This window comes from Cervus elaphus, chromosome 8 (genome assembly GCF_910594005.1).
Source record: "Cervus elaphus chromosome 8, mCerEla1.1, whole genome shotgun sequence".
NCBI classification, from domain to species: Eukaryota; Metazoa; Chordata; class Mammalia; order Artiodactyla; family Cervidae; genus Cervus; species Cervus elaphus.
Window position 1 is genome coordinate 7957101 of NC_057822.1, and position 141610 is coordinate 8098710.

At 54.4% G+C, this 141610-nt stretch overlaps 1 protein-coding gene across 1 annotated transcript; it reads right to left on the bottom strand.

The window, feature by feature from the left end:
- Positions 1–6766: 6766 nt before the first annotated feature.
- On the bottom strand, positions 6767–70667 carry RUNX3 (RUNX family transcription factor 3). Its single transcript, XM_043909273.1, has 6 exons — positions 70171–70667; positions 35571–35848; positions 33479–33635; positions 24295–24399; positions 12851–13009; positions 6767–7792 (listed from the first exon to the last, which is right to left on the bottom strand). Exons 1-6 carry the CDS (start codon positions 70226–70228, stop codon positions 7245–7247), a joined length of 1305 nt encoding a protein of 434 aa, XP_043765208.1. The 5' UTR covers positions 70229–70667; the 3' UTR covers positions 6767–7244.
- Between the last annotated feature and the right edge of the window lie 70943 nt (positions 70668–141610).

Below are 141610 nucleotides of genomic sequence, written 5' to 3' on the forward strand. Positions count from 1 at the left end.
CATCCTCTGTCGTCCGCTTCTCCTCCCACCTTCAATCTTTCCCAGCATCAGGGTCTTTTCAAATGAGTCAGTTCTTCGCATCAGGTGGCCAAAGTACTGGAATTTCAGCTTCAGCATCAGTCCTTCCATTACAGCTATTATCTTGTAATAACTTTTAATGAAGTGTCATCTGCAAAAATACTGAAAAATAGAGTATACCAAGCTGCATACCTGAAACAAATATAATATTCTAAATCAACTCTACTTCAATTTTAAAATTTTGATTTTAAAATTTAATACACAGAATCTGGGAACCTCAGACATTAGATCTTACAATCATTACATTTTAGGGGTGCCAGGACCAGATTTTGAGCACTGGACGCTTTAGTCTGAGAGGCTGTATGTGACCTCGGGGGTGGTGAGGGGTTGTCATGAGCCAGGATAAGGCTTCACTAAGACCTGTGCGGGGTAACGAGCCCGAGGATCACGGAGAGGGCAGGGTTGCTATTATTATGCACTTGGCAACAACAAAAACTATTATCAAAACTTTGTCCCCAGTGGCTCCATCAAATCCCATGAGCCCAGGAAACCAAGAGACACTTGAATCTGAGGTTTGGGGCACTGGATCCTTCCTGAATAAACCCTGAATATTCACTGGAAGGACTGATGCTGAAGCTGAAGCTCCAATACTTTGGCCACCTGATGGGAAAAGCCGACTCACTGGAAAAGATCGTGATGCTGGGAAAGACGGAAGGCAGGAGGAGAAGGGGATGACAGAGGATGAGATGGTCAAAGAGCATCACCGACTCAATGGATGTGAATCTGAGCAAGCTTTGAGACAGCGGAGGACAGAGGCCTGCATGCTGCAATCAGTGGGGTAGCAGAGAGTCAGTTGGACATGACTCAGCAACTGAACAACAGCAACAATCCTTCCTGTGACTTTTGTGCTGAAGATGCCTTAAGGAACTGAGGTCCTCCTCCAGCCATTTCGCACGGGCGTCACCCTTCTTTGCCTGGACTATTGCAGTAGCCTGTGAGCCGGCCTCTGCACCCTCCTGCAGTCCACAGTCCAGGCTGCCATGGTGATCCCCCCAACACACACCCATCTGAACACACCCCCACTCCCCAGTGCCTGCAGAACCAAAATCCAAGCCCCTCAGCTCGACCTGCAGCCCCTGTGACCTCCTGGGCTGCCCGCCTCCCATATGGTCCCCTCACCATTCCTCCATATGCCCCAGTGTCCACTCCAGCTTAGACGTACTTCTATCCTCCAGGCTCTGCATGTATGGTTCCTTCCACCTAGAGGCTCTCCTGCGGCTTAGAGAACTTCTGTTCATCTTTCCATCCTGTCTCAGCCGCACCCTGCATCCCCTGGCTTAGCCCTCCTGTCTTCCTGTCTGCCTGCCCCATGAACTCCCCGGGGGCACAACTATGTCTTATTGGCCTTTTTTGCTTGCCGGTTCAGCCCGTGGGAGTGGTGTGGGGCTTGGGTCTCTGGTGAATGAGTGAATGAACTCTGGCCAAGGCCTTGAAGACACCAGCCCAGAAGAGCAGAGTGGGGTGTGTGGCCCAAATGGGGGCCACCCATTAGGACATCCACGAGGCCCCCGCGGTTTCAGCAGCCGGCCTGGGCACCAGGGAGGGTGGTTCCAGAACGCGGGCTCTAGGGCTTGGCCCCCTCCCCTCTGCTCGCGGGCTGCCTCCGGGCCGGGCCCAGGGCCGGCTCCCTCTGCGGGTGAATATAAATATATAAAACAAACAGCAGGCCTCGAGCTGCAAAACTAAAAATAGGAAGCCTGGAATCCGGCTCCCCAGCTCCTCCAGCCGCTGGGCCACACAGGTGTGGATGCGGATGCTGGGGGACGTGGCCCCTCACCCCAGCTCCGCTGGCCCTCGTGGGGAGGAACGGGAGCACCCTGAGTTTCCGCAAGAACAGTTCATTCTTTCACTCTGGCGCCCCCCCACCTCCACCCCCACCCCCCAGTCTGTTTGACAGCTCATTTCATTTACGACCCCCAAATGAACCAGCCCACTGAGGTGCATTCCCGGCTCACGTGGCCAATCTGAGTGTCTGGGGCAGCTCAGCACTGCCCCCTGCGTCACGCTGGGGGCGGGGGTGGGGGGGGGGCGCCTGGCTGGCTGTGTTTATGGGGTGCAGTCTGGGGCAGCAGGGGAGAGAGGCAGGTCTGAGGCCCTTCCCCATAACACCAGGGGCTGGCCCCACACCAGGCAGCCCCTCACTGCCTCCTCTGACCCTCACAGTTCCTCCCCCCAACCCGGGCCTCAAGACCCCTGCCAAGGCGTCCATCTCTCACAATGAAAGTCCAAGTCTTCTCCAAGGCCAGAAGCCCAGAGGCTAGAAGTCGGTCTGGGGCCACGTCATCCCTCAGCAGGGGGTGCCAAGCACAGCCCAGTACCTAGCAGACCACCCCTGGGCGTCCCGAGGCCTGGACCACCTCTCTCAGCCTCTGGCCTGTGGGGCTGGGCAGGGGCCGGTGAGCCTGTAGGCGCTGTCCAAACTGGACCAAGTCCTTGAGCCTCAAAATGGAATTCTAGGGTTCAAGGGCTCACAGACTCTGGAACAGAAAGGTCTCACCCTGGACGGGAGGTGCGGGAGGTGGGGGGCCTGGGCCAGGGCTCCATTAGTAGGCTGCGGTTGCCAGACTAGGGATGTCAACCTTCCCGGCAAGCCAAGTAAACCTCTGTCCCAAAGCGGGGCCTCTAGGGACCACGGGACCTGGGTTCTGCTACATACCTGGCACATAGTAGGTGCCTGTGTAATGTCTGAATAAAAAGGGATGCTCAGAGAGGGACAGGGACCTCCCATGGCCACAGAGCTCAAGAAGGAAGGAAAATCTTTCTTCCATATCGAGACATTTCCCAGGCCCTTCTGGGATGACCCTCCTGAGGTTAGGAAGTTCTTCTTAATACCTAACCTGAATTCTGGCCGTAACTGAGGCCACGTCCCTTTTCCACCTTCTCTGAAGGGGAAGGGCCACGCTCCCTGTCTGCTGCCACCTGCAGGCTGATGTAGTCACTGCAGTGCTTGCCCCTTCAGCCCCAGAACTGTGTGACCTCAGGCAAGTCCTCGACTTCTCTGGACCTCCGTTTCCCTCTGGGAATCCGGGTGTGCCGTTTCTGTGCCTTCTGGGGTGAAGGTGCTGGAGCTCTGAGTCAGGGGCTGTGGAGGCCACACCTCCTTTTCTCTCAGCTGCGGCACCCAAGTGTGGTCGGCGGGGAGGAGCTTGAACTGGGGCTCACTTAGAACCTCCATTATCCCCTCCAAGCCTGCTAAGTCACTTCCGAGTCGCATCCAGCTCTTTGTGACCTTGTAGCCCGCCGGGCTCCTCTGTCCATGGACGATTCTCCAGGCAAGAGTACTGGAGTGGGTTGCCATTTCTTTCTCCAGGGCATCTTCCCAACCCAGGGATGGAACCCACGTCTCTTGCATCTCCTGCCCGGGCAGGCAGGGTGCTTTGCCACTAGCGCCACCTGGGAAGCCCTCCAAAGTGCCCCCACACAAACACATACATGGAAGCAGAGTGTTGGCTTATAGATGCTGCTTCAGGACCAGTCCTGCTCATCCAGGCAGAGGCCACTCAGAGCCAGCCTGCCGCTCTGGCTGGACTCCTGCTCAGAGAAGACTCTGCTGGCCCTGGGGCAGAAGGGGTGCTGCAGGGCAGAGGGGCAGGGATCAGGGTTTGGCTGGGGAAAGGGGAACTTCCTGCTGGGTGTTGGGTTTCGGGCAGACCAACCTAACTGAACAAGGCAAAGTCTTGGGATTAGCTTTTGAAGTCTTTTCACTCAAAAATAAGGTCTGTTTTATGAAATTTCCCCTCCTCAAATCCCAGCTGGACAGGCACGGCGCGCCAGGCCTCCTTGCTGGTGGGGTGGGGAGGGAGGCAGCCCAGCCAGGTCCCCACACCATCACACCCACGGGCCCCACCATCAGCCACAAACAACTCTGCGGAGAGGCGGAGCCAGATGACACCCCTCTTTGCACCTCGGTCCCCTCGTCCACACGCTGGGGGAGCTGCTGGCGCTGCCCGCCTTGCACCTCTGATGGCTGCCAGCTCGTCAAATGCTGCAGCAAACAGCTCCCAGTGCAGGGCTCTCGCCGAGGCCGCGCCACGGTCCACCCGCCTCGGCCCCTCCTGACTCAGGGCCTGGGGGACGAGCTGGAGGAGGGGCCCCGTTTGTCCTGTGGATTCACCTGTGAGGGGAGGAGGGATGGCGGCTCCTGCAGACGTCAGTTTCCCTGGTGTTCCAGCCACACCAGGAGGAGGCCTCGCCAGCTGCTCTAGCCCAGAGTGGTCTCTCTGGCCATTCCTGATGGAGCTGCATGCAGGGAGGCCAGGGCGCTGGGGGTGGGAGTGGGGGTCTCCAAATCAGCGAGGTCAGTCCTGGTCCTGCCCCCAGGCCCTGCCCTCTTCCTCCTTGGCCATGGTGGGAGGGCTCCATCCTCTCCCACCGCAACCCCCCCCCCCCACGCCCCACCCAATGCACACAGCCCTGGAGGTCTGGCACGAGGGTCCTCTGACACATCTCAGAGTCCTATTGTTGTAACAAATCAGTCAAAATCCCATGTTACAGTTAAATAGTATAGAAGATGGTTTACTGTACAAGCAAGTTGTGCATTAAAAACAAACACACCAAGCAAATTATAGTGCAAAGCAAGTTTCCATCCCTCCCCCACCCTCTTCTCAGCCCTGGGACGGTTTTACGGAAGGTATGCGTATAGCAGGTATGAACATATCAGCATGACAATATGTCACAACCAACCTGTACCCATCACCAACAGGCTTACAGTAAACGGTACCCATACCCCTTGATTCCTCTTGCTTTCCGAGCCAGTGTGTTTGCCTCGTATGACTTTAAAGCAGCCTTGTAAATAAGGACCCATTTTTACCAGCCCAAGCTGTCTGCACCCACCATGGGCATTAAAAAAACAAGACTCAGCATGGCTGCCATCACTTTTAGTCGGGGACTGGGCAGGGGGCGAGGGGGTCAATTTATTTTCCGGTCCCTGCCCCGACCAGGGCTTGGATATCAGGAAGCGGGTAGTCATCTGGGGGGGGGTGGGGAGGGCTACAAAGTGCTAGGCCCTGGGGACCCAAGGGTGCCTCCCGCTGGAGCCTGGGGCCCGTGTACAACCACAGGGAACAGGAGAGAAGACACCGGGGCAGTGAATCTGTAGCTGCTTCCTGAGGAGGAGTGGGGAGCCTGCCCCCTCAGAACCTGCACGCTGCCTGAGGGAGTCAGTGGAATCCCCCAGCAGCTGTTTTAAAGGGATGGAGACGTGCTTTTTTCCCAGAAGACAAACTGCAGCAAGAGGGGGGTTGAGTAAGACCACCAGAAGGACTTCCTAACCTGCCTGAGTGTGTACCCCGTGTGCTTCTCCGGCGGTGGCTGCAGGCTGGGGTGACGGGCTGGCCAAGTGCTGTTACAGAGACAGCCGCCAAGGGGCACTTTGTGAGGAGATTCCCACCTCCACAGAAGATGGGGCCGAAAACAGCGACTAAATCCACATGCTGCCCAATGCTTCTAAGAGTTTTCTTGTCCTGTTCCCCTTCTGCCTTTCTAGAATTAAAAAAAAAAAAACCCTTAGGCATGGGTTTCTTATGCCTTTCTAGAACCAGAACACTCGGACGTGCCTAAACCGGGGGGCGAGGACTGTTTTCCCATCTGCAAACTGTAGCACTTCCCGTGAACAGAGCCAGGGCTGAGGCTGCCAAGCTCTTAACAGCTCTTGTGATCTGCCCTCACTCAGCCACCACGCCCCAGCTCACACCCTCTCGAACAAGAACAAACGCCTGAAGAGTCACAGACATGAGATTCCAGCCTTTCACTGGCGCTTCCTTTGTTCCACAGCAGGGTTTCCCTATGGTGGCAGCTGGTAGGATGCTGCTGAAGGAATGTGACATCTTGAGGAGGTTTTTGGGGGTGTGGCTAACAATTCCACACCCTCAAGGGGGTGGGGGCGTACCATTCACTATCACGGGGCCTTTTCCTGTAAGGGACTGGGTGTCTGAAAATGTTTGAGAAACTTCTTTTTCTAAAACCAGCTTTGACAACTTGTTTTTCTTTTTTGTTGTTGTTGTTTAAGACTGCTCTGGGAGCAGGCTGGTTAAAGATGGAAGGTTGTATGTCAGAGGTTGGGAGGTTTGGCTGGGCCTTCTCAGGAGGCTGGGGGTCAGGGGTGTGTGCAGCTTGGCTGGACCTAGGTAGGACAGGGAGGCTGACATCTGACCCCATGACCCCTCACCCCAAGGCTTTCTGCTAGGACCTGTCCGGTCCTGGTGCTCTCTCCAAAAATGGCAACATGGGAGACCAGCCTAGGGGAAAGGGGACCCTTCCCAGGCCCCAGAGGGAGGAGAGGGCGAACGGCTCCGACTGGTAAAGTGCACGGAGGCCCCGTCTGCAGGTGCCTGCCCTGGTTTTAGGGACCTGCTGTCACAGGCCAGTCTGCTCTGGGGCCCTGGGACCAGGTTGGGGCCTCTTAGCTGCTATGATTTGTGGAGGAGCAGAGCTCAGGTAGGGGGGCGGGCCTGGGGTGTTCTCTTTCCATCTCTGCTAGCGATTCCCCGGGGCCTCTGGAGGGGTTGCTTCCTCATCCATACCATGAGGAAGACCCCCTTTCAGGGCTGGGGGAACCTTCCAGTTGTGACTCAACTAGTGTAAATGTGGAGGGAAGGGCTGGGCCCACGGGGTGAGGGGTCTCTGAGGAAGATGGCGCCGGGGGGGGGGGGGGGGGGGGGGGGGGGGGGGGGGGGGGGGAGGGTCGGGGTCTTTCTAGGGCTCTGTGGATAAGAGGGCAAACCATGTGGGCAAACACCACCTCTCTTTGGGAAAGAGATGGTCTCTGTCCAGGGGGCCTGGGCCCCTGACAGCAGTGGGCATAGCTGGGCACAGCCGGGTCACCCTGGGCAGGGGGCGGGGGTGGGCGGGTGGCAGGAGGGGACTTCTCCCACAGGGACGTGGGATGAGATGATCTGGGCTGGGGGCGGGGTCCTGGGAGAGGTCCCAACCCCTCTGTACAAAGACGTGGCTCTGGGATAAGACGCTCTTAGAGCCAACCACCAGCTCCGGGGCCACCCCCTGGGACGGTGGACCCGTCTGGGGCCCATGACTGCCCCGGAGCATTAAGTCCAGTTGGTGCCCTGAGCCTTGGAGCTGGGCCCGCCGCGCTTGTCTGGAAGGTTCTTGGGGGTCTCTCCCCTCCGCCGCGCGCTGCCGGTGAGAGCCGTCCACCCTGCCGCGGGCGGTCAGTAGGGCCGCCACACGGCCTCGTCCATGCGGCCGGGCGTGCTCAGCGCGGTGGGCGAGTTGCTATGGCTGCCGTCGGCCTCCACGCCGTCGCTCTGGCCGCCCAGGCTGGGGTTCATGAGGTTGCCGGTGGCGACCGAGGCGGCGCTGCTGGTGCAGGAGGCCAGCATGCGGGTCGGGGAGCGGTCGCCCCCGCTGCTGCCGCCTCCGCTGCCGGCCACCATGGAGAACTGGTAGGAGCCCGAGGACGCGCCGTAGTAGAGGTGGTAGGGGGACGGGTTGGCCTGGAAGGGCCCGCTCTGGTTCTGCGGGGCCCCCGGGTAGGGCGGCGGGAGGTAGGTGTGGTGGAAGCGGCCGGTGGCCGGCATGCTGGCCACGCTGAGGCCGCTGATGCTGGTGCCCGAGGGCGTGGCGCTGTACGGGAAGGCGGCCGACATGGCCCCTGGATAATGCATCCGGGGGTCGGGGAAGCGGCTCTCCGTGAGGGGCGGCAGGAAGGAGCGGTCGAACTGGCGGGGGTCGGAGAAGGGGTTCAGTTCCGAGGTGCCTGGTGGGAGGGGGTGGACAGCAAGGAGGGACCGGTCAGTCGCAGCCCGACGCCCCCCACCCTCCTCCCGGCCGGGGACCCTTCTTTAAGAATGACCTTGGGCGACGGCCCTGATTGGTCCAGGGGTTAAGAATCCACCTGCCACAGCAGGCGACGCGGGTTCGATCCCTGGTCCGGGAAGATCTCGCACGAGCAAGGCAACTGAGCCGTCGGGCCACGGCCACGGAGCCCGTGCTCTGCCAACAAGAGAAGCCACCGCCGTAAGAAGCCTGCGCCCCATAAGGAAGAGCAGCCCTCACTCGCCACAACTGGAGAAATCCCACGGGCAGCAACGAAGACCCAGTGCAGCCAAAAATTAAAAAATAGATTGATTTTTAAAGAAAGAGAAAAAACAAAAAGGACCTCAGGCTCTGGTTCATAGGCCCGTGTGGGGGACCCCCTGGTTCTAGGTCTGGCTCTGCTCTGACCCTTCTGGGCTGCTCCGGGGCTGGAGCCTGCGGACTCCGAATCTGGCCCCCACCTGGGGACAGGTGAGAGCAGGTGTCTGGGCTGTGGGTGGCTGGGGAGCGGGGGGCGCCCACCAGGGCAGGGAGCGGGGGGTGGGGGTGGTGCTTGTCTCTCTCCTCCCGGAGTCCTCGTCACAGCCTGGCCAAGCAGAGGCCCGTCGAGGGGGTGAAGCTGGGCCCCCAGCCGGGCTGTTGGTGTCGGGGACCCCGAGGATGGGGCCAGCACCGGCCACCCAGCAGCCTGGCCCAGCAGCTCCTGCCTCCCTCTCTCCCTCTGGGTTAAGTAAGAACTGGGAAGACCATGGGTGTGAAGAGGGTCTCTGGTGGTCCTGTGAGATAAGGAGTTAGTCCTGCTTTTTGCAGACAAAGGGAACAGGCAGAGAGAGAAAGATGGCTTCTCCTATGTTGCACAAAGGACTGGAACTCTGCACAAACGTCAGGGGCTCTCTGCTTTCTGCTCCCACTGGGATGTACCCGTGTGCGTGCACCCACCTCACCTCTCTGCCCAGTGGGGCTCAGCGAGGCTACGGGAGCTGTCTGGCCTGCATTTGAGGGGGCTGCGTCCACCGCGGCTCTGTGCCTGCCACCCGGCCTCACCCTGGGCCTGTCATCTCCAGGGCTGCCCGCAGCCTGGAGCTGCCTGGTGGCCAGACAAGGGTCAGATGCTGCCCTCACCTGCCTCCACAACAAAGTGAGATGGCAGATCGAGGGGGTCTGGTGGCCTGGGCTCTGCCCACATCGCAGAGAGACCCAGCGTACAGCCCGAGCCCTGCCCTGACTCCCCCAGGGGTTTGGCTCCAAGACGCAGGTATCCTAGCCTCTGCCTCGCCTTTTGTAATCACAGACTCCCAAACCCTCAACTTCCCAAGAGGCTTCAGGAATGAGTCCAAATCCCTTAGTAGGAAACCTGAGACTCAGAGAGGGTGAGGCACTCGCGGAAGGGTCACACAGCACTGGGGACCTGGCGCGGAATCCGGGGGTTCTTGGTCCTGAGCACTTACACGTGCCTGAGGGGTAGCTGTCCCATCTCTGAGGCAGCACATTGGAAGTTAACTATATCGTCTCCAAGCTTAGATACAGATCTTAGTTCTGACACTGACTAGCTGTGTGTCCCTGGGCAAGTCACTTAACCTCTCTGTGCATCGGGTTGTCCCACATGAAAAACGGAGACGATAACAGGCCCTAGGGATTTAATACATGCAAAGTGCTGACACTGGGCACAGCGCAGGGGCCTGAGGAGGGCTGGTGCTGCTGCTGTGGCTGTGACACCTCCCGCTCTTGGAACCCAGGAAAACCGGCCCATTTGGGGCCCAGCAAAGATGAGCCCCTGACCCCAGTCCTTCCTTGTACCGTGGCCACAGGGGTGACTCTGGGCAGCAGTGGGGTGGAGGGCAGGTGAGCTCCCAGCAGCAGTTCCACTGGGAAGTCAGTCTGTCCCCAAGCCCTCTGTCCACCAAAGACTAGGGGCCAGAGAGGACTCGGGAGGTGCCTAGCCCCTCCCCTGGCCAGCTCCAGGCGGGCACGGTCTGCAGGGCCTGAGGCGTGGCTGGGATAAGAGCTGCAGGTGCTCTAGGCTTTGCTTTCCCAGGTCTGCCTGAGGCGCTGTGTGGCCTCAGATAACACCTGCAACCTCTCTGGGCTTTGGGGTCTTTCCGGCTCAGCTGGAGGTTGCTTCCTCAGCAGCAGGCTCTGGTCCTGGACATGGACCAGAATGCAATGTTGAGCCCAGGCTCCAGGTTGGGGAGATGGGGGGCGAGGGTCCTGGAGACTGGGGTCTTCTGGCACACCTGGTACCCTCCCTAACAGATCTCTTGACTGGTCAGTGCTGCCCTGAAGCCTAGGGGGTCAGGGGAGCCTGGCTCCCATCCTCACCTCCCAACCCCGGGGAAGAAGCCTTGGGGGCATCGCCTGGCACCTCCCGGAAGAGCTGAGCATGAGACTAACACCTTGCTCTGAGCTCAGAAAAGTGAGTGCTGACCCTATGACAGGGAAGCCTTTTTTCAAAACAAAGGGGACCCAAACAGGGACCCCAGGATGCAATGACAGGACTGCAGTCTGCTAAACACAGGGGTTGTGCCGGGTGGGCCTGGGTGTGTGTGGCCCTCAGGGGGTCCCGTGGGCTGCGGGCAGTCTTGCCTGGATCTGCCACCATCCCCTCCCGTCTCCCTCCCAGGGCAGGGTGGCGGGGGGGAGCATCTGCCCTCAGCACCCCTTAGCTCCTGCCCCCCCCCCCGCCCACTCCCTCCAGCCCAGTAGCCCCAGGAAACCTGAGCTGGCCAGGCCGCTGTCGAGCGGCCAATCCCAACACTGGGAGGAAATGTTTATTTTCTTCTCCAAATTGCCCCAGCTGCTGCGTGGTGGCTGAATGAGGCCTTTGAGCTGTGAGAAGCCCCCATTGTGGGCGGCCGCAGCCAGGGGGCTGGGGGCTGGGGTATGGGAGGGTTGGGGCCTCAGCGCTGCTTGCCAGTGACCAAAGCTGGGGGGTCAAAGCTGTTAACAGGAACCAAGAGGAGTGGTGGGGGGTGCCCTGAAGAGGACCCCCAGGATGGAGTCTGAAGGCAGAGATCTGTCCCACCAGGAGGGGACGGTCAGAAAGAGGGACTCCCCAAGCCTGGCTCTACCAACATCCCCTCGGTGACAGATGCCTCCTTCTTCCCACTTTAGAGATGAGAAAACTGAGGCTCAGAGAGGGGAAGCGACTTGGGGAAGATCACACAGCCAGTGCCTGGCAGAGCCTACCTGACTGCAAAGGTCAGGCTCCTTCCCTGGTCTTGGATGTCAGAAGCCCTTCCTCTCACTCCAAAGGGGTGGGGTGGGGTCAGCCGGTGTCCCACACAGGCCCAACCTCCTCTCCTCCCAGGCCCTGGGGAGGCAGAGCCTCTGCCTGCTGCTGGGCCAGGCCTGGCCCTCTGGGGCCGGACAGGGGTGAGCAGGTCTGTCTCAGACTCCGTCAGGCGCTGATTCCCAAGCCATGTCCACACAGCTGGAAAGGGGAGGAAGGGCTCTCCTTCCATGGGAGCTGCTGGCCGGGACACCACTCTGTGCCCACCTGCTGGGGTCCGGGGGTCCCTGGCTGGGCCCCAGCCCCTCCCATGGCAGAAGACCTGGCATCTTAGACCACTTTACCTGCACAAAGGCTGGCTGGTGGGTGACGGAAACACGGACAGCTTCTGGATAGAGGTGGGCACGAGCCCAGAAGACCTCTCCCTGTCTCCTGAGCTCAGACCTCTCCACCCTGAGGTGCCCTGGGTTCAAGAGTTGCTGAATGTCTCAAAGTGGACAGCCCCTGGCCCAGAGCTGCAGGACAGGGGTGGGGGGCCTCTCCCCACCTTCGGGGCTCAGCAGCGCCAAGGCTCAGCTCCCCAGGCCAGAAGGGAGGAAATTTCTCTTCACGCCAGGGGGCTTCATCAGTATGCCATCGTGCCTGGCACACACGGAGAGACCAAGTACAGACCCCCTGGCCTGGGCCCTCAGAACTACAGGAGGCACCCAAGGGCAGGTGCTGTGGACGTTTTGAATCTGGCCAGTGATGGTCTGTGTGATCCAAGGGTGGCCCTTCACCTCTGAAGCCTCAGTTCACTCATCTGCCAAATGGGATCTAACCAGGGTCCGGGGGACTGAGAAAGGATGCACACCCGTGGTGCCTGATGGCAGCTGGCCCTCCCACCCCCGTCCAGCGCTGGGGATGAGCGCACTCCCTCCCTGCCTCGCTTGAGGGTCAGCTGTGCACTCAGCCCCCTGCACCCCACCCTACTGGCCAAGAGAACCTGGACAGCAGTATTCATCCTCCAACCATCCATGGAGCACCTGCTGCGCGCCAGGCCCCGTACACCTGGACGGTCCGCCTGAGACCGGGGCTCCCACGTTCCTGCTGTGTCCATCCGGCCACGGGGGAGAGACTCCATCCCGCGCCTCCGCCCAGAGGCCGCCCTCCTCCTCCTCCCTGTCTGGGAAGTCTCTGGGTCGGTGGGGACCTTTCTTAGATGAAAGTTCTGTGTCCCTCCAGGGCTACAACCTCACTTTACAAAGTCTGTCTGAGCGCAGTGAGATCATCTGAATGTCACCCCAGGCCTGGGCAGAGGCATCCAACCAACCACCTTGCTGAGATGAGAAAGGCGAGGTTTGGGGGCCCACCATGTCCTTGGGGAACAAGTGTCTGTCTCAGGCTCTTGGGGCAGGTCCTGTCCAACTCCAACGGGCATGCTGGGGGACCAACGGCTATTTCCCGCAGAGGACAAGGAGCTCCTGGGGCACAGGGGAGGGACTGTGTCTGTCCATTCACACTGGTCCTTGAGGCCGGGCACGGTGATGGCGCAGGGAGGGTGGCCGTATCTACTTGCTGAGTGAAGGAAGGAAGGGCTAAGCCCAGGACCCCGCAGAGCAGGCCCTCAGAGCGCGACGAGCGTCGGAGCAAGTGGGCAGCCGCGCTCCGACGTAAGACCAGGGCGGTGCAGTCAAGGACCTTCCAATGAGCTTCCGCTCCGCTCCGAAGTAGAGGGACCACGCCCAGGCCCCCGCCCACCCCCGCCGCCGTCCCCGCTGGGTGACCTACCTTGGATGGGGGTCTGGGCCTGGCTGCCGAAGTGGCTGGTGGTGCTGAGCGAGCTCCGGGGACTGGGCGTGCTGGGCGTCACCCGCATGCGCAGACGCTCCAGTTCCCCGAAGCGGTCGGGGAACGCCTTGGTCTGGTCCTCCAGCTTCTGCCGATGCCCTGCAGGGCATGGAACCCATAAGCAACTCATCCCTGAGAGTCTCGGGGTGGGGGGTGGGTGCGCAGAAACGCCTCGCTCCGTTGGGAAGTTCTCCCTGCGGTCTAACCTTAGGCCTCTGCAGGGAGAACCCACAGGCCGTTACCAACCTCTTTTCTGAACAGAGAACAGTCAGTATGGGCCACCCTGCTGCTGCCATGATCTTACCCTGACCTTCTGACACCACAGGTGAGACTCAGAGAACTTCCAGGCCACATAGCCAGTAGGTTCTGGAGTCAAGATCTTGGACCTGGGGTTCAAATCAAAGCCCATGACCTACACCTACCTCTACGTTACACTTTTTAAAAAATATTTACTTTTACTTATTTGTTTGGCTGTGTCGGGTCTTAGCTGGGGCATGTGGGACCTAGTTCCCTGACTAGGATAGAACTCTGGCCCTTGCATTGGAAGTGCAGAGTCAGCCACTGGACCACCAGGGAAGTCCCCATGTTATACTTTTTGGCAGAAGGGAAATCTGAGGCAACAGGCATGCGTAGGGGCTCAGGCAGGCTCCGTGGGAGGCAGGGAGAGAACCCAGGGATGGTACCATTCTCTGCCCCCAGCATTTCCATCTCCAAGAGGGATGAAAGAAGGCCCAGAATGGGAATGCCGGCTCCTCCAGTCCAGAGCTATCTGGGAACCCCCAGCACATGCCTTCTCCCCTCTGGGCCTCACACAGGAGGGGAAATTCACCAGGATGCCAGCAAGTGCTGCGGGCACTGTGTGAGAGGCCAGACTCCCGTCTTTGTCCAGAAGCTGGGGACAGGGGCATTGAGCTTGGAGAAAATACCAAAGGTTTCCAGGATCCTTCTGCCATTACCACACGAGAAGGGCCCCAGCCTCGTCTCCAAGAGCCTGGAGGAGCTAGCAGGGTCAAGATGGCCATGCCCTCCCTGCCTTTAAGCAGCCAGTCAAGGCCACCCTCAAGCCCTCTTGAATGACATCAGGCTCACAGGGACCACCCCTTCACACACACACTCACACACACACACAACTTTTTCAATTACTCATTTTACATTTCACAAGCAACACGTGAATATCTACGAAAAGAAAAGCATTACAGGTAAGGCTAACGGCTCCTCTGACCCACCCTAAATCCTGCCCAGAAATCCCCATGTGATCAATTTGGAGATCTTTCTTTCCAGGTCTTTTTTAGGGTTTCATGTGCATGGAAAACACATAGCAAGTTTGTCATGGAACTTTCTTGAATGGTCTCAGCCTGGTTGTATCATTCTGTAACTTGCTCTTCCATAGCCCACCTGGGTGGGGGCCCCTCAATTTCCTTATCTGATAAGTACAGAGAGTACCCCTGCCTCAGAGAAACCACAGAGTTTCCGCAAAACCTCGGGAGCCCACCCTGGGTCATGGTGAGGAGCCATGAGTGGGGGCAGATTGGCCTCGCTGAGCCCATGTGTGTCCCAAGTTCCTGCTGAGACAGGCAGGCTGGCCTGGTCCTCTTTCTGTGAGACAACAGGACTGCGGCTCAGAGAGGTAAAGAGGCTTGCCTGAGGTCACACAGCGAGGAAGTGGGGAGGATTTTCTAGACCTGGGATTCTTGGAAAAGCAGCATGGGGAATGCGCTGGGGGAGAGCAGAAGGCTCGCCTGAGTCCTGGGGTCTGCAGTGACATGAGGAATTTTCTAGCTTGACAGAGAAAGAGAAGACAGTCTCAGAATATGGCACTGGGCGCAGGGGGGGGGGGGGCTGGGAAAGTGTGATGGGACCCTTCACTGCTGTTGGGAACGAGGGGGGCAGAGCTGGAGGCTGCAGAATGGGCCTGATTCCCGATTTTCAAAGGAGGATGCAATGGATTCTGGTACCCACAGGCCCCTAGGCTGGCTCCACACCCCTGCCATCAGCTCACATAGGCATCTGAGAGCCCTGAGGAATGGAGCTGGCTGTCCTGGGGGCCACAGTGGGCTCAACAAGCCACCAAAAACCAGGGAACCCAATTTCTCCTCCAAGGAGGACCCAGGCCCGGGCCCATGGGACATGTGGCAGCCAAAATGAGCCCACTTGACACCAGCCAGCCCCTACTATTGCCTCCCAGGACCCCTGGAAACAGGGAAAACGTGGGCTGGAGTGAGTTTGGCTGGAGCTGAGGATGCAAACTCATGCCTAAGAGGACCAGGCAAGTCTCATAAATGAGGCAGATGGGATGGGTGGGGACTGGGCAGACTGGGGAGGGTGGGCTCGTAGAAGGGGCAGCTGCCATCCAGCCCAGCTGACCGGTGCCCCGTTGGGGGTGGGCCCAGTGCTGCCAGTTTCCAATTTACCAGAAGCCAAAAGCCTGCTTTCCTATGAAATCTCCCATATTATGTATGTCGGCGACTAACCTAAATACTGAAACGTGAAAGTCACTCCGTTATGTCCGACTCTTTGCGACCCCGTGGACTATATACAGTCCATGGAATTCTCCAGGCCAGAATACTGGAGTGAGTAGCTGTTCCCTTCTCTAGGAGATCTTACCACCCCAGGAATCAAACCGGAGTCTCCTGCATTGCAGGCAGATTCTTAACCAGCTGAACCACCAGGGAAGCCTGGTATGCTGAAAACAACAACAATAACAACAAAATAAGCCACTTGGCAGAATGTGTCTGCTTGGGGGTTGCCAGTTTGCAGCCTCCAAGTTTGAGGTTTCATTTGCTGGTTGGCTGTCTAAGGTGAGCCACCGAGGACTGACTAATGGATATCCTTGGGGACAGGGTCTCTAGGGGGGGCCACAGGGCTCAGCCTCGGTCCTGGCAGGCCAATGCTCTCGCCCTGGCTGCTGCGGCCACTGGAGACGGCAGGGTGACGTGGGTGAGCTGGATCATGAATGCATTCAGAACAATCTCAACAGGCAGGAAGCCGGCCGGATAGATGTGGAGACCGCAGACTGACCTGACAGCAGCTTCGGGTGCAAAGGATCCGGGTGTCTTAGCCAACCACAAGCTTGAAGTGAGCCAATGGGGCTACACAAAAGCTGCTGCAAAACCTCAGGCCCTGCTGTTATTGTTGCTGGCGGATAGAGTCCCCGTTTCTGAGTCACACTGAGTACAGAGTGTTTACAGAGATGCCCGCGGGCCGGCGGAAGGAGGGAGGGATTCACAGCCCGCCTGGGTTCAAGGACCGCCCGCAGCCTGGTGGCCGCGCTGGAGTCACACCCCTTTCCCCCACCCCAAGCCACAGTGGGAGGGCCACACGCTGCCCTTGCAGGTCGTGGTGCTGACCAAACAAGGTCTCTGGACGCTCTCCACCCTCCCCCGCCCCAGGTCACTGTCCTCTGTGTGGTCACTTCTACCCCAGCTCACGCCAAGGGAGGCAGGATTATCATCTCCACGTGGAGACCAGGACACTGAGGCCAGGGCGGGGAGTCCTGTCTGGGACACAAAGCCAGGCCAGCAGAGCCAGTGTCGGCACCCAGACCCCTGACCCCAAGTCCAGTGCTCCTTCTCTGGACACTTCCCTTTTGTCCCCATTATACAGATGGGGCCACTGAGGCTTCAAGATGAACCCTACACTAAGTGACTGGTCTGGGATATAAAGCAGGTAATATGGTCCCGGAGCACGCGCTCCAACCACGTGCTACCCTGCCTTCGCGAAGGGCAGACTTCCTGGAGAGGAGTTTTCATAGCATGTGGGGAACCGCTTCCGCATTGCTGTGGAGCCCCCGAGTCATGGCCGGGGAGGGGCGAAGGGGAGCCCAGGCGGCTCGATGGGGCCAGGGCGCCAGAGAGTCTCAGAGCCTCGGGGCCCCGGCCTTCACACTGGGAGCAGAACAGAACTCCCTGTGCCCGAGGAAAGAAGATGGGCCTTCAGAATAGACCTCTTTCATTCAGCAGCCCACAGTGAGGGCTGGGGGCGGGGAGCCCTGGCCCAGTTCACCGGGTCACCCGGGGCCCAGTCCTTTCACGCCAGGACTCAGTTTCCCCTCTGTACATACTGCTCCCCAAGGCCCCTCCAGCTTCGAAAATCCCTGACTTAAGACTCCAAGAACTAGCCACTGGCCAGGAAGCGGCCCCAGAAGGAAGGGAGGCAGGGATTGCTGGCTCAGGGCCCCTCCGTCTGCTCCTTCTGCTGCTGTCCGCGGGGTTTCTCTAGTATTCTCTGCCTCAAACACTTCAGGGCAGCAGCTCTGGTACAGCCCCTGTCAGGAGTCTTCCTGTCCTTTGGGGCTCAGCCCAAGACCCCCCCCCCCCACCTGCCCAGGAAGCCCCCTTCTCCTGGCACAGAGCCCCACAGCTCCTCTGCAAGGCTAAGAGCAGTAGCTAGCCTTAAACGGCGGCTGACGCTTCTGGAGTGCTTTCTCCACTGCAGGGTCTCAGCACTTGATGCCCTGCCTTGTCTCACCCGCGTCATCCCCATGGCAGGAAGGAGGGGTGGGGAACAGCGAGGAGGGGTGTCTACCATTGTCCCTAGTACACAGGTGAAGAAACTGAGGCTCGGGGAAGGCCAGTGACATGCTTGAGGTCACAGAGAAGCACTGGCCACCGTGCCTTCCTGCAGCACGCCCTGCATGAAGGAGCCTGGGTTGGCAAAGCTGGGGGGGATCCAAACGGTTGGCTGTCAGGGCCCAGCCTAGGCCCAGGGCCCAGGGCCGCTCTCTGCAGGTGCAGGAAGACAGGCCCTGGAAAAGGAAGATGAGAGGGTCTCAGTGGACCCCAGCAGAAGCCCCGCCCTGCTCTGAAGCCTGGTCCAACCTTCTAAACTCACACCCTGCTCTAACCCCCAAGTCCCTCTCCTCCCTCTGGGCCTCGGTTTCCACACCCATTGAGTGGTTATCATACTGTCTAAGCCCTGGGCTGAGGCTGAGCCAGAGGATGGGCCCCCAAATGTTTCAGAACAGAGGGAGGATGGGACACTGGGGGAGGGCGCCCCCCACCTTGCCGTCTGGACCTGGCGGCCCGACCCCCTGCAAGCAGCTGGGCTCAACTCACTGAGGGCCCCTCCGACGTCACCTCGATCAGGGCTCGTGGTGATCACGGATCATGGTGGTCGATCAGGATCGACCTCGTGTGTGAGCCTCCGGGGCCCAGCGACCCGGGGCCTGTCCCGGGCAGCTCTCACCCACTGGTGACTGGGGCAGGTCACTCTCTCTTCTGGGCCTCTGGTGTGTCATCTGTGAAATGGAGCTCACACTCTTAACTCCTGAGGGTGCAGACAGGCTGGGGAGAGTGAAACCCCGGCCTGGCCTTGGCCCTCGAGATTCACAGCTCCTCCTCAATGACCTAGTAGGTGACTGGCAGGGGGGGAGTGCTGGGGGGAGGTGTGTGCACCCAGCCTCACAGGTATGCGAGAAGGATCAGAGCTGGGGGACGAACACTGGATCCCAGCCGGACTGGTGATTCACCCGGGGTCACAGCAGCAGAAGCCTGAGGACCAAGGCTGGGTTCCAGTGGGGGCGGGGGGGGGGGTCCCTGCTCTCTACTCCCAGGGCACCGCTCATTCCTGGGCCAGCACTGGATCCTCCGGGACTGCCAGGGACCTGGTGCTTCCAGGGGGAAGCCTGGGGGCCATCAGGGCCATCCCCCTGCCTTCACCCTGGCCCAACACAAGGCCCCCAAGACGAGTATGGCAACCACGTGAGCAGACGTTTTCAATGGGCCATGCGCTGTGCTAGGCAGGCCTCGCGTATCATCTCCAAGGGCCGTGATGATCCTCTGGGAGGCTGCTACCATCACACCCATTTTCCACATGGGACAGTGGAGGCACGTGGCGAAGGGCAAACCCGGAAGGGTGAGCGCGGTGCGTGGAGCTCAGCTGCTAAGGTCTTGGCTTCCTCAGACCTCTGAGAGAGAGGACAGCTGGGCTCCTTGGCAGCAAGGCCGGGCTGGCAGCAGGCCAGCTCAGTGTCCTGCCGTGGAGGGGGCAAGGGGGGCAGCAGGCCAACCGGAGCCGGGAGCCAGAAGCAGCAGCGCTGGGTGGGGCCGCGGGAGAGGCGCGGTCTGCGGGCGACAACGTGGGCCCCAGCCGCGGGGCTCTTCTGCCATCTGAAGCCTGTCGGCCACCTCCTCGGCTGCCCGGCCCGGGCCTGGTGCAGCCACAGCTCAGACACAGCGGCCACTGTCTGCCCGGCCCCGCGGGTGGGGCACCCGGGCCCGAGGCCCGCTCTGTGGCCTGTCGGGAGATTTACACCCGGCTCTTAACAGCCGCGCGGCATCGCAGGCGGGTGCTGGGCCCGGGGTGGTCCGCTGTGAATCGGCCCCCTGTGAGCAGATGAAAGCCGGTCGGCGGCTGAGCAGAGAAGCGGGCGGGCGGGCGAGGGGCCAGCGGGTCCCTCCTGGGGCCACAAGTGGGGCTTCCAGCGGCCTGGGCCTGATTAGGGGGGAGCCCCGGAGGTCTGAGGTTAACCCCTTCCCGCCTGCTGGCTGCACTCCCTGGGAGTGGGTGGGGGGCGCGTCCTGGGAGCCAGGGGCTGGGAGCAGCTGCCTCTCCTTCAGCCGGGCACCCCTCCGGTGCCCACACCTGGAGCGGAGAACGGAACTGTGGCGACCTGATGTTGGCGGCCGGCTCAGGGTCACTCGGCCTGCCCACGCTGTCTCCAGCTCCCAGCCGCCCCCGTGGCTGTCTGCTCACCTCCTTCAGGCCTCTGCTCCAATGTCACCCCTTCAGGAGGTGACGTTTCCCTGTGGGTCCCGGCCCTGCTCGCTCCACCCCTCCCCCAGCTTCAGTTTTCTCCACCAGACTTCTCACTACCGGAAATCGGAACTAGCTGATCATTTGTTTTACCTCGTTCATTCATTCAACAAGTATCTACTGAACACCTACGACGTGCTCACGTCTGTGTTCCAGGGTATACACCAATGTCTGGCAAAGCAAAGGACCCCCCCACTGCCCGCCCAAGGTCGGGGGGGCGCACAGTCAGTTATCAGGGAAGATGAAAAATAGGTGAAATATATGAGTGAGCTGTATAGCATCTTAGAAGGTGACAAGTAAAACGAAGCCAGGGAGTTTAGGGGGACGGGGATGTCTGTGCGGCCAGGGGGTGTCGGGAGAGGCACGCCCAGGTAGAGGGAACAGCAGGGCAAAGGCCAAGAGGCCGAGCGTGAAGCTGCCTCCTTCAACGACGGGTCAGCAGGCCAGGCGGCCAGGGTGGGGTAAGCAAAGCGGAAAGTGGAGGAGAGGAGGGTGGAGGGGTCCCGGTCACACATCAGACTGGGACCTCATGGCCGTGGTGAGAGCAGCATGACTTACCATCTCTCCCCATCCCGAGTGTGTGAGACCCAGGAGGGCCAGAACCTGGTCTGTTGGGTTCAGTGCAGCCTCCTCAGTTTCTAGAACAATGCCTGATACATGGTTGGGACCCAGGAAAGTAGTATTTGTTGAAACCATCCCATGTATATTTTGGGGAAGAAAAGACACTGCCCCCTCAGGGCAAGATGGGCCCGTGCCCCCGTGAACCTGCGCTCCACCCTCCCAGGTATGTGTTAGTCGCTCAGTCGTGTCCACGCTTTGTGACCCCGTGGACTGTAGCCCGCCAGGCTCCTCTGTCCTTGGGATTTCCCAGGCAAGAATACTGGAGTGGGTAGCCGTTTCCTTCTCCTGGGGATCTTCCTGATCCAGGGATAAAACCCGGGTCTCCTGCATTGCAGGCAGATTCTTTACTACCTGAGCTACCAAGGAAGCCCTCCCAAGTACACCACCGCCGAGCCTGGGAGACGGGGTGAGCGGTTCCCAAACTGTGGTCCAGCCCAGGCCCGCTCGAGCACTAATCCGCCTGCCACCGTGCTTCTGGATCCTGTTCCACCTGCTTCTTAACCAGCCCCTGGTGACTCTGAGGGACACCAGCCCTGAGAACCTCAGAAACCAAGGCCACACAGGCAGGAAGCCACCAAGCCAGCCTTCAAACCCAGCTGGCCACCTGGCTGCAGACTGGGCACGCTCTGCAGGGCAGCAGAGGGGAACGACCCAGCCACAGAACCCACAGCCAGGCCTCGGGGCGCTGAAGGCGCCCGCTCCCTGGCTCCCGGGACCAGCCTTGACTCCCATTCCTCCCCACAGAAGGCTCAGCCCTCACATGGGGTTGCAGGGGTGGGGGACGGTCCCGAAGCAGGAGAAAAGCCCAGAAGGAAAACCTGGCGAACATCCACCAGGGGAGTCTTGAGGGCCAATCAGCGACAGTTTCATGGAACATCCACAGCTCCCCACAGCAGGAGCTAATGCCATCCCCGCCTTACAGATGAGCACCCTGAGTGTGGAAGGCCCTTCCACGTGGCTCTGGCTTCCCGGGGCCCCAGGCTGGAGCCCCAAGGGTGTACCGAAGCTCGCCCTGGGGCAAGTGGCTTTGTCTGCCAGCCTGTCTCCTCCTGGGGTTTTGAGGATCAATTAAGAGACTCTGGGGGCTTCTCTGGCAGTCCAGTGGTTAAGACACTTCCACTGCAGGGGGGCACAGGTTTGACCCCTAATCTGGGAACTTAGATCCTACGTGGCGCACAGTGCGGCTCCCCCACAAAGAGAGAGAGACTCTGCAAAGGGCCCGGCACCCCGGGAGTGCTCACTGACCAAACGCAGCTAGCTGAGCTGGCCTCTGACCGCTTACAGGTGGGGAAATGGAAGCCGAGAAAGGAGGCGGCGGCGTCCAAAGGCGGCAGAGTGCAGGCCAGGTTGGGGCTGGAACCAGGGGTGCTGGGGAGACCTGCTCCCAGGGCCAGGCGGAGGGGTGGAGCAAGCAGGTGCTCCGAAGGGAGACCAGGAGGGCCACCTCCCACATCCGCCCTTTTCTACAAACGAGCGTCTGCTAAGATCAGAGTGCGGCAGAGGATGAGACGGTTGGATGGCATCACCAACTCAATGGACATGAGTCTGTGCAAACTCCTGGAGACAGTGAAGGACAGGGAAGCCTGGCATGTGCTGCAGTCCATGGGGTTGCAAAGAGTCGGATATGACTTAGCGTCTGAACAACAACCAAGATTTTGTTTCAAGAAACTGCTTTAAAAGCACTGATCTGGCCCACACTGAGTTGCTTCTGACTCTAGGGTCTTTGAGAGCCCAGCTTCGTTCCCTTCCTCTTGCTGCCTCCAACTATGCCATCCCTGCCCTAACCAGCTCACCCCAGGAAGGGGCCGTCTCAGGTGTGGGAGACCTAGGGAGAGACAGGCAGACAAGGACTCGACTAGGGGCAGAGAGCTGAGCCTCCGTCCTCATCCAGTGGCCTCAGTCGGGGACGGTGGGCAGCTCTGGGCTGGGCAGGGCTGAACACAGAGGGTCCAGGCATTGGACCCTTCTGGAATCTGAGGGATCCAGGCATTGGCTGGGTCCTGGGAGCCTTCCCACCAAGCTCCAAGTCCCCTGCCTGCCTGCCTCTATGCACGGGAAGCTCGCCGCTTTGTGGAGTGGCTCCTCAGTGCTCAGCATCATGCTGAGCCCAACTGGGGCTCCCATTCATCCTGATTAGGCCCCTGGAGACTTACAGTAAAATAGCACCTCCTTCATCAGAGACTCAATGCCTCTACTACTATGACCTGGGTTTCTCAGCAGCCACCTTGCTGCTGACCAAGAAAGGTTCAACCATCGACCAGTGGGGGTGGTGGTGGGAGTATGGGGGAAGCCAGACAACAAGGATTAACAGAACACCAGGGATCCAGAGACTCACAAGGACCCTCCCTCTGCTACAGCCAGATACTATCCACATGCTATCATCCCACTTCCTGGAGGAGGCAGCTGAGGCACAGAGAAGTCAAGGACTGCCCCAAGGTCCCCCGGCCAGGCAAGCCGGGTCAGAATCTGCTCTCTGTACCATGCACCTGTGGCTTACAAGGGCTTCCCAGCCATCACCACCTTGAGACTCTTGAGGTCACTGACCTGGTTCACAGATGACAAAACCGAGACCAAAAAGGAGACAAGACTTCTCTCGAGTCACAAAGCCCAAGGTCACAGTCATGGGCCCGTCCCCATCTAATCCCTGCAGGAAGGAACCAGCAGGAAGGTTCCAGGGCAAGTGCCAGCTGGGAGGTGAATCACTTGGGCCTGATGATCGTGATCAGGAGCCTCGGGGGCCTTGGAGGAGGTGGCCTTGAGAAGCCTGCAGGGAAACACTTCCAGGGCTGCAAGACCCTGCTCTGAGCCCTTCCCCAGTGGCCAAGTGCTAGTGTGGGCTGGACAGATGGGGGGCCAGGCCTGATTCCCCAAAAGAGAGAGGGGCCCAGGGCCAGGCCTGGGTGGTCTTCACTGATGTTGCCCTTACACAGCCATAGCCCTTCCCAGCCTCCTTCCTCAGGCCCACTCAGCCCTGGAACTGGGACTGAAAGCTATTTCTGGGAAGACTGGGCACCTTCCTACACCTGAGAGTGTGAGGCCCTGGCCAGGTTCTCAACATCCCCAGGGCTGGATTCCTCCTCCTGGGATCCCAGTGACCCTCTGGTTCAGGATCCCATGAGACAAGAAATGAGAGAGGGTTTTCTAAACTGTAAAGGGCCATGGCGACAAAGACAAGGACATGGCAACTCTCAATACATCGATCATGCCACAGGGTTGGGGCCAGTCCACATAAGCACTCCGCTCTGAGTTCAGGAAGCAACCAGAGATGACCGGCTGCTTGTTTCATTCATTTATTCATTCCCTCATTCATTCAGGAAACACAGGTCTCCGGCCCGCAGTGGCAGCTGCCCCTCTGGTTTCCCTAATCTGAATCTGAAACTCTGCGTCATCCAGCAGGCAGAAGCAACGAAACCGAAACCCTCTCTGACGCTAAAATGCATGGATGACCTGCTCCCTGCACAGAATATGTGCTCAATAAACAGAATCAGATCTGCATTCCTGATCTCAAGAGGTGGGTCCTGGGGTCGGAGTATCTGGGCTCTGTGAGACTTGAGTCACACTGAGATTCAGAGGAAGGGTTTCCAGGAGGGGATGTGGCCTCGCACCCCGAGCAGCGCCTGCTTTGGGTGCTCCCTCCCTCCCACAACGGGCAGAGGAAGCTGGGGTGGAGTCAAGCCAACCTGCCCCATCTCTGCCCAAACACACACCGCCCTCTCTGCAGTCTTTCCATCCTTTCCTTTCCACATTCCCCCGTCGCCCCCTCAGTGGGCAGTCAACCCTCAGGGTGGCAGAGTGGAGGTCAAGCTGATCCGTCACCTCCCCTTTGCAGCCTGGCTCCCTCCAGCCCCAGGCTAAGCACAGGCACACAGCGCAGGGAGGCCGCGGCGCAGCGCTGCGCGCGAGGACTGCAGTCCCCACGGCTCCAGGGACCCAGTGCCCTCTGCCTGACCCTGCTGACCCCGCTGGGCCCCCCTCCCCCGCCCAGTCGGTCCGGTGGCTTTGGCACTTACGTCTGGGCTCCCGGGGTCCATCCACGGTCACCTTGATGGCGCGGTGGTAGGTGGCCACTTGCGTGGGGTTGGTGAACACGGTGATGGTCAGCGTGAAACTCTTACCTGGGGGGAAATAAAGGCAGGAGGTTGGCACCAGGAAGCTATTCACAACAGCCCAAAGCCCTCATCTTCCAGAAGGGCTGGGTCTCTCTCCTTTGACCCCGGGGCAGAAGAGAGGGCTCTGGGTGAAATTCAGGCTGCTGGGCTTGGCATTCAAGGTCCCCCAGAAGTCTGGTACCCATCTGATCACATTCCCCCGACCCTGTGTTCTGGCCACCCTGTTTTTCGGCCTTTGTGCTGTTCCTCAGGGACACTCAGGATTTTGGGGTGGGGGCTAGGATCGGTATATATTTTTTCCTGAAAATAATTTGTAACCTTTAGAGAAAATTTTGACAATACAGAAAATATAAAAAAAGAAGAAAAAATCACCCACAGTTCCACTAGCCAGAGAGAAACACTGTTATTAACATTTGGGGGTTCTCTCCCGCAACCCTTTTTGGGCGAGTGTATGTTTTTACACAGTTGTAAAAATGACAATGAAGTAAATATTTCCATACCCTCTTTTTTTTTTTTTTGTCCTGTTCACTTAACATCACATCATAAGCACTTATGTCATTAAAAACTCTTCATAAACTTCATTTTTAATGGCTGCAAAATATTTCCACTCATGGAAGCCTCATCTTTTATTTATCCATCTCCTTATCTTGGGTATTTATGCTGCTGCTCATTTCTTACTGGTGTGTGCAACCGGAGCTTGAAAAAGGACTGATTTGGGAGCTACAGACATTTCATTTGTAGACACAACTGTTATTTCCAGAACTCTGTTCTATTTTTAGATAAACATTTGGCCCCAAAGTCTCCATTCAAAATTCCTGAGGAGGGAAAAAAAAACTTCAAAAATCATCATTTTTGTGTTACCGTTTAAAATAAAAGGAAAATGACCTTCTGTTTATAAAAATCTTTGTCTACACCTCTGCTTATTTCCTTGGCCTAGGTTCCAGGCAGCGGTGAATCGTTTTATTGCATCAGAGGGCTGAGATGGATTCAGGGGCGCTGATCTCTCCAGTGAGATGACTCTCCAGAGAGAAGCATTGTGATCGGTGTGGGGCCGGGTCTATGATGTTGGTGGGTCTGTGATGTTGTCAGCATCTTCATGACCAAGCCTATCAAGGTGGAAGATCTCTGAAACGCTCTAAGCTTCGACACCTTTCTTCTATTATCAGTGAGAACTGAAACGTTTTATATGTTTATCATCTGTCCTCATCCAACACAAATGACCGCTTCCTGGTGTTCCAAAGTTTTAAGGTTTTAATGCCTTAAAAAAAACACACCACTCTCTAACAAGCCTGTTAACACTCTCCTTCTCCTGTTTGTGGCAATCGGCTTCCCACTTCACTGGCCCTTACATTTCGCTTTCTGACTCCGAGCTGATTTGCATTTTCAGTTCTGCCTCTTGATTTGTGACTGTTCCTGTCTTTTCATGTTTGGGGAGGTTTCCCCGTGGAACAAGCAGGTAAAGAGTGCCTTCGATCAATATCGTCCTCTCTACCTCCTACGTTGTTCTTTGATTCTTCTAGGGATTTACTGGTTGGCCTGGTAGAAGGTAAAGTTTTTCCTCAAAGGGCAACCCAATTTTCCTGAAGTCGGAGGCTCCTTTCCTGCCCTGCTCTCTACTGTCATCAAAGTCTCTACGATATATGAGGGTAGGGGGAGGGGGCGGCGAGTATCACTGATCCCCAAGTCAAACAGGCCTCCTTCTGCTCTGCCTCTGAGCACCCCACCTCTGGTCCCCAGTTACGGGCCTGGGGACTCCCCAAGGGCAGGGGCCGACGGCTCTGTGCACCCGTGTCCCCCAGGGCTGTCCTCGTACTCTCAACACCCATCCAGGACAGGCAGACCCAATTCCATATTCCCACCACACGGGTGGGAGACAAAAATTTGAGGGGTGTGTGTTGGGGGGAGGTACCAATAGCTAGCTTAGCACAGCTGGTACTTGATGATCTAGTGATGTGAGTGGAAATTCCAGCCCCAGAAACAGAGCAACCCAGAGCAAAAGAAAACAGCCATAAAAAGGAACAAAACTGTGCCGTTTGCAGAGACATGGATGGACCTAGAGACTGTCGCACAGACTGAAGTAAGTCAGAGAGAGAAAAACAAACAGCGTATATTAGCACATACATGTGAAATCTAGAAAAATGACACAGGTGAGCCTATTCGCAACGCAGACACAGAGACACAGACGTGGTGTATGGACACCACGGGGGAAGAGTGGGTGGGATGCACTGGGAGATTACGACTGGCATGTATACACTATATGTATAAAACAGAGGATAGAATAATGAGAACCTACTGTATAGACAGGGAACTCTACTCAATGCTCTGCAGTGACCTAAATGGAAAGGAAATCCAAAAAAAAAAAAAAAAAAGAGGGGATATCTGTACACAGAGCTGATTCACTTTGCTCTGCGGCAGAAACTAACGCAGCACCGTAAAGCAATTACATGTGTGTTAGTCGCTCAATCCTGTCTGACTCTTTGTGACGCCACGGACTATAGCCCACCAGGCTCCCCTCCATGGGATCTTTCAGGCAAGAATATTGGAGTGGGTGGCCATTCTCTTCTCCAGGGGATCTTCCCCACCCAGGGATCGAACCCAGGTCTCCTGCACTGCAGGCAGATTCTTTACTGTCTGAGTCACCAGTTCAGTTCAGTCGTTCAGTCGTGTCCGACTTTCTGCGACCCCACGAGTCGCAACCAGGGAAGCCCCTAAAACCAAAGATACTCGGAAAAAAATTAAGAAAAAAAAAGAAAATCAGCCAGGCTGCTTGGAGCCACACCAACGGGGGCTTCTGAGCCTGGGAGAGAGTGTGTGTGTGTGGGAGGGAGCAGGGGAAGGGTAGTGGTTTAAATTGAGGTGTGACTTGAACTGGGGCAGAGTGGGGCCTCGCTGGAGGAATTTTCCAGAGCTGGCAGCTGGAGGCAGGGATGGAAATGCACCTGCATCTGACCTGGCGTTCTGGGCCAGAGAAACCAGCCTGGCCCCTCACTCTCAGACCACAGGGGCACTTTCCATGGCTTTTGGAAACAGACTGTGCAGAAAGTCTCTTGGCCTCAGGCTCTCTGCCCACTCAGGGACCCTTCTACCCCACTACTGCTTCCTCTCATTCTGAGGTCCGTTCCCTGCTGGACCCTCTCCCCAACCAGTCGGGCACTCTCCAGAGGTCCCTGGGCTTCTGACCCCTCCATCACCTCCCTGGTACCACAGGGTGGTTTAGGTGGCCAGCCCAGAGCCGACGGGCCACGGGGTCCCTGCACTTGCCAGCTCACTGAAGCCCTCTGTTTTTAGCCTCACTTCCTTCGGGTCATCACTTTAAAGTCACCTTCCCAGGGAGGCCCTCCCAGGTCACTTTATCTAAAGGAGGCATTTTTATCTTGGCATGCCTCTGAGAATTGAGCGGGCTTGAGAATAGAACAAAAAAACAAGAAAAGGACAACAACTGTATCTTCCCTAGCCTCCACCTGAAATGTAGCACCTCTCTGAAGGATGAACGTATGCAACAAGTCACAGAGGCATGACAGCAGTCTCCGTGACCTTGTCGCCAACAGACGTCACAGATATTAACATATCACGTTACAGATCATGCAGATTTCTTTAAATATCTTTTGTGCTCGTCACAACTTCAAAGTCACAGTCATGATCAAACCATTGCTAGATCTTGCTATTTAACATGCTAACAAAGCAGCATATTTATCACATTTAAGAAAAATGTTTTGCTAACTATGTTTTAATATAATTGGCTTTTATTACCATCCTTTGCATTTTATTTCATTCCTATTTTTTTTTCACGGTGGTCCACTTTTTAAAAAACTTATTTTTAATTAGAGGATAATTGCTTTGCACTATTGTGTAAATGTCTGCCATACATCAACATGGATCAGCCGCAGGTATACATGTGTCCCCTCCCTCTTGAACTTCCCTCCCACCTCCTGCTCCATCCCACCCCTCTAGGTTGAAAAACACTATTCTGAGACTGTTAAAGGGGTTCCTGGAGCGAAGAAAGATTAAGAAGCTCACTCTGAAGCATCATAGACCTTCCCACTTCCACTTGCTAGGCTTGAATTTCCTCCTAAGACTTATTACTGCTAATAATCCATCTACTTATTTATTTTGTCTCCCTCTACTAGATGAGATGGTCGAAAGGCATCATCAACTCAATGGACAGGAGCATGAGCAAACTCTGGGAGATAGTGAAGGACAGGGAAGCCTGGCGTGCTGCAGTCCATGGGGTCACAAAGAGCCAGACACAACTGAGCGACTGAACAACTAGATGATATGCTCTGTGGGGGCCAGAATTTTTGTCTTCTTCATTGCTCTGTCCCCAGCCCCTAGGACAGCATCTGGCACATAGCACATGCTCAATAAATGCTTGTGGAATGAATTAAGGGCAAAAGTTACTGCTCCCATTTTACAGATGAGAAAACTGAGGCTCACAGCAGGGCAATGAGTTGGCTAGGTCCCACGATAACCACGTGGAACCCAGAAAAGTCAGCACTTACTGGAACCTGCCCCGCCACACCGACCCTAAGCATCTACTCCTTGGGTGTGAGAAACTCCACCCCACTAGGCAGCAAACCACAGGCCAGCACTGAGGTCACCAGCCCACCTCAACAGCTTCCTCCCAGTTTCCAGGCCTGACACCACCCCTCCCAGGTACCCACAGAGAGGAAGGAGGGAGGAGGGACGAAGGGAGGAGCTGGGACCTGGGAGCAGGGGTGGGAGGGAGGGGGCCAGGCATCAGGTGCCACAGGAGGCTGCCCCCCACCACCGCGAACCAGAGGTGGGGGAAGCCGTCTCCCAGAGCGCCCCTCGCTTCTCTCTGTGCCTGGCAGCAAACCCATCCAGCCATCTCTTAAGGGCAGGAAGCCGAGAGGACTTTGTGCAGGAATCCCAGGCTCACTTGCACATCAAGGTGCAATTCCTAGGAGTAGGCAAGCAGCCCTAGAAGGGGTGAGGAGTCCTAGTCTGGAAATTGCTGCTCCATGGGGCTGAGAATGGCCCCCAGACTTTGCCGGAGGACCCGGGTTTCGGTCGCTGGATGGAGCAGTGGTGGGGTCTGGCAGTGCGGTCCCGGGCAAGTCTCTGAACCTCTAGGCCTGGGTTCCTGTGGAACAAGTCCCTGCCCCTGGGGCTTCATGGACAGGGGGAGGACTCATCTCTGGGGGCCTCTGGATTTGTTCAGGGTCGACCAAGAAGCCATCTACTCCTCCCCCACCAGTGGTCCCCTTAAACCGGTGCCCACGATTGCATTCCTAATTTCTCTCCACACACTGAGGTTTCCTTTTAACCAATTCATAACGGTTCAGTTCTTTTCATCTTCACCTAGGCCAGTGGCCCCCTCCTCAATTCAGTTCAGTTCAGTCAGTCAGTCGTATCTGACTCTTTGTGACCCCAGGGAATGCAGCATGCCAGGCTTCCCTGTCCATCACCGACTCCCAGAGTGTACTCAAACTCATGCCCATTGAGTCAGTGATGCCATCCAACCATCTCATCCCCTGTCATCCCCTTTCTCCTCCTACCTTCAGTCTTTTCTAGCATCAGGGTCTATTCCAATGAGTCAGTTCTTCCCATCAGGGGGCCAAAGTACTGGAAGTTTCAGCTTCAGTATCAGTCCTTCCAACGAATACTCAGGACTGATCTCCTTTAGGATGGATTGGTTGGATCTCCTTGCAGTCCGGGGGACTCTCAAGAGCCTTCTCCAACACCACAGTTCAAAAGCATCAATTCTTCGGCTCTCAGCTTTCTTTATAGTCCAACCTTCACATTCATATATGACCACTGGAAAAACCACAGCTTTGACTAGTGGCCATTTTGGGAGTTTATGGTGCCATGGTCCTCAAGAGGTGGGATGTGGTGGGTAGGGGAGATACAACTGTCTAGCACTGCACAGGGCAATGGATTATTCACTCTTCCTGTGTGTGAAAACCTGCTTACAGAGAGTCTCTAAGCCATGAGCCTAACTCAGTTGTACACAAAATAGAAGTTTTTGCACTCTTTTAACATCTACTGAATTTTCCAGAAGGGAAGATAGTTCTTAATTGTTTCAAAAAACCTTTGCTCAGAGTTTTGCCAAAAATTTCTCACAGCTTCAGCAAATCGTGTCCCTGGCGACGGTGCCACTTTCAGACTTTGAGTCACGTACACCTGGCCTGTCGGCTTGGGGGTCACAGGGCTTCCGCTAGAGGTGCAAACATTGATCCACCCCACAGTGTCTGTCGGCTTGCCCCAGCATTTACATATTCAAATAGATACATTGTGATAAAGTTACTTTTCCTTTTTCTCTCCATTAGAGTTATGGAATTATATCGATTTTGAGAATGCATGTAGGTGGATAGATCATGACGATATCATGCACATTTCAACCGTAGGATGGTAGAGGGCATGTCGCAAAATCTTCTGTAAGAAGGGGTGCTGCGTCTGGCAGGGTGGGGACGTCAGCCCTAATCACTGCAGGAGAATGACTTGGTTTCCTTCCCTTTCTTCTCTTGGTTTACACTTTCGGGCTTATCATGAGAGCTTTGTGGTAGTTCTGTGTATACGTCTTGCACAGAAATCTCTTTCTTAGAATTAAGGCAGGATCAAGGGATAAAAAGCAAGGAGATGAACAGAAGTTTCCATCTGGCTTCTTAAGTTCTGGCAGAAGGCAGAGAGCCAGGGAAAGGCTTGGAGTCCCAAACCCCAGGCTGTCCTGACTCCTAAGGTGGCCCAAACTGTCTGTGTCAACCACTGATGTGTTCCTGGGAGGGAATTTCCCAATGGGCAGGCTGGGCGCAGCAGAGGCGCGGCTGCATGCCACAGGACCCCTGTGTCCTCCTTCCTCACTGCCAGCCGCCTCCACTTCTCCCACTCAACAATTCACACCTTCTGGGTTTCCCCCACCCCCGCCCAAACCACACCATAATCAGAGAATCAGTGACTGTCACCACTCAAAGGGACTTCAAAGGTCTCCTCCAGTCCCAGGCACTTGAAGTAACACAATCTCTAACCTGTATCCCATTCTCAGCAGGTGCCAACCGATACATTAGTACCAGTTTCCTCAATGCTCACAGAAATCCCACAAGGTAGGTTCGAGTATTGCCCCATCTTATAGATGAGGAAACAAGGGAGACACAGAGAGGTTAATAAGCCATTTGCCCAGTGTCATCCAGTGAGTCACCAGCAGAGCTGGTTGCAGAGCCCAGGCTGTCTGATGAGCCTCCAAGGTCTGAAAAGCTCATCAAGTTCCTTGGGCATCGGAACTCGCGCTCAGGCCTCTTCTGCCGCCTAGGACCACTGAGACTGGAGAGAGAATGGAGTCTGTAAACTCCGCCTCCTGCCCCTCCCAGAGCCAGGATCCCAGCCTCCCTCCGCAGTGCCTGCTCCAAGAGCCCTCGGCTGAACGATGCTTTGGAAACCCAGCTCCTTCTCTGTGGGCCTTGTGGGGTGGGTGCAGGTCTGTGGGTATAAATACTACCAAGAAATCATTTTCAGTGGCAGGACAGCCAGGTGAGGTCTCAGGAACACACAGAATAACCAACTCATCACTTTCCAGGAGAGGGAGTACGGGAACCCATTCCTGACGCGTTGCTGGGCTCCCAGCACAGAATGCCCCTTCTGCTGCGGCTCCAGGTGCCCTCCACTGCCACTGGTGGACCCGGCCACCGCCCAAGACCCAACCGCATCCGAGCAAGCCCCCTGCCAACCAGTGGTGAGCAGCTCTCCACTCGGGGCTGGGATTAAGTTGCAAAAGGCTTGAGAAATTGGGAATGACAAAGGGGGCTTGGAGACTAATTAGGAGCAGCAATGAAAGCTTAATTCATAAAAGCAAACATTTTCCATCCATCAACCTGCAACCAGTTAAGGGCAACGTTTGAAAGAAATCTGTGCGTGGGGAAGGGAGCCAACAGGAACAGGAAATGTTTGAAAGAATGTAAACTATTTCAGTTTCATAAAAAAGTAACAAGTAAACAGTTATTACATGCAAATAATGCCCTGGTTTTAATTAATGCTGAAAAGTCAAAATATGTTTGACATTTGTATGTATACATTGAATGGCTGGAGAGGAAAAAAATGGTGCCCAGATGCCCGTTTCCGAGCTGGGCTGGCGGCTCACAGGGAACTAAAACCTTAAGAAGGTCTTGTTTATTGGTGATGAAAAGTACAATTCTGCCTCAGCCTCTCTGGAGGACTGGAAGCAGAGGGAACCTAGCTAGCTTTCTGAACAAACTGGAGGGGTCGGCTGGTTGCCTGGGAAGGGCACTCCCCACTTTTCGCTTTTTTCGGCAGCCTGGTCTTAAAGGGCCAGCAAGCCCTCAAGTCTGCATTTCGCCCGGCCAGGGTTCTAGGATTTCTCAACTCAGAAGTGGTGATGGGGTTTCAGGTCCCAGCCGCCTCCCACTCAATAGCCCCTGGCGGCAGCCACAGCGGCGTCTGGTCCTGCCTTCCCTCATAATGCCCGAGGAAGATCAGATAGGCAGGCTGGCACACCAGCCTTGATTCTAGAGTGGGAGATGGCAGCCTTCAAGCTCTGCTTTCCAGCACCCAGCATCCTGCACTGAGTTCGGTTTTTTTCTTTTCTAAACCACCTTAAGGTTCAAAGGGGCTGGCGAAACTGTGGCTTCGGGAGACCACAGCTGGGGAGAGGCAGCCTCAAAGTGTGGGGGAGACTCCACCCCAGTGGAGAGAGTGGTTGGGGTGTTCGGGGCCCCAAAGACCAAGGATTTGTCAAAACCAGCTTCTAAGCAACGCGCCGCGCCGCGCCGCACCGTAAAGACCCATGAGGCCCCATTTTGAGCTTGTTGGTCCGCGATCCCCCAGCATCTCCTGTGAGGCTGAGGAGCTTATCGGAAAGAGGGGAGACGGGGAAGGCTTCACAAGTTAGTAAACCCCAGAAACGGAAAGAAAATTGTGTCTTTTCTGGCCAAAGACCCTAACTTTCTCCACCTTCTCAAAAGGGTCTGAAACACCTTAAGGGGTTCCAAACTGCTATTTTGGACAGAGGTGGGCCTGGAGACCTGTTTCCAGGGCTTCCGCAAGGACCCCAAAGCCTCGTTCTCAGCTCACTTCCCTGCGCCTCTGCCATCGCCAAAGTCGCCCTTCCGCTCACCTCGCCCACTGCGGCCCACGAAGCGGAGGTCGTTGAACCTGGCCACCTGGTTCTTCATGACGGCCGAGGCGTTGCGCAGCTCAGCGGAGTAGTTCTCGTCGTTGCCCGCCATCACTGTCACCACCGTTCCATCTGGCACGTCCCCCAGCGCCACCACCTGAGGGCATGGGGGTGCGGGGACAGCTTAGGCAGGTAGGGGAGGCCAGCGAAAGAAGAGGGGGCAGGGGCAGCAGCTCCCCTACGCGGCCCAGGCGCAATGCGGATTTTTCAAATGCGGGGGTGGAGAAGAGGCTTAAAAACAATAGGCACTTGCGCCCCCCCCCCAATACCACAAAAATCAGAAGGCAAAAATCTCTACTTTCCACACCCAAATCCTACATCAACTGATTAAATCACATCCTGAAGAATTGATCATTTCAATGCAACGAAACCTAAGTGAAAGCGGGGAATGAGCACAGACACTGTGTCCTGGGGTGCAGTTCCTCTCTTCCCTTCGGCTTGAGCAAAAGAGGAATCAACACGCTCCTAGCAACCGAGTCTCTGAGTGAAAATAATATCAACAACAACAATAACGGGACTGCTCCCCCACATTCAATTAATGCAAGAGCCCTTTGGGGTATGAAATGGGGCGCCAAAATGCGGCCCAGGCCCAGTTCATCTGCCTCTGCAGAGCCTGAATTCGTTATGCAGGGAAAATGCAAAACGCAAAACAAACTGCTGTTTTGAGAGGGACTGCCCAGAAACCCCCTTTAAAGTGAGAGAGGGGCTTCTGATAACAGGAGGATGCACCTGCTGAAGAATTGCAAAATGAAGGTGGAGATGCGCCCCCAATATAGTCTTCCCCACCCCAGGCCCTAAGGAGCGTGGAGAGACAGATGCCTTTTGCAAAGGAAATCAGACTGCAAAGGCAGTCACAGCCATTTAAACGTGGCCACCGCGTGCAGGGACTGGGGATCCAGATGGTAAAAATTTCAAGGAGAAAATGTTTGGGGTCTGATTAAAAAGGCCAGATTTCCTGTCAACATCCTGTCTTCTTTTAATTTCAAAGATTCCTTTTAAGCTCCAAGTGACAGTAAAACCTCCAATCTGAGGATTAAAGTCACACGGGCCTCCCCCTCCCCCTCCTCCCCGGGAGATTTTCCCCACTGGTATTTTAAGATGTCACCCGGGAGACCTCAAAGAGCCACTCATCCCTTTTTCCAATTTGGAGTCGTCTTAATGGGACCAAAGACGGCCTCGGCTGCCAGGAGCCGCTGTTTCCAGTCACCTCGGGCACCCGCCACCCCCAGCCGCTGGCCCTTCCTGCGTTGCCCTTTCTCACGGCAGCTGTGAGAGGTTTAGGGGAAAACCAAGGCGTTTTCGTTTCATCTCGCTGCCCCCTTAAAAAAAATGAAAATGAAACAGTCGCCTACTCCCCAGCAAATAGAAAAAAGCTCCTTGGGATGGCTACCAGGGGCTGCCAGGTGTGGGAGCGCCCCCCCCCCCCATCTCGGTCTGACATTCGGGATCCCGGCCAGCAATCGCTTAGGGTTCAGGGCCCCCCATCCCGGCCTGGAGCCTCCCGGTGTAAAACTTCAGAAGCCAGGGGTTGACGGTGTGAGCAGGAAGTGTTTTCTGAGAGCCGTGCAGGAGGAGGGGGTGCGGGCAGGGGAGGGTAGGCCCTCTCCCACCCTCCGCACCCCGCCTCCGGGGTCCTCGCCCGGGTCCCAGGGCTGCTCCTCTCTGCCCCGCTCGCTGCCCGCAGGGCTGTATCCGAGGGATCCGGGTTGGGGAAGAGCGAAACCCCATCCGCCCGTTTCCGCATCAACGGTCTCTCCGCAGGGCCCCCCCTCCCCACCACCCCAAGACCGAAGGTGGCAAAGCCCTTAAAAAGTCATCCGTGCCGGGTGCATTCTAGAGCGTACGCCCAAGTCCCCGGGTGGAGCGCGCAAAAGCTCCAGGGGACCCGGCGGCCGGGCTCTCACCGCGGGGGTCTCTCGGGCGCCTCCCTTCCCCTCCCTTTTCCGGGGCTTTGGCTCCTGCAGCGGAGACGCCCGGGGCCGCCGGGCCGGTGTCCTCCCGCCCGGGGGTGGGGGGCCTCCCCCGCACTCACCTTGAAGGCGACGGGCAGCGTCTTGTTGCAGCGCCAGTGCGAGGGCAGTACGGAGCAGAGGAAGTTGGGGCTGTCGGTGCGCACGAGCTCGCCCGCGTGGTCCGCCAGCACGTCCACCATCGAGCGCACCTCGGGTCGGGCGCGCCCGCCGGGGCCCACGGCCGCCTGCGCGGTCAGCGCGCCGCTGTTCTCGCCCATCTTGCCGCCGCCGCCGCCGCCGCCGCCGCCGCAGGGGAAGGCCGTGGAGGGAGGTGTGAAGCGGCGGCTGGTGCTCGGGTCTACAGGAATACGCATAACAGCGGCCGTCAGGGCGCCGGGCGGGCGGCGGCGGCGGCTCGGCTCCCCCGGGGGCGGCCGGCGCGGGCGCCTCTCCTCCGCCGCCGCTGCTGCTGCCGCTGCGAGAAGCGGGAAAGCAGAAGCGGCCGGGCTGGGGCCTCAGGGCGCCGTGGGGTGGGGTGGGGTGGGGTGGCGGGGGGCGGCGCCCGGGGACGCCCGCCGCGAGGCCTCACCGCCCCCCCGACGGCCGCGCCGCTGGCCCGGCCCGCTAGTCCCGCATCTTGGGCGTGTAGCGCGGCCCGCGTGCGGCCGCTCCTCGCGGCGGTCCCGGCGGCCTTGCTCAGGCTGAGGCGGGGCGCGCCGCCCGCCCGCCGCCCGCAGCCCGCTCGTGGCCGCCCCACCGACTGGGCGGCCGCAGCCCCAGAACAAAATCCTCGAGAACCGAGTGGCCGCGCCGCCGCCGCCGCCCGCGCGGGGTTAGTACCCCCGGGGGCCCGCGAGGGCGGGGCTGGCCCGAGCGACGCGTCGCGCAGCCAATGGGAGCCCCCATCGCGGGCACCTCGGCTGCGCTCGCCGGGGAGGAACGGGGGCCTCCGAAGGCCGCCCAACGGGGAGGGGCGGAAGGCTCCGCCCGGGGAGGGCGCCCGGGGTCCGAGCTGGGCCACCCCCCCGACTCCCTGCGCGACAGCCCTGGGCTCCTCCAGAGTTCTGGGGAGCTGGAGCCGAGGCTGAGAATTTGTTTAAAACATCTAGTCCTTCCAGCCGCTGCCCCCCCACTCCCAGCTTCTTCGGGCGCCCTTCCCGGCCGCCGGCAGCCAGGCCTCCCCAGCTCCAGCTGCTTTCGGCCTGTGAAGCTTGCACCCCCCACACCCCCCAGATGGGGACTGCGGGGGGGGGGGGGCCTTCAAGGCCGGTAACACCGAGCGGGGAGCGGCCCCAGAATGCCTTCTCCCTGCCCCTACCTGTCCCGCAAATTATTTTGACCCCAGAACCTCCACCGCACACGAGATGACGCTCACCAGGCAGAGGCCTCTGCAGCACCGAGCCCTGTGCAACTTTCCTCCCGGCCCGGGGCCAGAGAGAAGGGGGTCCCCTCCGTGCCCGCATCGGCGTGGGGGCGAATAACACCATTTCTCTCCGCTCTCCCCTCCAAAAATGACTTTCAGGATCGCGCAGGCCTCGCTGCGTCGTCGGCCTATGGCTCTTTGAAAACCACAACGCTACCTGAAAAACGCGAGCGTTTCCACTCCCCCCATCTCTCCCCCAACCCCCAAGCCCCAACCCCCCGCGGGCATCTAAACGATGTCCTGCTTCGTAGGAGAGGACCAGAGTTCGTGATGAGTAGGAAACCGTGCAGAGAAGGCGCGGGAATGGCTGCAAAAGCTAAGGGCCCCGACTTCCAAAGCAGGGAATTTTCATCCACCCGGTGGATGCAAACTGGCCCACGCGGGTCCACGCCCACGTCTTCCCGGGCAGTGCGCTCTGGCCCTGCGGCAGGAATGCAGACAGCTCTGCCGAGGCACTTTCTGCTCGCCAGCCCGGGGTCCTCGCTCCTTCTCCCCTTCTCCCCTCTCCCCGACCGCGTGGCCCAACCGCTCCCCGAGGCAAAACAGGCAAAGGATCCCCTCTCCAGCCTTTTACGCCGGGATAGCGGGCCTAGGGACAGGCTACACAGAGGAGGAGGACTGGAAAGATCAAGCCCCCATTCGCTCCGGATTATCGCCCCAGATGGACCCCCTGGAGTTTGGGAAACGAACGCGTGCAGAGTCTGCCTGCCGTTTTGGAGATCGGGTTGGATATTCGTTGTTTCCGGCCTTGGACAGGTGCAAAACGACTGATTCGAAGCCTTGGCAGCGAAGAAGCATAGGATCCGATGGCGGCAGCAAGATCTTTCCCTGAATCTGACCCATCGCGGGCCACTTAGTCTTTGCCAAACGAAATCAAGCCCTGTATCGGGTCTAAGATGGACCGGCCCTGACCCACCTCGACCACCTGGAGAACTGGTCCCCAGCCCTGTCAGAGCCTCACACCAGTCCCCCTCAGACCATTTAGAGAGCGGGGACAAGGAAGGTCCCTCGCTGGACCTTTTTATAGAGCCTGCACGTGGGAGTTGCAGGTTGCCGGGAGGGGCCTGCACACTCTTGGGAGCGCTGATACCGGCTGCAAAACTGGAGGAAAGTGAGGAACAGGGGCTTTGGGGCGACCGACCTCTGGGAGCTTCCCGCTGCAAAGGCCCACCTTGTCTTGTCCAGGTAGGGCCCGGGGCCAGAAAGGGCGGGTGACTCCGTGCTGCCCTGGAGCGGCTTTGGGGTCAGGACCCGCTGCATCTGGGGTTTGTAAATTCGATTTGTTGAGTGGTTTTGGTTTGCAGCCCTGCCCTTCCTGGTCTCTCCGCCTGATTTCTCCCTCTCGTCCTACAGCCGGTTTACAAATGGGTTTCCTGAGGATAGGACTCCTGTGGGTCCTGGCACCCGGCCACAAGTGCCTGCATGGCTCCAGCCCAAGAGAAAGGCGCTCGCTGCCGGTGGGCGCCAGAACCGGGGAACCTGGGTTTGTGGACGCTTGGGTCCCCAGCCGGAGGTCGCCAGGGCTGCTGGGCAAGGAGCAGTCCCAGGACCCACCGCTAGTTGACGCCTGCACTCTGCCAGCCGCGGAGGTTCTGGGCACAGATGTGCACCAGGCGCCACCGGCCGGCTCCTACAAGCCGCCCTTCCTGGACAGACCTCCCGCACGATTCCTCACCATCTGTGCGGCCACGTATCGGACAAACCAGTGGCTTTGTGGTAGATCGAAGGCTGCCCTCCCCTCCCCCCATTTACGTGGACGCTTTGTGCCTTATCTCAGACCCCGGAGGGTCCCGGCAGCCTCTGACCCCCTGCAGAACGTTCTCTCTGGTAGACGTGCACAGTCTTGTCCTGTTCTCGGGGAACCCGGGAGGAGGAGCACACACAGAGGAACAGACCAGCTCGGTCCCAATTTCAACCTAAGACCAACCCATTTTTGTCCCTACCCCAGACTGACAGACCTAACATCACACCTCTCTCTCCTCTCCCCACCCATTCTTGCCCCATTTTCAAAAGACAGTTTCAATTTGAAATCTGCTCCTCCCCTGGGGCCCACAGATATCTCTCCCTTCCCCATCTTGTGTGGACAGCAGTCCCTTCTTCCCTGGGACCCATTGACAGCCGCTCTCGAATAGCCCCCATCTGAGTGCATGCCAGGTCGTGTGCAACAGGGAGAGGAAGCCAGGAGGTCTGGACCTACCTTGGCCCAGAGCTGGGTAAACAGAAACACAACCTGGGGCCTTGCAGAGTCTGGGTTCTGGGAGACACTCCTTCTGCCAGGGGGAGGGAGTCAGAATGATCCCGTGTTGGGCGCCCCCCTCCTGCTGCTGGAGGGTGTTTAGGAGGGCGCTTCATCTGCATTCCTGGTAGTGAGGTGCCTGCACGTGTCTCCCCTCCCTCCAGAGAGCTTCTGAGAGCAAGTCTGATTCCCAGGGAGTCCCCGTACCTGGGGAGGGGTGAGGACCCCCCGTCTGTGGCAGGTAGCGGACGTAGATGCTCTGAAAAACCTTCTAAGAGGTCCACTTGATGTGGAAGGAGCTTGGGTCTGCGGTTCCCCTGCCCAAATTCTTCCACCACCTACCGTGATCTGGAGTAAATTGCTTAAAACTCTCTGAGCCTCATCTGTTTCTTCTGTGAAGTGGGAGTAATAACAGTGGTCTCTTAGAATCATGCGTAAAGTGCTTGGCACACGCCTGGCACGTAGGTGGTGCTCCATCCACGCGAGCTGGTAGTGTTATGCTCAAAAATAAGTCCTGATCACCCCTTGTCCAGGGCCTTTGGCAAGTCCCTTCCCCTCTCTGGGCCTCACATTTTCCGTTTGCGAAATATCCAATCAGAGCTTGCCCGAGTCAGAGCCTGGTCCACGGAGGTCCTGTCCCAGATGGTTCTCCTGGGGCGGGTGCGGGGGGAGGTCCCTGGGGGAGCTAAGGACTGTCTATGACCTGCCTCCAGGCATAGGCAGCTTGCAGGAGGGCTTTCAGCCGCCACCAGAGGACTGCCCATGCCTTGATCTTGAGGACTCAGGTTCCCCTGGGCTCTCAGACCCTCCCTCGGGAAACCCACTGGTCCCGCCGCCTACCTCCCCACAGGCAGAAACTTTCCTAACTTGAAACTTGCCTCAGCCCCCTCTCCCTCCCCGGGAGGTGGTTGTTCCCTTTATTCCCGGAGTCTCTCCCAGTAGCCCTAGTCCAGTGAATAACACAGAGGACCGTCAGCCAGAAGATAATGATTTCTCCTGGCTTCCACACCCCCACTCCAGAGGGATCCATGGGGAAACCTGTTTCATGCCTCATGCCCTGGAACTCCAGGAGGAACATTCCTGTCCCTCACTTTGCCTCAGTTTCCTCTACTGTGAATGGAGGTTGTTCTGATTGTTCCATTTCACAACCTGAAGGGGAGGGGCATTGTGCTTCACCATATCAGATATACCATCAGTTGTTCTATGTGCAAGAATAAGAAAGCAAATGCTACTAATTAAACTAGGACTTGTCTGCATCCTTATTTCAGATGTAAATGTGTAAACTTACATTTACACATATGTAAGTTTTATTATAATATATATGCTATATGGTGGTGGAGGTAACTCAGTCGTGCCCAACTCTTGCAACCTCATGGATTGTAGCCTGCCAGGCTCCTCTGTCCATGGGATTTCGCAGGCAAGAACACTGGAGTGGGTTGCCATTTCCTGTTCGAGGGGATCTTCCCGACCCAAGGATCGAACTCACATCTCTTGCGTTGCAGGCAGATTCTTTACCACTGAGCCACCAGGGAAGTCCCCATGTATGCTACATATGTATTCTACATTAAAATGTGTGTGTGTTTAGGCTCTCCAATTCTTTGCGACCCCATGGACCGTAGCCTGTCAGGCTCCTCTGTCCATGGGGAATCTCCTGGCAAGAATACTGGAGTAGGTTGCCATGCCCTCCTCCAGGGGATCTTCCCAACCCAGGGACTGAACCCAGGTCTCCCGCATTGCGGGTGGATTCTTTACTGTCTGAGCCACCAGGGAATATTAATATTTATATCATAAAATATGCTTATATAATTATGAGAAAGGGTCATGAAAAACAATAAAGTGTCTGAACGGTTGTCTCCTTCAGGGCAGGGAGCCTTCACCCCAGAGAATCCAGCTCTGAGGCCATCCACTCTGGGCAACCTTTCAGGAAGGCTCCTGCTGAGAGGACTGGAGGAGGACAAGTGGCATCTCAAATTGTAGATTTTTTTTTTTTTTTTGGAAAGGGCCAGACTCTCAGAGAAGGGGGAGGGAGCTGGGGAGGAGAAGGTGGGTAGGACAGAGCTACAGGCTCTGCTGTTGATTGGCTGGACTTTTGCCCAGGGCCTGCACCTCTCTGAGCCTTGGTCTGCCGGACAGTGAAGTGGGCAAAGCCGTAACAGCCATGTTGGCTGAGGTGCTCCCATGTCCAGCCACTGTGTTTGGGCTTGAAGTGGTCTTTCAACCCTCAATTGTATGTGGTAGGTGTCAACACCCTTTTAAATGAAAAGGAACATTGCCCAAGGTTTTCTGGGCTAAAGAGGACCAGAGCCAGGTTAAAAGCTCAATCTGACTCAAAATTTGGGGAGGAGGCACCCCAAATGGTTATGTACATTCCTTGCCTCCCCCCTCCGACCCTGCACTGGTTAAATGAAGAAATGGGAAGAGCCCTGCATACAGATGGGTACTGAAAGACCTCAATACGGTTAACTGCAAAGGGGTGGGGGAGCTAGAGAGAGGCAATAGCACCTGTTAAATAGCTGTGGACTGGGAAATGAGCGGACCCTTCGGACTCGGGGACGGGGCTGCAGGAATTGTCCATCGAGGCCCACCCACTGCCCGTTCTCCTTTTACCTTGGAACCAACCCACCCGCAAGGAGGCTGACTCAGCTGTGATCCCCAATTTACAGATAGGAACACTGAAGTCCAGAATGGGGAGAGACTTAATCCGTGTTACCGAAGAAGAAGAGAGACTTGGCAAGGCCCGGGGCAGCACGGCACCGCCCCCAAAGTGGGGTGGCTTGACTTCCACCCACCCTGCTGGAGCCCCATAGGTGGAGCCCTGGGCCAGGACCACGCTGTACCCCGCCTCAGCCCACCCCCCGGCCAGAGCCCTGGGCCAGGCCCACTCTGTACCCCGCCTCAGCCCACCCCCCGGCCGGAGCTCTGGGCCAGGCCCACGCTGTACCCCACCCCAGCCCACCCCCCGGCCGGTCACGACCCCTTGCTCCAGGAGAAATGCCGCGCCCCCCTGCAGGGATGCCCATGGCATCTGGATGCCTGGATTCCAAACGCGAGAGGGAAGGAGGGCAGGGGATTGGTCTCAGCACAAGCCTGGCCAGAGGAGAGTAGGTGGCCCCAGCAGTGGCCAGGGAAGTGGATTCTGGCTTCGGCTCCCACCCCTGCATCTGGTCTTCTAACGTCCTCCTTGTTCCTCACTCTGGTCATCTGTTGTTGTTTAGTAGCTCAGTCATGTCTGACTCTTTGCGACCCCCATGGACTGTGGCCCGCCAGGTTCCTCTGTCCGTGGGATTTTCCAGGCAAGAATACTGGAGTGGGTTGCCATTTCCTTCTCCAGGGGATCTTCCCAACCCAGGGATCAAACCCCTGTTTCCTTGCATTGGCAGGCAGATTCTTTAGTGCTGAGCTTCCCAACAGGGAAGCCCATGGTCATCTATAAAGCAGAAATAATTCTGGCAGAGCTCTTTGGTCTATGATGAATAATTACCCTAATTGATTAGACCCCTGCTGTGTGCTGGGGGTGCTACCTCAGTTATCACTAACCCTCGTGATGCTTCTACAGGGTTGAGATTTTTGTCCTCTCCATTTTACAGATGGGGAAGTTGAGGTTCAGACAGTAAATAACTTATTTCCTCTGGGTCTCAGAACCTGAGAGGTTCAGACAAGAAGGTCTTGAGGGCCCTTGTTTGTTGTTGTTGTTTTTGCGAGATCTTAGTTCCCTGACCAGGGATCGAACCCAGGGCCACTGCCAAGTCCTAACCACTAGACTGCCAGGGAAGTCCTTCAAAGGCCCTTCTTCTAACATGACTTCTTGGTGCAGATCTGGGCTCTGTCTCCACTCTGCTGGCTAGTCACAGGGCTTCCCTCCATCCACAGCAATGGCTGGGTGCCAAGCAACCCACTGTCAGACCCATCAAATCAGAGGACCCTTCTGTTGAGGGCAGGGGAGAGGCTGGTATTTTGCAGCCCAAGACGGCTTCTGGGAAGAGCATGGCCTTCCCCTAGTTCCAGTATAGGGCTTCAGCTCTGGCAATCACGGAGGGAAAGGGCTTTCTGAGGGGCTGTTGCCTCTTGCAGAGTAGAAGAGAGATAGGAGAGATTCAAGGTTCAACATGTCTCCAAACCTTAAGCAGGTGGCAAGAATGAGATTCCAAGAAACTGGTATTCCAAACCAATTTTGGGGATAGGATTGCAACCACATGATTAAATTTCTGAGCATTATTCATCATTACTGACAGCAGTTAAGTTCAATCCATGCCTCCCAGTACTTTTATGGGAGAGGTACAGTTATCACCCCCCTTTTACAGGTGAGAAAACCAAAGACAGAGAGGCTAGGTGACTTGCCCAACGACACACAGCTGGGAAACTGTGGAGTTCAGATTCCAACCAGGCAGACTGGCTGCAGAGCCACGTTCCTGACTACCACACTCTGTTCTCATGGACCAGAATCAGATGCTTGAAGTTACAGTCATGGAATAGAATTAGAATCCTGGCATGAGAATTGTGGGCAGGATTCAGGATTTTATAATGTCAGACTCCACAGGGTTCTGAGATAGCATATCCAAATCTCTAGTTTATCAAGGGGCGGAACCAAGGCCTGGAGAGGGGAAGGGTCTCGCTCAAGGTCACAGCCTAGGCCAAGGGCAGAGCCTTGGACCCCCTCTCGCGGTCCCCCACTGACTCTGGTCCAGGGTAGTTTCCTCTCCACGGCAGGCCCTCCTCGCCACCCCCCCCCCCCCCCCCGCCCACCCAGTGGCTCCCGGGCCCAGCCAGTCCCATTAGGGATTTTCCACCTCCCCAAAAAGGTTCTAATGACTGTCAGTCCTTGTGAAGCCTTAATTAATCTCAGAGGCCGATGGCTCTGAGGAGACCGGGGGCTTTGGCCTTACGCAGATGAAGATTACGGCTCCATTTCATGTGGTGGTGGAGGAACGCCTCAGACATTCCTGCCAGCAATAAAAGCCACATGGCTTTCCAGCGTCGCCCTTGGAAAAGAAAAAAAAAAAAAAAAAGCGCAGCCCTTTGCGGAAAGAAATCAACTATGTGCTGTATGCATGGCATGAGATAAAAACGGGGCAGGACGAGGTAGAGAACAGTTGGTCTTTCATGCTGCCTCCGACGGCCCCCAAGCGTGGCAGGGCCCAGCGGTCGTGATCCCAGCTGCAGCCCCGGGGAGAGGGGGTGGCCCTCCGCGTGCTGGTGGAAGCTGGGGTGTCAGGGCCTCAGCTCCTCAACCTGAAGCAAGTCTGAGCCACGCCAGGGGTCCCCACAGACGGGGCCAGCGTCCCGGGCCCGTGACCTGTGCAGTCACACAGAAGGGCCTTGCCCGTGACTTCCTGCTCTGCCACCCCGCCTTGACATTTCTTCATTACTTTTTGAACAAGGGGCCTGTATTTTCATTTTGCAATGATACGACTGGTCCTGCCCACAGGTCCTCCCATCAGCCAATTGCCATAGGTGTCCAGGCCCCTGGCATGGGTCCAGGCCTGGGGAGAGTGTTTTCTGAGCACCTACATTGTCTTGAGATGAAATTCAGAACAACTTCCTGAATTCGGCACATGTGGAAAACCGAGGCTCAGAGAGGTTTCCATGCAGCCAGGAAGCCTAGATTGGGAATCGGGTCCCTCTGACGCCAAAGCCAGTGCCTGAACCGCTGCCCATTCTGCAGTCTTTTATGTTCACCAAGCCCAGTGGGGACAGTGTTGCACATGGGCAGGTTTTTTTATTCTCCCAAAACAGAAGGGATAACTGAGGCCAGACCAGTGACGGGACTCATGGTCATACCCAGTCAATGGGGAGTGGGACACTCTCTCCCAGGCTGGGTAGCAGTGGACCTGGGCCTAGACCCATAGGAACTGGTGGAGGCGGGTGTCCCCATTTTATAGCTGTTTGTTCCACTTTTAAATTTATTAGGTCTTCTATGTGGGTCATTGCCTTAAGTCTGGCCCGGGATGTGGTGGGAGTCCTGGCCCCAGATCTCCGTCCTAAACATCTGGAAGTCCTTCTTTGTGACTGACCTCCTCCACTCTTTCATGCTCCAGGATTCCTTTGCTGCCCTCATTGGTTGGGGAAGCAGTTGTGTTTTGCACCTTGATAAACTCAAACCTGTCCTCCACGAATCAGAAAGTTGGGGCTGAATGGAGCCTAACTGTGGTCATGACTTATGACCTGGCTCTAGCCCCTTACTCCTTGCTGGTGTCCCCAGGCAAGTTCCTTCCCTCTCCGGTCCTCCAACAAACCCCATCAGGGAGAGAAATGCATTGGCCCTCACTTGATCCCCAGGAGGACTGTCCATCTTCAGTATTCTAGAATTCCATGTTAATCTGCAACTGCGAGCACTGAAGCCCAGGCAAGGTCAGGGGCTTGTTCAAGGTCACACAGGCAGCTGGACCCAACTCTGAGGCCCTGGGAGAAGTTGAGCCCAGGCTATGGAAGTTTCTATTTGTTCTTAGTCGAGGGGCATTGATTCTTTAGGTGGTTTGTGAGCCCACATCTTTCAGGCACATCCCTAGCATCTGTTAACCTCCTTTCCTCCCAAAGTTCCATGGAGGTGAGGGGGGCCCTCTTGGTCCAGAAAAAAGAGACTGTAATACAAGAGTTGCAGGGAGAGTCACTCAGACCTTGATGTGGGGAAGAGTATTGAAGCCATGTCATGTGACCGACTGTTAAAGCAACTGGGACTTTGCCCTGGGAAATGTCCGGTCTGGGGCCTGAGAGCACTGTTTTCAGATCTCTGAAGAGCTGATGCATGTCAGGGGGCCACATACATGTCGAGGGTGGAACTACAGCCAGTGGTTGTTGAACTCCATATGAAGAAAAGAAGCAGAGACAGAATGAGACATTCCTCGGGAGGTAGAGAGGTCCCCATGTGGGAGGTACTCAAGTTGAGGTCAGGATATTGTAGTGGGATTACAAGTGTTGGATGGGACTGGAGGCTGGACCAGGTGCCAGTGGCCAGCCTAGGCTGGCTCACAGTAAGCGCTTACTGAACAAATGAGAGAATGAAACCAGTTTCATTTGTGACCTGACAGTTAGTGACACAGTGCCTACCAACTCTGAGTTCTCGCCCGGGCATTTTCACCTGCTAATGTGTGACCTTGGGCCTTCTCAAGCCTCAGCCTCCTCATCTGTAAAATGGGAAGAATTGACCATCTTCTCGGGTGGCACAGTGGTAAAGAAATCGCCTGCCAATGCAGAAGACGCAAGAGACACAGGCTTGATCCCTGCATCGGGAGGATCCCTAGAGTAGGAAATGGCAATCTGCTCCAGTATTATTGCCTGGAAAATTCCATGGACAGATAAGCCTGCCTGGCTACAGTCCAGCGGGGGTTGCAAAGAGCTAGACATGACTGAGCACACACGCACGGCCATCTTCCATGGTTTCCCCCCAAGTAAACTTTGGTAGTTCAATGGCTCACATCCTTTATTTCTGCCTTTCAGTTTATTCCAAGGTATCTATTCATAAATGGAAAATGACATTGAAAGCAAAAAGCATATGAACAAGATGATGGTTGACATAAAGACCAGGAGAGTGGGTCCTCCCTCTGACCATGGCAGCAGGGAAGGAGAAGGAGGGATGTGATTGGGAAGGGGGTGTTGGTGGGAGCCCTAAGGCCCACTTAGTGGGCTTTTTAAAACGATGGGTGGTAGGTTTATGGGTCTCTATTTTATTATTATAACTTAAATAACATTTATATATACCCCCGTTACTATATTCTGCAGTAAAGAAAAGCAAAAGATAAAAAATATTTTAAAAGCCCTTCCTCCCTGAAACTTCTGAAAAAAGAATAGACAAAAATGCTTAAATTTGCATAGAGTTGCAGAATTGCCCATGGTGCATCAAAATTGGGACATGTTTATTCTTGGCGAAATCACCGTTTCAACCAGATTGTCCTGTCCACCAGCTCACTCAGCTGAATCATCTGGTGGACTTGAAGCCATCCCCATCATGACAACCCCACCATGCTGAGAATTTCTGTGTAGCCAGCCCCGGCTGGGCACAGTCCCTACCTAGTTCATTAGACCTTACCAACAGCCCTCCAAGTACCTGTCACTGGGCATCCTTTAAAGGTGAGGGACTGAAGTGCATTGAATAAGTCTCCTGGAGCCAGTTAGGAAGGGGTGGAGCTGGGATTTAAACCAAGGTCTGTTGATGCTGAAATTGTGCATTGCTGTATGCAGCAGCCTCATCCCAGGGGCCAGGCTCCTCATTTACAATAACTAATGCTATTCACACTTTACATATATCATATAATTTATCCTCACAGCCACCTTATGTATTGCATGAACGAGTGCTAAGTTGCTTCAGTTGTGTCAGACTGTTTGCAACCCCATGGACTGTGGCCCACGAGGCTCCTCTGTCCATGGGATTCTCCAGGCAACTGGAGTGGGTTGCCATGCTGTCCTCCAGGGGGTCTTTCCCAACCCAGGGGTTGAACCTGGTCTTCTACGTCTCCTGCAACGGCAGGCAGATTCTTTACCACTAGTGCCACCTAGGAAGCCCACCTCGTGTGTTAGGTAACCTTATTATTACTTCCATCATACCACTCGGAAAACTGAGGCACAGAAAGGTTAATAACTGGCTCCAGTTCACACCCTGGGTGAATGTCAGAGCTGAGCTTTTGAACCTTGGCAACCTGAGCTGCCTTGCCTGGCCCACAGAGAGCACAGATATCATGGACGCAAGACAGAGCTGTGGCCCGGGTCCCACAGATGACCCCCAGGAACAAAAGGCCAGCAGGGGTAGATGAATGGGCTGATGCTAGAGTGATGCTGTGCGTGCGTGCTCAGTCACTGCAGGCCTGTCCGACTCTTTGTGACCCTTTTATGGAGTGTAGCCCGCCAGGCTCCTCTGTCCAGGGGATTCTCCAGGCAAGAATACTGCAGTGGGTAGCCATTCCCTCCTCCAGGGGATCTTCCCAACCCAGGGATCGAACCCGTGTCTCCTGCATCTCCAGCACTGCAAGGAGATTGTTTACTGCTGAGCCACCTGGGAAGCCCGGAGTGATGCCAGTAATATGCAGTGAGCAGTGGTCTGCTCCTCCTCGCCTAGCAGGCCTGTGGCCCTTGGGACGGTGCTGAGGATGAGGGCAGCGCCACGTAGAGACTAGAGCAAGCTCATAAATTCCCACCTGGCATGTCCGAGCCACAGGCTCAGACATCGGGCACTCTGTCGTTTGCTGTTGGCGTGAATTTGTCACTGGCAAGAAGGTGATGTTCATCACTTGTGACTTTCGGGGTGCCCCTGGGTGGGCTTCTGGAAGGGGATCCTAGAATGTGCTCAGAACCTGGGTGGGGGCTGGGCCCTCCTCCTGCTCCATCTCTAAACTTCAGTCAAAACAAGTGGGGGGTGTGGGTGGGGAGGCTTGATAATCTGAAAGTCTTTAGCTCACAGAACCTGGTCCCATCCCAGGAGCACGGGGGAGAATGTTCCCAGTCCTACAGGGGAGCCCTGCACTTGATGAGGGAAAGAGCAGGAAAGGAAAAGGAGAAATAAGCAAATGGATGGAGGAGGCGCTAGATTTACTCAGTCAACAAACGTTTTTTTGAGCACTTACTATGTGCCAGGATTTATTTTAGGTGCTGAGGATCCAGCAATGGACCTGATGGCTTTGATTCCAGCAGGGAAGACAGAAGATAAACAAGGAGTGAATACATACACACGCCAGCAAAATTAGTGTGTGTGCGTTAAGTCGATTCAGTCTTGTCTGACTCTGTGCAACCCTATGGACTGTAGCCCTTCAGGCTCCTCTGTCCATGGGATTCTCCAGGCAAGAATATTGGAGTGGGTTGCCATGCCCTCCTCCAGGGGATCTTCCCGACCCAGGGATTGAACCCACGCCTCTTATGTCTCCTGCTTTGGCAATGGGTTCTTTACCAGCAGCGCCCTCTGGGAAACCTAGTGGGTGGGTCACTAATTCCCTAGATGGGGCGGGGTGGCTGTCAGTCAAAGTCTCTTGAAGGAGGTGACATCTGAGCCAAGACCTGAGGTTGAAGGACTCAGGAGGAGGAAGGGAGCAGGGAACCGATGTGAGGGCCCATGGCGCGGCAGGAACCCATTGCTCCCATCTGCCTTCTCCTGCCTTTTCTGCACCGGGAGTGTCCATGACTCTGAATCTTGTTTCTCGATTTCTGCTTCTCCCACAGTAGCCCTGAGAAGCATGTGGGGATGAATCTAAGCAGCCCAACCTGCCGCTGAAGAACCCGAGCTGGAGCTGGGAGGGGCCCGTAAAGGACTCCTTCAAGCCCATCCCCAGCCTGGTGCTCCTCGGGCCAGCCCCCGCCGTCCAGCATGTTCTAAAACCTCCAGGTCCAGGCAGGCAGCAGCCAGAGTGGAGTCTGGCCCTGGGCACAGCTCTCCAGGGGTCACGGGGCTGGAAACGTGGGCCGCTAGGCAGGGCCCAGGAGGGGCGGCGCTGGGCCCCCCTACCCAGACGGGGGTCCCGAGCGGAAGGCGCCCGGCCCTGATTGGAACAAGGTGCCGGGCCCGGGAGCCCAGCCGGGCTCCATTGATCTTGCCCGGTGTTCCAGCCACCGGGCGGGGCCAGCGCCGGGCAGGCTGCCGGCTTTCCCAGGTGTGGGGACTCCCTGGGGGAATGGTCTCTTATGTGGTTGCGGAGCAGGCCTGCCACCCAGCACGTGGGGAGGCCAGGGCGTTAGGGGCACGCTGGCAGTGTGTGTGCAGGGGGGTGGTCCGGAGACTTGGAATCCCACAGCTGGCCAGTGTCAGGCTCCTGGAGACAGGGTCTCGGACTCCAGGCTCCAAGACTCCAAGAATATCAGAAGCTTTGTCATCAGCATGCACAGTTTGTAAGTGCTCACTGTATGCCAGGCACAGTGCGGAGCACTTGGTACAGTTTAACTCCTGGCATCATCCCTCTGCCCAGGAGGCTGGGTTCTATGATCACCCCACTTTCAGGCAGTGAGACTGAGGCTCAGCAGGGTCAGTAACCTGCCTAAGGTCACACTGTTACAAGGCTTTTGTCCTTGAATATAAGAGCCCTAGAATCAGAGGGTCTTAAGAGTGTGGGAATCACAGCCGGTCAATGTTGGAAGGAATCCCAGGTGGCGCAAGTGGTCAAGAATCTGCCTGCCAATGCAGGAGATACAGGAGATGCGGGTTTGATCCCTGGGTTGAGAAGATTCCCCTGCAGGAGGAAACGGCAACCCACTCCAGTGTCCTTGCCTGGGAAATCCCATGGACAGAGGAGCCTGGTGGGGTACAGTCAATGGAGTCGGGGAGAGTCAGACGCGACTGAGCACATATGGTGTTGGGAAGACCTTGAGGATCCTTAAGTCTAACTCATTGGAACCCCTTTTCCTTCTCAGCTTGCAGTATCTAGGAGGGCAGTTTGGCCTTTGATATGAGTGGGTGTTAGCAGAACAGGATGGTCTTGGGAGCAGGGGTTGAGGGCAGATGAGGACAGGGAGTGGAGAGGGGCATCGCTGATTCTGCCCTTCCAGTCAGCCCTGTGGGGTTCTTCGTGACCACACCCACCTTCTATCTGTCTGTCCTCATCTCTTTCCACTCTCCCCTTCCCTCTTCCCCCTCCAGCCATACTGGCCTTTTCGTTGGTCCTCAAACACACAGTTATACCCCCACCACCATGCCTTTGCACATGCTGTTCCCTCTGCCTGGAATGTCTTTACATTCAGTCCACATGGCTCAACTCCCCACCTCAGTCAGGTCCCTGACGCCCCAGTGAAAGGCCTTCTTGGAGCCCCAGCGGCAGGCAGATTAATGGCCCCCAGAGATGCCCATATCCCAGCCCCTGAAACTGAATACATTACTTCATGTGGCAAAAGGAACTTTGTAGATATGGTGAAGGTTTAGGACTTTGACATGAGGAGATTATTCTGGATTATCTGATGGGCCCAATACATCACACGGGTCCCTACAAGTGGAAGAGGGAGGCAGAAGAGGACAGTCAGAGGGAGGTGTGATCGGGAAAACTGGGCAACCAGAGATGATGGCATGAGAGACGTGGCCCAGCATTGCTGGCCGTGAAGACGGGAAAGGGCCACTATCAAGGAAAGCAGACGGCTCTTAGAAGCTGGGCACGATGAGGACGTGGATTCTCCCGTAGCCCCCAGAAAGAACCACAGCCCTGCCAACACCTTACTCTTAGCGAAACTCATGCAGGCTTTCTGACCCCCCAGATTTGTATGATAATAATGTCTGTTGCTTTAAACTACTGCATTGGCGGTGATTTGTTACAGCAAATCTTTTTCCATTTGGTTTCACATCCCCAGTTAGACTTGCCAGATTTAGCAAATAAAAATACAGAATACTCAGTTAAATTGGATTTCAGATAAACAGAAATACTTTTTCAATATAAACTTGTCCCAACAAGTGCAATCATTCATTGTTTATCTGAAATTCAACTGACTTGGGTATCCTGTACTTTGTCTGGTAACTCTATTCCCAGTGATTAAAAAAAGGCTTAGGATCATACTAGGATCTCAATAAGTATCTGTTGAATGACTGAAATAAATAAATAAATGAATGAACGAACATTAAATTTTAGCTTAAAAATCCTTTTGGCTCCCAGAATGCATGCAGGGTATATAACAACCAATCATGAAAGCAAACAGTTTCATGATCCTTGCTATATACCAAATACCATTCTGAGTGCACTACAATTGCTAACTTAGTTAGTTCTTGCAGTAACCCAATGAGGTCACTAGCCCATTTTACAGATGAGGAAACTGAGGCCCTTGAGGTTCAGTAACTTTCTCAGTCACATAGCCTGCAGAGCCAAGCAATTCAGGGCCCTTGAATTCCCTCACAGAACATTCTAGCTTTATGTCTTAATATGCTTTCCCACACATAGCAGATTCTTTTTCTCTCATAGACCATGGTGCTTTGTGAGGGGTGGCTTCCCGCTTTTCTCTGACTGCAGAACCCTTGCTCATACATCAAAGCCTGGTCCTAATTCCCCTTCATTGTGAGACTGTCTCCGATGCTCCCAGGAGGACTTGTCCCCTCCTCTGATTGCATTATAAGGACTTGCTTTTGTGTCCTTCACTCTCCCAGACTATGACCACCCTGAGGACAGAACTGAGTACGTTCAGTTCTTTGGCCCAGGAACTTAGAACTGAGCCTTCCTCTAGGGGGCTTTCCGGAAGCATTTAAGGACCAATGAACGAGTGAATGAATGAACAAAGGAATGAATGAACATCTATCTCACTCTGAGCCTCAGTTTTAGAGTCTATGAAAGGGGAAGAACAATCTCTAACCCCTACACCCCCATCTCTGGAAGCAAAACACATTTTTTTCTAATTAGAAGGATAAAACACACTCATTAAAGAAAAACTGGAAAATAATGAAATTATGCAGAAGAAAATTAAAACCATCCATAATCCTGCCACCCAGAACAATTGTTAATATTTTGGTTTTCAGCCTTCTGGTATTCTTACTGTATGTATAGATTTAATTTCTTCTCTCCCTCCCTCTTTCTTTTCTTTTCTAATGGTGGGAACCTATATTCCATGTTTTGAATCTGGTTTAGAAGCTCACCAACCTACAGTGGTACATTTCCCCATGTTATTAATCCTCTCCTCAACTGTGGGCGATGTGACTGTGCTGACTGGGCATGTTGGGGGTCAGAGTATGGACAGACTCCCACCTCTGGCTCCCTTGTGGTCTGCCCTTTTGGGTGTTTCCAGATTTCAGTTATGAAGAAGACACTGCCTGGAATACCCCGGTGTGGACGCCTTAGGCGCGTTCCTGGGTCCTCCGTTGGAGAACATTCCAGGACTGGGAAGCCCACGTGGACACTGTTGTGCCCTCAACACTGCCTGCCCACTGCTCCCCAGCCCCACTCCTACCACTGGCCTTGGCAGAAAACCCTGGGGATCAATTTGGAAGAGTGGCCCCATCTATATCCAAGGCCTCTCTGGTTCCATCCAGGCTGAAGATACTCGTGTACTCAGCCACTTGTCCACGTTATGGTCTAAGGCTCATGACTTCCATCTCAGACACCAGGTTCCAAATGCAGCAGCCTGAGACATCTCTGAGGGTGCTCTCGGCCCCAGGCCAGCGTATACATCACGCGTGTTAATAATTCAATGACTCAATTCACCACATAGCAGGCCCTGTGCATTTCTGTGCACCCCTATACCTCTCCTTAGCAGCTGGGATGACTGTGTCCCATCTTACAGATGAGATCCCTGAGGGCCTAAGAACTCAGTGACTTGTAGAAGTCACAGAGCAAGGGAACAGGGCATCTGGGGTTCAGCTCCGGTTGGCCTGACTTGGTGTAAAGCTGACTCTTCTGCCCTGCCCCCCAGAGGCTGCACCCCTGTGGACCACTGATTCTGCCCTAAAGAGCCGTGAGCCTTGTAATCTGGGGTGCAAAGACCCAGTGCCACTGCCCCTTCTGGCTACTATCTGATGGGGCACTGCCTCAGCATAACTGGGAAGTCAAGGGGAGCTTTGAGCTATAAGTTGGGCAGGCCAGATCCTGCCCTCTCCTGCATGTGTGTGCCCTCACCCTCTCCATCTGTGAAATGGGAGAGCAGGGACTCAGAGGACCTCCTGGGCGTGTGGCTTCTCTGAGCCCAGCAGTGGTGATAACTCGGCGCTGAGTCAAAGGGAGAGAGAACTTTGTCAGACGGGCCACGTCATCATAGGCAGCCAAGCCTGGTCCTCGGGGGGTTGGAGTAGGCAAGTCTCTGTCCTAGGCCAGGCTGGGGGGACCTGATAGCCCCAGATGGAACCTCCCCCCTCCAGCCCCAGCAGATGGGAGGCTATTTTTTAACCAACCCCACAGGAAGAAGAGGCCAGAAATGAGCTCGGGCGGGGTTAACCCAGGTCCCTGGGGACCCCTCCTATTTGCATCCTCTTCTCCCGCAGCAGCCAGGGAGCTAAGTGGACTTCACCTGGAGCTTCCTGGAGCCTTCCAGAGTTCCCAGAAGATCAGGCTGCTGGAGCTAGAAGGTCCCCGCGTGGTCCCCATGTGATGGGCGGGAAAACCGAAGCCCAGAGGGGTTGGACCAGGCCTGCCTTCCTCACTGCCTCTCTGCCATGTGCTCCCACCTCCTCTGCCTCTACCTTTCTTGGGTGACCCAGGGCGGGACCTTCCTGCGTGGCCTCAGTTTCCCCACTTGTAAGGTCCCCTCCGGGTATCTCTGAAGCCTTTCCCAGCTGGAGAACCTCCTTCTGAGCTGGGGCCGCCACTCTGGTCCATCTGTCCTGGGTTTCCCAAAGGCCTCATCCCTCTCGAAGCATCAGCTGCATGGACACAGCCCAGTGGCAGGTGTCTGGGGACCACCCCCCCCCCACCCAGGAAGAGATGAACTTCCTGGCCCGAGAAATGGGGACCAGTCTGGGTAGGGGTAAAGCTGCTTCCCCTGCGGTCTCCCTCAGACCACACCACCAGATGTCCCCGGGTCCCCGCAGGCAGGGGTTCCTGAAAAGTTGGGTGTCTGTCACGGCGGGTGCAGCCTCTGATGTGTGTTTGCCTCTGTGAGTGGGCGTGGGGGAGCATGGGGGTTGGTGGGCACACAGCCCGGGGGCCTAACATAGAGGGGGTACCAGACTTTGGCTGCTGAACTGGGGCAGCTTGTGATAGTGGCCCGACCACACCCACAGCTCCTACCCAGAGCCCTGGACTGGGGCTGGGCTAGCCTGAAGGTGGGAGGCATGTGGGGGGGGGCGGTGCCTGAAGGGCAGGCGTACAGGTGGGGAGGGGCACAGGTGAGGGAGGGGGTACATGTGGGGAAGGTGTGCCCGTGGGGGATGGATCTCAGGGAACAGCGGCCTCTGTGGGTGAGGGTTACATGTGAGGGAGGGGTGCATGTGGGTGAAGGCACAGCGCCCAGATGCCATCAGGGCCCCCAGGAGCTGGGACCCCAGGGAATGCTTGCAGGGAGCTGACTCTGACTTACCTCCTTCTTATTGTCTGTTTCAAACAATACTGTTAGTAAATAACGTTAATTGTGTTAGTCGATCGTGCTCAGTCGCTCAGTCATGTCCGACTCTTTGCAACCCGGTGGACTGTAGCCCACCAGGCTCCTCTGTCCATGGGATTCTCCAGGCAAGAATACTGGAGTGGATTGCCATTTCCTCCTCCAGGGGATCTTCCCGACCCAGGGATCGAACATGCGTCTCCTGCATCTCCTGCATTAGCAGGCAGAGTCTTTCCCACTGAGCAACTGGGGAAGTCGCTCAGTCGTGTCCAACAGTTTGCAACCCCATGGACTGCTTAGCCCACCAGGCTCTTCTGTCTGTGGAATTCTCTAGGCAAGAATGCTGGAGTGGGTTGCCATTCCCTTCTCCAGGGGATCTTCCAGACCCAGGAATTGAACCCAAGTCTCCTGCATGGCAGGCAGATTCTTTACTGTCTGAGCAACATTAATTGAGTTCCTTATATAACACACCCCTGTCCCTATGATACAAGTAATATGAGTGCAATGAAAACCTTGGAAAAATACAGAAAAACCACCTTAAAAATGTTAAAGCTGGAAATCTTAGCACCAGAGTAAATACCATGCATCTCTGAGGAGGAAGGATTTGGCAGAGCTTTTTAATATAATCATCTTAGTTCTCATACCCTGAGCATTTCAATGGGGCTACGGGCAGAGCTAAGCACTTGAAATATTATTTTGGTTAATTCTCTGAACTGTTATTTTCCCCCTTGTCCAGATGAGGAAACTGTGTGAAAGGGAGGTTAAATATATCCAGGGAGTAAGTAGCAGAGCTAAGATTCAGACCCAGGGCTGGCTAATTTGAAAGTACAGATCATTCCAGGGTTGGGATCCAGGGCTTGGCTCCCCTGGGAAAACTGTGTTCCCTTATTCCTTCCTCCGGAGGTATTTACTGAGCCCTCCTAGGAATCAAACCTAGCTCACCATGGGAACCTGGTTGCGGACAAGACAGGTCCTAATCAGAGCCCCCAATGGTCACAGACCGAGCCCCATCCCTCACCACAGCTTGGTCCCCAACCCGCTGTCCCTGGCTGAGCTGTGGTCCCGCCTCCCCCGTCAACAGGGGCCTCTGTGAGCTTATCGTGGAGGGCCACGATGTGTCCAAAGGCAAGGCCAGGTGCCTGCCTCACCCATTCCATTGTCTGCTCAGGCAGGGAGACCCTCAGGAGCCCACCCAATGCCCCAGGCCCAACACTCTGGGCCAAGCCCCCCCAACCTGGGGTCGGGGGCAGAGAAGCCCAGCTTCCATCCTGCCTTGGCTGAATGGCAAGCCTCCACTCACAGCATGGGGCCACCCTGGAGTCTGAGCTGGCGTGTACCCCCCAGCAGCCCCTTTTAGCCAAGGACAAAGTTATTAGGAATGTCAAGAGGCAACCGTGGAGCAGGACACACGTGTGGGACCTTCCGAATCTGCAGCGCTGCGCCATCCCGTGGGTTACAGCCCATGAAGCTGGTCCTGCTTGAGGGAGGGACCCAGCTCAGTCATTCAACTTCCACCCCAGCAACAAAGCCCCTGACATGCGGGGGTGCAGGGGGGAGTGTGGGGTGTGTATCCAACATGTGCACTCAGGAGCTGCCTTTCTTGTCCTGGGCTGTGCCCGTGGAGGACCCCGTGGCAGTGGGGAGCAGAGCCTGGCATGCAACCCCAGCTCCACCCCCTACACATGATGTGAACTTAGGCAAGTGACTTCACTTCTCTGGGCCTTACTTTCCTCCTCTGCAAAATGGGGACAAAATTACCAACCGCTTGGGGTTTCAGAGTTAGCAATGACATCAAGTGCTGAGCCCACAATTTCAGAGGTGACTTGGGGCAGAGGAATATTCCCCTGGACAAGCAAGGGGTCCATGAACTGGGGTAGAAGCATGTCTGTGCTGCTCACCCCATGTGGGGGACCAACATAGAAAATTCCAGAGGACTGCTGCAAGATGCCTAGGCAGGAGGCTTGGGGCAGTGCTGGACCACACATAACCTGCGCCAGGTGGGAGGGGCTCCAGGGAGAGGGACTCCAGCCTGGAGGGAGAGGCCCCCACCGAAGGGCTCAGAGTGCCCCTATGAGAGGGGCAGCAGGGTCTCTCCCTGCCAAATGGGAAAGGAGCCCTTTGCTTGTACCACGTGTGGACCTGGGTCAGCCATTGGACTTTGGCCTGGCTCTTGGAGTGCTCTCTGAGCTCAGCTTTGGCTCAACATCCCCCACCTCGGGGCTCCCACTGCTCTGTGCCTCAGTTTCCCCAACTATGCACTGATGGAGGAGAAGAACACCATCCATCGAGTGCCTTCTCTGTAGGTCACATGCTGTGTTTTACAAACCTCCCCATCTTGGTCCTCAAATGACCGCTGGCCCATTTCTCAGATGAGGAAACTGTAACCCAGCAAAGGTGATGACTAACCCAGCAAGAAAGCAGCAGAGCTGATTCTGCTCGGGGAGGCTTGAGGAAGTGCCACCAGCCTTTCCCAGGAAGGAGGCCGGTGGAAGCCAAGGGATGTTCCTTTATCTGGGGAAACCTCAGTTGTTAATAACTCGGAGCTGACGTGCTATGGTGAGGTGCACAGGCTCCAGTTGCAGGTTTGAGCCTCAACTCCGTGATCTTGGGCAGGCAGTTTAATATCTCTGGGCTTCAGTGGTCTCATGCATAAAACAGGCTTAATATTGGTATTTATTTTGTAGGGTTGTAAGGATTAAGACTGGAGAAGGAAATGGCAACCCACTCCAGTACTATTGCCTGGAAAATCCCATGGACGGAGGAGCCTGATAGACTACAGTCCATGGAGTCGCCAAGAGTCGGACACGACTGAGCGACTTCACTTTCACTTCAAGGATTAAGAGGGGCTTCCCTGGTGGCTCAGATGGTAAAGTGTCTGACCGCAATGCGGAGACCCGGGTTCGATCCCTGGGTTGGGAAGATCCCCTGGAGAAGGAAATGGCAACCCACTCCAGTACTCTCACCTGGAAAATTCCATGGACAGAGGAGCCCAGTGGGGTCCATGGGGTCCATGGGGTCGCAAAGAGTCAGACACAACTGAGCGACTTCACTTTCACTTTCAAAGATTAAGAGAGCAGAGCACTTAGTGCCTGGCATATGGTAAGAGTCATGTAAGTGTTGGATGCTAATAGGACTCCTTAAGAGTTGTCATAATTTATATTTTCTAGACAATTATGCCTGGAGAAGGGAAAAGCTACCTACTCCAGTACTCTGGCCTGAAGAATGCTAGACAATCATGCATTTATTGATTCCAGTTTTGTACTTTCCGTTTTGTATTTAGGATCCAGCAAATTTCCCTTTCAAGTTTCACATAACTTCCTAGGTCCTTGAGAAGGTAACTCTCTGCTCCCACAATGGATTTAATAAGTTGTCCCGAGAGCAACTTTTCCCTAAGTGGGCTCTCAGCGCACCAGCTCCTTTGAGCAGCCAATGTTTGTTAGCATATCAAAGGCTGAAATGTCCTCCACAAAACCCTCGGTGGAGCACTGGTTGGTACAGTCATTCTCTATCTTGTTTGGCCACAGAGTCCCCTTTATGTCTTTTTCTTTTTAGATTGATTTTTATTGGAGTATAGTTGCTTTACAGTGTTATGCTAGTTTCCGCCGTAGAGCAAAGTGAATCAGATAGATACATATATATCTCCACTCTTTTTTAGATTCCTTTGCTTCCCACTTAGGTCACCACAGAGCACTGAGTAGAATTCCCTATGCAGTAGGTTCTCACTAGTTAACCGTTTTATGTATAGCTGTGTATACATGTCAACCTTAATCTTCCCATTCATCCCACCCCCACCCGGACCCCCCCCCCCAACTCCCGGTAACCTTAAGTTTGTTTTCTACATCTGTGACTCTACTTCTGCTTTGCAAATAACTTACTGTACTATTTTTCTAGATTCCACGCATGAGCGGTGTGATACAATATTTATCTTTTCTCTGTTTGACTTACTCTACTCCGTATGACAATCTCTGCGCCCATCCATGTTGGTGCAAGTGGCATTATTTTGCTCCTTTCCATGAGCCCCCTTCGTTTCTGCTCGGCACCTGATGACATCTGCCGAACACACGTCAGGAGATGTCCCACTCATTTCCTGGTTTCTAGGAAATGGCAGAGATGTGAGCAGAGCCCCCCACAGAGATGAGTGAGTGGTTCCACCTCTACGGAAATCATCTCCAGTAACTCGCTTCCACTGCTCAGCTGGTCCCCTGCGTTCTCATCATTGTCTGATTCAGTCCCCACAGCATCCTGGCAAGGTCAGTAGCGTCAATATCCCCATCTTACAGATGAGGAAATTGAGGTTCACGGAGGTTAAATGGCCACACAGCCAGTAAGTGGCAGATACAGGAGGCAAACCCACAGCTTCTGATTCTAAACCCCACATTCTTTCTCCTGAACATTGATAGGAAAAATAAAAATAGATCTCATTCTTACAGGATCGATCTTCCCTGGTGATATGCTTTTAAAAATCTAAAGCCTCCTCGCCATAGCACTGAATACATTACAAACTTAAATCTTTAGCAGCTTTCTTCTGCTTAAAAAGCAGTTCATGATGGTTGGGTATAAGACGTTTCAAACATTCTGAGTTGGAAAATGAAAAACTTCATAACCTCACCTCAAGAGATAATGTGGGTTGACAGTTGGGCACATATTCTGCTAGGTCTGGATGGTCCAACATGTGCTATTTAAATAAAAATAGTTAAGATAAAATAATGTTAAAAATTCAGTCCTTTATTCAGACTCATTGTGGACCTGGGCCAGCCCATTTCAAGCATTCAGTATTTACACGCAGTGAGTGGCTACAGCGTCAGGCAGTAGAGACAGAATATTTTCATCATCGCAGAAAGTTCTATTGAATAGCATTGCTCTAGACTCTTGCAAGACATATCCCAACATATATGCATACTGATTATTAATATATTTGGTGAAGTTCCTGGATATGTCATAAGTCTCTGTATGGCCTCACCCATAAAGGGAACAACCCTCTAGAGGCAAAAACCAGACACAGGGGAAAAGAGTCTAGACCGAAATACATTGAATGATAGCGGTTTTCTCTGGGTTTGAGATTACAGAGTTTATTTTTACATTTCCTAGGTCCTTCAGGTGATCGACAACCTAAAATGCAGGAGGGGTGGGCATTTGGTGAATTCATGTTTTCCCTAAAGTTCTTGCTGGTTCTAAAAGCTTCAAGGGATGTGCTTACATAAGGCTTCATTTATTATTATTTTTAAAATTGTGGATGCATGAAGAATGGAAGCCTGCACAAGTCAAAGGAATGAAGCATAAGAAGGAGAAGCAGACAGAGGTTCATTTTCAGCCTAGGGTCCCCTCCTGCTCAGGGCTGTTCTAGGCAGGATCGGCTTCACGGACATACAGGTCAAGCAGTCACACAGGGTCCCTTGTTTAGCAGAGCCCCCACTGGGACTTCCCACTGGGTGGTCCAGTGGTTAAGAATCTGCCTTCCAGTGCAGGGGACTCGGGTTCAATCCCTGGTCGGGGAACTAAGATCCCACATGCCATTGGGCTACTAAGCTGGCTGTGCCCTGCCCGCAACCACTGAGCCTGCACACCACATGAGACCCACTGCAGCCAAAGATAAATAAATAAATATTTTTTAAAAAGAAAAAGAAGAGCCCCACTCTTAGTTTCATGCTCTGTATTTTGCCATCCTGAAATTCTATTTGGTTTTCGAACAAGGGGCCCTGCATTCTCCTTTTGCACTGTGCCCTACAAGTTGTTCCATGGGCACCGGTCCCGGGATTCTCCCCGGAATGGGTCTCGTTTTGGCTGCTCTGAACTATCGACTTGTCCTCGTCAGACCACAGATGAGCCCATCCATGGTGCACTCTACGTGCCTGAGAACAAGTTTGCTTTAGTTACTAAGATGTGTGTCTAGAGAGTGATAAAAATAGGACTTGCAAGCGGGTGCAGGAGGGCCCCTGTGGTCTCTACTCACACACAGGAGCTCAAGACGCACGTCTACACTGGCCTATTTCAGAGACAGCAGCCTGGTGCATCATGGGATGCTGTGCCCCACATCACTGCTTCGCTTGGATCCCGCCTGGACCCCACTGCCTTGAAGGCCATGCCCAGCCTCTAGGCTTGGCTTACCTTCCTTCTAGCATCTTCTCCCTCCACATTGCTGCAGGACCCACAGACCCTCCCATCTCTAAGCAAGCATCTTTACAAGGTCTTTCTGCCAAACCTTTGCTGATGCCATTTATTCTGCCTGGAACACCAATGTTCCTCCCTTCCAAGATCTGTCTATCCCAGATTCTATCCTTTCTGGGAAGCCTGGAAGTATGTGAGAGGGCCTGAAGGTACTCTAGTAGCACAGAACAGAATATGGATCACTTTGCCTGGAGGAATCAGGGAGGCCTCCATGGAGGTGGTGAGCTGGGACCTTAAAGAACCCTAACCCTAACCTGTCTGCCAGGTAGAAAGGAGACTTTTGTTGGGTTGGCTTTGATATCAGACAGATTCTGACATGAATTTGGGCTTTGCTGGTTACTAGTTGCATGATGTTGGGTTAGTTACTTCTCTTTGCTGAGCCTCAGTTTCTTCATCTGTAAAATGGGGGTGACATCGATCACACTTACTACATGGATTAGAGATTAACTGATTGGCACACAGCAAGTCATTAACAAACATGGTTCCCTTCTCCTTTCCTTAGGGTCTTTCTCCTGTGAGATGTTTGTTTCAGCCCCTCACCTGTCGCTCTGGCTCTGTTTATTCATCTCTGCAATAAAGGTAGTGGTGCCCCGCACATGGACCTGTGATGAGGATTCAATGCGGGTAATGGGAACATTTACAGAAATCCCAGGAGGCTGAGATTGTATATCGATAGGAAGTATATCAGTCAAAGAGGGGCTGGCCTTTCTCACTGGGGCATTTTCCTGAGAAAAACTCTTTCCATACATCACCGGGCTCCAGGAAGGCAGGCAGCTTTGTCTGTTTTGTCCACTCCTGAATCCTCAATGCCCAGCACAGTGCTTGGCATGCAGATGGTACTCAGTAAATGTCCACTGAACAGCACCAGTTGGCCCACATGGCACCCAGGCCCTGGGCACTGGGAATGGGAGAATCCAGGGAAACCAACCCTTCCCAGGGAACCTGTCTTCAGACGGGGGCCACAGTACAGGTCACTAGCATTTCCTGAGTGCCTGCAACATGTAAGGCTCTGCTCAGCCCAGGGCAGACCCTGGCTCCGCTGCCAGATGGGAGAGAACCCGGGGGGAAGGTGACGGGCACAGGGGCGTGGGAAGAGGAACAGGCCGCCAGGGGCGGCCAGCAGGGTCTTGACTGGGCGGAAGCAGACCCACCCCACGCTGCAACCCCGGCTGACGGGGGACCCAATTCACCTGCTACTAGCAGGGGGGGGCTGCCCCTTCCTCTTCTTTGTTTTGAAAAACTAAAGTTCCCCCCCTAAATTTATAAGTAATACATGTTCAGGGCTTGCAACTTTGGAAAACCAGGTGTCCCTGGTGGCTCAGTAGTAATGAAGCCTCCTGCCAATGCAGGAGACATGTGTTCGATCCCTGATCCGGGAAGATCTCACCTGCCCCAGAGCAACCAAGCCCAGGCGCCATGACCATTGATCCTGTGTCCTAGAGCCCCGGAGCCACAACTACCGAGCCCACGTGCTGTAGCTGCTGAAGCCCTCTCGCCCTAGAACCCGTGCTCTGCAATGAGAGAAGCCACCGCAGTGAGAAGCCTGCACGCCACAACTAGAGAATAGCTCCTGCTTGCCGCCACTGGAGAAAGCCTACTCACAGCAACGAAGATCCAGCATGGCCAAAGATAGATAAATAAAAATTGAAAAAATTTTGGAAAACCTACAATCAAAAGAATTAGAAATAAATGCTCCCCACGATCATTGCATCATGTCGCACAAACAACAGCATTTTTGTGTTTTCCCTCCAGCCTTTTTTCTAAGGCGGACCTGCTTCCACGGGTGGTGTCCTCCGCCCTCTGGGAGGGGACACGGCTGCTCTATAGGGGAGAACCAGGCTCAGTGCCGTGAGCCCTCGCTACCCAGGACATGGGGCTTCTTGCTCCAACCATCTTGTCCCTGTTGCATCTTGCTGGCTGGAGCTGTGGGTGGGAGGCTCCGTCCATGGGGGGCAAGGAGGATGGAAAGAAAGTCCTTGGGGGGGGCACTTCTTGGGGCCGTAGTGGTGTGTTTGTCTTTAGCCACAGGGCACCTGGGTGAGTTGAGTCTGAGGCAGGGGCATGACCAAAATGGACCTCCCTTCTCCTCCCGATCCCCTTTCTTTTCACCCCTTTCACTTGTGTGCCCCACGTTTTCCTTCCCTTATGTCTTCCTCTTGCTCTACACCCAGCCATTGTTCTCCTCTTTACAAAGGTGAGCAGATCCCTGAAATTACCCTGCATTCGAAAAAAGCCCAGTGGGGCCTTCACCCCAGAGGGGCCAAACACCGTGGTGGAATTTCAGTCAGATGTTCTGGGGGGCGGCTAACTTCGGTCACCTCAGCAAATCATAAGTTATGGGCATCCGCCCTCTCCGCCCACACGTAAGTCTGAACCTTTTGCCAAAAACACTTTTCCCAGACGCAAAAGAAAACCCCAAAGAGGAACCTAAACCTTCACACGGCTGTGCCGATTGGACATGAGGGCTCAGACTCCCACCAGCAAGCGTTGTTTCAAAGAACGAGCCAGACGGTGAAGAGGAAGTAAGGGGAGAAGCTGGAACCCTCCCGAGGGTCTGTGTTGGTCCATCCATTCATTGGTCCTTTCACTCCCCCTCTACTTCCTCCTCAAAGCCCAACCTGCTGCTGGGAGCACCCCGCTTGCCAGGAGGAGGGTAGGGGGTAGTGCGGGCAGGGGCAGGGCACTCCTGAGGCCTGGAGAGGAAAAGCAGGGGAACCCAGGAAGGCTCCCCAGAAGGGGAGGTCTTTAGACTGGGCCTTGAGAAGAGAGAGACGGGTTTCTCACCTTCCCCATCCAGTTCAGAGTCAGACTCTTGCCCAGGAGGAACAGGAACACTACATAGTCATAATTTCCATAATTAGGGAGGTCTTGCCTCTGCGCCAAGCCCTGTGTTAAATATGTAATATACATAAGCTCATTAACCCACCCAACATGCCTTAAGGTGGCTACCGTTTGTTCTCCCCATTGTACGGATGAGAAAACTGAGTTCAGAGAGGCCACACCTTGCCCGCGGCCACATAGCAAGGAAGTGGCAGGACCTGGCTGCAGCCTGGGCTTGTGACTAACTGCGTTTCATGCTGGCTCTTCTCCATCCCCGTCTCTCGGAGCCATTGACAAGGGGCCTGACGGTCCTTCTTACAGGCTCCCTGCGCTGTCCTCTCCAGGGAATCACCAGGGGGTCAGTGTTAGAGAAAGAGCTGTGGGTGAGACATGGGAGTGCCCGCCGTTAGTGAACGGGGCAGGGCACAGGGCCGAGAGTTTGAGGAGGTGGCCGTGCTGAGCGAGTGTTCACTACAGACCAAGCGTCATGCAGGCCTTCAGGGCAGGGTTGCCTTCTCTCTTGCAACCTCTCTAGCCCCATCTTACGGAGGAGGAAACCAATTCAAAGAGCTGAAGTCACGTGTTGGGTCACCCAGCTAACCTAACAGCTTCAACCTGGCCTGACTCCTGAGCTATGTGTGAGGTTATGTGTGAGCAAGTGGCTGGGGAAAGTCGGTGTTCCCGCTATGTCCCGGCCTCACACAAGACCACATGCCTCTCTGGACCTCAGTTTCCCCATCTATAAACCAAGGTGGAGGCGCTCTGCCTGCCAGCTCCAATGTTTCTCCTGAATTCACTATTGTTCTTGCTTCTCGCTGTGTCTCCAGGTAGGACAGTCTCGCTCCCAACCCGGCTGTGTTCCTCCACGAGGTGCCGTTTCAAGGAGGATGGGGTGGAGGACTCAGGCTCCAAATCCACTGAGGGGTAAAACCCTCCCTTCCCACCTCCCCCTGTCCCCCTAACTTCCAGCAGGTAAGGCAGGCTACTGGGCACCAAGGCGGGAGTGACTGAGGCCCAGGCCAGCCTGGGTCTGAAGCTCCCGGGAGGTTCTTGATGGCCACAGGGTCCTGAGGAATACTGCTGGCAAGAGGGGATGTGTGAGCTCAGCCTTGGAGACTGGGTGAGGTTCCTTAGCTGCCAGTAGGGCAACCCCCTGCTTGGTGGGTTTGAGGAAGGGTCTGTAGATGAGGCATCCCCAGGAGACGGCCGGAGGACCAGCATCCTTCTGACCCACTGAACCCTTAGCCCGGACTCCAGTCTCCCCGCCAATGAAGGCATCCAGACTGGCTCCCAGGTGAGGATGGGGTGGGGTGGTTGGGGGGTGCCACTGCTTTCCTGCTCTCAGAGCCTTCTGGAAGGTCAGGCCCTGTTGCTTGGGGGCATCCGACTCCTGGCCCCCATGTCCCCCGAGAGCTCCCCCCCACCTCCCGGGTAGCTGAGGAGGCCTCAGCTTTGATGCGGCCACCTCCAGGCCAGGGTGTCAATGGGCTCTCTATGTGACCAGCGGGGCCGCTGGGGGCCGCCAGCCGCCGTCGTGGGCACGGGTGAGGCCTGGACACACAGTCCCACTGTGTGGGGCCGCCTCATGCCCGCCCAGACCCTGTGGCCAGTGGGGGGACTCCCAGGAATGCCCTTCCTGCCTGGGGGGTACTTTGGACAGGCAGGGTGGTCTGGGGAGACGGGCGTGTGCAGGGCGGCCTCAGGAGCCGCCGTCAAAGGGGCTCCGCAGAGGTGGCGCCAGGCAAGCGCCAGAGTGGGTGTGGGTGGCTGGCGGTCAGTCCCTTCATCTCCTGGGGCTGTGGGGGGAGGGGAAGCTGCCAAGGTCTCGCTGCTCGGGGTGACCAACCATCGTGGGGTGCCCGGGACTCGGGAGGGTCCCCTGTTGTTTGCCCACTGCCTAGAGCTGAGCAAAGGACATAGTGAGTGGCCTCTCTGGTCCGAGCGGCTGCTCCACTGTCTGGTAACCTCTGAGTCAGACTCTGCCCAGGGCCATTCTGTCCACCCCCTGCCTTTGCACAGGCCTGCCTTGCACCTGAGAGACGGTTTCCCATTCCTTCCAGGTGTCTTCAGGGGCAGAGCTGCTGGCCAGCTGCCCACCACTGCTCAGAGAACCCCAGCCAGACAGGCCCATCCTAGTCCCCTTCTAGCACCTCACCCCACATGGCGCCCCGCAGCCACCCCAGGAGGCGCCCGGCATCATCACAGCCTTTCCTGCTTCCCCACCTTGCCCCCTGCCTGGGACATCCTTTCCCCGTTGATCACTTCCTCACCCTGCAAGGCCCAGCTCCAGGAGAACTGTCTGGCCAGTCGCCCTCTCTTCCCCAAGCCCTCTTGTTCTTAGTCCATTCTAACATTTATCCCAACCCGGTGCAATTTTCGGTTCACCCATCTCTTTCTACACCAGACCGTGACTTCTTCAAGGGTAGAGAGCCTGACCTAGTCACCCTTGCAGCTGAGCTCCCGGCACAAGGCCAGGCTCAAGATAATTCGAAAAATGAAGATGTTTAGCAAGCGCTTACTCTGTGCCAGTACCCTGCTTGTTTAATTCTCTCCAGAGCCCATGAGGTTGGTGTAATCATCGCTCCCATTTTACAGATGGGGAAACAGGCACAGAGAGGTGAAGCAACTTGCCCCGAGCTACGACACTCTGAAGGGCAGAGGCAGGACTTGAGCCTGGAGCTCTGATTCCAGAAGCCAGCTTGAACTCATATCTCCTCCTTGATGAGCTTATGTGGAATTACTGAGTCAGGGAAACCTTCTTCTCCCTGCGATTCCTGCACGTGGCCGTTTAGACCCATTTCCTGCAGTTCTCTCCCTGGAGGGGTGCCCTCCCTGAGTGTCCTGGGGAGGGTGCATTTTGTGGGTGCTGTGATTGGGGGCCCTGCTGCAAGAGGACACCCCAGGGGTGCAGAGATAGGCCTCGTGGGCAGATCCAGAATGAAGGTGCTGGCCCTCCAAGGGCTGTGGACAGGCCCTCGGGCATTCCCAGGCCATAGTCCCGTTTGTCCGGTGGGGACCCCAAGGCCCATAGTCATGCAGTGTATTCTTAGACCTCAGCTTCCCCAATTGTCAAAGAGAGGATTCATGCCTGGGAGATCCTCGGGAGAAGCGATGGGAGAAGGTGGAGGATTGCACCCCAGGAACCCCCTTCACCCTCTCAGTGTCTGGAATGCTGCCATCAGTCTGCCGGCTCTGTGGGATAAGCACCACCCTCTTCTCGTCTCCTCCTCACCCTCTAATTCAGGTGGGGATCAAATGCCTCTCCACACTCTCCCCATCCTCCCAGGTGGCTCAGTGGTAAAGAATCTGCCTGCCCCTGCAGGGAACACAGGAGACCCAGGTTAGATCCCTGGGTCAGGAAGATCTCCTGGAGGAGGAAATGGCAACCCACACCAGTATTCTTGCCTGGAGGATCCCATGGATAGAGCAGCCTGGCCGGCACACATGCACACACGCCAGGCTCTCCCCAAACCTCTTCATCACAGAGAACTGAGAGGAGTTCTGGAATCCGGAACCCAACTTGAAAAACCTCTCAAGAGGTGGTGATGCCCTGAGACCCGCTTGCTCTACCACTTCGGGCTAAGGAACTAGGACCGTAGGCCTGAATTCAGGGACTCCATGGACTCAGGCAGGAAACACATGATGTCTTTCCTTTCACTGACCTCTAGCTAAAGTTTAGCATCTTTTTTCCACGGGTGACTTTGTCAGACATCCTTCAGTCTCCTTAGAGCTGTCACGATTCTCCTGAAATTCTGTGTATGCCCATTGCTGTCACATCACGGCCCTTACCGTCTCCACTGAGAGGCCTGTGGTCACGGTGTCACACACTGGCTTTTTTTCATAGTTTGAACACAGCGTTTCTATAGATTTGAGGGTTTTGGTTTTTTTTTTTCATAGTTCTTTGTATTTTGTTCTATGCATTTAAAAATACGACTCTGAGGAGTCCATAAGCTTCCTGCGAGTCCGCAAAGGTCCCCGGCTCCAGGCAGGTTAAGGACCTTGGGTGGATTAGCATGAGGCGAGAGTTGCAGGACCCCGGGGTTGGATCTCTCTGGGGACAGAGTTGGGAAACCTCCAGAGACAGAATCTGGGAGGCAGATCCATTCAAGTGAGTGGGAAGTGGGAGGGATAGAACCGGGCAAGAGAGTGGGGCCAGATTGTGTGGACAGGACTCGGAACTTCAGGGAAAGCTTCAGACAGCAGACTGAGCACCACCGCCCCCCCCCCCCCCACACACACACTGGCTTACCAGATCACTCCCCAGGGATCAGCACGCTCTGCCCGGCAGCCTCCCATCTCTGTGCACACAGCCAGCCCAAAGCCACCAGCTGTCCCCTCCCTCTCCCTCCGGGTCACCTCTACCATCTCTCAGGAGCCCACCCTAGGTGGATGGCCCTTTAGTCCCGACTCCTAAATTTCCTTTGTTTCAAGCTCAACGTTTCTCCATCTTGCTCACGGAGGGAGAAGTACAGATTACAAAGACCCAGCAAATGGTTTTTATAAACTTCTGTTTTCTTGCCACAGCACTGCCTTTAATTAGCTTGGAGGACCACAAAGGGAGCAGCGTTATACTAGGAGCTGCTGGAAGGAAGGAGCCCACAGCACTCAGCTCCCAGACCCAGGGCTATTGCTGGTCACCGGCCACTAGCAGGTTTGACGGGAGCGCCCCCACCACGGGGACGGCAGCCCCCCCACAACCCTCCTCTCCCCCACTCAGCGCCCCGTCTGCAGCCACACAGCCTGCCTCAGCCCCTCTCCAGGGAGGAGGAGCGGGTCCAGCCCTCAGACAAGCCCGTGCAGAAGCCTTTGAACAATAAGTACCCAAATGTGCCTCGGTCCCTGCACAGAGCTGGCTGCCCAGGGACTGGCTCAGAGTCAGTCCACAGCGGGACAGGCAGATGGGCAGATGGACAGTCAGACCGGCTACTGCATCTCAACTGACCACCTCAGCAAAGCAAAGGCAGTGCCAGGCCCCCAAGCCCTGGAGTTCTGCAGTCCACTCCATCCCTCTGTTCCAGAGGAGAAGTCGGCCCCGTGTACAACCCCGAGGCGCTGCCCTCACACACAGGCCATTCCCAGCCTCAGGCAATCAGAATGCACAGCCAGAGGGGCCTTCATCTGAGGCACAGAGAGGTTAAGTAACTTGTCTAAGGCTGCCCAGCAGGGTAGCCTCAGGGTCTCTTGACCCCCGATCTCAGGTGCCACAGCCCCATCTGGGCTCCCACTACTTGGGGGGAAGGCAACAAGGTGTTGTCTGAGGCCCGGGCACGTCACCTCGAAGGGCCAGACAGAGGAATAGTCTCCCCCTGAGTTCTAGCCTCAATCAGAGGTTCCCAGCGGGGGATCTGGGAACTAAATCCTTTTTGAGGGACAAAACTTAGACCTCCGGGTCCCTCTAGGCCATAGACAGAAACAACTGATTTCTCCCCATGACCAAATTCACAAACCTTCCCGAGGCCTGCTCCCCACACTCTGATCCAGGCTCAGGGCCACCCAGAGTTGCATGCATTCCAACAAAAGCCTGGACCCCTTCCTCCCTCTGCTTCCCTAGTCCCAAGTGTTCCTCGGAAAATGCAGAGTTAGGGGAAGGTCCTTGGGAAGATCTCTGAGTCTGCCAATGTAAGCCTTGCCCCCTGCCTGCTCTGTGGCCCTGGGCAGAAGGCAGCAGGGGCCCTGGGGAAAGGGAGGATCTGAGCATCTACCTGAGCACGGGTAGAGGGTCTGAGCACCCCAGGAGGGCCAGGGGCTAGGGGTGCAGGGCCCCGGAGCCCCACGGGGGAGGCAGGAATCACACCCGTGGGGTCACAGGGACACCCCCGTGGCCTCTCCATCTCAAGACCCTCAGAGCTCTGATCTTTGAGGTTTTGAGGTCTTGTGGTATCCATGACCTCCACCAGGAATGGTCCCCACCAGGAACAGTCCCCACCAGCTGAGGATAAAAGTCCACAAAGATGTCCCACTCCAGGAGACCACGGAGGCCACCAAGCCCAGTTCCCACCTCCGGCTTTCAGAAGCCAGCGGATTTAGGTAACCAACCCCGGGCCCTTGAAGGCAGCCAGGGCGGGCGGTGGAGGGTCGCGGTCCAGGGCCTGGCCCCAGATCCCCACCCGAGAGGGCGCTCATTACTCACCGCGGATGAAGGTCTGCGAGTAGGTCGGGAAGGAATCGAAGATGCTGTTCGATGCCATGCCCCGCTCTGAGGAAGGCGAGGTTTCAGCCCTTCTGGGGTTGGGTTGGGATGGATTGGTTGGCTGTTGTTTTATTTTTTCCTAGCTACTTTTGAAAATAAAGTGGGGGGGGGGGTTGCTTTTTGTTTGTTTTTTTTTCGTTTTGCCTCTCCCCCCCCCCCAACTCCCACCTACTGCTACGAAAAAGAAAAAAGGAAAGAACGCGAGAGTGTGTGTGTGAGCGAGAGAGGAAAAAAATCCCCAAGGAAAGTAAGTTTCTGTTTGTACCCAAGAATTTGGATTCCCGGTCCCACAGGAATGTCTCGCCACAAATTTTCAACAGAAGCGTATGCAGAGTGTATCATTAGATGGCGGGAAGGGGCCTTCAGCAGCCAGGGCAGGAGTCGTGGGGCGGTGAGAGCAGGAACAGCCCTGCCCCAAGCGCCTCGGGAATGAATGAATGAGGCTCGCCCCCGTCAGAGCTCAGCTCAGTGGGTGCGAGAGCGGCCGGGGGTGGGAGGACCGGGAGCCAACCAGCTCCGGCGCAGGGCCCCCCGAAGGCGGCCGAGGGCCTCGCCTTGTGGTTCTGTGGTTGAGGGACCAGGCCTTCACGGTGTCAACTCAACCTCAGCTCACAGGATGCAAGAAGCTAGCTCGCGGCCTTGGCTCATTGGCTGGGCGGCAGTCACCTGGGCCGTGATGTCAGAGCCTCTTAGAAGATCTTGTGGCTGCCTCGCTCCCTTTTTAGAAAAAAAAAGAGAGAGAGAGAGAGAGAGAAAAGGGATGGCTTTTATTTGTGGGGCTGGCCTCAGCACGCGGCCCAAAAGCAGAACTGAAAGCGGCTGGAGCGGGAGTGGCCGGGCGGTGGTTTGGATCCTGTGGGAGACTCCTTTTTAATGAAGGCCAGTGTGGGCCCGGGTAGCAGGGAGCCCCAGGAGCCCGGATCCCTCCAGGGCCCCCCATCTGGGCTGTGGGTGGTTGTCACCCGGCCATCGTCAACCAATTCAGTCCCAGAGAGGTGTCCACACGTGTGGCTGGGTGGCGCTTCAGGGAGATTTTATGAGAGTTGGGATCAGGCACCAAGGGAAACACATGAAGGGGCGTCACCAGCGCTCACGCCGGAGCCCGTGGGCCTCCAGAAAGGGCTTCCTGGGGAAAGCCGGGGGCACGGCCTCGCCAAGGGGCCTTGTGCAGAGCTTGGGGTCTGAGGCCCGCACCCAGTCATTCAGGGCCCTTTGCTCTCTTTGCCCACCTGTGTGTCTCTATGGGGTTCTCTGTTCCAGCCTCGTGTGCCTGGACTTGCCTGCCTCTGGGCCTTTCCTCTTGCTCTCCGGTCCCCACTGCCTCCAACCCTCCCGCCTCCATACCCGCCCCCACCCTGCCGGCTCCCAGTGCCCTTCGTCAGCTCTCTTTTTTGAATCCTTCAACTCCCAGAGGGACTCAGAAGTAGAAAAGACAAGGAGGATGATTCAACTTCACACTTCCGTGTTTTCCCAGAAGCCAGGTCAGGCTTTGGGGGGAGGGTGGAAGCTTCACCATTTCCCTGGAAAGCTCTACCACTCTCCCATTTCATGGGCCAGACCACTGAGGCCCGAGGCATTGAAGTCAGCTCGTTCAAGGCCACACAGTACTCTGAGTGGAATTGGAATGTCAGCCTCTGGCTCATCAGGCTGGGCCTCAGCCACGACACCCCAGGGTTCTGTAGCGTCCTCTAAGCCAAATCCTGAGGCTCCCAAGAGCCCTCCGCAGCTTGGGCCCACCACCTGGCCTCTCCCAGGGAGCCCAAGCTTCGGTCCAGGCCCTGTCATCTCTGTAGGCTAACACAGGGAAGAAGGGGCATCCGGGGGAGGAGGAGCTTGTCCCAGGTCCCGGGACAACTTGCTTCTGCTCACCGCCTCACTGGGTCACCTGGGAGTGGGATGCCCTTGGAAATTTGCTGTCTGTGTCTCACCTGCGTCCTCCTGGAGACTCAGTCTTCTGTTCCCTAGTGGCAAGTAGATGAGGGTGGGGGTGGGGGTTCTGACTTCTCCAGGGAGGAAGCAGGTTTAAGTGAAAGGCGCAGGGCTCTGAGGTCAGATTCAACTTCTACTCCAGCTCTGCTGAACCCCAGCTGCAACGCCGTGGGGCCAAGTCACTGCCCTGCTCTGGGCCTCAGTTTCCTTTCCTGTAGAATGGGGATAACACATTTCTCCGAGGACAGGCAACTAGGTGAGGACACCGTGAAGGCTGGTTTCCTTGCCCGAGTCTGGGTGATGTAATTCGGGCTCTGTTATGAGTAAGTGCAGGAAAAGAGCCATCACGGTCACATAGGAGGATAGACTGCCCCTGCTGGAAACTCATTGGCTCACCCGGCCTGGGCAGGGCTGGCGGGGTAGGGATGGGGGTGGGTCACTGGCACAGCCCGCCAAGGGGCCTTGGCCCTCCTGGCTAAATTTGGAGTGTTTTGAAGTCTGCCATGTTGTGAAACCGATCAGAGAGGAAAACAACTGGAAAGACCCCCCCTTTAACAGAATGGAAACTGAGGCCCCCAGAGGGGCAGAGACACACTCTGAACTCACCAGTGAGTCAGTGGAACCCGGGCCCCTTGCTTCCCAGCCCAGGAGCTGTTTCCACTCTGCCGACGCTGCCTCGAGTTTCTAACGTACCACCCTACGCACTTGGCTGTTTTTTCCATACATAAGAGTGGGCTCCCCCATAACACCTATAATTTGGTCACTCTGAGGGACTCCCCCTCCCTGGGAAGCTGAGTTCAGGCCCAGGGAGGGGGGGCCCGTGGGGCTACATCTGTGAGGCGGGTGGCTTTTTGCCTTCCTGGGACCATGCAGCAAAGGCCTGCTGGGTGACAAACTTGGTTTCTCCCTCAAGAGGCTTATAATCTCCACGCGCCCTTTCAGAAGCGTGCACCAGACTTTGCACGAACCTCTGAAGGCTGCCTGGGAAGAACCTTCCTGAAGCCTGCCTTTGGTCCTCATGAGATGTGAGATCACGGGCAAAAGGTTTTTTCCTTTGAGCCTGCTTCCTCGCCCGTGAGACGGGACCCACTTACAATTGCAGAGGATTAAATGAAAAACACCGTGAACATGCCCGGCGCGTGGTAGGTGCCCAGTTCCCAGGACTCCTCTTGCTGCCACTTCTGATCATGCACCCTCTCGGGGTGTAGTGAGCAGTTGAGTATCCTTTTGTTCTCCACTGGAAAAAAAATATCCAATACCATAGACGCCTCTGAACCATTTAGATCAGGTTAATCCAAAATTTTGGTTGAAGAAGGAAATCACTGGAAAAAAACAGTGATGCTCCTTTTTTATGTTTATCAATGTGTACCAAATGGCCTCCCTCTTGTTCTTCTGTCTTAAATCAACCCAGAAGGAGTCTGCTACGATGTCCAGGTTTGTCCTCTTTAATGTGCAATACAATTGTAAAGATGCTTATGAAGCAATTAGCACCCGGTAGCAGTGCTGACCCAATGTTTCACAATGTTTCACCCACACTTAATTCAGTTTATTTTTTAGCAACTTGCCTTCACTGAATCTTTCCAAGGTATTCAACCTTGGCAAGTTTTCATAGAAACAGATGCCTCCACTTTGCCTCACACCACCTGTAACATCACGTCACCGCTAGTGAGGGTCCAATGATGAAAACAGAAGCCACTTAGAGTGATGGAAACTGAGGGAAGGACATTGGTTCAGGGATTATTGGAAACCCAGGCGATGGAAGAGCTGAGAAGACAAACAGAGGTGGGGAGGAGCCCCAGCGGCAAGAAGCCACTGACACGGGAGGGACAGAAGGAGGAGTGGGGTCCCCAGGGCCCCCTGTGGAAGCAGGAGCATCATGGGCCCGTCTCACACTGGAGCCACGGAGGAGACTCAGCCGCCATGGAGAGGCCCCTGAGACAAGGAGGAAAGAAACTTCTCCCTTCCTCCCATCCTTCCATCTCCTCCCGGTGCCTCCCAATGGCTGAATGGAGCTGGGGCAGGCTGACTTAGTGGAACCAGACCTCTGCATTATACACCCAAACAGGAGAGCGAGTAGATAGAGCTAAAGGCAAGGTGGCCCAAAGCTGGCATGGTGGCCCTTGGAGCTCTGTAACCATGGAAACCCAACAGGAATGAATGGGTTTGGGAACAAAGCCAACAGATGTTTGGTACATTGACAGCTCAGTGGGCTGGTGGGGCCAGAAGGTGAGGGTCCCAGTGAGGGACCTGCCAGCCAGTCCTATATCCCCTGGTATATTACCCCAGAGAAGGCAATGGCAACCCACTCCAGTACTCTTACCTAGAGAATCCCAGGGACGGGGGAGCCCGGTGGGCTGCCGTCTATGGGATCGCAGAGTCGGACACGACTGAAGCGACTTAGCAGCAGCAGCAGCAGCAGCATGTTACCCCAGAAGTACCCGTGAACCCCATGGGCCATTTACATCAGGGTCAGTTAAGAAAACACCTACTGTGAATGGTGATGAAATTCGTTTTCTTAACCTGTGTGCAGAGCTGATGTTTTCACTAGAGCTTTGGGTGACTGTGACTGGGGAATCACAAGCATTGGCTTCCAGGCCTGTGTGTGAACTTTACAAAGATGGCACCTTCTGAGCCCACTGGACCCTCCCAACCACCTGTGGAAGAGGTGTGTCTCTCTTCACTTTTCTGATGAGGAAAAGACTAATCCCAGGGATTAACCCCATGTTTTAGATTCTAGGGGTCAGCAGAGCCAGCTTGGAGCGAATAGCTAGCAGATTTGAGGTGGGCACTGGTCTTCGAGTTCAAATTCTGACTTTCCAGCAGTCAATCACATTGCTGGGCCCAAGGAAGGTGCTGGAATGATATCTGAGATGTACTGCAGGCTTTCCCAATGGGTCAGCAGGTAAAGACTCCGCCTGCAATGCAGGAGACGCGGGTTTAATCCCTGGGTCAGGAAAATCCCCTGGAAAAAGGAATTGGCAACCCACTCCAGCATTCCTGCCTGGAGAATCCCATGGACAGAGGAAACTGGCGGGCTGCAGTCTATAGGGTCAAAGAGTAGGACACGGCTGAAGCGACGGAGCACGCTAGCACGCAGGCTGCCCAGGAGGCTCCACCTTCAGAGCTGAGCGCAGAGACATCCAGATAAAGATGTCCCCGCCCCCATCTCCATCTTCTGTCTCCCCACCAGCCAGGTGACCACCCCCTGATCTATCATAAGATCAGGGTAGCAGATGAGTCCTGCAAGCATGCAGCCTACCCAGGGGCCAGGATACCCAGACCAAGGATGATTAGCTAAGAACCTACCAGGTGGGATGCACATGATGAGAGATTTACGCACAGAACCTCCAATGGTGGGCTCTCTGGACAGCCCACCATGCAAAGTGGTCTTCCGGCCATTTCTCAGGGGCAGTCAGAGAGGCCAGGAGACCCACCCAAGAGCACCCAGCTTGCAGGTGGAAGAAGCAGGATCAAACCTAACCTGACCACCATCCGCTTTCTGGGCTTCTCCCCACCCCGCCCCCAGCTTCTCTCTTTCCTGTTGTTTGTTTCAGAAAACTGCTCAGGGTGCCCCCTTCAGAACTCCCCCCTCCCTCTCCTCCACCTTCCGGCCTCAGCCCCCTTCTGCAGGCAGGCCTCCCTTCACCGGACCCCTCGCTGCCTTCCCATGGAGCTGCCAGAGGCTCGGGGGTACTGAGGACAATCCTGTAACCATCTTTACTCTCAGCATCTGCTTCACCAAGGACCTCCATCACTCCACGTAGTGGCCTTGCCTTCCGCCTGGAATTTCACCACTAGCACATGTTTGGGCTTGGATATATTTCAGCCACAAGCTCTCTGTCAAAAGAGAAAGAGAGAAGTGGGTGGAGGAGTCACGGAGCCGCCTGAAGAAGGAAGAGCCCAGTTGGGTTGATCAGCTGCCCCCTGGATGAGCTTGCTGCCTCCCTCTCTGGACCGAGTTTCCTCACTGCTTAAAATCATGATCCCTAGGCCCCCTGGCCCACCGCCCCCTGCACGCAAACATCCCGCGCAGACACAGCCGAGATGGTTCGCTCCCTTTTACAGCTGGGGAAACTGAGGCTGGCAGAGGTGAAGGGACTCACCTGCAGTCTCAGGCGTGGTAAGAGGGAGTCAACAGCAGGCCTGCTGCCACCACCTCCAGCCACCCCCAGGGCCCCCCTTGACTTCCCTTGTCTCCCTCAAGTCCCCCCAGGGCGGCCGAGGTGCTGGGGTCTTGGGAGTCAGGAGAGCTGGGCAGGTCCCAGCTCCGGCACTTCCTGACTGTGCGACGCTGGTGTCAGCGGGTCCTTTCCCAGCCTCAGTGCCCTCATCTGTGAGACGGGGAAAATCAAAAGCCTTTCTCTCTTCCCAGGGTGGGCAGGTGAGGAGGGACCACCCCGGAGAAGAGTACACGTAGGCAGTTGGCTGGGGTAAGCTGTTTTGGGGCTGACAGTCTAAGAGCCTGGGCAGCAATGCTCAAGGGTGCTGTGTGTGGGGTCTGGGGGAGAGCAGAACTGGGCGGCAGGAGGGGGCGTGTGGCTGACTCACCACTGCCCCAGGGTCCTTGGTGCCCCCCTGGCAGACCCCTGCCTCCTGCCCAGCCTCACCAAGGCCCAGCTTCCGGCAGCCCTGACTCTCCTGGGTTCTGAAGGCCGACTCCAGTCAAGGGCCACCTGAACCCGGGTTTCCAGGAGATGTTCCTTTGAGAGCTGGAAAACCTTGCCCATAACACGCTTCCTCCCTCAGAGTCCCAGGCCCCTCAGAGGAAGCAAGAAAACCCCAAGCTTTTGGCTCATAAAATGATCTTTTTCTCTGGGTTTTTTCCGGTGGGATAATCTATTTTTAGCATCAAAGAGTTCTGCCAGGGGCTTCGACCTGCGGAGGGACTGGCTTCGTGTGACCACAAACCCTGCCGGAGGTGGGCACCCCTCAGAGGGGTGGCGGTGGGGCAGCAGGGCAGCGAGGAAGGGTGTCTCCCCCCACCCCCGCCCCCAAGGGCTGCAGACTCTGGCTCAGGGCTCCTTCTCCTATTCAGGGAAGGCTTGCTTGGGGCCAGGCCACCTCCCCACACCCAGTGCTTTCTCCCCACAAACCCGAAAATAATAACAATAACAGTAATCATAAATAGCACCTCCCACAGGCCAAGCCCTCTCCCAAGAGCCTCAGGTAAATGAACTCATCGTCACAGACAAGGAGACTGAATCTCAGAGAGCTTAAGCGACTTGCCCAAGTTTGACTCAGGATGGATGGAGCCGGGATTTGATAGTCTATTTTATCAGCCGTTGGTCTCCTGTTACCGCTGAGGAAACAGAAGCTCAGGGAAATGAATGAATGCACTCAAAATCACCTGGACAGCAGACGGTGAGGGAGGATCTACCCAAGGCGGCCGACTCAGAGCTTCTGGCTCAGACCCACACCCCAGCCCCTGAGCTCCTGGGGTGCAGCACCTATGGACTCAGTTCACTCTCCCACTAAGTGGTGTTTGGGGGTGCTGGGCAGCATGGGGGCTGGAGGTACTATAATCTTCCATCTTCCTGAGGAAACTGAGGCTCCAACAAGAAAAAGGACCCCCCTGAGTTTGCAGAGTTAGGCCGTGGTGGTGAACCTCATCTGCTGGAATTCCTGAAGGCTTTGCTAAGCTTTGCTGCCAGCTTCCCATCCCCCACCCCCCACCCCCACCACATACCCACCCCCCAATCCCTGCTGCTTTCTTTGAGGGGGTTGGGCCCCCAGACGAGTCTGGATAGGGCTGCAATTTTTTAAAAATGATTTGGTCTTAATGATCCACCCCCTCCCGCATCTCCCTCCCTTTCTCTCTCCTTCAATCGAAATGACCCCGTTTGCAGGGGTGTGCCGGCCAGCAAATTTGCTGACCCAGGCAAAAGGAAGGGGGGGGGTGTCATTATGCGGTTGGGAAATGGTGAGGCATTTCATATGCCACCGATCTAGTATCCCAGGAATTTCTGCTGCCCTCAAGGAAATTAAAGAATTAGCTACCATCCAGGGCTGTGGCTTCCTCCTCACTGTGCGCGTGCATTTTCTTGACTTTAAATAGGATGCTCTGAGCATCTGCATGTAAGTGGCAGCACTGTAGGAGGAAGGGGGGCTGCCTAGGGTAAGGAGAAAGTCCTGGCCAATGAGGTTACAGGCTCAGAGAGGGGCAGGAACTTGCCCTAGGTCACACAGCTAAGGCCAAAAAGCAACACCACCTGACTTGTGGCTGGATTTTCTTTCCATGATGTGAGGTTCTGTGAATAATTTGTTGTGTGAAATCAAACAAGTTCTTTTCCCTTCTCAGAGTCATTCTTCCTTGTATGTAAAAGGTAGGAGTGAGATCACTGTCTTAGTTTGAGTGTGTGTGTGCTAAGTCACTTCAGTCGTGTCTGACTGCGACCCTGTGGACTGTAGCCCAGCAGGCTCTCTGTCCATGGGATTCTGCAGGCAAGAATAGTGGAGTGGGTTGCCATCCCCTCCTCCTCCAGGGGACCTTCCTGTCCCAGAGATCAAACCCATGTCTCTTATGTCTCCTGCACTGGCAGGTGGGTTCTTTACCGCTAGTGCCACCTCGGAAGCCCACTCTTAGTTTCGGGGCTCCTCCAAAGACAGACCTTGAACCTAGGGAATAAGTGTAAGCGGTTTACTTGAGGGATGGCACCAGGAAGCAGGAGTGAGGGATCTGGGAAGAGGCACAGGGAAGGGAAGGCAGCCCATACAGGGTGCAGGGTGGCAGTTTGCTTCTCCGACCCCTGGAGCTCCTCCCCTCTGGGAACCCTCTGAGGAAGTGGGTGGAACCCACACAGAAGTGCTTTGCCAGAGGCCAGGGAGCTGCAGTAGGTGTCTACCTACTCCCGTCTCTCCTTCATTGAGGGTTATCCTAGGAATGATGACCCTTCAACAATTCTTGTCACCCCTCTGGACAAAGGTCACTCAAGACCAGAAAATGTCCAATCCGTGCTTTAGGGGAACTCTTTGGGGAGGGTGTGTGATTTCTAAGGCGTCTCTTGGCTCTGGGAGATAAGGATTTCGTATTTCAAAGACATCTTCCTCAGTATCCTCTCAACCCTTCTGAGCTGTCATGACCTCAGGGAAGTGATGTATTGGTACAGTAGTTGTTGGTGTTCAGTCGTTCAGTCGTGTCTGACTCTTTGCAACCCCACGGACTGCAGCACACCAGGTTTCCCTGTCCGTCACCAACTCCCAGTGTTTGCTCAACTCATGTCCATTGAGTCGGTGATGCCATCCAATCATCTCATCCTCTGTCCTCCCCTTCTCATTCTGCCTTCAATCTTTCCCAGCATCAGGGTCTTTACCAATGAGTCGGCTCTTCACATCAGGTGGCCAAAGTATCGAAGTTTCAGCTTCAGCATCAGTCTTTCCAATGAATATTCAGGACTGATTTCTTCCAGGATGGAGTGGTTTGATCTCCTTGCAGTCCAAGGAACTCTCAAGACTCTTCTCCAACACCACAGTTCAAAAGCATCAGTTTTTTGACAGTCTTCTTTATGGTCCAACTCTCACATCCATACATGACTATTGGAAAAACCATAGCTTTGACTAGACAGACCTTTGTTGGCAAAGTAATGTCTCTGCCTTTTAATACACTGTCTAGGTTAGTCATAGCTTTTCTTCCAAAGAGCAAGCGTCTTTTGAGATGTAATTTAATTGACACAGTAGCTGCAGCACAAAATCACTCCCTGCCTATCCCAGAGCTTGAATATCCCCTATCCATGCTTCAGCATTTTGGACATTTAAAAAAATATGTTATTTATTTGGCTGTGCCAGATCTTAGTTGTGGCATGTGGGATCTAGTTCCCTGACCAGGGATTAAACCTGCATGCCCTACATTGGGAGTGCAGAGTCTTAGCCACTGAACCACCAGAGCAATCCCCTTGGATCCTGATTTTTAAGAAGTGTTAAAAGCCCTGAGGGTCAGTGCCTCAGGGTGCCCTTGAGGAGGATGGTGCCAGGGAGTAGGCTGAATGGAAGGAGAGCCTGTTCTCCATCACCTTGGCTGAAGAAGTCTGCTTTGTTTATTAGTTTTTATCTAAACTTTTTTCCCCTCAAAGTTACTTAAGCAGTCAAGTACTTCTATAAGTCACTCTTCACCAATCCTCACAGAAAAATACATTCAACTTTTAGTACTTACTCTATTTCTTTAGGGGCTTCTCTAGTGGCTCAGACAGGTAAGAGTCTGCCTACAATGTGGGAGACCTGGGTTCAGTCCCTGGCTTGGGAGGATTCCCTGGAGAGTGGAATGGCTCCCCACTCCAGTACTGTTGCCTGGAGAATCCCATGGACAGAGGAGCCTGGAGGGCTACAGTCCATGGGGTTGCAAGGAGTCGAACATGACTGAGTGGCTAACACTTTCACTTTTTTTCTGTTTCTCTAAATAACATGTTCACCAAGCTCATCGTGATTCTTCAGTTTTAGACATTACCTACTGACTTTCCCCATGGAAGAGGATTTAGCTCCTTTTACCTGAACTTCTTACCATGCACCACTTCTATCCTTAAGGACAGTAGTTATTTTGGTTAGATGACCTGTTACTATTTCCTTTTTTCAGCTAGGTACATGCTTTCCCAGCTGGGTCATATAATATGCTCTGATCACATTTCCTTGATTGCATCGCCTTTTGTTTTCCCTGGAGTTATAACTTGTTTAGGTTTTCATTTGCATAATTTTCTGTGTGCTTACCACAAATGTATTCCTAAACTCTCCACTAATCGTCCACATCTCCTATTATGAAATTCAATAGCATCTATTCATTTATGGAGTCCTCTCCTCTGGAATCCTCTAACCTGCTCCAGTCTGGACTGGTTGCTCTCCAGGTCCGCTACTCAATTATCAACCAGAGATCTTTCTACACTGTTATCCTAGATTTCTCTTTGCCCCCTCTTCCACCAGAGGCTCTGTTTTCTGGATCCTCCCTCTCTCTCGGTTCACTTCCTTGTTTTGATGCAGCACATCTAATAGTAGCTTCCTAAGAAAGGGTGCCTAAGAGGTAGATTTATTTATGAGCATTTGATTATGTCACTAGTCATACTTCATGGGTAGTTTGGCTGGCATAGAAATCATAGTTAAAATAATTTTCTCTCTTCAAAGTTATCTCTCCATTGTCTTCTTGCTTCTTATGTTGCTGTTGATGAGTCTAAAGACATTTTGATTCTTAATCTCTGAAAATAGCTAATTTTTTTTCTCCCTGAAAGTTTTGACGATAATCTTTGTCCCAAATGTCCTAAGATGCCACAATTACATGCCTTTGTATGGTTCTATTTTCATCCATTATTCTGGACATTCCATTGATCCTATGACTTAGACTTTTATTGTGATCAGTCCTGGGCAATTTTCACGAATTATTTCTTTGATCATTTTTTCTTTCTCACTAGTCTCTCTTTCTGTTGAGGCTTCCAAATTTATAAATAATTTAAGATTTTCATAAATTCTAAAATTCTATCCTCTCTTATTTTCTGTTGTGTTTTTGTAGTCTTTCAGGGGAGGATATCTTCATCTTTCTCTTTCCATGTCTCTATTTTCATTTTTGTTATAGTAATTTGAATTTGTACTTTTCCATTTTCTAATTATTACATTTCCTGTCTATTCATATTGCATAGATGCAGTACCTTCTCTTATCCCTCTGAAGATATTAATAATAGACTTAAAAACATATTTCATCTCCCTGTCTAGTGTGTTTCTTTTGAGTTGCTTTATTTTTCCATTAAATTTTGTCTTATCTTTTTTGGTAGAGGTTTTCTTCATATGGCTGACAACCCTTGGCTGTCTGCCCTATTTATAATAGCAAGTACTGAGCTCTGATTGGAAGTTCTGTGTAATTGTGTGAGATGGCCCAACTCTGGGCTTCATAGAGGGATCAGACTAGATCATTCTCTTGGCCAGTACCTTTAGATCTTTCACCTTGATCTGTTCAGATTCCTTGGGGTAGACTCTCTCTAATGTGCTTAGAAGGTACTGGACTGAGTGCCAGTGTTTGGGGGCAAGAGGGTTGTGAATGCATATACGTAGCATTCTCTTAATCCTTCATTTTTTATGCCATAGCTTCTGCCTTTTATGTGGTTGGTCCCCACCTGTCTAGAGACCCTCTGCTTTTTTTCTCTCCAAAAAATAAACCTCAAGTATCCTACTGAGATAGGAGAGAGAATCTGGAGGTCTAACTGCTTCCTATAGACTTTCCTTATCTGTGTATTTACTATTTATTTGGTCGCATCGGAGTTAGCTGTGGGACTCGGGATCTTCACTGCAGTACACGGACCCCAGTTGTGGCACATGGGCCCCAGAGTGCTTGGACTTCACAGTTGGCAGTACGTGGGCTTAGCTGCTCCGTGGCCTGTGGGATCTTAGTTTCCCGACCAGGGATCGAACCCATGTGACCAGGGATCGAACCCATGTCCCCCAAATTGCAAGGGGGATTCCTAATCACTCTTTCAAACATTCCTTCTGTTCTCAGCCCCTTCCCCACCCGCATCTCTGGATGTCTCTCCTGTGCCCAGACCCCGAGTCTTTGGTGGGCGGTGGCTTGCCCCACAGATGCTTTCCAGGCTCCTACACTTTGCTACTATTATCTTTTCTCTTTCTCTCTGACCTTGTAGTCAGATAACCTAAAATAACCCCTCAAACCAAAAAACACACCAGCACCAATCACCTAGCCAACAACAGCACCCCACACCTGGGAAGTAGAGGTAAACACAGGCCTTCAACCCACTCCTCTGTTTTCTAGGTTGCGGGGAAGATTTTGATTGAAATAAGGATTCCAGATCTATCTTGTTTGTGTTTGGGAGGACACAGCTCTAAAACACGTGAGTTCTTCATGTTGAGGTTTGACAGAAAACAATAAAATTCTGTAAAGCAATTGTCCTCCAATTAAAAATAAATATTTTAAAAAAGGGAGTTCTTCCTGAAATTCATTTATAAATTATATTAGCAATTCTAGGATTTTTCCATAAAACTTTACGAACTGTTCCTAAAGCTCTGCAGAAGAATAAGTGGCCAGGAAAAGACAAGACAGTTCTGTAGGAGGGAAGCAAGAAGGCTCATCCTGCTTGATATCAGGATCTAGGACACGTTAAAGTCATGAAGTCAGAGAGGCACTAGCACGAGACGATTAGGCCAATGAAACAGAATGAAGAGCCCAGAAACGCGTGTCCCTGCAAGGGTCCATCAGTCAGGATCCTGCAGGAAACAGGTGGTACCCCCCAAAGGCTTGACTGAAGAGTGTTTAAGGCAGCAGAGCTTTGTGGAGGTGGGGCAGGATGAAGGGAGCCAGGAAGGTATGCTGATGCTTCCAGTTTCTAGCAGCAATGGGAAGCAATGGGAAGCCATTGGGCCACTGGGATGAGGGGACGGGGCGGGGAGATGGCTCAGGAACCCAATAGCTCTGGGAAAGGAGGTGCCTCACAGAAGGAATGCAGGCCAGGTGAGGAAGGAATGCCCAAACCATGGCAGGCCAGGTGAGGAGGGAGCCCCTCCAGCAGCGCCTCCCTCTGGCTGAACCCAGCAGGGAGGTCAGAGAGCACAAAGGCCAAGCAAGGAGGTCACAGACGGCTGCCTCCAGGTGCGCGGAGCAGGGGAAGAGAAAGGTAACAAGCAGATCTGAGTTGGGGGAACGGAGAAAAACCAATACATGTGGAACTAGCCAAGCATCTCCCAGGAAGTCCACTCAAAGGTTCCACAGATGATGCAAATGCCACAGCTCCCAAAGTGACTTCTTCAGAACCTACTTGTCCTTCTTCTGTGAGTGGCATAGTCATCCACCCTGTCCCCAGGCTAGGTCCTGGATCACTCTTCTCTCTGACTGTTGGATTTCAATTCAGTCGCTCAGCTGTGTCCGACTCTTTGCGGCTCCATGGACTGCAGCATGCCAGGCTTCCCGGTCCATAACCAACTCCCAGGGCTTGCTCAAACTCACATCCATTGAGCCAGTGATGCCATCCAACCATCTCATCCTCTGTCCTCCCCTTCTCCTCCTGCCTTCAATCTTTCCCAGCATCTGGGTCTTTTCCGATGAGTCAGTTCTTCGAATCAGGTGGCCCAAGTATTGGAGTTTCAGCTTCACCATTAGTCCTTCCAATGAATATTCAGGACTGACTTCCTTTAGGATTGACTGGTTTGATCTCCTTGCAGTCCAAGGGACTCACAAGAGTCTTCTCCAACACCACAGTTCAAAAGCATCAATTCTTGGGTGCTCAGAATTCTTTATAGTCCAACTCTCACATCTCTACATGACTACTGGAAAAACCATAGCTTTGACTAGACGGACCTTTGTTGGCAAACAACGTCTCTGCTTGTTAATATGCTATTCACCTTCAAAACAATCCCCGTGCTCCTCCTTGTCTGGTGGGATGGCAGCTCATCCTCCATCTATCAGCCAGGCAGATGGAGAATCAGCTAGCACTCCGCCTATGCTTTCAACAACTCATTTTCTGCAGGAAACCCTCTGCTCTATCCCTCCATTTTCCTTCCAGGCTAGGTGTGGTGTCCTCACATCTCCATGACTCTGCCCCTCCTATAATCTCTCCCGAGAGGCCTGCTTGCCTCCAGCCCTTGCTTCTTGTCTGTAGAAAGCTCACGCCTCCACGAAACTGCTCTGTCATCCAGCCTCCTTGCTCGCTCCGTATTTCTAGCTGCTGTCATTCCTATGTCTGGCCCCCTCCACCCTCTGTGAGTTTGCAAAAACAGGAAGTGTGTCTCCAGATCCCAGAAGCAAGCACACATGATGTTTGACGAACGAATCCATGATTGCGTGACCAAAGAAGGGATGGAATCATGGGCCCTCCTTTTCTGAAATACTGAAGAAGAGAAGGCTTGGGCTGTGGGGCTCGACGTTCGTGTCATTTACTCAAGAGTTGCGCGTCGTGCACTTACCATGTGCCACATTCTATGCCTGGTGCTGAGCGCCCAGGGTTAACATAGCAGGCGGGATCTCTCCACTCAAGGGGCTCAGAGGCTGAAGGGGGAAATCGACATTCGACAAGTAACTTCACAAATAATTACTTCATTTTAGCCATGGGTGAAGTGACATTTTACAGAGTCAGGAGCCGTGGTGACCCGAGGGTAGGGGCGAGGTCTGTGAGGAGCGGGCTAGGTAGAGGGCACAACACGGGCCAGGGACAGAGGAGGGCAAGGGGCCAGCCAGCCTGACCCGGGAGCTGCAGATAAAGCCTGTAGGCCCAGGGAGAGGGGAGGCTGAACAGGTAGGTGGGGACAGCTCTGGAAAGATGTAAAGGCAACCAGACATGAAGAGAGGGTTGGTGAGTCTTGGGGCCGGGGTGTAACATGGTCAGATGTGCATGCGTTAGGTTTTCTCTAGAGAATTAGTTGAAGGGGGACTGGGGTCTGTGTGTACACACACGCGTGCAGGCTGGAGCCCCTGTCACCAAGGACAGAAGGACGGGGTGACCCTTCACCCTTCCTCCCTCCCCACACCCCGTGTGGGGGCTTCCTGTTAAGGTTAGCCCTGGGGCCCCGTCCCTACCTCCCTGAGATAAGGCTGTCTCCTCTGAACCTGTCCCCTGACTAATACCCTCCATGAGGGGTCTCCCTGGACAGCCCCACATTTTTGGAGAAGGGGACAGCCTGTTCCAACACCTCATCCTAGACCTGCCTGCCTGTCATGGGTTGAGTGGTGACTCCCCAGAAGAGTCTCGGGAAAATGTGAAGGTTACCTTACCTGGCAAAAAGAGGACGTGACCTTGTATGGTAACGATCATGCATGCTCAGCTGTGTCTGGCTGTTTGTGAACACATGGACTGTAGCCCACCAGGCTCCTCTGCCCATGGTATTTTCCAGGCAAGAATATTGTGAAGCGGGTTGCCATTTCCAACTCCAGGGGATCTTCCCAACCCAGGGATCATCTCCTGAAGCTCCTACTTTGGCAAGAAAATTCTTTATCACTGAGCCACCTGGGAAGCTCGATATGGTAACCCAGGACCGAACCCAGGTCTCCCACATTGCAGGCAGATTCTTTACCAGCTGAGCCACCAGTGAAGCCCAAGAATACTGGAGTGGGTAGTCTATCCCTTCTCCAGCGGATCTTCCTAACCCAGGAATCGAACTGGGGTCTCCGGCATTGCAGGCAAATTCTTTCCTTTCCTTTACAAATTCTTTACTGAGCTACCAGGGAAGCCCGCGTCTATATGGTAACAGGTATGGTTAAATTACAGATCTTGAGCTGAGGTTACTTGGGTTTATCCAGTGGGCCCTAGATGCCGTCTCACGTGTCTCTGAGGCAAAGGAAGGCCCCTTGGAAAAGAGGAGGTGGGGACCGGAGGGATGCGGCCGCAAGTCAAGGCACGCTGGCCCCACAGGAAGCCAGATGAGGCCAAACAGGGACTGTCCTCGAGAGCCTCGGGAGGGAGCACTGCCCTACCCACACCCCGATTTGGAACCCCTGGCCCTCAGAACTGTGAGAGAACAGGTTTAAGCTGTTTCAAGCTGTCCAGCTTGTGGTGGTTTGTTTCGGCAGACCTAGGAAACTAACGTGCAGCTGAGACCCCTCCTCGCGGGAATCCTGGACTGGCGGCTTGGTGCTCTGTCCAGGGCCCGACAGCACGGACCTCGTGTGTGAAACACGACTGGGCCCCTGTTTCCAGAATGCCTCCCTGGGGCTGGCCACCCGGCGTGTGTTGCTGCGCGCACAGCGCTCAGCCGAACTGAAGTGAGCTTTGCACGTGGAGAGGCACGGACTTGGCAGCCAGATCACCCGCACTGCGTTCACACCCTTCTGCCATTTGCTCCATGGCACAAGATACGACTCGTGTCTATAAATGTGGGTGGCGACAGCACCCGTCCAGGCGGCGGGTGGAAAGGACTTGGGTTAAATTTGCAGGTCTGCCTCCTGTTGCCGTGCATCCAGGGCGAACACCTCAACCTCTCTGAACTTGTACTCCCAGCTGAGGGTCAGGAGGGCATCGGGGAACTGGATTTGGGGCAACCAGTTGGCAGGTGGTTTCAGCAAGTCCCCGTGGCCCCAGGGGTCAGCCCCACAGGCTCAGCTTTGCCCATCAGCCCACCCCAGAAGGCCCCTCCCTTGACCTGTGGCCCCTCATAGGGCCAAGGACCCTCAGAAAATGGTCTTGTCCCTGGCATGGGGGAAGGGGCCCTCCAAGAACCTGGAGGGGCTGAGGGGAAGTTGCCCGCCCCCAACCCCAGCTCCGACCCACCCTGCCCCTTACGCCTGGAGGTTCGAGTTCCCTCTTTCGAGGAAATAGATCAAAGAGCCTGAAGTTGCCTCGGGGTAGGGGGAGGGCATGAGGGGAGCTCAGCTCTGTTCGCTGGGTGCTCCATAAGCCGCCTTTTACACGCTCCCCGCCCCCTACTGCTCCATCGTCACCCTCACCTGCTGGCCAAGGTCAGCCTTGCCCCCATTTAATGGATGGGAAACTGAGGCTGAAGCCAGGCAAGTCACTGACCCTGCAGGTGAGGGGCTGCTCCACAGCCCCGGGCAGAGCTGGGCTCTGCCCCTCGGAGCCCCTCCAGGCCCCCCACCCTGGGGCCAGCCCCCAACTCCTGCCTTCCTCCTCTCCCTGTAGCTAGTCATCTCCCTCCCTAATTACAAAAGCCACACATGTACAACGCTGAACCCATGGGAAGACCAAAGAGAAGAAAAAAATGTAATAATCAGCCCACGCCTCTTACTTAAACACTGTCAATACTTTGGTGTGTCTCTCTCTCGAGTCAGGGTCTGTCAATTTCTCTCTCCATTTTTCTTTCTTCTCCCCAGATGTCATCACCATAGCTGAATTTTCACGAATCCACAGCAGGCAATCTTCCCCTGAGTACACAAGCTTTGGGGGATCTGGGGACTCCTGAAAACTACACACAAAACCATGTCAGATATGTAGTTGCCAGCCCCTCATTTTCATAAAGTTCCCGAAGGAGCCCAGGGCCCAAATAAAGGTTAAGAAGCCCCCTCTCTTCTGCCCGCTGACCCAGGTCACAGATGGAGCTGTGACTGGGGAAGGCTCGCCCTTTGGGTGTCCTGGAGGATGGCCGCCCTTCACGGTGGGCTCCGCAGTGCCAGGGGGTGCCTGCGGGAAGGAGCTCGATGACGTGGGTCTTCGTGGGTCTGGGGGTTGTCACAGCACAGATTCCCAGGTCTGCAGCCACTTCCATCCACTCCCATGTGACAGCTCTCCAAGGAGCCCTCCACCAACGTATGAGGAGTCCCCTCTGGTTTCCGAGGTGCCCTTCACTTGGGGAGCCGGGGCAGTGTGTTCAGCCACCTCATGTGCGGCTCCCCAGGTCAGAGAGATGAAATGGCAGAAGGCCGCATTGCTTTGCTCAACTCACAGGTGTTCATTTGGCACCTACTGTGTGCCGGGCATGAGTCTCAATTCTAAGATTCACAGTGAACAGAATAAGGTCTCTGTCCTCCTGAAGCTGGGTGGGTCCTCGGCGAGGACACAGATGGTCAAGAACAGCAAACAGCTAAGTGGGAGTCATGCTGGGTGGAGCCCGTGAGATGAAGAAAGCGAACCAGGAACACGGACAAAGAGAGAGGGAGGGGCACGTCCAGGTAGGTTGTTGGGGGACCTCTCAGCAGGTGACATATGAGCAGAGACGCCTACCCCCAGGAAACGAGGGGATAAGTCGCCGGCATTTAGTCCAGAGAAGTGTATTCTACCTGATGTGAAGAGCCTATTCATTGGAAAAGTCCCTGATGCTAGGAAAGACTGAGGGCAGGAGAAGGTGCGGACAGAGGATGAGATGGTTGGATGGCATCACCAACTCAACAGACATGAGTTTGAGCAAACTCCGGGAGATGGTGAAGGACAGGGAAGACTGGCGTGCTGCAGTCCATGGTCTCAAAGAGTCGGATACGACTCAGTGGATGAACAACAACAGTGTATTACAGGCCACAGCAGCAGCCAAAATGGGCTTGTGCAGAGGAATGGTAAGAAGGCGCCTGGCTCCCCGCCTTCTGACCACATGAGGTCAGCTCCACATGCCAAAGGTCAACTGAGTCAGCCCGTGGTCAAGACCACTGGTGGCCAGTGATCAGTGGACACAGAGTGAGGTGGCTCTGGACCTCGGGTCGCCAGACTTGGCAAATAAAAATGCAGAAGGCAAAATATCGCCTGAGATACACTAAAAAATGATTCTTGTTTATCTTAACTGGGAACTCTGTATTTGATCATCAGTCCTACCTGGGTCTGGACTGTGGACAGGTGGGCCTCAAAACAGCAAAGGAGATTCAAAAGAAACAGCCGGTGTGTCTTGCCACAGCATTTGCCCTGAGTCCTGGGCAGGCCATGGGGAGCCATTCGGGAAACTGAGTGGGAGCGGAGAGGCTGATTTACATTTGAGAAGAGTTACTTGGGTGGGAAAAGGGGTTTGAAGGGAGATAGGTAAGGTATCTCACCTATCTTACCTATACCTAAGGTATCTGCCTGGAGGCAGGGAGGCTTCCGGGCTTTGGTGATGTCCCGGCTTGAGTGCCAAGGCCTGAAACAGGATAGTAGCTGGAAGTGACAGGAAAGCGCGGAGATGGATTCGAGAGGCACTTAGGATGCTGGCTAGAATGAGCCAAGTGTGGCTCTGGCATTGGAGTCTGGAGTCTGGCTGGATGGTGGTGAGAACGCCGGGCTGGAGCCTGTCTGGTGGGGGGCATAGGGTGGAACACGGGGCAGAACCTGGGAGATCCTGAGGCGCGAGGGGTCCAGGTTGGTCCTGCCGTGTCTGAGCAGGTCTCCTGGAGGAGGTGTCCAGCAAGCAGGTAGAGGTATCACTCTGGAGCCCAAAAGCAATGGGGGCCTCACCTGCCTACACAGGGCCACGGAAGGATGGGTATGAAGAGATCCAGAGGGAGGGCAGGAGGCTGGGACGCACGAGCCGGAGGGATGGGGAGGGGCAGGTGAGCTCAGGAAGGTGACTGGGAAGGAAGAGGGGCTCCAGGCCAGGGTTTGGAAGGGAGGTGTCATGGATGGGAGGGAATGGGGCAGAGAGAACTTGAAACGTGACCGTGGATTTGGTTAGGAGGATGGCGTTGGTGATTAATGGGGTGCAATTCAGGTGAGTGGGGTTCAGTGGAGGCAGCAGAAGCCAGATCATCTTCATTGATTCACTCATCCATTCATCAATTCATTCATGTTTCAGACTTGGAGCAAAGAGGAAAATGGCCTTCGGGGGCCCAGGGCTGGAAGGGCGGGAGGGGTATGGCCAGGGGACCGTGGCAAGGGTGCAGATGAAGAGGTGAGCAGCCCAGAGGAGCAGAAGGTTCCATGGGAGACAAGGCGGGGACTCTTTGGGGCAGTGTCCGGAAGCAGCCTGGACAGTGGGGAAACGAGGGAGGGGTAGGCTCTCCTGGAGAGCTGCAGAGAGGTGGCGTACTCTGGGAAGAGTCAAGTTCTGAGCAGGTGGGAGGTGGAAAGAAACTCCCTAAGGTGAACCATGGCCTGGGGGGCCTGGGGGCTCCGTGGCAAGGTCTGGTGTGGTGGGGACAGGATGTGGAAGAATAGGAGGCGTGAGTGACCCACATGGGAGCTCTGGGCCAAAGGTGGCAGAGATGGGCTTCAGAAGCCCTAGGGTCCCCATCTGTCCCTTACCCTGACTGATCCGTCCTGTCCCCCAACCTTTAGCATCTCCATGCTTTCCATCCTTCCTCCATCAGAATCCACTCCCAGAAAACAACCCCAAAATGCCTTCCCTCTGAGGCCTGGACCACAGAGCCACCTTCCTCCCCTGTGTTCTGGTGAGTAGACAAAGCAGGCTTTCGGCCAGCGGCGTGGCAGCTGAGACGGTGGGATTTCAGGTGCAGGAGAGAGAGACAGAGAGAGAGGAAGCTCATCCCAGCCTCGCAGGGCCCGTGACTACACTGGCATCAGGGGCCTGGCCTCGGTGTAATTCTGGGCCCTGCCACTCCTGGTGGCCCGACAAGGACAGTCCAGGACTCACACCTGCCCCCATTCCAATCCCCAACTCCAGCCCCTACAGTAACATTTCCAAAGCAGAGCAACCAGAAGCAAGAGAGAAATCAAGACACTTCCCTTGTCTGCTCTGTCAACTCTGTACATTAAGGCACATCAGATAAGCCTCTTGTCTTGTATGTGGTCGAGGTGTCAGACGAGCCGGCTGCTGTCTGCTTCCCTCAGTGGTTCTAACCGTTCAGCTGGGCCTCTGGGAAACCTGGGGAGGGCGTGGGCAGAGGCCACTCGCTCCTGGAGCTCGGGCTGGGGTGGATTCCTCAGCTCCACTGCAGCCCCAGGGGAGGCAAAATGCCTGGTCCTCTCCTGCTCTACAATCTCCCATGGCTCCCTAGGGCCCACCATAACATCTCCCCACTCCGCAGCCTGGAGTTTGAGGTCTTCCAGGTAACCTTCTTGCTGCTTTTAATTACACATCTTGCACTGGCCAGGAAAGGGTATGCTTTGCACCTAAAAAATTCAGATCATTGTTCACAGGGATTTTTCCCCTCCTGGATGTCCCTCCCTTCCTTCTACCACTGTCTAAATGCTGCTCACCATTCATGACCCAGCTTTAGTTCCCCTCCCCCAGGAAGCTTCTAGCTGCCAACCTGATGCTTCTATTCTTCTGTGCTTCTTGTAGCCAAGATGTTAGCTTCTGCTTCTGTCGCCCCCGAAGTGTCTGGCACAGTGTGGTGTATGGCATGAGCATCAGTGAAGGCATTCATTGGATTTTCTACCCTTTCAGGTTTTGCTCACATATATCAGGCACCTACTACATGCAGCCTGACAATTCACAAAATCAACCTCCTCAAAGTTACATAAAGGTGTGGTAATGTCAGTGCTACTGCCACCATTTCCATGTTAGGAAACTGTGGTTCATAGAAGCTAAGGAACACCCCATAGTCACATGGCCAGGAAGTATCAGCGTCGAGACTGTGCTGAGGCCTTCCTGAGTTCACAATCTGGGTATTTCTACTCCACACTTGATCTTTCCAGCTGAAACATCTTCCATCAAATAGAGTTTTGTAGGAAGCAGAGAAGAGTAATCAGATGTTTTCACACTGACTTTTATTTCAACCTACTCTTTCTTCTTTCTTATGTCTTTTCTTACAACGAAAGATATTTGTGCTCAGCTCTGACACTTAATCCAGGGCTCTTTCTAAAACACTCTATTGCCTCTGTTTCAGGTGGAATCCCTGAGCCAGAAAAAGACAGAAAGGTCACCTGGTCCATTCCCCTGCTTCTAGTCAGAACACCTTTGGTTATTACAAGTGAAAGTGAAAGTCACTCAGTTGAGTCCGACTCTTTACGACCCCATGGACTATACAGTCCATGGAATTCTCCAGGCCAGAATACTGGAGTGGGTAGCCTTTCTCTTCTCCAGGGGATCTTCCCAACCCAGGGATCGAAGCCAGGGTCTCCTGCATTGCAGGCAGATTCTTTACCAGCTGAGCCACAAAGGAAGCCCAAGAGTACTGGAGTGGGTAGCCTATCCCTCCTCCAGCAGATCTTCTCAACCCAGGAATTTAACTGGGGTCTCCTGCATTGCAGACAGATTCTTTACCAGCTGAGCTACTAGGGAAGCCCTATTACAAGTGACAGGAATCCAACTATGATTGTTAATATTATGTGTTAACTTGGCTAGGTGCTAGTATCCAGATATTTGATCAAATACGACTCTAAATGTTGCTGGAAGGTATTTTTAGATAAGGTTAACATCCAGATCTTTGAGTAAAGCCGACTGTCCTCCCTAATGTGGGTGGGCCTCATCCAATCAGTGGGTGGCCCTAAGAGAGAAAAAGACTGACCTTCTCAGAGGAGGAGGTTAGCAGATAGACCTCCAGACTGGAGGTGCCACATCAGCCCTCCCTCAGGTCTCCCTCTGCAAACTGTGGACCTTCCAGGCTCAACAGAGCAGACCTCGTCTTTAGAATCTCTCTCTCTGTTCTACTTTCCTCTGTGTTGACTTCATTCTTGAGCAGGCTCTCCTCATGAGGCACAAGGAAAGCTGCCTTATGTTCTAAGTTATTGTCTAAGCTTAGCAAATCATAGAAAGGAAGGCCTGCTTTTCAAATAATTCCAGCGAAAGTTCTGGGGTTGCCACTCATTTGCCTGTTTGGGTCATGTGACTTGTCCTGAGCCAACTGCTGAGATTCCAGCCAGGGGACCAGGTAACCTTCCTTTCCGTGGTCTGATGTTGACTGCTACATGTTTGTTCCCTGCCTTGAGGTACATCCAGGGGATGGAATCGCTCTGAACTGGAAACTGCAGATTTGAAGAAAAAGCACACGGATGTGACAAAGCATAGCGTTTCATTTGAACAGCTTTGGGGGTGGAGTCAGGCTTTGAATATTCCCCTGGGAAGCAGTTTGGCTGAAACTGAAATCTCCAGGGAACTGGCTCATGATGCCTCCCTACCCTCCATGGAATTCAGGAGACTTTAGTGCCTGCCTCTGCCCAACGCTTGAGCCAGTTCTACACCATTTGCAAATGGTTACATGCCTCCAGTGACAGGGAATTCATTACCCATTAAGGCAGCCCGTGCCATTTTTGGCTAGTTCTGACTAGGTGAAACTTCCCTTTTACGTTGAGCTGGAGTCTGCTCACTCAATAGTCACAGTTCTGCCCTCTCCCACTCTCTCTCCCACCCCCTTGTCCCTTTCTGCCCAGTCCAGCACTATGCTAACCCCTCACCCACATCGAAGTCTCCAGGCCTCTAAGCCAGCTCTCCTATCAGCTGTTCTCCAGATGCTGAGCCATACATACTACTCATGTTATCTCATGCCCTTGTCCCTGAGGTGGGCACTCCCATTGTGAGCCTTGAGATGTGAAGGGGTTTCTTAAGGTCACCCAACCGATACAGGACAGAGTAGGAAGCCTGCTCTGACTCTAAATCCTGTGGTTTTTTTGCCACCAGGCTACACTGACTTCAACAGTTCCTCAAATGATATGGTTTCAAGAAACCCCTGCTATCCTTGAAGCTTTCTTCTGATTGTGGTTCAGTAGATAAAAGCTTCTCACAGTAGGATGGCCAGGACTGAGCTGAATTGGTAAGGACTTCTATGGTTCCATATTATGGAAATTTCTCTCAGACTGGTCTAATGATTGGCTCATACAACTGAAAACTCCAAGGGGCTATGGCTTCAGGCATGGCTGGATCCAGAAGCTCAAATAGCATTATCATGATAAGGTCTCTCCTTCTTCTTCTACAGCTCCCCCCACAATGCTATCCTCGGTCTTGGCCTAATTCTCAGGCACCCATTTCCTCTTAGTTTATGTGCCCTTCAGTAACCAAAATTTTACATTTTATCTGTTTATCAGTCCCAGGAAAAGAGCTCTCCTTTCCATAGATATGGGCAAATCCCAGGACAGGTTCTCATTGGCCTGTTTTGGATCATGTGCTCACCTTTAAACCAAGGGCTAGATGCACTTGGATTCAGTACTCTCACTGGCCAGGCATAATAAACCACAAAGCACAAACAAAGATGGAATATGTCAGATGGCAAAGAGCACTAAGAAAGAAACAATATGCAAGATAAGAGGACTGAAAGTTACATGCGTGTCAGGAAAGGCCTCTCTGACAAGGGGATATTTGAGGACAGGCCTAAATGAAATGAATGAGTGAGCCATCCCGTGACCTGGAGGAGGAACATTCCAGGCAGAGGCACAGCACATGCAAAGGTCCTGAGGTGAGCGCAGGCTTGGAGTGCTCCCAAGAAAAGTGACAAGACCAGCATGAACCTAGCTGGTGAGCGAGGGGAGAGGAGGAGTCTGAAAGTAACACAGGCCAGGCTCGCAGGGCCTGAAGCCCACTAGCAGGATTTTATCTCGTCTTTCCAGGGTGGTGGGAGCTGTTGGAGCATCTTGAGCAGAGAAGCGGCCTGATCTCACTTGTGATCAGATGATGCAGAACCCCAAGGAGGGAGCAGGGAGGGTGGGTGGTGCCTCACAAGAAAATCCAGACAGCGTTTTCAGAGGAAGACAGGACAGATGCTGGGGGTGCCCCAAACACGGGGTCCACTGCCGTCGCCTAGCTCTGCAGAGGAAGGCTGGCTCATGAAACAGGGCTGTCTGGAAGGCAGTGCTGGTGTCAGGGATCGTGGTCTCTGGGGACCCTCCTCCCTTTAGGCTGCCAGTCCTTGGAAACGGTCCCACCCTGTGAGGCAAAAAGGTCCTGTCTCAGGCATTCAAGGGCCTGACTTCTCTTTCCTGCTCGCCTGCCCGTCTTGCCTCTCCAGCCACTCAGGCTCCTCACTGCTTCTGAGCATGCTCCACCAGCTGCTGGGCCTTTGCTCATGCCATTTCCTCTTCCGGAAATGACCTCCTGACCATCTGCACGTGTCGCGATCCGGCCAGCCTGCAAAGGGGACCACGACTCACTGAAATGGGCCACTTGTGGGCCTATCTCCCCGACTTGCCCAGAAGTTCCGGGGAGCGGGGGGACATGTTCTCCTGCGTCCTCATCACCTCATCTGGGCAGGTGGGCAGGAAATGCTGGCTGAATAATGAATGATGAACAAATAAATTATAATCAAATGATGAAAGGGGGAATGAGGAATGGAGGGAGGAAGGGAGGACAGCCCCGTTCAAATGTGACCTTCCTCGGGAGCCTCCCCTGATTTCCAAGTTTCAAAGTCACATGTCATGTATTTCTGATCATCAGTCATTTTGGGACATGCCACTTCATCTCTCCTTTCTGTGATTCTAGGAAATACATCTTCTTCTCCATCTTTTCCTCTAGCCGCCCCATTCCCTTCCCACGCCCTTCCTGGCATGTGGCTTAATACCTACTGAATCAAAATGACTAAAGGCCTGAGAAACATACCAATGTTCTCCCCTACCAGGAAGAGGAGTACTTGTCTACTGAATGATGGGAAGACTTGAATCCATCTTCCTCTGGCAGGGGAACCTCAGACATAAAGGGGAAGTGAAGACGGTGAAGAGAAACAGGGTTCCAAGTTCTCCAAGGGAAGAAGGGAGCACATGCTAGGTGTCTGCTGTATGCAGGTGCTTCACACAGACTCTTAGCTTATTTTCCCCACAGCCCTGGGAGGTGGATATCAGTCTTCTAATTGCACAGGAAGAGAAAGAGGATTAGAGAGTGACAAGACCACTGTCACACAGCTGTTAAGAGACATGGATGGAACTGGACTCCAGGCAGTGGTGTTCTGGCTTTCAAAAAAAAAAAAAAGAAAGCAAGCAAGCCTTGATTTGTAGCACCCGCCAACTTCTATGGTGTAACTACTCCCACCAAGGTTAATTTCAAGTTACCAACAACTGACCTACAAAATTCCCAAGGGTTTCCCAGTTGCCTCCTGCAAGTTCATAGCAACCAGCACCAGCTGGCTTCAGTGCACCTCTAAAGATCTGTCTTACCCCCAAATGAGACCCCCTTCCACTGCCCTGAATGCGTGGGTGGTGGGAGCACAGGCTGCTGGAACTGAGATGCGGGTGAGGTTGGCCCTGGAGGTGGGGGTAGGGATCCTCCCCACGCTCAGACTTCCCCTGTGTTTCCCTCAGTCCCACTGGCTCCCTTCGCCTACTGTTTCTCTCCATCACCTGCTGGTGCCATCTCATGCTTTTCTCCTCCCAGAAGCCCCCTCTGGTCCATCTCTCTTCCTTTCTGATTCTTGGTCCTGCTGACACATTTCCCCTCCCATTTCTACCTGCAGGTTTCTCTCTCTCTCTCTCCTTCTCTTGACTCTCCCTCCCTCTCAGGAAACTTTTCAAAGTCGGCTTAAAAAACAACACAGCGACTCACTTTACAGGTTTTTTTCCCCTGTTCTTGAGAACAGGACGTGAGAAGGCCAGGTTGAATTTCCTGTGTGAAATGATGTGTGGGCTTTCTGAGCAAAACAAGGGTCAGGCTGTGGTCCTGGAGGAGCCGATGCCAAGGTCACCGGGAATCAGGCCTCAGACAGAGCAGCCCATGGGGTACCCAGGCCACTCCCACCCTTTTGGAAGATAGATTTATGGGACATGTGCTGGGAGAGAGCTGGGATGGGCAGGGAATATTCCACTGCACACCGCTGTTGCGCCCCATTTATCCAGGTCCTCACCACAGAGCAAGAAGGGGCCCTGGCCAATCCAGACTCTATTCAGCTCTTTCTGGTGTGGGTGTGACCTGGGGGCACACAACACTCTGCCTCTCCACACCTCAGTGTCCTCATCTGTAAAATGGGGATAATGAACCCAACTTTGGGGTCTTGCCAGTGAGAGACTAAACGGAGGTCATAATACCCAGAAAAATGCCTGGCAAGTAGGTGGTGCTGAGGTAACATTAGTTGTTTTGTCCAGTGGGGAGGAAGCGGAAGGGAGGTGTTCTCTATAGATACTAACTGAAATCTCCACCCTGTATATGGCAAAACCATGGTTAATTGAAATTCTCTTGAAACGTCTCATAATTGGCTATAGGACCTTAGGCAGGTTACTTAACCTACTCACACCTCAATTTCCTAATCTGTAAAGTGGAGTTTATGAGAGGACCTACCACAAAGGAATATTACATAGGTTAAACGAGTTGATACATGAAAAATGCTTAAAGCCATGCCCGGCATATAGTAAGTGCTTAATTAATGTAAGCTATTATTATTGTTGATTTTTACATTCCTAACAGCCATGTGACTGGAGAACATTGTGCCACTTCTCAGTTAAATTTGAGGAGGCCCCTGACAGAGACGAGCTCCACACATTTTCCTCTCAGGCATCAGCCTTCAGAGGCTCTTAAAGACTCAGTGCTGCCCCAGCGTCCTCACTTGCTACCTGCGGTGATGACAGTCCCCACCTGACAAGCTGGGTGTGCGCACCCCCGTGGGCAGTGCTTGGAAATGATGGCGGTATTACCCTTTCTCTTCCTGGTTGCTCAGATTCCACGAGCTCCGGACGTGAGGGGGTTACCTCTCTCTGCCTTATCACCACTTGAGGTCCAGTTCCTGCTGTTCTGGTGGCCACGCCCTCATCTCTGGAGCCAACACGTGACCCAGACCTGGCCACCCAGAGATTTTCTGATTGGTTTGTGCCTGGGCATGTGACCGAAGATGGGCCAATGAGAGCCCAACCCTGAATTCAGGCAAAGGAATGGCTCCTGTCATGTGACCGGCACTGTCCCAAGCAAGTTTGGGCATGCTTTCCTTGCCTTTTCTCAGCACTTTTCTAACTCATTTTACAGATGTCTGGTGCTGGTTTTGTAGCTGACTCACTCTGTAATCTCGGAGAAGGTCCTCATTTATTTACTAAACCATTCATTGTCAAGTGCTGGGAAATAAAACTGCTAACATTTATTGAGCCCTGGATATGCTCCTGGTGCTGCTCTGAATGCTTCACAGCTGAGAAAAATGCTATTATTTCCATTTTACAGGTAGGAAAACTGAGTCACCAAAAGCTCACACAGCCCATTTGTGGAGAGCTGCTATATGAGCCCGGGTGTCTGATTCATGGTCCATGTGCTTAAACTGCTTACTGTAGCACCTGTGCTGAGCCAGGGGGAGTTTGTCTGTCTTCGTGGAGCAAGGGTAATGGCTCTTGGGCCCTCTGTCTAGTTTCCTGGTTGGTTCTGGTTTTGAGAAGGCAGAATGGGGAATGTCCCAGATCTGGGAATCCCAGCTCTGACCTCACTCACCTGTGACCCTGGGGTCTTGGCTCCTCTCTGAGCCTCACTTTTCCTCTATCAGTGAGATGCATTCTCAAAGAAGTTTCTCCACACACTTTCCACCTTCTGGGCTCTTAGCACCTCTCTGCCTCCTGCCCCAAGTGGTCCATTCTTAACATCCCCAAACCCTGTTCCCTCCTCTGGGAACTCACTCTGAGAAACAGTGGGTTGTGTATGTATATATTTCCTGACCTCTCTCCCTTAATATCCCTGGCCTCTCCCAGACAGCCAGGGCAGGCGGGATTCCAAGGTCTTGGGTTGGTATAGATCCACTGCCCCCTGGCCATGCAAGCCTGTCTGGCCTAGCGAGGACAGGGCTATTTCTATTGATCCGTGCTATCAGCACAGGGAAAACAACTGTTATTCTCCAAATCTGAAATCGATCAGACTCAGCATAGCAGATGAGGGCAGAGGGTTTGGAGCCAGGAAATAGTTCGCCTTGACTTTTGGAAACACTTTGCTTGGAGGTCAGCTGGCGTGGCCAGGCCGCAGAGCATGCTGGGAAGCCCCAGCCTACCAGGAGGAAGAGACTTAGCCCAGGAGACCCCTTCCAGGTTGAGGGATAACCTTGATACTTTTTTGGTGCTTCAACTCATTGCTGTTCCGATCTAGCCCTGGACTTTGAACCTGAAGAATATAGCCTGGTGGTGTGTGTTTGACAGCTCTGGCCTGGGATCATCAATCTGGTTCTAGCCCTTGCTCTGACAGTGACCTACTGCGTAGCCTTGGGCAAGTTTCTGTCCCTCTCTGGGCCTCAGTTTCCCAGGGGCCAAAGGAGAAGGTCAGACCAATGATCAGTAAGAATGGTCAGCTCTGTTCTCCCTGATGGTGGCGACAACATTCCCTAGTGTCTGGACAAGCTGCACTAGCCAGGGAAGGGGCTCATAGGGTGGGCATGGTCCTTGTCACTGTATAACTGGTCTATTTCACAGCCGGACCCCTGCCATCCCAGTGTCAATTACTGTTCCCTTTCCCCCACTCCTACTTTCTCCTGGCACGTTCCCTTCAAAAGGCCTCATGATGCTTACCCCCACCTCCCACCCCACCCCATCCCCAGGGCCTGTACCTGTCTCCCAGGTATAGCTTCCCCTGTGGTCAGGGAGTGGGCCCTGGGTCTTTGCTTCTCTATTGGGGTGGGGCTGACCCCCCGGCAGGGGACCTCAGGAGCTGAGCCTGCAGACAGGGTCCTTATGATAGCTTCCAGAGCTGGGCTCCTGTATTTGCTGGTCAGGGGACACTGGGCTGAGGATCTAAGCCTGGACACGCCCTGGTTTCTGGCTTGTAGTGCCCACATCTGCAGAAGCTGCCCTCTGAGCTGGGGGCAGCGCTGAGGCCCCTCCAGGCTGATCTCACGTGCGACTCTCTCTCTGTTCTGTCCGCATTTTCTTGACTCTCCTCCCTTCTCTCCTTTCTCCCTTCCCTGCTGCTGCTCCACTCCTCCTGGATCCCACCTGCAGCATCTTCATGGCTTCCTGACCCAGACTAGCCCTTCTGTCCCCCTGTTCCACTCTTTCCTTTAAGGTGAATCTTCAAAAACATGTGTCTGATCAGACCTTATCCTGCTCGCTGGCTCCTTGTTGCCCAAGACATAGAAGTCCAATCAGGGGCTCTATGCTCTCTTCCCAGCCCTCCCTTCTATTCTCATCCATCCCCCCCACCCCACTCCCCACGTGTCCCCAGCTCTCTAGCCATAATACACTGATCCTGCTTGTCAAGTAGGGCTTTTCCACCTCTGGGCATTTGCTCTTGCCCTTCCCTCCCTTCTCCTTCTGTCCAAGCTACCGGTTCTTCGGAACCTGTACGGAGGTCATGTCAGCTGTGGTTCCCGGTGTTCAGAACCCCTGCGGCTCTGGCTACAGCCTCTCCTATGTTGCAGGTCTGCATCAAATTTGAGGTGGCCTTCACAACAGGGGCTTTTGAACTGTGGTGTTGGAGAAGACTCTTGAGAGTCCCTTGGACTGCAAGGAGATCCAACCAGTCCATCCTAAAGGAAATCAGGCCTGAATATTCATTGGAAGGACTGATGCTGAAGCTCCAATACTTTGGTCACCTGATGCAAAGAACTGACTGATTGGAAAAAACCCTGATGCTGGGAAAGATTGAAGGCAGGAGGAGAAGGGGACGGCAGAGGATGAGATGGTTGGATGGCATCATCAACTCGATGGACGTGAGTTTGAGCAAGCTCCAGGAGTTGGACAGAAAGCCTAGCATGCTGCAGTCCATGGGGTTGCAAAGAGTTGGACGTGACTGAGCGACTGAACTGAACTCACAACAGGGGATCCCTCCATGCCATGGAGGCTGCCTCCCAAATTCTGGGAGGCCATGAGGGCCCTGAGGACAGGACCTAGTCTCTTCTCATCCTATCATCAGAGACTTGTTTAATTCTGAAGAAAAGTAGCTTCTTCTTTTTAAAAAAAGAATAATTTTATGTATTTCTTTTTGGCTGTGCTGGGCTTTCTTTTCTTTTTCTTCATTGCTATGCCGGCTTTTCTCTAATTGTGGTGAGTGGGGCTACGCTCTAGCTGTGGCAAGCAGGCTGCGCTTGGGGAGCGCGGGCTCTAGAGTGCACAGGCTTCAGTAGTTGCAGCACGTGGGCACAGTTGTTGTGACTTTGGGCTTTAGAGCACAGGCTCAATAGTTGTGACGCACAGACTTAGCTGCTCCGCAGCACATGGGATCCTCCCAGATCAGGGATCGAACCCCTGTCTCCTGCATTGGCAAGTGGATTATTTACCACTGAGCTACCAGAGAAGCCTGAAGAGTAGCTTCTTAATAGCAACATGTTGGATAAAACTGGGCTGGGGTACCCTTTGAAGGAAAGCATGGGTAGTCTTTTTGGACCTGGACTGATTAAACAGGAATGAGGTGGATTGGGAGGATTTATCCGAAACTCATTGAATTAAGTTGAGTTAGGTGTACTAGTCAGGCTGGGTGAGTCTGGGTTACATGGGCTTAGTTGGAATAAACTGTTAATTGGATGGGCAGTTAATAGAGTGGGGCTGGTTTCGTTGGACTGGACTGGTTTGGTGAAATGGCCATTTAGTGGAATTGTGTTGGATTACTTGGGATTGAGAGACCTGGGATGGCTTGGCATGGGTAAATTGAGTTGGTTTAAGCCACTTGAGCTGGGCTATTAGGTTGGCTTTGCTGAGGTTAGTTCATTTGGGTTGGGTAAGTTGGGTTGGTTTGGGCTGGTTCAGTTGGATTTGGTTGGTTAGTTGGATTCAGCTAGGTTAGCTATATTGGGCTACTGAGTTGAATCTTACTCAGTTGTGTTTGCTAAAACAGAATGCCTTATACTGGATGGTTTAAACAACAAACATTTATTTCTTATAGGTCTGAGGCTGGAAGCCTAGGATCAAGGTGCCGGCATGGTTAGGTTCTTGGTAAAGGCCCTCTTCCTGGTTTACAATTGGCCATTTCCTTTTTATATCCTCACAAGGTAGAGAGAAAGCTCTGCTCTCTTCATCCCTTTATAAGGGCACTAATTCCATCATGAGGGCCCCACAATTCATGACCTAATTACCTCCAAAGGCCCCACCTGTAAATACCACCATGTTGGGGATTTAGGCTTTGACATGTGAATTTAGAGGGGACACAAACATTCAGTCCATAACAAGTTGAATTGGTTGACTTGGGATGGGTGGGTTGAGTTGGGCTAACTCATTGAATAAACTGGATTATGTGGGTGGGGCAGGACTACTTGAGTTGGTCTGGTTGGCAAAATTAGGCTTGACTTCTCTGGTGGCTCAGACAGGTAAAGAATCTGTCTACAATGCAGGAGACCTGGGTTCGATCCCTGGGTTGGGAAGATCTCCTGGAGAAGGAAATGGCAACCCACTCCAGTATTCTTGCCTGGAAAATCCCATGGACGGAGGAGCCTGGTAGGCTACAGTCCATGGGGTCGCATAGAGTCGGACACGACTGAACGACTTCACTTTTCACTTTCACGTGGGTTGAACTCATTACTTGGCTTGGGTTAGTCGGTTGGGTGATTGGTTTGGGTTGGTGCAGGCAAGGTTAGTTGGGTAAAGCTAGTGGGATGGAATGGGTCACTTGGGTTTCTAGAACTGGGCTGGCTTAGATAGGTTGGGTTGCTTGGCTTGTCTGGCTTGGGCTAGACTGGCGAGGTGGGCTGGGTTGTAGGCTGACCTGGTCTGGCTGGGGTCCCAGCCGGCTGGGGTCTAGCCACAGTGCGCTGAGTTCTGCTCAGTCTCCAGCTCTGAGCCAGCACGGTGGGGTGGGGGGTGGGGGTGGGGGGGCGCCTTGGCCACAAATAGCTGTGGGGAACACAAACAGTTTGGTCTTCAAAGACCTCAGTGGTGGCGGCTGTAACTTTCCACACGGCCCCGACAAGCACGCCTCTAGGCCTCGTGTTCAGGCCCAGCTGCTGCTTCCTCTGTGAGCAAACCGCAGCGTGGGGGGCAGGAGAGGTGGGGAGCAGGGGGGCTCTGAGCCCCTCCTTGCCAGGCGTCCCCCAGCTTACACACTAGGTACTCTCTACCAGGGAGCTGGAGATTGACCCCACGGCAGGGAGCATCTCCTCCCTATATGGGGCGCACACAGTGTGTGCCAGGCCCTGGCAGAGGAGGGCGAAACCAAGAAGGTCTGCAGGGAGGCAGGAGCCTTGGTTGACGATGATTAACTCTCCAGGCAGGGTGACGGTTAAACTACAGGCCTGGGAGGGCTCAGGGTGCCTGGAACTGATTCCTACACGGCTGTGGTGGGAATTGGGCTGGAGTTCATTCATTCATTCATTCATTAAAAAAAGAACAACAACAACAAAAAAACCCATCTGTTTCTTGAGCACTAAGTGCAAAGCCCTGGCAGGCAGCAGTCAAAGCAAGGAGTGTTGGTGATAGCTATGAAGACAAACTTAGCCTTCCCGAAGGGCTGAGCGACCCTGTGGACCACTGTTTTCTCACTCCCCATGCTCCATCCCCTCTGCTCTCCTTTGAACACACCCACCGTGAGCAGCTCAGAGCCCTCCCACGTCCCAGCGAGATATGCCTGTGGGCAGACAGACACAGGAGGGTGACCAAGCCCAGACAGCAGGGCCTGACGTTCAGCGCCCGCTAACCGCCATGCCTCCTCCACTGCTTCTCCACCTCTGGCCGTTCACCCCACTTCCCACCCACGCCAGCCGAGCTGACCCTCCCCTGGTCCCTTGGGAAGGCTGAACATCTAAACCTCAGAGCATCTAGGGGCCTCAGAGGTTGTCAGATTGAGAGGGGAGGAAGCCGGGGCCCAGAGTCGGGGAGTGCGTTGCCTGAAACACATAGCACATGAGACGCAAAACGAGGGCCCCGTCCAGATGTGCAGACTCCCCACGCCAGGAGCAGCCACATGGCCAGTGGAGAGTCCATGTGTTTGCTATTCAAGCAGCCCTAGACTTGCTATTGACTGCTGTGTGGCCTTGGAAAAGTGCCTTCGCCTCTCTTTTCCTCAAAAGGTGATGGTTCTCAGGCCCCCAGGCGACTCTGCTCCTCGGGGGGAAACATTTGGAAATGTCTAGAAATGTTTTCGGTTGTCACAGCCAGGGGGTCATAAGGAGTGGGCAGGAGCCAGGGATGCTTATAAACATCCCTCAGGGCGCAGGACAGCCCCTCCCAATGAAAAAGAGCTGGTCCCAAAGATTGGTAGTGCTGACGCTGAGCGACTCTGCTCCAGGGTGACCAGCTGCCTCAGTTTGCTTCCCAGACTCCTTTTCCTCCTGCAGCCTTCGCTCCATCATTTCTGGGCTCTGCGCCTGGCACGTCCTCCCAAGGCGCCCAGGTCCCACTCCCCCATGAAGCCTCTCTGACGGGTCCCTCCTGAGAGAACAGTCCCTCCTCGGCTCACCACCCCATCGTCTGGCCCGCACAGCCGAGCGCTGCCCCTCAGGTTAGTTGTCGGATGCTCTGAGGGCTCCGGGTCTCTCTTCTTGGCAGGCAGCTCAACTCATTGCCCTGGATTTAACTGGCTCCCTGCTCATGTCCCGACCAGAGAGAGCGCCCCAAATTCAGGGCCTTGTTGGGTGTGTGTCTGCACCCCCTGTCCAGCTCAGGGCCTGGCACAGAGGGGACAAGTGTCCGCTGAGACATTCCACCAGCTGCCAGGCTCCACCGTCTGCATGTCCTGGAGGCTTGTTTGTCTTCTTGCCCTGTCATCCCCTTCCTCAATCATGCCCAGAACGGGACTGGGACCAACCAGTCCAGACCGAGGTTTTTTCAGCCTTGAGAAATGTTAGGATGGAGGTTATAAGGAGTCAAGAGGTTCTCAGCACACCGAGGGAAAAGGCTGATTACAGAACAGTTATGTGCGTGTGAGCTTATCTCGGTCAGTTACGTTGTTCATATGAAGGACATGTTTTCTCGATGTAAAAATGCACTTTGGCTCTTGAGGGTGACAGCAGAAGGGCCTGGCCACTTCCCTGCTTCCCCAGGTGTAAACTTGGGCAAGGTTTTCCACTTCTCTGGGCCTCAGTTTCCACATCCATAAAGTGGGTATGAGAGCGTCTCCCTCCCTGGGGAGTCAGGAGGCGCCTGTGAGCTAATGCTATGAAGGGCCTGTACGCAGTCAGTACCCAATGGGTGTCCCTACTCTGTTATTACAGCTCTGAGGATGTGCTTGGGCTGCAAACTCCCCCCACTTTCCTTTTCCATCCTGCCCTTCCCCACAAGCGCTCCCCAACAACAGACAGAGGCCAGTACATCCCAGCAGAGACCCGGCTCTGAGCCCTCATGGTCTCTGGATTGGGACGGGGCTGTGGGCTCGTCTTCCGGCCCCTTGAAGAGGCCACACAAGATCCCAGAGCAACCACCCTGGTTCTCTCTCCCTGCACCCGGCGATGGCCGCTGCCTGCCGTGCCCACGCGGAGACAAGGCCAGCCTCTCCGCAAAGGCTCGGACAGGACAGGGTGGGTTTATTTACTCCTCGCTGATGCTGGTTTCTCTGTCCCCAAGGTGAAGTCCTGCTGGTTGACTGTGTTTCCTGCCTGGGTTTTCCCAGCCCTGCCTGTCTTCCATCCGCCCCACCCTGGACCCCCGCCACCCTGGCCACAAGCTCCCCCTCCAGGTCCCCTCCCTGGCCACCGGAAAACAGACTCAGGAGCCCTCAGGTTCTTCCTCAGCAGGAAGTTGGCACCCACGGGCAGCGGCCTCAGCCCAGGTCACCCTTTGGGCCGGGTTAGGACGGCCGCAGACTACACACCGGTTAGCCTGATGGGACATAGCAGAGCCACCCTCCTGCCGGGTCCAGCCAGGCAACTCCATCTACAAAGAGATGCTCTCCGCCATTCTGTGCCTCTGCCATTGTGAGAGAAGGGCATCCTGAGCTCGGCCTGGTGGCAGGGACCCGACTTCAACTCCCTGACTTTTGGCTTGATGACTCAGGAAGAAACAGAGCCACACCCCGCCCTGTGGTGAGCTGTCCTCCCAAACAGGCTTTTTTTTTTTTTTTTTCCAAATTTTAGTCATTCCAGTAACAACTTCAAGACGTTTGTTACTCTAAACTCATATTGCACATAATGTTCCTTACTTCATGTGTTTTAAAAAACGTATTCATTGTTTTTACTTTAATAGCTTTAACCTCATCCTAAGAAATCTTGTCTGTGGAATCACAGGTTTGATTAAATAGAGACTTTGCCTGTCATGCAGGAGATGCAGGTTTGATCCCTGGGTTGGGGAGATCTCCTGGAGAAGGAAATGGCTACCCACTCCAATATTCTGGCCTGGAGAATTCCATAGACAGAGGAGCCTGGCGGGCTATAGTCCATGGGGTTGTAAAGAGTTGGACATGACTGAGCACCTAACATACTTTCCACCCTAAAATACATGAAATAACCGTGAAAATAGCAAATACTGGTCAGTGTACCTCTATAACACAGGCCTTGGAGAGCAATTAGGATGATCATTCCTAGGGAGGATCCCCAAGTGCATCTCTTGTCAGACCCCTGAGATGGCACAGCCCGGCCCCTTCCAAGCCACCCCCAGCACCAGGAGCACTGAAAGCTATTTAATGCCATGAGAACAGATTGGGGGCCCAACTCCAGGCTGCTCAACCCATGTGGGTACCCAGAGGAGTTACAAAGTCCAGCTTGCTTAGCTCAGGAGACAGGATGAAGAGTAACACAACCCCATGTACTAGCCCAGCATTTGACAGTTGGCAGAGCCCATTCTCAAATCCTAGGCTCACCGTGACCAGCCCAAGGTCATGTAGCCACAAAGGACAGAGCGGAGATTGATGGTCAAGGTCCCAGAATTTTTTTTTTAATTATTTTTTAGCTTTGTTTTTGGGTGTGCTGGGTCTTTGTTGCTGCGTGGGCTTTTCTCTAGCTGCAGCGAGTGGGGGCTGCGCTTCATTGCATTGTGCAGGCTTCTTATCGGCAGTGGCTTCTTTTGTTGCACAGCACAGGCCCCCGGGCACCGAGCTTCAGTAGTTGTGGCCTGTGGGCTCAAGAGTTACGGTTCCCAGGCTCCAGAGCAGAGACTCAATAGTTGTGGCACACGAGCTGAGTTGCCCTGCAGCATGTGGGATCCTCCTGGATCAGGGATCAAATCTGAGCCTCCTGCACTCGTGGGCAGATTCTTTACCCCTGAGCCACCAGGGAAGCCCCAAAGTCACAGAATTTAGTCACTGGAAAGGCCCAAGTGCTGTCTGGTCTCTTAGTTGTTTCTCGTGCTTGTTGATGGGCACTGACTCCAGAGTGAGCCAGGAGTGCCCTTTTCTATTCTCACTGGCGCCTCTGATTCCCATCAGTCAGGTGCTGGGGGGGTCTTTAACACTCTTGTTCTTGCCAGTCTCCCATCCAGACAGAGTGTCTCATAGTGAGAGGCTTCCACACATCGTAGTATCCAGCTGGAGTTTCAGAACATTTGTCGTAGACAGCTTTCTCAGAGGGCTCCCAAGATTCCTATCCATGCTGTGTGTACTCCCATCTCCATGAGTGTGAGCAGAATCTATGAATGTGAGCTCATCAAAGGAAGTTTATCTTGGGTGGGCCTGGCCTAATCAGAGAAGAGTTTCAAAGAAGATGAAGTGCCAAGAAGTGACTTCTGCTCACCTGGGTGATAGCAAGCAGCCACTGGTGAACTGCATATGGGAGGCCACATGGCAAGGAACTGCGGGTGGCCTCCAGGAACTGAGGGCTGTCCTGGCTGACCACTAGCAAGAAAGCGGACAGTCCCACAGCTACGATGAACTGAATTCTGCCACCACCAGTGTGTTTGAAAGAGGAGCCTGGGCCCCATTTCTGCCAACACCTTGAGCAGGGGAATCCAACTAACCTGTGCCTGGGCTGTGACCTACAGGAACTGGGAGATAATAAATTTTGGTGGAGTTAAGCTTATATATTTATTAAACAGCAATAGGAAAGTAATGCAATGTCTTTACTTTCCTTATATTTATGTTTGCAATTACTTTTGCAGTTGCAGTTTCCTTATATTTATTTTTGATGTTGATTTTCTGTTTAGTGTGGGGATACAAGTTTTTTCTAAATTTTTTGACAATTAAATTAAATTTTAAAAATTCAGGGTGGCAGATTAGAAAGTAGCCTAAATTCTTTGACACTCGTATCATCAAAAGGTGGGCTTTATGTCCCTCTCCCCTTGAATCTGTGTGGACCTGTGTCTGCTTCCATCAGTAGAATCTGATGAAAGTGACATGATGTGACTTCAGTGTTAGGTTGCATGCAGTTTCTTCCTGCTTCTCTTGGGACCCTGCTGCTTAACAAGTCAGCTTTGGTGGAACACATCTGACTATCTTGAGGTCACCATGCTAAGCCACATGTAGGTGTTCTAGTTGCCAGCATGGCTGAGCCCCAAGTCGAGACCCAGCAAGGGTAGCCAGCTGTGGGAGGGAGCCCGCTTGGATGTCCAGCTCCGTCAAGCCCTCAGATGAATGCAGCCCAGCCGACACCTGATTGCAGCTGCATCAGAGACCCCAAGCCAGAGATGCCCAGCCAAGCACTTCCTGACCACAACCTCATTAGCGGGGGGAAAAAAAAATTGCTGCTTTAAGCCATTGCATTTTAGGGTAATTTGTTATGCAGCAGCAGCAACTGGGGCAATTAGTGACACACTCACATGGTTCCAAAATCAAAAAGTATGAGATTGTCTGGGATCAGCTGTGGATGAGGCTGGCCAAGGGACTGGGGCTTTGATGAGATGCTGCCCAGCCCTTCCACCACTCTCCCCACCCGCAGCCTCACCAGTGATAGACATTTGCTGAGAACCTGCTGCCTGCTGAGTAGTCAGCAAAGGCAGGCTGTCAGCGGGGCATTTATGGACCTTATCATTTTTTAATAGCTAACGACTTAAACACTTAACACATACCAGACCCCCTTCTAAGTATTTGAGAGTGTTGAAATCTCAAACCCGGTGGATGCTATTACTATTGCTTTCCCTTTCAGATAGGGAATTAGGCTCAGAGAGGTGAGATCACTTGCAGGAAAGTGGCAGAATAAGGGCTGGAACCTAATCTTTTTGGAGCCCAGAGCCTGAATCTCTCAGCATCTCCAAGAAACAGCAAGGCTGAGCCAGTAGGGAGGACGCGCTGGGTGGAGAAACTACAGGAGCAAAGGGTCAGAGGCTGGAGTCTGCTTTCTGAAGCCTAGGGGAGGAGTGAGGAGGAGGAGTGGGAGGTGAAGCAGGGCTTGAATACCTAGTCAGGACGCCTGCGTGTAGCTCTGAAGTGTATGCAGATGCCCCAGTCATTACAGCCTGGTTCTCCTCTCCCCTCCCTCGACCCCTCCCTCCGCTTTCTCCCTCTCTCTCTCCTGGAGTCTCCCTTTCTTTGCAGAAATGTATTTTTTCAATGTAAATTAGTGTATATATATATATATATGTGTATACACACACACACACACACACACACACACACACACATACACGTACATATATATAATTTATAAAAGTTATATGTATACAACTTAAAAAAAAACCAAAAAATTAAGGTTGATGTCGCTAATCAAAGTCACACCTCCCTAACCTCTCCACCTCATCCCCACCTCCCAGCAAATAAGGTATCTCAGTTTGCCAAATGTATAGAGACAGAGGAGCTGTCTTCCGATTTCCAGCTCGCCATCACTTTGGCCCAAGAACGTCTTTGGGACGGTCGGGCTCGTGAGCCACAGCCTGGCAGTCTGAGTCACAGGGCGCTGGAGAAGGGGGCTCAATCACTGGGGCAAAAGGCCAGACCCTCAGGACAAGACAGAGTGGGGTCCCTTCTCCACCCCCATAGTCCCAGTCCCCCCGCTCTGCTGAAAGGCATGAATGAGCCTCATCTGTTAGAGCTGGTTTTGTTGTTTAGTCGCTCAGTCATGTCCAACTCTTTGCGACCCCATGGATGATAGCCCGCCAGGGACTTTCCAAGCAAGAACGCTGGAATGGCTTGCCACGCCCTCCTTCAGGGGATCTTCCCGACCCAGGGATGGAACTCACATCTCCTGCAGTGGCAGGCACTGGCAGGGAGACTCTTGACCGCTGAGCCACCAGGAAGCACGGGAGAGTTGGAGGCTCCCTTGATTTCCTGCGTAGGTGAGGCCCAGGAAGGGGAAGGGACTTGTCCAAGGTCAGGCAGTCAGAGCACATGACTCAGCCCCTCCAATCAGGGCTCTTTCTCTGCACTGGGCTCCTTCACGCTTAGGGATAAAGGGTCATCAGAGGAGAGAGACAGGCTGAACCCAGGGGCTGGGGAGATGATGGAGTTTCAGGTTGGGCCTCCAGGCTTTCTTCATCTGGAGGTGGCGGGGAGGGGCGGTTGTCGCATTTCTACGCATTAGTCTAGATCAGGCCAGCCTTGAATGGGGTCCTCCTGATGCCTCTAAGGAGGATGGATGGGTGAGTGGGAGGGAGCAAGGTCGCGAGGAAAAAGAGGCTTATCTGGCCTGGGGAAGCCAAGAGAAAGCTGACATGGGAGAGCTAGATTTCCACAGGAACTCTGATCTGGGAGTCAGGGGCCCAGTGTCCAATGTAAGGAGGCCACTGCCTCCTGCGGTGAGGTTAGCCATTCATTTCGTTTACTCACTGAGTATTTGCTGAGGATCTCTGTGCCTGGCCCTGTGTGAGGAAAGGGGAGAGGAAAAAATTATAGCCAACCTGCTCGGTTTCAGGAGCTCACAACTCAGCAGCGAAGAGAACAGATGGGGATATCAGTAAAATATAAAGTTTGACCAGGACCAGGAGGGAAAATAGAGAGGGAGGGCTGTGAGGGTTGGGGTGGGAGAGAGAACTGATCGGGTGGGACATGGGAAGGGCATTATAGGCACGGGACCACAGGGACAAAGCCCGGGTGGTGGGTAAGACGGGGTCCTCCAGGGTCTTGCTCAGCTGGAACACAGTCCTAGGGAGGGAAATAACATTTGGAAAGTGTGCTTGGGAGCAGCTCAGAGCATGTCACTTTATTCTTTAGGCAGCAGGAGTCACCGAAGATTTTTGAGTGACCATGTGGCAATAAGCCTGGGAAGCCAGAAGAGTCACCTTTTGAAATGCCCTTTTGCTTCTTTAGAGTTCAGCTTCTTTAGAGTTCAGCTTCTTTATCAGAAAATTGAGGGAGCTGGGCTAGATTAGAGAAGGCAAATCCCCAACACACATAATATTACTTCCCCATCCGCATCCGTAACAGGCATCAACAGTCAATCCCTGCACTCTCTCTCACTGAACTCACTTTCAACTCTGAATCACCCTAGCCAGTCACTACGGAGCTGACCTGAAGGATGGCCCTGGTTAACCATCTCTCAACACAGTTGTGATGGGGATGTTAATTGCAATGAAGACAGCCGTACTTTGTACCTTCTGGAGAGCTTTCGTCCTATCTTGCCTTCTGATTGCTGTTACTGGCTGCAGGGGGACAGGAAGACTTGTACAAGGCCACTCGGCATTCTGCAAAAGCCTCTCTCGGGCTTCCATCCCAGCACCAGGGGCTTGACCCCACTTCTCAGCTCAAGCCCACTGTCCTCCCAGCCCAGATGAAGGGGACTTATTTAGGGGCACCGCCAGCCTTGCCACTGTCCCCAGAGCCGCTGGGGCCTCTCTCCCAACACCGGCCGCAGTCCTGGTGGTCCTAGACGGAGAGTTGAGGAGCTTCTGGAATTGCTGGCACAGGACAGACGCCCAGTTAGTTAGAAAAACATGTGGCTTACTCTTCCCTCTCCAGACCCCTCCAGCAGCCACCACCTTCTAATTCAATTTCCCTTGAAAAACAATGGTTTCAATGAAGGGGGAAACAAGATTTTCCGAAACTTCGTAAAGTTTTGCAAAATAATTACCCCCTAAACTGGCAGCCTCCCTCCCTTTCTTCCTTGCATAAACGCCTCTAGGACAGTTTCATAGACCTCAAATCCCAGCTGGATTTGCCTCTCACCTCCCCCAGAAGTTGCCCACCCCCGATCAGATCCTGGGCATCAGCTGGCCATGGGGCCCCTGGGAATCACTGTCCTCCTTCCTGTTTGCCCACCTCCTCTTTCAGTGAGGACTGGCCTGGGAAGAGAGGAAGGAGGAGGCCTGGCAGCCCCCCAGCCCTGGCCAGGGAAAAGGCCAACCCTTGGGGTAGCCCCCTGAGCTGGCTCCACCATCATGGTGCCCCAGCCTTTCCCACAGAAGGGAACTGAGTACCAGACTGGGGGGGAAGGAGTCTGCCGGAGGTCTCAGCTCGATGCAGCAGAGGACAGGGCCAAGACTGGACCCCGGACTCGGGGCTCTTCATCCCAGCTCCCTCGCTGGGAAGCTTTGGGTGGGCCTCTGTTGATGGGCCTGATGCCTGGGAGGCCTGGGAATGTAGCCTTTTGGTTGGTCACCATCCCCTGGGTCCCTGCCAGCCCACTGTGCAAAGTACAGATTCTTCTTCCTGCTCCACTTCCGCAAGGGAGCTTTCCGAGGGGCCTGGGGAGGCCCAACTGCAGGTCACTAGGGGGCTGTGGACCACCCCTCAAACAGACACGTCGGCGGGCAGCCAGCCCACCACTTCTGGTTGCCAGCCAGTGTCCGCTCACCAGGGTCAGAAGTTTCTCTTTGCTGTGCCCTTTCCCCCTGCATGCCTCCTGCCCTCTCCTGATGCCCTCACCTGGACACTGAGTGACCCCCAGATGACCCTGAGCCCTGGGCCCCAGCTCCCATCCCAAGTTCCCCAATCACTGACCCACTTAAGCGTCCCATGCTTGTCCTGCCCAAGGTGTCCCCTTTCTAATGCTCCCCCCAAGATGGTCCCCTCTGGTCCTCCCCAGAAAGGCTGTTCCCTGCTGGGGAATCCCACCAAATGCCCTGCTTGGCTTACTTTCCCTTGACTCTGCTTCCCATCAACTTCCATCCCAAATCTCTTTTTTCTGCTTCTACTAATTCATACTGAGGTGTGACTGGTTGATCAGCCTAGCTCTTTCAGACTGAGGCTTGGTTCTGGGCTGAGATTCTGGGATGGGAAGAGCAGCTTTTGTTCTGAAGATGCAACCAGGTGCTGCAATGACAGACTTTGGTGCAGACTCACCTACCCCACCTACCTTTGCTGGGTAGCAGCTTTAAGGAGCCAAATAGGAAATGTCAAGGGCAGTGGGACAGCTGAAGGTAACTTCTGTTTGCTACCTGCACTAACCTCAGCCTCCAGCTGAAATAACCCTAAAGGCATCCAGCTGTGGACACAGTTTCCAAGATGGCCCCAGTGATCCTCACCTTCTGATATTCACCCCCTTGTGAAGTCCCTAGCCACACTGGGCAGGGATGACTTGTGTAGCCAATAGCCTAATGGAGAAATGATGGAGTATGACTTCTGAGCCTTGGTCATAAAAGACATTGCTGCCAAAGAATTGATGCTTTTGAACTGTGGTGTTGGAGAAGACTCTTGAGAGTCCCTTGGACTGCAAGGAGATCCTACCAGTCCATCCTAAAGGAAATCAGTCCTGAATGTTCATTGGAAGGACAGATGCTGAAGCTGAAACTCCAATACTTTGGTCACCTGATATGAAGAACTGACTCACTGGAAAAGACCCTCATGCTGGGAAAGATTGAAGGTGGGAGGAGAAGGGGAGGACAGAAGATGAGATGGTTGGATGGCATCACTGACTCAATGGACATGAGTTTGAGTAAACTCCGGGAGTTGGTGATGGACAGGGAGGCCTGGCTTGCTGCAATCCATGGGGTTGCAAAGAGTCGTGAACTGAACTGAACTGAACTTCTGTTTTAACTCTCTGGGATCACCGAGGAAAGCTGGCCGCCATATTGTGAGGATACTCAAGCAACCATGGAGAGACCCACATGAGAAGCCCTGCCAAAAGCCTGCACGAATTTGCCAGTCATGTGATTGAGTCATCTTGGGAGCAGATCCTCTAGCCCCAGTCAAGCCTTCAGGTCAATGCAGCCCAATCGGACATATGATTGCAACCTCATGAGAGACCCTGAACCAGAAATGCCAGCTGATCTGCTCTCCCATTCCTGACCCATAGAAATTGCAACATAATAAAAGTTGATTGTTTTAAGCCACAAAGTTTCAGGTAATATTTTATATCACAAAAAAGAATATACCAACCAACCCTCTGCCCCCAGGACTCCCCTGCAGCCTTTCACTGGAGCCATTTGCACATCTTTGTAAGAAAAATTATCTGAAACTTGGAAATGCGCAAACAGAGGGCAATGTGTCTTTTCAATGACATATTGGAGTGCTTCATAACTGGCCCAACCAAGGGTATTTAATTATCTGGAGGATTTAACTTTGACCAGTTGGCACATGCTATTAAAAGGCATGACTTTAGAAGTTATATGTTAACTGACAGATTTCTCTCTAGTAGAAAACACCCAAGGGTTACAGATTTTGGGTCTTTTAAGACATTAACCAGTTTTGTATTTAACTGGAGCTATTTTATTCCAATGTTCTTTCTCCAGTATCCTGTAATTGTCTTCCTCTTGTTCTCCCTTGAATTAGCATGACCGTCTTACTGGTTTTCTCTTTCATGAGTTAAACAAACTTTTGATGTATGTTCAATCTATATTTGAATAAGAGTCATGCTTCTTTTTTAAAACTTATACTCTGACAGCTTACCTACTACCAGGAATGAGGAACTCACTACTCATCCAGGAACCCAGAAATCTTAGCAGCTTAACAGCTCCTAGAACAGGTGGAGGAATTCTCCTTTATCCTTATGGGCTTCCTATGTGGCTCAGTGGTAAAGAATCCAATCCAAGATGCAAGAGATGTGGATTCAATCCCTGGGTTGAGAAGATCCCCTGGAGGAGGACGTGGCAACCCACTCCAGCGTTCTTGCCTGGAAAATTCCATGAACAGAGGAGCCTGGCGGGCTACGGTCCATGGGGTTGCAAAGAAGCAGACACTACTGAGTGAGCACACACACTTATAGCTGCATCCTATAACAGCTGGTTCTCCGTGTGATGAGAAACTCGGGAAGTAAGCTAAGCCCCTAATTCCCATGGCAGCCCTTTATATTTGGTCATCCCCCGTGATTCTGCACTATAGAGTACATATTATGTATTCAGGAAAAGAAGTTATTAAATTAAAAAAAGACATCTAAATTTTGCCTCTATGAGTCGACGAAAAAGTTTACGGAGGAAGAGCCATTTACTGATGCTGCTCTGTGCCCATGACTATGCAGCTAGAGGAAGGGGTCCACTCTGACCCTCTGCCTAATCTCTTCTCCCCAGGCTTTGGGGGAATCTCACTAGGTAAGACCTTCATGACTCTTCCCTGGGTTCTTTTCATGGCCTGTGGCTTTGGGGGGTGAAGGCCAGATTCCCACCCTGACCTCCTGTATGGCCTGGTTTTGCCTCCATTCCATCTTACCTCATACCAAGCTCCCCTTTGCCCTCTTCGCTCTAGGCACATTTTCCCTCGCTGACGCTCACTGTGTTCCTTTCCGCTACCTGGACTCTGCTTATGCTGTCCTCTCTCCCTGCAACGTATTGTCTCCTCCCCACCTTGACCATTCCCAGCCCCCATCGAGGCTCTCAGAGCTCCTCTCCCCCGCCTCTCCCCCAGCACACATTAGATGGCCACTAAACATTTGCTGGTGGGGTGATCTGATAGCGCTGGCCTCCCCTGATGGACTGCTGGTCACAGAAGTCTGAAGACAACCTCTGCCTTGTCCTATATTTTGTCCCCCAGGTCTCAGGACAGGACTGGCAAGCAGTGGACCCTCGGAGCCCAAGGGGCCCTGGGCCTGGAACTGAGGAGGCACTGGGGAGAATATACTGAGCAAAGAAATAAAGGCTTCATCACAAGTGATGGCAGAATGTCAGGCTAATCCTAGATCTCGGTGCTCTTGGTCCAGTGTTCCTCCTGCAGCCCTGAGCATGCGGTGGGGGGTGAAACTGCTTCTTGTTCGAGCTGATGGAAATGCCTTGGCCTCTCGCACACCCACGAGCCATGACTCAGCTTCTATGAAGTACAATCAAATGCTCCCCTCTTCTATTTCTCTAAAGAGAGCAACTTGCCACAAGAGACCTCTTGACGCCTACTCACACCTCAGCTCAGCCCAAGGTTTTCTTTATTTAAAAAAGGGTGTATATCACAATAGAGGTTAAATGCTCATTGAAAAAAAAAAGTAAAATGCTACTGAAGTGTGGTGAGTACGAGGTGGAAATCCTGCCAGCCCACTCCCAGAGTAACCACTGCTCACAGCTAGGTGCATCCCATCAGCACAGGTAAGATAATTGAAACGATCACAGCTTACACGGGGCTGACTCTGCACCGCGTTGCCATACAAATGAAGTGTCACCAGCAACCCCCATAAGCCCCACGTGTTCGGTTTCCATTTCCATTTCATTGACGGGGAAACGGAAGCGCCCTAGGTCACACAGCCAGTAAGGGACAGAGCTGGGGTTAGAGTCCAGGCGGCCGGCGGGAAAGCCCGGGTGCTTAATCCAGAGCCGTCTTGAATTTATGCAGGCCCCTTACCCTGAGGCCTTCAGGCAAATCTGTTTGCCTGTGCAGTCTGGACTTGAAACTTGACTCTGCTCCTTCTTAGCTCTGTGACCTGGGAAACCTACTCCACCTCTCTGTGTCTCAGCTTCTTCTCTGTGGAAAGGGGACCACGGGATTCTACTTTTGGGATGGTTGTGGGGTAGTGGGTGGGCAATGTCAGAGCCTGAGGGCCCCACACACAACCCGGCGGTGGGATCTCAACTCTGCCGGCCCAGCTGAATCACCTGGGGTGGGTTTAAATGGTGTCCATCCCAGAACCTTAATTAAGTCTATGTTTTAAAGAACCCTGAGTGCAGCCAGAGTGGAGCCTCACTGATGAATTCAAGCATCTCATTTTAGAGGTGGGGTAATGAAGACAGAGAAGCTTGTCCAAGGTCACACAGCAAAGCAGTGGCACCAGAACTGGGTCTTGGCATCCCTCAATCCAGCAGGATTCTGACTCTGCTGAAGGTTATTTTCTAAAAATGTTATCTATTTATTTTTAGCTGTGCTGGGTCTTCGTTGCTGCATGGGCTTTTCCCCAGCTGCGGAGAGCAGGGACTACTCTCTAGTTGCGGTGCGCCGGCTTCTCATTGCTATGGCTTCTGTTGTTGCGGAGCATGGGTTCTGGGCACCCGAGACTTAGTAGTTGCAGCCCGTGGGCTCAGCAGTTGCGGCTCCCAGGCTCTAGAGCGCAGGCTCAGTAGTTGTGGCTCATGGGCTTAGTTGCTCCACGACATGCGGGATCTTCCCGGACCAGGGATCGAACCCGTGTCTCTTGCATTAGCAGGTTCTTTACCATTAAACCATCAGGGAAGCCCACTGTTCAAGGCTGATGCTAAATGAACTGACTGCAGTTGGTTGGTCGTGTACTGCCCACCCCCATCTCCCCCACCCACCCCTGGCCACAGCTGCTTCACCCCCAGCCTAGTTTCTTCTCCCGTTTGGCGGGTTCCTCTGAATTCAGAGGCAGAGGAAAAATCCACCAGGGGAAATGGTGGCAGGTGTGGGGTCACTTCGCCTGCGTCTGTGGTTTTGTCTTCCTCTTACCTCTCGTGAGACGGGCTGGAGGGTAAAGGGAAGAGTGTTTCTTGTGGAACCAAGAGGGGCCGGACTTCTGCAAAGATGTGGGGACGAGGGGGGCTGGGCATGAGGCTGCCACCCCCTGGGGGGTCCCCTGGCCTGGGCCGCTGGGAGTGAGGCTGGCAGCACCGTGGGGACTCATGACTTGGTGCCTGGCTGCCAGGCTCGAGTCTCACCTCTTTCGATCTTTTTTTTTAATTAATTAATTTGTTTTAATTGGAGGCTAATTACTTTACAATATTGTAGTGGTTTTTGCCATACATTGACATGAATCCGCCATGGGTGTACATGTGTCCCCCATCCTGAATCCCCCTCCCACCTCCCTCCCCATCCCATCCCTCAGGGTCATCCCAGTGCACCGGCCCTGAGCGCCCTGTCTCATGCATTGAACCTGGACTGCGATCTCCTTCATTTGCTAGAAAAGTGAGTGTAGCCTTAAACTGACCTCCACCAATGGCACCCCCAACAAGATGAGGCTGGTGGTCGGATGGCCCTGACGGAATTAGATGAGACCCCGGGGGGTCTTGGCAGGGGCTTTACTCAGGCAAAGGTAGCCCCTGTTATCATGAGCACCTCTCGGGCCAGGCACATGACTGCACCTCACTGGACGATGCTGGCCAAGTCCCTTCCTAGCCTGAAGCCTCAATTTCCTGCTCTGTAAAATGGGGAGAGGGTGGTTCCTACTCAGTTCTTAGAGATTGTTTCTCACTGTCTTCAGAGGGTGTGGTCGTCATGAGCAGACAAATGTCGGGAGTGACACCTGGATCTGATCCTGATCCTTTTGGCAAAGTCAAGGCCAGCGCTGCCAGCTGTCCCCATGCAGGACTGGAGGGGGCACCTTCTCATGGGACACTGTTTGGAGGCTCAGGCTGGCTTCTCCTGCCCCGGCTGTGTGCCATCGCCTGGATCTGCTGCCTGGTGCTGACACTCTAAGGCTCCTGTTTGTTGACTGACCGTACATGTCAGCCCCCGTGATGTGAAGTGGCTTGCTCAGAGTCCCAGCGGCAGGATACAGCCTGACACTCAGGCCATGTGGTCCCAAGTCTCCGCACTTTGCCCCACTCTGTCCTGCTCTGCTAAAATCATGTGATCACTACTCACTAGGCTCTTGGAAGTTTATGGCAACTGGTTGTGAGACAGGCTGGGATCTGGGACCCTTTGCTGCAGCCTGTACCTGGTCGCATCTCTCCTGGGGCAATAAAATACAAAGAAACTGCATGGGACTAAAAATAACAGGCGTGCATGCACTATGGGGGCCAATTCCAGATCCAAAAGATACAAAGAGACCCAAAACTCCAACTGCCACACTTTTTGAGGAGCCTGGAGCAAAAACAGGGTGTTGGGAGAAAAAACATGCCCCCTGCACACACCACCACCTACTGGGTGAGCAAAACACCTAAGCCACCCCTCCAGTTTGACCCCTGGACTCACCTCGACCCTTACCCTGTATAAGGAACAAGCTTGGGAAGTGAGTGGACAAGGGAACTTGTTGTTTGTTCTCGATCCCCCTCTGGGGCAGTGGCCCCCAGAAAGCCTTGCCTGAATTTCTTGTCGGGCCTCTAGTCAATTTCTTTCGACTGGAGAAGGCCAGGAACTCTGGTCGGTACAATTGGAAGCATTGGGATCAGGAGCCAAACTACAAGGTTTCAAATCCTGGCTCTGCCCTTTGCTGTGTGACAAGAGGCAAGTTACTTACCCTCTCTGGGCCCGTTTTTGCACCTGCAAAATAGGTTAATGACTTCCTTCCAAGGGGAGAGGTACAGAAAGGCAAAGGTTTAAGAGTGGGGAGAATAAGTTTACTTATTCTCTACTTATTCTTTACTTATTCTCTACTTATGTAGAGAAACCTGACAAATGCTACCTCAGCTAGTGATCAAGGTCAACATCCACAGTGGTAAGCCATATGGATACTATGAGCCCTTTACATGATGTGATGAAAATGGCACTTTACCCTCCTGGCCTTCCTTCCCAGATTCCATAACGCCAGTCCAATCATGAGAAAAACATTAGACAAATTTCAACAGAGGGACAATCTACAAAATACCTGACCAGAACTTCTTGAAACTGTCAGGAACATTTAAAAAAAAAAAAAAAAGAGGAAAGTCTGAATATCTGTCAGAACCAAGAGAAGCCTCGGGAAACATTACAGCTAGGGGGGAATCCTGCAAAAGAAAAGGGACAGCAGGCAAAAATGACAGAAATCTGAATAAAGTATGGACATTAACTAATAATATCAATTTGTTAGTTGTAACAAAGGCACCAGATGAATGTCAGATGTTAATAACAGGGAAACAGACTATCTGTGTAGGGTACATGGGAACTCTGCACTAGCCTCTCAATTTTTCTGTAAATCTGAAACTGTTCTAAAAACCAAAGCTGACCTTTAAAAATAGGATTAATAATAGTTCCTACCTCATGGGGTTGTCAGAGAGATAAAATAAGTGAATGCTTGTAATTTCTTTGACTAGTACCCCATACATATGAAGCCCTCAAGCAGTGCCAGTCATTATTACTATTATCATCATTGCCTTGATATTGGGGACACCAGACACCAAAACCCAAGGGGGATAGATCAGCAAATTGTATCAGCCGAGGTTTGCTCCACACCTCCAGGGAAAGCCACTTCTCCTGTGATCCTGAGAAGGCAGGTCTGGTGTTGCCTCATCCTGCCTGTTCATCTGGGGGGCCCCCCAGGGCCCAGGATGAGCCAAGGAGCTGGTGAGGCCATGTGTGGAGTGGGTATGGCCCAGGCTCAAGAGCTGGCTGGCCTGGTGAACCCAGCTCCATCCCTGCCACCTGATGACCTTGAGCACTCCACTTACCCATCCATAAAATGGGGGTATTTGGCTCACCCTCATATGACTTGAGTGCCCAGTAACAGGAACAATTCAGGAGCATCCTGAATTGGAACAACACCCTTGACAATCCATTGCTCAGCATCTCTACACCTAGTCCAGCAGAACTGCCCTTCTCCCGGCCTCCAGATGGTTCTTGTCCCCATCATCAGGGCCAAGGCTGGGCTCTGAGTCCAGGTAACCCCAGAACTGAGGGGCAGTGGTTCTTCTGGTCCGATAGGAGGCAAGTCAGGAGAGGAAACGGCCTGATTGCCTGCTGCATCTTCTCCGAGGAAAAGGGTGGAGGGGGATTGCCCGGTGCTCCCAGCATCTTCGCACACCTGGAGCCAGGCAGCGGTGGGTGTGAAGGGGAACTGCATGGGCTGGAGGGCCCCCATCCCCTGCCCCCAGAGACTCCAGAGCCCGGCTTCCTGCCTCTATCGCAGCGCATCACAGCTCCTACAACTGTGCCATTAGTAACCCTGTTTTTTAGGGTTAAAGTCCGTTTGGTCTTCTGTAGTCAATTCATGGGCTTCCCTGGCGGCTCAGCTGGTAAAGAATCTGCCTGCAATGTGGGAGACCTGGGTTCAATCCCTGCGTTGGGAAGATCTCCTGGAGAAGGGAACAGCTACCCACTCCAGTATTTACTGCCTAGGACTCCTCAGCCTTGACCCCAGCCACAGACCAAGCCCGGATTACTGACACACCAGGGCTGGCCACACACCATGCTCTGACCCTGGTCTCAGATGGACCCATAACCACAGCCACAGCATCCTGACCCCAAGCAGCCATGTCAGAGACATAGATGTGCGTTCTGGAAGAACGCAGGCCACTCTCTCCCCAAGACTGGCCTGCTGGGCCAGGGGTGTCATCCCCAGAGGTGAAGGCCATCCACACGTCTCCAGGACAGCTTGGACACACACCACAAAGCCATCGGCTGGCCCTCGGGAGACGTGGTTGTACCTGGGCCCTGCCCCAACCCCTGTGTGACCCTGGACGTGTCCCACCTTCCTTGGCCTCAATTTCTGCTCTGCCCTACTATTCCCCAGGGAGGCAGAGATAATCTCTGAGGCCTTCCCAGCTCTAAAGGTTGGTGATTCAGGAGACACAAATTGCTCTTGTGGGCCTGCTTCCAGACTTTTCCCAGCTCTCACTTCCCTAGTTTGACTCGCTTCCACTCTTAACTTCCTAGCCTCAGTCTCACAGCCCAGTGGTTAGAAACAGCCCTCAGGGCCGCAAAGACCTGGCCTCAAGACACAATCACCACATCCTAGCTGGGGGATGCTGGGGGGGAACCTCAGCCAATTTCTTAGCTTCTCAGAGCCTCAGTGTGTTCATCTGTGAAATGGGGGTTTTGGGGTCCTGGGAAGACTCGTGCAGCAGATGTGTGAGAAGCTTTTGGCGCAGAGTCTGGCAAGTGGAAAGGGTCAGCAGGTCAGAGCCGAACAGGCTGCCTTTGTGTGGGCTTCCTGGGCTTTACTCAGTTCCAGTGGTGATTAAGTTACTGTAATGCTCTTTTCTTCCCTTTCTCGGCGGGGGGCGGGGGGGGGGGCGGGGAAGAGGGCCTAAAGAGGGCGAGCTCCTTGCCTACACAATGGGAGCACCAGAGTCCCGTGTTCCCCCACCTTTATTCTTCTCTGCATGGAAGCCACCAGAATCCATTGTCACATTCTCCGAGCCTCAGTTTCTTCCCCTGTAAGAGGAGAGAGGGGGGCCAGGGGGACACCCCCCACACATACACATACACATACACACAGCATTGCCCACCCAGCTACTGAAGGGGCAGGAGTGTGCTGGCGTGGGAGGTCACGGCTGGATGGCAGGCTTTGAGAAACCTCTGGAATGAGGGTTTAAAAGTTTGGGGCTCATTTTTGCTACAAGGACCCCGCTTCTGCCCTCCTTTCTTTTCATGACTTTTCACCAACTGTTTCTTCCCTTAATCCAAACCATTGTTTCTCCAGGGTGAGATTTAAATCAAAGCCACATGGCTCCCCCAATACACACCCCTTTGCCAAATGGAAGCGTGATCTGGAGGAACAATAATCACCCTGTTGAAGGGGATTCTGATCTCTCCGTGGGGACCACCAGGCAATGGGAAGACTTGGGGGGCTTCGAGTTGGCCTGACTGGGGTGAGCTCAGAAGTTTCTAGGCCCAGGATGGCTCAGACCCAGAGCCCAGGATGGACCACAGTTCTGCCATTGAGAAGATGAGCCCTTTCCTGAGTCCGAGGCTTCCATCCCTTTAGCTGTGGGCGTATGAGATGGTGCCCAGCCCCTGAGGCCCCTTTTGGAAGGGGGGAGTTTCACAAGGTCAGCCCCACAAGGCTTGGCCATTTATAGGCGACTTGAAGCGTTATAGCAGTGTGGCCTAGTGGGCAAGACATCTGGATATGGAGTCTGGTTCACGTCTGATGCTCAGTTGCTTGCTGTGTGACTCTGGACAAGTTCCTTAACTTCTCTGAGCTTCCGTTTCCTCATCAGTAAAATGGGGCGCTTGCCAGACCTCTGTGTTGGTAAAGTGCCAAATACCTGGTGCATGGTATAGCTTGCAATAGCAGCTCAGGGAGGTGCAGAAGTGAAAGGGAGTCTCACAGAGGAAGGAGCGAGGTGCCAGGCATGGTATCAAGGCAGGGGGCAGAGAGCAGGCAGGGTGGGGCTGGGGAGGCAGGGGAATCTAGGTACCTGGCTCCTGACAATGTGAAGGCCTGGGAGGGGAGCCTCACAGGACCCTGGAAGGGGCAGGCTGTTTGTTCTATGCGGGTGGTGGGGGGGGGGGAGCATGGCAGGGGGGCTGTGAGGGGGTTGGGGGGGTGGCAGAGGCCTAGCCAGTCCCCAGGGGCCGTTCTCCAGGGGCTTCCCCAGGCCTGGCCTCTGTTTTGCATAGTCTGGCTCTCCCAGGTGGGCCCATTACTTGGAGTCTCAGGGGAAGGGCGAGGTCAGGAGAGTAAGGGGCACCCACCTACCCCACCCCCCACACAAAGAACTAACCGCATACGGCCTGGACACCTGGGGGCTGAGCACACTTGCACACATGGGCCCATGCATCCACACAGACTAAGACATACATGCAAATATACACACGCTAGACCCGTATGCAAAACCTAGACCCAGACAGGCCCTTGCACAGACCCACAGTTCCACAATGGCTCAAACCCACATACAGGAGTGAGCGTGCAGGCCCACACACGCACACACACATGTGCACACACACTCGTGCTGAGAGGAGGCGGCTCTCTCTCTAACCCGTTATTCCCTCCGCCAACACAAGCGGGTCACCCACCATGCAGCAGGTGTGACGGGTCCTGGACGCAGAGGCCAGCCCCACTCCTGGAACTCACAGGCTAGTGAGAAACAAGTCAACAGAAGCAAGGATCGCCCTTCACACGGTCAGGTGATTGTGTTCATTTAATCCTCACATGGCCTTCTGGAGTTGGGGCATCTGCCCGAAGGAAATGGAGGTCTGGAGGGGGTGTGGCCTGCCCGAGGAAGGCCTTGGGGAGGTTGAAGGCCTGCTTCCTCACCGTGACCTCCATACAGACCAGAGAGGCGCTCGGGACACGCCCCACCTTGGGGGGGGCATCTGGGCCTGCAGGGCCCCTGGCCCCCCGCCCCCCACCGCCGCCACTGCTATTAGCCAAACTGTGGGCTTTCAACCAGCCACTCTCTCCCCACTCCGTCTGCTCGGGCTGGAAGAAATGATTTCACCCATTGTACAGAAGAGGACACAGAGTCTCTAAGAGGACTGGTGGCCTTGGAAAGTGGACACTGTGTGCCAGACCAAAACAATTCCTGCTCACCTGAGGGCGCCAGCTGCCTCAGACCCCCGGTCGGTCAAGGGCTCCTCCCTGACCCTGGCTGGACATAGTGCAGGCACAGGGGCGGGTGGGTTGGCAGGCCAGCCCCTAACTACCAGGCAGCCCAGCTTCTGGTTGCTTTCCAAATTCCCTAGAGAGATGTCACCAGGTCAGAGAAAACCAAGCTTCCTGAGTGTTAGGACAAGAGCGAGCAGACATTTGGGGCTCAGGTACTGGCCCCCACTTTTTCCTGCAAGAGGAAGGTGTGGGGGACATCCTTTCATTCAGCCCCTGCCTCAGTGATGCATCATTTCTGGGATCCCTTGGGGCTGGACCCCGTGTGCAGGCCGAGGTTGGTGCAGGAGAGGAAGGCCATAGCCTCACCTGAGCCTCCCATTAGAAGCCCTTGCAAATCACCCTCCAGGGCACACCTGCCCTGGAGCCACTCACAGTCTGTCCCAGAGCCTCTCCGCCTTCTGATCAATTAGAGGAATCTTATAAAATGCAGATTCCTGGGCGCATTCCCAATCCGCTGAATTGTAGTTTCAGACTAGAATCGGTATTTTTGCAAAGCCTAGAGCTCGGGCTGAGAAGCCAGCACCAAGAACCCCTGGCCCTGGGCCCCGCTACTTCTAGTTGTTATGTTTGTGATTCTAGCTGGATGTCATCTTATCTCATCCTGGGTTCCTCCAAAGGATGCTCAATAAATGTGTGATGGTGCTATCAGGGGGCTGCCCAGGGTTGTGGGCCCCTGGAGGGGTGTAGCTGAGGGCTCCACTGGCCTGCTGTGTGACCATGGCCGAGTCACCGCCCTCTCTGGGCCGTCTGAACACCAGGAGATGTTCCCCCAGCCTGGGAGGGACTCAGACGGATTGCCCAGGCCTCTCTGGATTTTCCCCCTTTATCTTCTGAAAAATGAGCCCAAGCCAAGGGGGCGCCCTGAGCTAACCTGATCTCTGCGGTCTTCTTAACCTAAGTGGGGGAGAAAGCTTCGTTAGCCCCTGAGCCCCCAGCCCGGGCCTGAGCGCTGAGCCAGAGAGGAGGAAGGACCCCCGCCTCTCCTCCCCCCCGCCGTGGGGAGGCCGAGATGGTGGGCGAGGAGCAGGTGCAGAGGTTTCCACTTCTTAGAATTCCTGCAAGGCCTAGGGGGGTGAGCTCACTTACGGGAAAGGGGGATGGGGGGCTCGCTCTTCTCACCCGGCCCGGCTCGGGGGGGGCGGCAAGTGCGTCAGCAACCCGGGCTCCTGGCCTGCCTCCGGAAACGCCGCCCGGGGCTCAGTCACGAACCGGGCGGGCGGCGGGGGGGCAGCTGGAGCGCAAGAGGGGGGAGTCAGGTGACCTGCAAGGAAGCTTGACTGGGGGCCGGGAGGCTGCACCGGGGTGCAGGGGGAGGTCAACTTCCCCCTTCCCGGGCCTGTACCCCCACACCCGTTGCCTGGCGGGATATCTCTCCAGCTGTCTGTCTGTCCACTGTTCCCCCCCACCACCACCGACACCCCCGTCCCACCACGAGCTCTGGGCCTCTGCTGGGCTCCCCTGGTGCTGTGAGGCCTTGCGTTCCCAGCAAACACCAGTCTCGGGGTGCGGGGTGGGAGGGGGGCGCTTCAGGCCAGGGTCCCGCGGGGTGGAGGGGTGAAGACCCCAGCCAGGGCCCTAGGGCAGGAGAACCCTGCCTCCCGACCTCCCTTCCCCCACTCCCCTGCAGCTATTTAAAGCAAGTGGTGGCCGTGGGAAACTTCTTCAGATGTGTGGTTTCGTCTTCTTCAGCACAGGGACCGGGCGTCTGCTCTCTCGGTCTGGTGACTCATCCTGAGTGAGAAAAGCCTTTTTGTTGTTTGGCGCTCGCTCGAGGCTCTCTGGTCTGAGAACCTGGCCCGATGGGGCCTTCCCTCGCTGGGACTCCTGGAAGGTCCTGGAAGTGCCCTGAGCTGCCCCTCTCTCCCGTTGTCACCAGACTCAGGAAGCCCAAGGGCTGAAATGCTCAGCTGCGCTTGGGGGGCTGCCTGGCTGGGAGGGTGCCCATCCTCAAGACTCATCACAGCCACCACCTCCTCCAAGAAGCTGCCCCCGTGCCCTCTGAAACCTCAGCCCGTCTCCCCCTAGTGACTCGGTCCTCTGCCCTCAGACTTCTCATCTCTGAAATGGGGCAGTGAGTCCAAGCTTGCAACCTGCGGGAAGATGAACTGCAGAACGTGTAGCACGCAGTCTAACACACAGTAGGTGCTCCATGGACGGGGTTTATGGTTAAGAAGAGTTGCTAATGTTTATTGGGTGTTTCGGTTACCTGAGTGAGTGCATTTAATTTTCCCAACAACTCCAGGAAGTCCTTTACTGTCAAGAGTGTTATCTCGTTTTACAGAGGAGGAAACTGAGGCACAGGGAGTCGAGTTACTTCCGCGCTGTCTCACATCTACTAAGTGCAAAGTGAGATTCAAACCTACATGAGGTGGCCCCAGAACCCGTGGTTAATGCTCTGCCAGCCTGTCTCAGGAGCTTGGCACCTGGTGGCTGCTGAAGAGCTGGATTCCAGGGACTTCCCCGGTGGTCCACTGGTTAAGAATCTGCCTTTCAATGCAGGGGATGTGGGTTCGATCCCCGGTCGGGGAACTAAGATCTCACACACTGCAGAGCAACGACTGAACAACCCGTAGGCTCTGGAGCCCGTGAGCCACAACTAAGACCCAACACAGCCAAATAAATCAATGAATACTAAAAAAAAAAAAAAAAGGATTTGGACTCAGGAGCTATGAAGAGCATGCCCCGTCTGCTCAGAACTTTTGCATATACTGCTTTCCTCTGCCTGAGCACTTTTCCCCACTTGCCTGACCATATCCTCCTCAAACTTGAGACCTGAGCTTGACGGTCACTTCCTCCTGAAGCCTTCCAGGATTGGCCTGTTACATGCCCTCACAATGCCCTCACACTGTGCATGTTCATCGTAATTGCTTAAATCATGGTTTGCACAATTTTCTGCCTGGGTCCCTGTCCAGACCGTGACTGTCCCCAGGGCAGGGACGAGTCTGGCCCCTCATGGCTGCAACCGCAGGCGAGCACAGTACCTGGCTCATGGTACGTTTCCAAGGCTGTGGACTGAATAAGTGCCACCAAGGCAGCCAGAGGCTGGGAGCAGTGCGGAGCAGCGGTCACTCGGGAAGTTTTCCAGGAACTTCCCCTCTTGCCTGTGGTGACCTCTGGGAAAGGCAGGCCCTGGGACCTGCTGCTCAGGGAGGGTTTAGGGGTGACAGGAGGGTCCTCAAGGGGTCAGGCAGATGATCACTTTCCACGGACAGCAGGTGGCCAGTCCTCCGTAGTTGTGGAACCCCTGCCTATTTGCTTACGACCCTGGAGCTTCGTGGGGAGTAGGAGGGAAGGAAGGTGTCCCATATGCCCACTCTGGCAGCAGCTGAGGTCCCATGAGAGAGGAGCACTCAGCTCTATCCTTGGGGGCCCAGAGGTTGCCTGGGCTGATGGTGCTCAACACAGGTGGGGTTGGGGACAGAGAGAAGTTCCAGGGCAGAGGGGAGCACATGGTTCTTGGATCCCCGGAAAATGGAGGAGGCTGGGGGCCCCTGAGAGATGGATCTGAAGGCGAGGCTGGACTGCCCTGGAGGAAGGGGCAGCAGTTCCTGTCTGGTGATGTCTGGCAGGTGCCCTGGGTACTGCCACGAACACAGAAATCTGGGGCCTCAGACCCAGACCCAGCAGCCATGCCGGGGCGGGGGTGGGGGGCAGCTTATTTGACCACGGGAGTGGCTGTGCCAGCAAAGGGGCCCTCTCTCTGCGTGTGGAAGGGGGCATCGTCACAGCAGTCACGCCAGCAGGGGCAAGGCTGTGATCATCGGGTGTAGCCACACCAGCAGGGCGCAGGGGAGGAACGGAAGACGACCGTGGAAGAAGCCACGACCACCACCCACCAGGTAGGAACGGTGCGGAGGACCAGCAAGAGCCGCAGGGCTGACCCCTTTGGCATCAAAGGACGTTCCCTTTGGCATCAAGGGCTGTGGATATCCCCGCGGGGGCCTGGGCCCTGGGGGCCCACCGCCCAGCATCTCCACCATTTCCTTCCCGGGCTCTCCTGACTGCTTCGCTGGCCTCGTGAGAGGCCCATGGAGGCCCCAGGAGCACTCCCAGGAGGGACGCTGCAGGCAGGGCCTGGGAGGACAGCAGGAGAGAGGCCGGGGCCCCTGGACAGGCCGGGGTGGGGGCAGGGAGGAGAGCGAGGCCATCCTGGACATTGGGGTCTGCCTTCTCCCCGCTCACCCTCATCCTGCCCGGAGCACAGATGAGAAGGTGGGGGGTGGGGGGTGGGGGCAGGGCAGCCTGGAAACTTGAAAAGCTGAGGCACCAGGACTCAAAGCCCCAGACCCAGGCCTCTTCACTTGGGTGAGATCCACGCCATCTCTCCACTGCTCCTGGAAGGAGAGAAAGGGAAGATGGGGAGGGGGGGAATGAAACAGGGCCTGAGGGCTGGGGAACGCTGGCCTCGCTCGCTCGGGCCTCGGTTTCCTGCACCTGTGAAGCCGCTTGGCCTCCACCACCCCCTGGGGCTCTCCTAGCTGGTGGGTCTCACGGGGAGGGGGGGCGGGGATGGCACGTGGCGAGGACAGGCTGCCGCTCACCGAGGTCTTCGCAGCTCTGTTACTCCAAACGGAGACCGAGCTTGACGGGGAAGGTGAGCGCTGGCTGTTGAGGCTCAGTGGAACCGGGACTCTGCCCGCCGCCCGCCCCCGCCTGCCCGGCTGCTGAAACACAGAGAAAGCTGTCTTCCCTGAGGCCACAGCGGCCCACCTCACTTGGAAAGTCCAAACTGACTCACACTCAGGCCCCCGCTCCGTCCACTCCCAACTCCCCACCTTGGCTTCAGAATCATGGGGGGTCTCCCCATGGCACAGAGAAAAAGGCTGCGGCCCATCAAGGGCAAGGGACTCATCGCAGGTGCCCACCCCTCCTCTCCCCCTCAAGGAGGCCAGTCCAGAGCAGAGTCCTGAATCCAGGTGTCCAAACTCGTGGTTCCCTCACTACCACCAGGGGGAAAATAAAAGGATTTATTGAGGACCCCAGATGTCCGCTCTGGTCTGTCTGGGGCTGCTCAGGTCTGGGTCCAGCTTCAACCACACCCTTGCCTTAAGGTTCAGTCCTGCCAACGCCAGGGGCCCTGGGCACTGCCCGCTGGAACCAAGCGGCCCGTAGGAAAGGCCTGAAGAAGCCGAGCCAGAGCCTAGTGTCAGGGCTTCATTATGCCACAGCAGGGCCAAGAGCTGCCCCCTGGACCCACCTAAGGAGGAGCCATCTGCAGTTCTTTCCCAGCCCTTTGCAGTTTGTAGAGCCAAGATTTCTCCTTGGAGGTCTCACTGCCTCACACCAGCCCAGAGGGTGAACAGAAGAGAAGCCAGAAGCACCTGCTCGGTGGAGAAGCCACAGTTAACCTCAGCTCTTCTCTCCGTGTTGGGTTCGGGAGGCTGGGTCTGTTAGAGGCAGAAGAAAGTTCCCTGTGAATTCCTGAACAATAGTTCAGGGAGGATTTGAGACAGTGGATTTGGGGTCAGTGGGGACAAGGGACCCAGCCAGGATCACACAGAAAGTTTGGGCTGAGTCAGCAGGGGAGATCCGTCTGCTCTGCCCAGCGCTGCCTCTGATCTGAGGCTGGAGCTGAGCTGACCGAGGCCCGGCTTGGGCATGACCTCCAGATGGTCCGTGCAGGTGAGGTCAGGGCCTCTGTCCGCAGCTCGGAAGCCTGCCTGATTCAGAGCCACCAGGTGAGGGAAAGCCCAAGGTCAGAGAGGAGTGGAAGTGTAACACCCCCTCCACCCGCTTACATGCTCCTCGCCCTTGCATATGACTGGGAACATCTGAGCTGGGGCTCTGGCCGGATTCTAGTCCAGCCCAGACATAAAATTTCCCCTGTGGTTTGGAATGGATCGTGGCCATCATTTCCTGTGCCCCAAGGGAGGTGAGGGCAGGGCAGGGCAGGGCAAGGCAGGGGTCCAGAAAGGGAGCAACCCCACCATCAGGTGGTGCAGAGCCGTGGGTGGAAGTGCTGGCGTGAGAGTCTGCCTCCAAGGGTCCAGTCCTGGGCAGACTGCAGGCTCACTGTGTGACTTCCAGCAATTTCCTTTCCTCTCCCCTGTAAAATATATATCATTTGAATACTTCATTGTCCTGAAAAAACAGAAGAGACACAGGAGGGACTGAGGCAGGGGGTTTCGGGAAGGAGTACGGCTTTGAGTCACAGAGATCTGAGATCAAGTTCTGCTTGGCCACTTCTTTGCTGTGTGGCCTTGGGCAAGTGACTTGGCCTCTCTGAGCCTCCACCTCTGCACTCATAGAACTAATGAATGAGTTGGGAACTAGCATGGGTTGAGCCTCGCCTTTCTGCCCCGGGGCCAACTGATCACTCATAGACATGTCCAACTACCCGGAAGGAAGGGGCTCTTTTTAAATCTTGTGGGCAATGAGGGAACGCGGCTTGGTAGCCCAGAATCTGAACCCCAGCTATCTGACTCCAGATTCTTGATGTCTGTCATACAAGAGGGATCACCGGGAAGATCAGAGGAGATAATCTGAGCAAAGTTCCTCACTTGTCCTTAACACATGAAAATTATCGCCATCATCATTATTTCGGTTTTCCTCTTGCTTCCCTTTCCCTGGTTAATGCCAACACCACTTCCTAAGTCCATACGGCTTCCCACTGCTTGTCTCTGGGTGCCCCCCTGCCTTGATCTGGGACCCTCCCTCTGCCCTCTCTGTACCCCCAGCCCTTATGGCTGTGCCCATCACTGGGCGAGGGGCTGGGGGGGCGGGGGGCTCCTGCAGGCCTTCGGCTCAGTCACCTGTCCAGGACCGCACCGCGCTCTTAGCACGGGGAGCCCCCAGCCCCATTCCTACTGCACGTTCTGTGTCAGCCGCCTCCGGACCCTGGGGCGTTGGGGACGGCTGAGTAGACGGGCTGCTCTGACACCCCCCTGAGGCGGGTTCTATCTGCGGGTGGAACTGTTGGTTGCCTACAACAGAATATCTAGCACAGGGGTCCCCAGCCTCCAGGATCAAATGCCTGATGATCTGAGTTTGAGCTGATAGAATAAAAAAATACAAATAAAGTGCACAATAAATGTAATGTGCTTGAATCATTCCGAAACCGTCCCCTGTTCCCCCCTCCCCACACCCCGTCCGTGGAAAAATTGTCTTCCACGAAAATGGTCCCTGGTGTCAAAAAGGTTGGGGCTCACCGCTCTAGAATATCTTGCCCTGATGCCAAAATGTCTATCAGTAGCCAGCCACCCTTTGGGGTCGGAGCACATTCAGGGGTGCCCTGGTAAATTGTCCCAGGAAACAGCAGCTGGCATACTTAAGAGGAAATGAGCCCGGGGAGGGGTCATAGAGGGGGGCTCTGAGCAGAGGGGTGAGGTGGTCTGCAGCCTGCTGGATCCTGCAGGCACCCCTAGGCTCTATGATGAGCACTTGGGGTGGAAGTGTGGGTAGAAAGGATAAAATTTCCCCCCAATTCTTCCCAGCACACACCCCCTCAGCCGACCGGTTTGCTCATTGAATGAGCATCTGCCAGCTGCCATGTGCTGTGGGCACCTGTAGGCCCACCTGAATCCCGCCGTGTCACCCACAGAAGCATGTCCCACCTGAGTCCGGGGGGTGGGGGGGTGAAACCCAGAGGGGTCGCAGTTGTCACCAAGAGGGAGACTGACGGGTGGTCTTCAGTGTGAAGTCAGCTTTGGTTTTTCGGTTGAGACTCACACCCACATTCACAACCCACGGGAAGGAAGATGCTTGGGGCCAGATTCTGTGTTTTCTGGAAACACCACAGGGCGGTGAAAAGGTTTTCCAGGCCCTGACCTCAAGCCCAACAGGCAAGATTGTAATCGCTGAACTGTCTCTAGGTGTCTCCCACGATCTGGATCCAGCTTTGCAACCTCAGGACGTCAGGAAGAGAGACACCCCCAGCCCAGAGGCCCTGCCACCCACACAGAACACGACAGAACTTTCGTCAAGCCCTGACTTGGCGCCAAACACTTATGCATTTGCCTGTTTAGTTCTCACACCTGTGCCATGACAGATGCTGTGGTGATCGCTTCTGGGGAAGCCAAGGCTCAGAGACGTCAAGTGACAGCCAGAGACCAAGACTGAAGCTGAAGCTCAGAACCGCTCAGCTACAGAGCCCCACGCCCCTAGGGCCCCCCTTCTCCCACACCCGCAATGCCGCGGGAGCACTGCCGTGCCCAGCAGGACCCCGTGTCGAGACAAAAAGAGGAGACGGAAAAGGACCAGGAAGACTGCACAGCTCTTGCCTTCAGTGGGGGTTCAGGAAATGTCTGTTGACCACTGATCCTGTTCGCATAAAAACAAAACCGTGCGTGCATGTGCATAAGATGAATACTGGAATAACATGTACCCAAATGTTAATATTGAAGAGCATAAAGCATGGATTGCCTTTCTCTTTTCTGTGTAAATGTGCATTCTACAAATTTGCTACAGAAGGTTAGAAGAGAAACAATAAAAGGCTAATCAGATGCCTAAGCCAGTGCTGCCTAACCCACTTGGGGCTTGAGGGTTTCGAGGAGAGGTGGCCTGGGCGGCTGCAGACAACCAGAGGGCTCCCCAGTGAGGTGGCCACTTGGCTTCACACACAAGAGGGGACAAGGACCGGTGGCCAGCCTCCCAAGTCTGAGCATCTTGGGGTGGGATAGTTGGGTGGAGGGGGGTATGGGGCGGGTAGTAGACAAGGAGGAGAACGTTGGGTCAGCAGATCCTGGGTCCAGCTCCCCCTTTAGCTCAGGGTACCACGTGAGTCACGTCATTGCTCACATTACCAAGTGAGCCTCAGTCTCCTCATCTGCAAAATGGGCCTCCAGGGCTGGCATGAGGACTCGGTGAGCTCTGTAAACAGACGATCTTCCAGCCCCCAGCACATAGTCGGTGCTCAGACTCTGGAAGCTCTTGGTTGTGGGTCTTTTCTCGCAGGCCCCAGCGGCCTTTGGGGAAAGCTCTGGCCCCCAGCTGGGAGCTGGCTGGAGGAGTCCAGGGTCTAACCCTCTGGCTGAAGGTGAAGGATCTGAGGTTCAGGGAGGGGAGGAGATAAAGACAGGACCGACTTCTCCCTCCTCCACACCCAGCTGCCTCTTCCAAGCCTCAGTTTCAGGGGCAGCCAAGTGTGGGGCTCTGGTGCTTCCGAGGAGATCGGAGGTCCACTCTGTGTATCCTGACGTCTTCCCGGGCCAGGCCTCTCCCCTCCTCCCAGCCAGCAGGGCCCAGGACCCGTGGACACCAGGACTGACAAAGTTCTCCTTCTCACTCTCCTTCTGAGTCAGCCCCACGGCACGGTGGAGGTGACTCAGAGAACACAGAGCCCCACAGCACACCCCGTCCATCCCAGAAGAGAAGAGCTCGGCCCCCGGGCTGGGTTTCCCAGCGTCTGCCCCACCCCATCTATGTCTCTCGGGATTCCCTGGGAAGAGGAGGCTGGAGGGATGGAGGAGGAGGAAAAGGAGCCGAGCGGAGCAGACCGGGGCCGTGTCCTCCAGGTCTCTGCTACTGCCCGAGCCAGGAAGCCTAGTGTGGAGACAGCGGGAGATCCGGGGTGCCCTGTTAGTGGACTTTTGTTCAGTCGCTCGTTTGTTCAGCAAACATCTGTAAAGTGGCCCCTTGGTGCCAGGCACTGGGCTGGGCTCGGGGGTTAGAGATGAATCAGAGCTGGTGCCCTCTCCCTGGGGACTCCCAGGCTGCTGGAGGAGACAGCCGTGGAGACAAATAATTAAAGACATGAATGAAGCTCTTTGAGATAAAAATACACAGGATCTGTGAAGGAACACAGAGGGGCCACTGAGATGATAAACTTAGCAATTAACATAAATGTAACTAGAGGGAGAACGCCTGTATCCCCCGGAGTGGGGTGGGTGGTGGGAGGTCAGGGTGGGGGGCCTGCTCTTGAGAGGTGCCCAAGGCCCCACCCTCTGTCTGGGCTCTTCCTGCCCGCTGCTGCCTGCCCTCCACTCTTCCTCTGGAAAGCGTTAGCCCTCTGAGATTCAGGACTGAGGAGAGACCCCAGGGAATTCAGGAATCAGATTGGGATTCAAGGATCCATTTGTAGGCTTTGATCTGCATGCAACTCGCTTACTTTGTGACCGTGTGCAAGTTACATGTCCCCTGAACCTCAGTTTTCTCATCTGCCAAGTGGAGGCCTGGATTTGAAGATAACTATAATAGCTGATATTTGCAGAACATTTCTGTGTACCAGGCATTGCACCAAATGCTTTGCATATGTTACCCCGTTCAGTCCTTACATCCGCACCATGAGGTAAGTACTATTAATAGAAGAAATCTCCTATCCAATGAGAGCAAAACTAGTGGTCTATTACTAGAAAAAAAAGAATACTTAAAGCAGGACATCTTACAATACATAAATAGACATTATATTAAACATAACATGTGGGCATGTTATATTTATTAGATGATCTTTTGCAGGAGGGCCAAGGCTTTTTGAGACCAAGGCCTCCGGCTAGAGTCCTACCTTGTTCTTCTTGCATAAAACAAACCTGTGCAGAAGGTTTGATGGTCCCCATGTGGGTTTCTTTCAAACGGAGAGAGATATCTAAGAGATGCTTGTCAAGCAATCTGTAAGCAGAATTCTTCTGGATTTTTAACAACACCCCCCCAAGTTGTAACCTACACCTATTTCAACATAAGTTTCTGGTGGATTTTAACAATTGTTTTCACTGATCTTTTATAATTGTCTTGTGAAGTCGCTCAGTCGTGTCCAACTCTTTGCAACCCCACGGACTGTAGCCTACCAGGCTCCTCTGTTCATGGGATTTTCCAGGCCAGAGTACTGGACTGGGTTGCCATTTCCTTCTCCAGGGGAGGATCTTCCCAACCCAGGGATTGAACCCAGGTCTCCTGCACTGCAGGCAAACGCTTAACCATCTGAGCCACCAGGGAAGCCCTAATTTATAATTCAGCATTTCTCTTCTATTTTGGACAGTTCTCCTCTGTTGGATCTTTCTGAGGCCCTTTCTTAGTTTTCAGAGACACATCGACTCATTGTCCCGCTCTCACTCAAGTTACGTTGGTTTAACAGTTACAACTGGCAGCTACAGATTCAAGGACAGGCCTCCTTGAGCCAGCCAGAGGGGTTGATGGCATTGGAAAGTGGCCGCCAGCCCGGAACACTCAGAATGCTGCGACACCCACTAGTCTGCCTTTCAGAGGAAGGGAGAATGTTTATAAACCCAGAGAATCCATCGGGTGGAGGCTGGTTAAGGCCATCTCTGCTGCTTTGTATCCATTTTGCAGGTGAGGAAACTGGTGTGTGAAGTCATTTCCCCAAGGCCACCCTCAGCTGGGAAGTGCTGGGGTTTGAAGGGGGCCCGGTCTGGCTCCACGCTCTGTATCCCTGCTGTCAGCTGCCTCCTTAACACTCTGAGACTCTATGAGCCTCTGGCTTCCCTGCCAGAAGGACTACACATATAGGGTGTTGTGATCTCCTACATGGGACTTGAGGCGTATTTAAAAATCTTCAGGGACTTCGCAAGCAGTGCAACGGTTGAGACTCTGCGCTTCCACTGTGAGGAACCTGGGTTCGATCCCTGGCCGGGGAACTAGGATTCTGTATGCCATGAGGCACAGCCAAAAAATAAATAAAACTTAAAAAACAAAACATGTGGAGCACTGCGCCTGTATGGACCATGTCTCCCTCGGGTCCATGTCCCCAAACTCAGGGCTCTCATGCATCTGTGGAGTTGGCTGGGAGCAGGTGGCAGGGTGCCTTTCGTCTTTCCATATGTCCCCGGGGTCCTGCTCCAGAGCAGGCACGCGGGTCGGGTTCTAGGACAGAACAGGGAGGAGAAGCAGCCGCCCTCGCTGCCCTCAGGGCTCAGGGCCGGTGGGATCCTTCCAATGCCTTTCACGTCCAAGCCCCTTCGGGCTCAGACTTCTGTCTGGGGGCACCTGGGGAACGTTAAATGTACAAAGGATGGAGATTTTGGAGGCAGGCCCACCTGAGTTCTAACTCTGGTTCTGCTGCTTACTTGCAGTGTGACCCGGGGGTCGCCAACCCCCTCTCTGAGACTCAGTGGGGAGTGAGATGGCCTCTCGGCAGACCCTCCATGGGCAGCACCCCCGAGGGCCCAGCACACACACAGGGCCGGGGACAGAGGACGGGGCAAGGCCGCCCTGCGCAACTTCCGACCGTTGGTGGCTGTGGAGAGGGACGCGGCGAGCGGGGGAAATGAAAAGAGGCCAGACGCAGTCCAGGCCGCAGCACGCAAGGGGCGCCTCGCTGGGCCGCCCATCCCCTCCCAGGCTCAGAAAGGGGAAGGCGGCCCAGACCGGGAAGTGGTCGGCCTCTGATGACCACCTCATGGGGACCGCGCCAGCCCGAGCAGGAAGTGGTCGCCCCTTCCCACCCCCCACCCCCCCAGTGAGCCGGCCCTGCCCGAGCTCACACTTGGGAAACAGCTGGGCCCAAAAGTCCCTGTTCTCTGGTCTGTTCTGGGAGCCGGCTTTATTCTTAGAAACTCAGCTCGGCCTGGGGCCCCGGGCTCTGTGGCTGGGGGTCTGCAGACCCTGTTTCTCATCCCACTTCGGCCACTTCCTCCGCCTTGGCCAAGTGGCTTCCCCGTCTGGACCTGTTCCCCATCTGTGAAATGGGGTGATAATCCCCCCACCCGCTGCCTCAGAGAATGAAAACGAATAGTCCTAAAAGGTCAGGGCTGGAAAGGCTCCCAGGGCTCCCTGGGTCCAATATCTGGAGAGGGAGGGCGGTTGCTCCCATTTCCACAGTCAGGTATAGCAAGGGTTCTGAGGTTTTGGAAAGAGCCCTGGACTGGGAGCCAGGACTGGGTTCAAGGCCTCCGGTGTGATGGGACCTTGGTCAAGTCGATCAGCCTTTCTGAGCCTTTTTCTGCAGTGAGGGAGCAAGCTGTACTTCCCAGGGTTCCGGTGGGGCTCACCGATGATGATTCACGCTGGGGATGTGTTGCAAACTGTAATAGGCTGTGACCATGAACGGCTTTTTAGCTAAGGTGGAATCAGACTGGAACCCGGATCTCGTGGTTCACTGTTCTCTTTGCTGCCCCCTACCCGAGGCTCTACATATAACGAGCATTCTGGGCCCCAGAAAGCTGCCTGGTGGTTGTTCAGTCTAAGTCATATCTGACTCTTGCGACCCCATGGACTGTAGCCCACCAGGCTCCTACGTCCATGGGATTTCCCAGGCAAGAATACTGGAGTGGGTTGCTATTTCTTTCTCCAGGGTACCTTCCGGACCCCGGGATCGAGCCCACGTCTCCTGCACTGGCAGGAAGACTTTACCATGAGCCATCAGGGAAGCCCACGCAAGCTGCACTGGCCAGGAATCGAACCCGGGTGAACTGCGTGAGAGGCAGCTATGCTCACCACTGTGCCAACAGCGGCAAATGCAAATCTCTCTCCCTGAGTCCACGGAGTCACCACCGGAGGCCATGTTCCTGGTGGGGCCGAGTGTGAAAAACTCACTTTGCCCACATCAGTAGCCAGAGATGCTATCACCACTGACACCCACCCCTCAGCTCGTGGCTCCTACCCGCCAACTCCTCCTCTCCTATAGGCCAAGAGGACACGCCTAGGACCACAAGCGCAAGCTGCCTTTCTGGTGGGGGCCAGAGGAACGGGCAGGCTGGATCAGACAGGGGCAGCCTGTCCACACCAGGCCTCCCTGGTGCCACCTGGCATAGGCCACCCAGGCCTGGCTTGGGCTTCAGGAGAGAGGGCCTCGGACCAGGGAGTCACAGATAACAGGACTGACAGACAGAGATTAGCCCATCCAGGGGATAGAACTGGGGTCTGTGGACCTGAAGAAGAGCTGGAAACTCCCAGATCGCACAGACTTGTGGTCATGTGCATGCGGTTGAACGTATGTATGGTTCTTTGTGTGTGTGTGATTGTGTGTCAGTGTGTGTGGAGCTTTGGTTGCATGTGTGTGTCTGCATTTCCTGAGAGGAGGGTCCAGATTTCATCAAGCCTTCACAGCGAAATTTTAAACTTCAGAATCAGTGTGCATCCCTCCCCTTTCCCATTTCACAGGAGGAGAAACTGAAACCGAGATACGCGAGTTGTCTCCCAGCCCTTATAGGGAGGCTGAGGAAGGCAACTTAGGGCTTCGATTATGACTGCCTTTTTCAGACTCAAAAATAGCCCCTAGGGAGTTCAGAGGGGATCTGTATCCCATCTCCTTTGTCCCGGGACTTTGAGGGTGGCTGAGGCTTGAGGAGATGTGGAGAAAGGAAAGTTAGGTCAGGTCCCCTGTACCAAGCCCCAGAGCTCCTGCCAGCATCGCCAGTATCACCTGTCACCATCAGCACCAGCACCGTCAGCAGCATCATCCCCATCGTCAGTGTGACTAACAGGCTGCTATCGGCGTCACCATCAGCAGCACCACCAGGATCGCGAGCATCACCTTCAGCACGGGATCGCCCTTACAGCCTGCGTCAGCCACCCTGCTTCCGCCGTCACCCTGCCTCTGCTGGTGGCAGCCGGGGTGCCCAGCTCAGGCCTCGTGTAGAGCCCCGTGGGGCCAGCCCAAGGGTGGGATGAAAACAAATATCCATGCTCTAAGGTTAGCGGGGCCATTCTGAACCGAAAATGCCCACTGCAAAATGCACTCAGCTGCCCTGACCCTCATAAAAGACCTGCTTAGAGATAGCTCATGCAGGTAAGCTCTGATCCAATTAAGACTGAATGCTGTTCCTTTCATCGTTCCACAGATATGTTTTCATTATTATTGTAGCCAACACCTATCCAGCACTGAGTGGGCACTGTCCTCAGGACTTCAGAGGTATGACTACTTCAACCCTCTCAGCAACTCTATGAAACGAGTAGTATTTTTATTTTACTTCGTAGTCGGGGAAACAAAGGCACTGAGGAGGTCCAAGGTCAGGCCTAGTAAATGACAAAGCCAAGGTTTGAACCCAGGCATCATTACACCAGATGTGAATCCATGCTCTTAGCCTCTACACTCCAGTGTCAGATCAGAGAAGTATGGAGCAGGCGGAAGAACCCCTCTCCCCACCCCGAGATGTGCAAACCCTGCAATAACTGTGATCTCTTTGAAGGCACAGGCTGTGTTGTTTTCATTGCCCCGTTCTCGGGGTCTAGCATTAGGCCTGGTATGCAGAAGGAGCTCAATAAATGCTGGTTAAGGGGATCACTGGCCTGATAGTACTGGCCTCCAACACTTCCCCAGCTCTGACTTCCCCGGAACCACACTTGAGGGCTGTCCCTGAAGCTGTAGTTCTCTTGCCAGCCAACAGAGGGCAGCATGTATAATAAGGCAAGACCTCGCTCCAGGCATCAGGAAGAAGGAATTAGGAGGAAAAGGAGGAAATACTTTGTGGCCGGCACGAACACAGTTATTGACTAAAAGCAAGTTGAGACAAACTCTGGGTCCCACAACGTAATAGGATACCATGGCTGGTATTCTTAATTTGACAGCCGAGGAAACTGAGGTCCGAAGAGGGAGAGGTTTTTCCCCAAGATCATGTAAACAGCAAAGCCAGGCTGGGAATCCGAGTCTCCTGGTCTCTTTGTCCACCAGAATGGCAGAAATAGCTGACAGGTTGGGGCAGGGACCAAGCCTTGCCTTGTCTGTGAAGGGAATAGCGGAAGTTAAAAGTCACCAACCCCGGGGCAGCCTTTTGTGCACATAGCCAGGGCGCCCCCTGGTGGCTGTAACTGTCAGGCACCAGAAGCACAGTCAGGATAGTGTCAATCCATCAGCCGATGGGATGCATCTCCCCATTGCAGGTGCAGGCCAGGAGTTGTTAAGTTGTGCCTGACTCTTTGACACCACTCTTCATGGACTGCAGCTCGCCAGCCTTCCCTGTCTTTCACTATCTCTTGGAGTTTGCTCAAACTCATGTCCATTGAGTCAGTGATACTATCTGATCATCTCATTCTCTGTTGCCCCCTTCTCCTCCTGCCCTCCATCTTTCCTAGCATCAGGGTCTTTTCCAATGTGCTGGCTCTTTGTGTCAGGTAGCCAAACTACTGGAGCTTCAACTTCAACCTCAGGCTATTGGGAAGACAAGGGACCAAGAGGATCAGGTTCCAGTCCCTCCAGGGGCTTACAGTCCAACAAATGAAGCAGGCTGGCCCACGGAACAGAGCAGAGAGCATGTGTGCCTAAGTCCCAGGGACCACAGCCATGGCCAGCTGTGCACCCAATACCATGGATGGCCCATCACTTTGAGGCCCACATCATCTTATGGGATAGCCACTCATATTCTCCCCATTGACTGTTAGGAAACAGACTCAGAGACAGGACATAATTGTGTACATAGCCACCCAGCCAAGAATAGAGGAGCTGGGAAGTGAAGCCCAAACTGGCAGATTCCAGGTCTAGGGCTTATTCAACTTCCCTACATGATAACCACTGCAGATCTGAGCAAGTGCAGTCAGCTTAGATTAGAGTGGACTTGAAGGCTCCTGTGAAGAGGCAGGCGTCCCACCAGCCCAAAGGCCAGACCCAATCCCTTTTGGCTACATCACCCATCAATGATGATGACAATCACCATGACAGAAAATATCATCAATTAAGTATTTAGTGCTGGGTGCTGTGGTTTAAGTACTTGCCATGAGTCAGTTATTATTCATTGATTCATTCACTTAACAAATATTTATCAAGCATCTTCTATGCTCCTATGTTTTAGGTGTCAGGATCATAGCAGCAAATAAAACAGAGAAAAATCCCTATCTTCGTGAAACTTGTATTCCAGACAAGGGGGAAAGGCACTGAGCAAAATAAGTCACTATAACATCCAATTAAAATATATAGTGTGCTAGGTGGCGACAACTTCTGGAGAAAAGCTAAGTAGGGAGGAAGGATGGGGAGCTTTTTGGGAGGGAGGTGGAATACCCTGGATGACTTTTGAGCAGAAAGCTGAAAGAGAGGAGGAATATCCTTCTTGAATAGTTCTTCTGTGCAAAAAAGACCTTAATGACCCAGATAACCACGACGGTGTGATCACTCACGTACAGCCAGACATCTTTGACTTCTCACTCCAGGATGAAAGGGGAACAATGGTGGTTTACAACTCAAAGTTGAGCAAGATGGATCAATGAAATTGTTGCCTCAGAGCCTTTGCGCTCTCTGTTCCCTCTGCTTAAACACTCTTCCCTCAGACATCCCCATGGTTTACTTCCTCCTCTCCTTCAAATTTCTGCTCAAAAGTCATCTTGAGGGATTCCACCACCCTCCCCAAAAGCTTTCAATCCTTCCTCTCTACTTAATTTTTCTCCAGAAGTTGTCACCAAATT

What these genes read in the sequence shown, in the direction of transcription:
- RUNX3 (XM_043909273.1), bottom strand. Translation starts at nt 70,228, where the DNA reads ATGGCATCGAACAGCATCTTCGATTCCTTCCCGACCTACTCGCAGACC. An exon ending in CTCGCAGACCTTCATCCGCG is followed by an intron (nt 35,849 to 70,170) that starts GTGAGTAATGAG and finishes GTATTCCTGTAG; the next exon opens with ACCCGAGCACCAGCCGCCGC. An exon ending in TGGACCCCGGGAGCCCAGAC is followed by an intron (nt 13,010 to 24,294) that starts GTAAGTGCCAAA and finishes CATGCCCTGCAG; the next exon opens with GGCATCGGCAGAAGCTGGAG.